At 37.1% G+C, this 144,179-nt stretch overlaps 3 protein-coding genes across 3 annotated transcripts in view; 1 reads left to right on the forward strand and 2 right to left on the reverse strand.

Annotated features, from left to right (window-relative positions):
* Positions 1 to 27,531: 27,531 nt before the first annotated feature.
* On the reverse strand, positions 27,532 to 48,266 carry KIAA0408 (KIAA0408 ortholog). The gene is made up of 6 exons (XM_054569941.1): positions 48,022 to 48,266; positions 42,700 to 42,940; positions 38,274 to 38,636; positions 38,102 to 38,181; positions 35,047 to 36,379; positions 27,532 to 32,433 (listed from the first exon to the last, which is right to left on the reverse strand). Exons 1-6 carry the CDS (start codon positions 48,168 to 48,170, stop codon positions 32,239 to 32,241), a joined length of 2,361 nt encoding a protein of 786 aa, XP_054425916.1. The 5' UTR covers positions 48,171 to 48,266; the 3' UTR covers positions 27,532 to 32,238.
* Positions 42,826 to 100,261, reverse strand: MTCL3 (MTCL family member 3). The gene is made up of 8 exons (XM_054569940.1): positions 100,130 to 100,261; positions 97,010 to 98,200; positions 96,345 to 96,569; positions 94,411 to 94,569; positions 68,055 to 68,126; positions 60,564 to 61,739; positions 58,898 to 59,205; positions 42,826 to 42,954 (listed from the first exon to the last, which is right to left on the reverse strand). The coding sequence occupies exons 2-7, from the start codon at positions 98,099 to 98,101 to the stop codon at positions 59,095 to 59,097; spliced, it is 2,835 nt and encodes a 944-aa protein (XP_054425915.1). The 5' UTR covers positions 98,102 to 98,200; positions 100,130 to 100,261; the 3' UTR covers positions 42,826 to 42,954; positions 58,898 to 59,094.
* Positions 100,262 to 139,914: 39,653 nt separating this feature from the next.
* The window catches only part of CUNH6orf58 (chromosome unknown C6orf58 homolog), a 15,181-nt gene continuing 10,916 nt past the window's right edge, over positions 139,915 to 144,179 (forward strand). Inside the window, exons 1-2 of the mRNA XM_054568925.1 lie at positions 139,915 to 140,263; positions 142,677 to 142,763. Of these exons, the coding sequence (XP_054424900.1) occupies positions 139,960 to 140,263; positions 142,677 to 142,763 (391 nt within the window). The 5' untranslated portion in view covers positions 139,915 to 139,959. The remainder of the gene's footprint in view (positions 140,264 to 142,676; positions 142,764 to 144,179) is intronic.

Consider the following 144,179-nt stretch of genomic DNA (forward strand, 5'->3'; position numbering starts at 1 on the left):
AACTTGTACAAAGTTGGAACATGCATATTAAAAATAAATTAGATCATGATAGAAGAAATAGAGGAAAATAAAGCCACTACACACACACACACACACACACACACACATACATATACTGATTTATGCTAATGAGTACTATGATTTTCTGCTTATTTGGTGCAAATGTCTATTGTTCTATGGATGTATCTACATAATCTATTAAAATGTATTATGAACCACTGGATTAGAACAATATATTTATTATATGTTCTTTTATTTTTCTCGACTTTTTATTTTAAAATGATTTCAAATTTATAGATAAATCATAAGAAAAATTTGAATAACTTATATTACCACAGTACAGTTATCAAATTCAGTAAATTTAGCATTGACACAATAGTTTTATCAAATCTACAATCTGTATTACAAGATTGTAAGAGACTGTTTTCTCTTAATATTTCTGTAGTATTTTTCCCTTCAGTACAAGATGAATCTAGGATTATACAGTGAAGAAAGTTTTCTCATTTCTGTATTCTATCATCTAGAGTAGTTCTCCAGCCAATGACGTTGATATTTTGAAGAATACAGGAAGTTATTATATAGAGCACTCCTGAATTTTTATTTGTCTGATGTTTTCTCAGAGTTAAGTTCAAAAACGATGTTGTGTCCTTTTTAGAATGTCTTATCTGGAGGCACATGTTGTCCACCTATCCCCCTCTATGGAAATATTAATTTTGATCACTGGTCAATGCATTGTTTGGATTCTTTGCTATAGTGTATAATTACTAATTTTCTCATTAAGAAACAATTAAGCAATCTTTGGGGGGAACACTTTGAGATTATGAAAACACTCTGTTCTTTATCAAATTTAATTCCTATCCATGCTTACCTTCGTATCCATGCTTAGAATATTCTTGCCCAAAGAAAATGGAGGCAAAATGATGATTTTACAACTCGAACATTCCTTCCATGTTATCAGTTGTCATTCCACTCTAAGGAATAACCCTTTTCTCTCCTCTATTTATCAATCTCCATTGTGGACCTATGAATTCCTATTTTGTTTGAAGAGATTTCTGTCATCATCTACTTGGGTAATCAAAATGTCTCACAGTGCTAAGATGGCGACATTTCAGGCTGGCTCCTGTGTTATTTATTTATGCCTCTCTCTCTCTCTCTTTTTTTTTGCTTGTTTCTTTTGGTGAGCACTTCCTTAGTTTCTGATACAAGAATGTGCTCCAGGCTCATCTTGCACCTTCTTTGCCCCAATCCTGAAGTCAGTCATCTCATTTTATCAGCTTTATGGAGCCATTGAAAAGATTTTACTTTTGAACCTTTATGCTCTGGTTGGGTGGCTCAGGTGATTAGAGTGTCATCTGGTGCACTGAAAGGCTGCAGGTTCACTACCCAGTAGGGGCGTGTACTGGAGGCAGCCAATCAATGTTTCTCTTTTTTTCCTCTCTGTCTCTCCCTTCCTCTCTCTCTAAAGTGGATAAACATGTCTTTGGGGGAGGAATATATATTTTTCCTTTTCAACATTTAAAACATAGCCCAAAGACTTATTCTGGCATTCTGGATATATTCATTGTTATTGCTTGCTGTGTTCATGGGGAAAAATATTAAAATGTTTTTTAAACAAATAAGCAGCTCACTTTAAAAAATTTAATCACACTTCTGTGTACTAAAAAATTCAACACTATGAGGTCTCAAATAGAGCTTGTAAATCAGAGAATACTGAGCTGGAGAAATATATTTTCCTTGGCCTCTAGGGCATGTTAACAAGCTCTGAGGTGCTAATCACACAATTAAGTATTGCTGAAGTGATGAGAGCAACTGTAAGATCTATATTTGGCTGCCTGATGTCTGCTGTGCATCAGCTCAGAACATCTCATCAGTTCCGGTGACACAGCCCTTTACATTGTCACAATTGGCAAGAGTATAAATTTGCTTTCACCACTAAAAATCTGAAAGCATGTTATTTTTCTTAATATGATATTTAATTACATAATCCAATAATGGCATTCTGCTTTTCAAAATGAAATATTATATATTCATTGATCAAAAAATCTCACTTAAATTACATCAGAATACAAAAATGGGGTAAGTTTGGAAATAGATTAATAGACCCTGATTCTAAGACAAGGTATTACACAATGAAATAAAATTGCAATCTGACCGATTCTATTTCTTTGCTGTACTATTCAAGAATAGAAATCATGCTATAGTACTTTAAGTAATGCAAATTATGTAGCTTAAGAGGCACTTCTGAAGAAAACCTTACAACATACAAAGGAACAATTTTGGAATGAGTGTTGCTGGTTTTTTCTCTGAGCACTATTTTTCTTCTAGAAGCCTTTTTGTAGTTTTGGAGCTATTTGAGAAAAAGCAAAGACAAAGAATTATCTTTTTTCCTTCTTAGTATTTTGGCCAATATTTCTAAAGAAACAAATATGGTATTATATGGTAGGTATGGTATAAGAAATATTGCACATTTAAAAGCTTTTTCCAAGTTTTTGATGTGGCATCAGCAACTTAGGGGTTAGTTTAGAAGACTCAGAGTCTGTGCCTCACCCGTTGAGTGATAAGTAGCATGAGGATCAACTGATTGTATGTAAAGTGGTTTTTGGGGTTGCCTCCCGGATCACTCCACCATGTGGGCCACTTGTTCTGTGATAGCAGAGAGCCTGTCAGCATGCTATAGTCAGAGAGCACACACTGGGAGCCAACTGGGTCTCTATTTGAGTTGTAACCACTTTAAAGCTGTATAAACTTATGCAAGACACTTAAACTCACAAATTTCACTCTCTTAGCATATTAAAGGAAGGATGATAATAATAGTTCATAGGATTATTTTGAAATTTTATTGAGTTAGCCTAATGAAAGTACTTTTAATATTTTAAGTGTTTATATGTGGCTTATTATTATTAATGTTAACATTATAGGTTTGCCTTCCTCTTATCTGAACTGTCAGTTAACAACTTCGGAATCAATGTGCTTAGACAGATACTAAATAAGTTAAAACTGTTATAAAACACTTCTACCAAAAATTTTATTACATCAAGTACTATCAAAATCTTTTTATAAATACTCATTTATTTTGAACAACCCTATAAATTATTACTTATTCCTATTTTGCAAATGAGGGAAAAAAAAGTAATGGAAATGTTAAATAATGTGCCCAAGGTTTTTAAGTGATGAAGTTTTTATTTGAACCTAGATATGTCTTCATTATGACACCGTCTTCAATGTCAACTTTGTTATATGTCTTACTAACTTTTATTCCCAATCAGGAGGAAGCTGAGGAAAGAATTTTCTATGAGCTACAATAAACTGCGTGGGAATGGTAATGCTCATTGGTGAACTTTATTGTGAACAACTGAGAATATTATCAGATAATCATTATGAAAGCTTAAAGGTAAAGGAGAGTTTAAAAGAGAAACTTTGCTGTTTTTTTTCAGATGATGGGACTGTTCCCCATAAGAACTGTGGGACAAATCTCTGTAAAGTGTTGTTTTTAAAAGATCAGTAAGGAAGTACAGTTCCTCTTTTTTTCAGTTTTGAAAATTAAAACAAAACAAATACACCAACCAACAATAAAACCTAGAACCAAACAAGTACCAGTTACACTGAAAAGAAAAACTTCAATTACCCGAAACCTAAGATATATGGTTCATATTAAGAGAGTGAATAACAAAAGTAGATTAATAGGTTAATTTAGACCATGCTGAATTTAGGTTATCTCATACCATGCTGAGTTAAAGCTCACGAGAAGAGACAACATATAAGAGGTCTGTCCAGAAAAAGTTCAACCATTCTTAGTATAATGAGAAAAGTTTGCACAACATTGATGTAACCTGATAGCCAAGGAGTTTAGCCTAGAATGACAACCTCACTGTACTAGTCTGTGAGGGCGGTAGACACTGTTGAGTGAGCATGTGTACGTGTGACCTCTGCATTCAAAATGATTGAGTGAGCAGAGCAATGAATCTGCACCAGATTTTGCATTAAGCTTGGACATTCCTCCATGGAAACTACTCAGGTCACTCAGAAGGTTTTTGGGGATGATGCAATGAATGAAAGTGTGGCACAAATGCTTCAAAGATGTTCAAGAATCTGTTGAAAGTGATCCATGTTCTGGAAGGCCTGCAACAAGCAGAACACCTGAGAATGCTGAATGTGCATGGGCTGCAACCAACAGAGCTTGGAAACTGACAGTGTGAGAACAAGAAGCTCATCTGGGGATTCCAAAAACCACTGTGTCCAAGATTTTGATGCAAGATCTTGGCATGAAATGCTTCGTGGCAAAATTCCTTCCATGGCTTCTGCTATTGGAGCAGAAAAAACATTGTGCTACAGTTGCTAATGACTTGATCCAAACTGCTACCAATGAACCAGATTTCCTCAAGAAGGTCATAACTGGAGATGAATAGTTGGTCTATGGCTATGAACTAGAAATGAAGGCCCAGGCATCCCAATGGATCTCTAGGCCTGAAAACAGTGTGGTAAAGACACAGTGAGATCAAGAAAATGTTAACTGTGTTTTTTGATTGGGAAGGTGTTGTCCTTCACAAGTACACCTCTCCAAGCCAAACAATTAATAAGGAGTGCTACCTCAATGTTCTTCATTGGTTGAAAGGTGCAATAGGATGAAAACAGCTGTAGCTATAGGCAACTGGTAATTGGCAGCTTCATCACGACAACGTGCTCATTCATGCATCACATCTCATGCAGAGTTTTTTGTTGAAACACCAAATTACCCAGGTGACTCAGCCCTGCTACAGCCCAGATTTGGTGCCCTGTGACTTCTGGCTTTTCCTAAAACTGAAATCATCTTTGAAAGGGAAGATATTTCAGACTGTTAATGAGATTCAAGAAAATACAATGGGGCAGATGATTGTGATTCTAACAAAGGATTTCCAGAGTGTTTTGTACAGTGGAAAAGATGCTGGAGGAACTGTGTGAGATCCCAAGATGCCTACTTTGAAGGGGACTAAGGTATCATTGTCCTATGTACAATTTTTCTTGTATCTTCTATCTTCTTCAATAAATGTCCCTATTTTTTAATATTGCATAGCTAGATACTTTATGGACTGACCTCATATATGGTTGTGGATGGATTTGCTCTACTTGCTTTTGTTTACTTTTAATTCTTAGGCTTAAAACTTTAATTTATTGGTTATATTTCTTGGATTTTGCTTCATAGAAAACCATACCGCAAGTTAGCACTGTATAGCCACGAACATTGGTTTGGGCTCCTGGCATTTTGTTTTGGGTGTCTGCAGTCAATCCAGGTTGGCTGGGGGGCTGGTGTGGGAGGCTTCAGCTGTCTCTCTCCTTGTGACCTATCATCCTTGTCTCTTCTCTATGTGACCCATTATACTTGACCTGACAAGCCATGTGGGCTTGTTCTCATTGGCCAATCCAAGGTGCATGAGCTTGCTAAATTTCTGCTGCTTTTGTCTCCTTTGCTAGTACCCAAATCAAAGGTAGAAAAGCAGAACCCTCTTTTTGATGGGAAGATCTGTAAAGTTAAGTTACAATGACACGGGTTCAGGCAAAGAAAAGATTTGCCACCAATTTTAGAATCCATCACATCAACCTACATTTCAATATAAACAATATAAAGTTAAAAATAAATTATTAATTATAAATACTTATTCTTTTACATAAATACAGATTATAGTTTCCTGATGTTCTAAGTTTTCTTGAATTGAAGCCTATTTGTACCTCTATCTTGTTGTCTATTATAGCACTTAAATAAAAGAAGAGACTCTATGTCACGGTAAAGTGAATATGTTAGACACCTATTATTTTTTGCAATGTTTCCTTGTCAGTTTTTCTGGTATGTTAATGGCAGCCTGCTCTTCTTTTAGGAAATGGTCCCTCCCTCATCCCAAATTCAAAAGGGTGGAGGGCAAGCAATACATGTATTCTAAACTATGTGAATCACCATCTCTTAATAATTTAAATCTGAAGTTGTCATGCGTGCACATGGGATAAGGCCCTAAGACAACCATCTGAAAGCGACTATGTCTGAAATTCCCAGAGATGCCCTGATTCCTGTAACTTAGAATCTTATTATTTAGCATTTCCTTCAGTTCTGTGAGTTTGTACCTTCAAAATGTTTTGCTTTGAATGAATATAAATAAATTTAACATATATGTAGTATTTACTCTATATATAAATTATATGTAAAGCAGAAATTTATGATGATATAAATATATCTTAAATATGCATATGTTTAAGTTTAACAAAAGCTTTGTTGGTTTTTCTTTCAGCCAATAAAAAGTTAATTATGTTAATTTTTTAAAAAATGGATATTATAGGTCCTGAATCCCAAAACCTCACTCAGACAGTCCATTCTTTCATTCAACAAATATTTACTGAGCACCAGCTATGTCTAGGTCCTGTTGTATGTGATCGGAATATATCAGGGAACACAGCAGACAGAATTTCCTGCATCCTAGAGCTAATGTTCTGGTAAAAGTCTACATGGCTGCAGTGGCTTAAGAATTCACAGAAGTGTTGATCACTGTGCTCTGAATGCTCAGAGCAGGCTTCATGGAGGAAGTAATGGTGAGCTGGGCATTTAACTGAGTGGATTTAGATAGAAAAAAGAAACGACACAATAGTAAATGTATTTCTGCAATTTGATATACACTTTTGGAGTTAAAATATTAGTGTTTTAGTTGATATGGTAACAAAACATCTGAAATGTGCATTTAAAAATGCAAATAAGGCCAATCTTGATGTAAATCCTTCAAAGACTTTCCATTGCTCGCGAGATAAGATCCAATATCCTTAGCAGGCTTTTCCAAGATTTGGTGCCAGCATATTTATAAAGCTCTTTCTTTAGCCTTTCTCCTTTTTGGTCAATGAACTCTAGCTACAGTGGCCTACTTTCAATTCTATACAGCTTATCAAGTTCCTTAATAACCTTGTAATCACTTTACTTAAAGGGCCTTTTCCCCATTAATTTGCTTAACTAACTCCTACTCCTCCTCTACCTTTCAATTAGCTGACATTTTCTCAGGGAAGCCTTTCCTGATGCCTTAGATTAGGCAAAGACCTCTGTTATGTGCTCTCCACATCCTGTATTTTTCCTTCTGAACAGTTAATAGAATATAACTAAATAATAATGTGTGTAATTACTGGTTTAATATGTGTCTTCCCACTTGATTGTAAATATCTTTGAGGCCATTTAGTATTTGTTAAATAAAGTAATGAATAACATGATGATGTTTTACCTATTGAGACCCTTTCTTGCTTCAGTGAATCTTTACTGTAGAGACTGCTTATGTCTGGGAACAAATGACACTAAATACCCTCTCAGTGGGATTTGCCAACAGGGGACTTTCCAGCAGAGTGTAAGCTCTTCAGTCTCCCTTGTCTAGAACAAGTTAGAGAGTGTAAGAAAGACTGCCAGTGTGACACAAGTGATACTCTAAACTTACAACTGTCTGCTCTGCAGTCTTTCCTATAAGTTGACCTCCAGCCTTTGTCATGGACCAGAGGCCCAGGCCACCTATACGGCCAACAACAGGCAACACCAGCACCAAGGAAGAAAAGTGAGTCAACACAGGTGACTATGTTATTAACTCAGCTTTTATTAATACAGGTTCAATCCAAATTAAAATGACCCAATAACAATAATAATCACTCAGAAACAATTAGCAATAACATCACACAAGAGAACTGGAGGATAATGAACCCAAGTCCCAAGAGTCCAGATCAGATCCAGGACTAGGAGGCAGACAGTCAGAGTCTTGCAAAGCTGAGTCTATGGCAGTTTCAGAGTCAGCGAGAGCAGTGTCAGTCAGAGCGGCGGAGCATCTCTTGGCCACCTCAGCTCCTTTTGTCTGTCTCAGCTGTCTGTTGAAGGCCTTTACTTTCATACTGTTGTATGATGCAATCTTGTATCAGCCTCTGATTAACACATGTTATGTGCAACCTCGACAGGCACATGTAGTTTATGACCCTTTACTGAGAGTGCTCTGGGAGGGTGGTGTTACCCTTTAGTTCAGCACATGTTGACCGTGTTGCACTGTGCATGCTTGAGGGATTGCATCATCCCTCTGAGTCATTGCTCTACTGCGTATGCTCTAAACATGGCTTCCCTCGATGCCAACATAGTTGACATGATCAATGCTGTCTTAGTTTAGTCTTGCTCTTCACAGAGTAAAACTTGTCCTTTCTTCTGTCCCTTCTCAAAGGAATGCAAGCAGGTACCTCCTTCATTCACTCACCCAGTTGGATGCTTGCTAAGTTGCAAGATCTGCTGTTCCACCCTGTGGTCCTGGTATACACAGAAATCTCTTTAGGGTAAGGTGACATAGTGCATATATAGGGAGTAATAAAAGATAAAAAACTGGAATAAAGACCTTAATCAAATCCATAGTGGTGAATGAGATTTCCTGGAAAGAATGCAAAAAGTACATAAGGAAGAGAACTGGAAACTGTGGGCCTTCGACACTTAAGGGAAGATCAGAGAAAGAGACAATGCAATTGAACGGCAGAAGCCTAAGGTCAGGAAAGAAAGCAGAGAAACTGCATGTCATGGAGGCCAGAGAAAATCTTTCAAGGAGAGACAAAGTCAGGCTTTAATGACTTACGCCGCAAAGAAGGGAGTATTACTTCATAACTTTCCATATTATTTCCAACAAGGAAATTACTGATGGCCTTGAGAAAGAAAAATTTCATAGGGTTAGTATAGATGCATGCCAGAATATGGCACATCAAAGAATGTCTGTGAGATGAACAAAGCTACAGAAATCATAATCATGGAAAGAGAAAAGAGAGACGACTTGGGGCCTGGGAAATGTTGAGTTGGTGACATGCTTTAAAGAGAGCTTTAAAGAGAGCATATTTAAAGACTCACAGAAAAGAAGCTGTAGTGAGGGAAAAATTTAAAACGCAGAAACAAGGGAGGGGACTTTGGATGAAGGGAAGTTCCTTCATGGGGTAGGAAGCACAGGAGGTAGTCAGCCTTTGAGAGGAGGAGAGAGTCAAGGCTCGGTGTCTTGATGTGAGTGTGGAGAGAAAGTTGATCCTGTTCTGGCAAAATAGCCTCTATTTTTTTCTTTCAATTAAAAATGAGGTGGAGTACACTGTTGAGAACAGGAAGGGCTGTGAATTAGAGGGTTTGAGAGAAGTGGAGGGCTGGATATCCATAGGGCAGTGGAAGAGGGATGACTTGGGAACACCAAACGAGTGCCAGCCTTGAGGCCCGGGTAAGCTTGATAGTTGTCCTTTGTGGTGGCACATCAAACTCCAGAGGTGTAGCGTTTCTTCTGGGTTTCTCAGGAGTGCCAGTAGACAACAGAAAAGAAACTATTGCATTGATATAAATCCCAGATTTTTCTAGGTGCATGGCATGGCTAAGTGCAAATACTTCTCCCTTCTCCTAACACTTACTATTTAATTCATAGAAGAAATTCTAAAATTTAGAAAACAGGGGAAAGAGGAAAGGACACACTTCATCACATAAACAAACACATCAGTAGCACTTCAGTATAATTACTTATGCTTTTTTAATACATACATGTTTTTACTGTTTTTATAATGAAAATCTATGAGTCAATGAGGTATATTTTCTTCAAATTTAAAATAATTTTTTAAAAATGATAAAATCATGTCTCAGGGATGTGGAAAATTCAGATTTTAAATACTTTACTGAAAATGATTGGCAGTTGTCCTGAACCATGACCCCCTTTTGATAATGTGCAGAATGACTTATCTTCTCAGTCTCAAATCTTTCCTGTAGCTGGTTTAATAATTATCAAGTATCTTTTTCCCCAATATAATTTAGTAAATGCTTTTAACACAGTTTCACAAATTGCTCTGTTTGGATTGGAATTTAAAAAAACAAGTATTCTCCATAGTCAAAGACTACTAAGTGCTTGTGCAAATATCAACTCTTTAAAAAATGTTTTAGAAGAAATATTTTTAATTATATAGTAAAAAGAGATGAGTCAAAAGATTTAAAAGGTTTTTTGGGTTTGCTTTTCACTGTGATCTAAGTAGAAGAAAAATGCCAATAAAACTTTTGTTGAATAAATAATGAAAAAAGGCAAATACCAACGTGTATGTGCATATCTGTTCTACAGAATAAAGAATAATAAACAGGCTAACTCCGTTTAAATTTAAAGACATAAAATTTAAAGGCACAGATTTAAAGATATTAGAAGATTCAGGGAGAAGGTTTGCCTGTCTTTATCTAAGTTGACATCCATTTGAACCCTGATACCAAAAGTAATGTTTTTGTTACATTTAACCACAATTTGGATGCAGTTCCTGACTTAATAATTTCCCTCTTTAATCTTTTCTCTAATTGTTAGGGCTACACATCAAACTCTACATGCTCTGGCAGAGGAGTCCTGTATCTTACCGAGTAGAAGACCAGTTGTGTTCTTCTTTTGTTTTCCACTTGGACAAACAACATTCTCTTATAACAGTTGGTCAGCTACTCAATGTCAACAGCTTTTTATTATCTCTCTCTCTCTGTCTCGTCTTTGGCTGCTTGGCCTCTTGGCCTCTGATGTGGCCTGTTCAAAGTTCCTGATTGTCACCACTGGGTTGAGCCTGATGCCTCTGTTTTCAGTGGCCCTCGTCACCTCCATGAGGGTGTTTGGATACTCTACCATGAACTTTTTTTTGAAGTACCTCATTGCCTCTTTCTTAAGGACAAAGCTAGGGCGGCAGGGTGGTGTCCACTTGCCTGTGTGCCTTCAGATGAAAACAAAATTGTGTCCTGGATACAACCCTGGTATTTTAACGCTCAGGAAATAACTCTCTCATGAGGGTTGTGTGGATGTGTTTTTTATAGAGTGACATGGAGGAGGAGGAGACAGAAAGCAAGCAGATTTCCTGCCTTCTTTTCTCTTCTTCCCACTTTACCTTCCTCCCACTCAGGGCTAATTTTGCTCTGCTCTGAGGCCTATGCTGAAAAGGTAAACTGACCCCTACCTTCCCTGCTTTCTGTGCGGTTCCATGAGAAATGCAGACCCCACAGAGATACCTCCACATCTTTCTCCCAAGCACTCCACTTCTTGTGGGAAGGAAATTCGCCTTCCCACCCCTGCGATCAAATCCCAGGCTCTATCCTTTGCTCATACATCCTGATGTTTTAACTCCTTGGGTTACTTCCACACATTAAATAATCCAAATTAAAAAGAGAGAGGTTTAAGTCAAACTAGACTTACCTGAATCTGCTAGCTTTCCTTAAATTAGCCAGATAGTAATTCATAACATCGCTATGTTTACTGATGTAGAACCAAGCCCTGGCTGGTGGCTCAGTTGGCTGAGTGTCATCTCATAAGACTGAAGCTTCTCTGGTTGGATTCCTGGTCAGGGTACATGCCTGGGTTTTGGGTTCAGTCCCTAGTTGGGGCATGTGTTATCCTCCCCTTCTCCCTTCTTTCCCCAGCCTTTAAAAAAAAAAAAAAAGAAAGGAAAGAAAAAAAAAAGATGTAGAACCTATCTGACAGGCTGTAAGTCACTTTCAATTACATTTTAAATTCAGGCTTTCAGGGAACTCTGAAGTCTTTGATTTCATAAGCTACGCATTTACTTTAATTTAGAAGGAAATTCTTTCCAGTAAGGATTTCAGGTCTCTGTGAGGACGAAGGGTTTTCTGGGTCTGGTTTTCTGGGCACTCTGAGGTCATGCCATGCTTCAGGGGATGCAGGCTTTTCCATTCACAGAGCCAGTATTGATTCAGAGTCCTTCCTACCTCCATCCACACAGTCCCATAATCTGGCTATGGTGACTATAGGTAGGGGTAAATCAGGGCTCAGCATAGCCAAAGGGACACTTCGACTGAATCAAGGCCTCAGATCCTGAGCTAAGCACTTGACCTCCCACCTTGGCTCCTGATATGTTCTTCTTCTGTCTGTTCAGGGAAAGAATTGAAGAACCAGTGATCACTCTACCCTCTCCCCTGCCTCAGAAATAAAATGAAAAGAGGTTATCCCAAATTAGCTTTAGAATGTTCAGTGTCTAGTTTTATCATAAACGTGAAATAAATGTGTGCTATATATGTTTTTAAAATTTCAATCTCTTATTTAATTGAATATATTCAAAATATTTTGTTAATATGTAATCATTACAAAATTATTAATGAGATATATATTCATTTTCTTGGCAGCAAGTCTTCAAACTGTATATTTTATACTTACAGTACATCATCAATGATTTTGTGAAAACGAGGACATGAAAAATAAATTTAATGGAACGTACGTTTATTTATTATTTTTGTCTTTATTTATGACTCAACGTATCACCAGTCTATAAACAGAATATCAAATGTGTTATAGTGATTAAATTCAGCCAACTTTGGTATTTTTCAGACTCTCAAGTGATATTAAAAAAATAGTTTTGCAATTTTGTTGTTATGAAAGTATGCGACATATAGAAGAATATGGGCCTCCATTTGTGTTTTGTTCCATGCCCCACCAATGTTCGGAGTAGAGCTGATTACTTCCCCCCATATGAGCAGGCACAGTGGAGAGGAGAGTCCACAGGTAGCCAGCCATAGACCTATTCCATGACAGTACCGACCACTGAGTTTTCTTATTCCTAAATATCTTCCCACATTCTCTCTGTTCTCCTCAGCCTTTCCCTTTCAATGAAATAAATATTTGATGACTAAATATATTAATGTGGTTTTTTATTTCTGCAGTCTAAAGGGACTTTCACATGTATCATCTAGCTGGTGTGTAACACATCTGTGAGGTAGGTGGTAGCAGATAAGGAAACACGCTGAGAAAGTTTGAAGTGGTGTGACCGAAATTAAAGTTAGTCACCCAGGGCTTCTCATTTTGTCTGCTCTCTCACTTTCATCTGATTGCTTAATTTAGAGTATGATTTGGAGCATGAAAAATGGGAGTCAGGAAAGCATTTTCAGTGTAGCAAATAGCACGAACAAAGAAACAGAACATAGCCATTTGGTTTGACTAAAGCTCCATTGAGAAAAAAATGGAAAACATGAGAAGGAACAGGGCGGTGTTGATGAAGCCTTGGGTGTCAGGGTGGGGTTTTGCATTTTACTCTGATAATTTTGTTCTATATTTTTTAGAGAAAGAAATTGAAGTAAAGGAATCTTATTTTTAATTAATAAAAACAGTTTCCTTGCTCTTGAGAGTAAGCTGATTAGTGGGGGTAGTACACCTTTCACCTGCTAATAATAAGCTCCTGAGTCCTACACGTTCCTCTCACTCTCCAGTGTGGGAAGGAAGCAACTAATCCTGACCAGCCGGTTCCTCAGTGTGTACAACTGGTCACCAGGGCGGCCAGGTTAGGGAGGGTAGATGGAGTCCGTTTCCACTCTACCACCATTTTTCAGCCAAATGCTCAAATGAGAAGTAATTTGCCACATTTTTTTGGTTCAAAGGACAAGGAATTTCTCTTCTCAGTTGTTACACAGAGGAAGGCAAAAGTAGATTTATTGTTTGAGTATGTGAAACAGTTTATTCTTGTAATTATTAATTATTGTATTATTTTCCATATAGACAACTGTAAACCTACTTTTGCCCACCCCTGTATATTACTGTTGTGAACTCCATGATTTCAAGGCAAAGAAGAATTTTGTGTTAACATTTAGGAAAATTCTCAACATAGCAGTTAGAACAATACCTTTAAAACATGTATAAGATCATGCCGTTCCTTGATTTTGATTTGAAGCTCTGCTATGGCTTTCTGTTTTACTTGGAGTAGAAACATAAAGTCTTAAAACACCTCTGAGGGCCTTACACAAAGTAGCTCCTCATTACACCTTTAGTTTCTTTTCTATTTCTTTCTCTCTTACTCACTCACCCTTATCTAGCCACATTGCTTTCTTTGCTGTGCCCCCAATACCTAGACACACTGCTGCCTCAGGACATTTGCACTTGCTATTCCCTCTACCTGGAACACTCCTTCCCCTAGTTATCTATGGAGTTCCTCCCCTCATTTTTTATGATCATTGATCAAATATTATCTTATCATGATATCTTCTCAACAAGACCTGCCCACTTGTGCTATTTAAATGGAATCCCTACTTGAGTACATGCAATGCTCTTTCTATTTCATTTTTCAATATACTACTAATCATCACGTGGCATCCTATATCTTTTATTTATGTATTTACTGAGAGAAGGGATTTGATCAGTTTTGCTCCTGGCCGTACTTGTCAAGACCTACAACAGTACCCAGGCCATGAAGGCCCTCAATAGATATTTGTTGAATGAAATAAATGAGGCCTTTATTCTCTGATAATTGTGCAAAGCATTTTGGGGGAGCTTTGGGCTTGTTAAAGAAACTGGTAATCTTATGGGTTTCTATTCGTCTACAGAAATGTCTTCATCTTTCTGAAAATTTTAAGGATTGTGTTCATTAGAGACTTTCTTTTTTTAAAACTGGCATGGTCAGCAGGGTGTCAGTCAGATGGAACAAAGATGACGTGTTTCGTGTAGGTCGCAGAACGGTACTTGCCACTGCCCGGGGCCTCAAAACACTTTCCATACGCGTGCTGGGATGTGGGCACCATCCGTGATCAGAAATGTTATTGCTCAAACTGTCTAGCCTGCCATTTCCACTCTAACTTTATTTGATATGTTTGTATTTAATCTGTGCTATTACAATAGTGTTTTATGCTCACAGACTGATAACTCTGGAAATGCTCCAAAGATATGTATATTTTTCTCTATGTGTATAATCAAGTTCAAATACATGAGATTGAAAGACTGAGTTTCTATGTTGTCTAAATTAGCAGTGCACAGAGACTCAGTAAATACAGTTTGACTTTGTTTAATGATGACTGCCTTGTAATTATGAGAGTCAAATAATGCCAGAGTAATTACAGTCTTTACCATGGTATCAACTGTACCAAATTATTGAAAATACATATGAGAACAGATAACTCTTGCATGCTCTTAAAATATCAAGAAATTTGGAATCAGAGAATGAAAGGAAAAGAATAAGTGAAAGGATATTTTTCTATATATTGCTTCAACATTTACTCCCAATATTTAAATATTGAGGACATTTTCACAATATTAATTAATCTTATCCTGGTGTGTCCTGCTTTTATATGTTGTTGTAAAAGTATTCGGTGTAGTATTCATAAGCACAATTCTAGCGAATTCTTAAAACCCATTGATTCTCTGGATTCTTCATCGACAGAGAATTTTAAAAGAGGGGCAAAGTTCTAGTGGAGAAGACACGGTAGAACTCAGTGTTCTAGCAGTGTAGGCCTTTAGCAGTTTAGCAGTGTAGGCCTTTATTCTATTACCTCAGCAAGATGGAAGTTGACTATTTGAGCTATGACCTAGAAAAGAAAGACAAAGAAGCAATGTTCCCTAACCCTAGATTTGAATCCATTGGTATGGTATGTCTTATAGCCTCACCCTATCCACTCGAAACCAGTTGTTTCTGCTATTTACTTCTTTTTGGCCATGCCTCTTCCCAGTTTCATGGGAATCTCAAGGCTTTAGAGAAACAGCACTGTATCTTAGGAAATTTTTAAAGTCCATGAAAACAAAAACTATTTATTAGAGATCATAATTACCCAAAATTTCTTATTCAAAAAAATGATTCCTAGAACTTTTGGGCATTGCTACAAAGAACCATTTGATGTAAGTGGGCATCCTTTAGCTACTGTGAAACAGAATGAGAGCCTCTGTGAAGGGGTTGTGATAATTCAGTGACATCTACGACATTTTTGCCAAAGTTAATGGTCTGAATATTTATTCTGTCGTAATATGACAGTCCCGAGTTCCTAGAAACAACGTATAAAAAAATAAACAACACTTCTGACTAAGGTGCCTTATTGAATGAAGCCTGCTATCGTTTTCTTCAAAGACATAATGTCAGTGCCTTGTTCCAAAATTTTCATTAGTTAACCATTGGTTTACTGAATAAAGTAAAAACACTTAGCTTTATCATCTCGTCCTCACCTGAAGCCACCGTTTAAGGCAAACTGGTCTACTCCCTGTCTTCCAAATCCCAATAGAGGCCTCAAGAAGTCCCACGGCCATGCCTTTGCCATTAAAGTTGTCTGGCACTAAACATGACCTATGTGCCTAGGTCCATTCAAATCCAACATTTGTCATGAATGCTCCTTGATCTGGCCAGGCTCCCATTCTAATCTTTTAGATATTTAATTGCCGAGAACAGTCAAAATCATGAATATGGTGTCAGACCTTACCTTTTACTGTATGTCAAACCTTGGACAAGTACCTGTCTACCTAAATTCCAATTTTTTTAATCTTTTGAGTGGTGGTAATAATATCAAATTCACAGAGTTGTTGTGAAGATTAAACATTGTAAACTCTGAAAAATTATAGAAATTTAAGATATGTCATAATAATTTCTGTTCAATTACATGTAGTGTTTATGTTAGTTATTGTTTTCTGTACAAATATCTTATTTTTTCCATCCTGAAATCCTTGAGAGTGTTGTGAAGTTCTTATACAGGGTGGAACAAAAGTAGTTGTGAGTACATGAAACACAAGGTTTATTCTTACAATGTTATTTATTAATTATTGTGTTATTTTTCACATGCACAACTGTAAACCTACTTTTGTCTGACCCCATTTTGTCTCCTCATTATACCTGGCTAAGTATCCTTTTTATTCCATGTGAACAGAAACATTTGTCAACTAATGGACTACATTTGATACAGTGATGAAATGTTTCTAGAGCATCTCGCATTGGATATTTTATTCATTGGTCAGTAATATGTGATGGTAGTACTTAATCAATTTTAATGTTAATTGCAGGGGATTTAAGGTAATTTAAGAAATCATTGTGGCAAAGATGATTGTGTTTTATGTATTAAACTATATATAAAACTATACATATAAAAACTATATGCCTCTACTTTTTGTCTCTGTCAGAAAACCAACACTAAGTTTGATCAAACATTGACAGTTATTCACCATTTTAGCTTGAGAAGTTAGGACCCAGCCTCGGGTCTCTGACTGCAAGGTAAGTTGTAATTCAACCTGTTGGGGGCTGGCTGTGTGTCAGAACACAGTGGCTTTAATTAGAGCTTTCAAAGGCCAACGTAGGTGAAAAAGCTCCGGGGTGTGGGGGGGGTGTGGGAGAGAAAAGATGCTTTGTTTTAGGGACCTACTTTTTTTATCCCTTGATCTCAGACATCAGTGGCTGCTTCAGAAACACAGGTCAGTGGAATCTCCAGGGTTTACTTTAGTAGGTCTCCAGGGTAAACCTGACAGTTTGGAACAGAGCAAGATGACTATGTAATACAACAAAGAGAGTATTTAAAAATCTACCTTTCGGTTAGTAATATGAGGTTATACAATCCGTTTCTCTGTATGAGTACAAAATTATCACAAGTGTTCATTGAGACTTCAAAGTGTAGTTGAAGGCGACGTGAGATTCACCCAACACTTCTCTCATCTTTGATGGCTGTTTGTGGGGTTGTTAGCGATGGCTCCCTGTGCTTCCAATGAGGGCAAAGAGGGAAGGGCTCTCCCTGAGAAGAGAGAAGGATAAATAACAGGGATAGTCTTTGCCATGACTCCCAGTGGTTTTGAGTGCTTTCAGAGTTTTTGATTGCAATAAAAAGAGGAAGGAAATCATTCAAGTGAATTTAAAAATCAGAGGCACTGTATAACTGCCTGAAGAACAAGGCAGAGCGAAACTCTTTGATAAAACATTGTGTCATTTAGAAAAATAATTCCTGGCAATTCAGCAACATCTTTTAAAAGCTTTAAAATGTTTATTTTATTTACTCAGAAACCCTATTCTTAATAATCTTTCAAAAGAAAATAATAGCAAATCAGAAGGAAAAAAAGTTTTATTCACCAAGATATTACCAATTATATAAAATGAGCCACAATGCAAACATTAAAACACTAACATTAAATATATTTATAACATGGAATATTGGGAAAAAGAAGTCAGACATAAAATGTTTATATTATATGATGAAAACTATAAAAACAAAAGTGATATTTAACATATTAGAAAGTATGTCAAAATGCTACTGGAATTATATTCAGGTGCAGGTGTCGAATCTCCTTAACTTTTCTATAAGGGCAAATGCAATTTACAAATAATATAAGTGATTTCTTTATTACATTCTTGGTTAGAAAAACATTGCAGTATTAATTAAATTTCTCCAACAATTTTTAAATTTAATAAAATGAGCTTTGTTAAAATTACAAAGGAAAATATTTTATCTTATAATTAGCTTCTATTTTCCTAATTGATAATTTCTTTATCTTTTTGTTAGCAGTTTATAACCACTTTGTTAGTTTAATTCTACTCTAAGCTATAAATGCCTTTCTGCTCTAAATTCTTTTGACTTGGAAAAGTCACAAGAATTCTTGTGACTTGGAAAACTCACAAGAATTCTGACTGTTCCATTTTCTTCTGAGCTGCATGTCATAAGATTTCAAGCTTGAAAAATACATGTCAGTACCACCTAACTCCAACTAAGAGCTCCATTAGTATCCTATGAAGACCAACTTAAAAACTTCTCTGCTTTTCAAAGCAACCAATTTATTATTAGTTCCAGTTAGCCCTTCCTTTTGTCACCAGAAAGAAACTGAGACAGACTCTGCCCTGGCACAGTCTGGGATGCATGGGTTCTTGCCTTTATACAGGGAAGATTTCATAATATGGGTCCAGGTGATTTTGAGGGTGCATTTATTAAAGCTGGGGACAGTCAAATAAAGGCTTAAGATAGAAGAGACAAGATCATTGCAGCAGGGGTGAGCAGAGCCACCGCTGCCCTCTGGAAAGATCAGAAAGAGTTAAGCCTAGGTAAGGCCGCCTTGGTCCTTTAAAAAAAGTCACAGAGGCAGAAGTGAGCCAGCTGGGCTGCAGGGACTCAGGAAACAAGTGACAGAGACAAAAGGAGGATCTTTGGAGACAGGTTCAGGGGGTTAGCCTAGGACCAGCTGCTGCCGCCTACCAATATGCTGGTTGTAAGCCTGATAGGAATCTTTAGACATAGGGGTGTCCAACCCATGGCCCACAGGCCACATGCGGCCCAGGGGTCTATGAACGCAGCCCAACACAAAATTGTAAATTTACTTAAAAACTTTTTTTTTGCTCATCAGTTTTTGTTAGTGTTTGTGTGTTTAATGTATGGCCCGAGACAACTCTTTTTCCAGTGTGGCCCAGAGACACCAAAATGTCGGACACCACTGCTTGGAGCTTAGGAAAAGCAAAGGTAAAGCCTGAGGAAAGAGGAGGGGTAAAGGGGTAGGCATGCCCCAGAGAGAGAGTGCATGCACTGGGTCTTTTGTCTTAAGGGTTTCTCTCTGTTTTCTAAAGGCAGGTATTTTAGGGGAGGTCTCAGGAGAGGGTCTCAACAGGATATTCATCATTTAATATGCTGATATATCAAAATGAGTATATAAAGGGGTCGGGGTCATTCTCTGGTCAGATGCACCTTCAAAGAATGTCACTGGAGAAGGACCAAGACCAAGGCTGGTCTGTCCAGGTATCTGGAATGTGTAGACCCTCTGCTCCTAAATGGGCTTGGTTAGGGAAGATTAGATCTTGTGATTTATTAGCTGGCCGTAAGTTGTTTGGCATTCTATCTGTCTCAGTTCCCCATTCCACTTGCCAAGGGTTTTCCTAACTTTTTAGTACCGTACGTCACTTGAGTCTCTGCTTTCTGGTTTTAAAATATTTTTTTTCTTTCTTTCTTCTTTCCTGTGATGCTCCTTTGAGTAGCAACAAACAACAAAACAGACTTTAGTGTAATTATGTCCCAAATATTGCATTTATCTATCTGTCATCTATTAATCTCTGAAACAATTGACTCAGAGTAGAATAAACCAACAAGGTGGTTATGAACTGATTGTTTCTTAACTGAAGTTCAAATTTAACTGGACACTCTGTGTTCATAATTGTTAAGACTAGCAACTCCCCGATATATGGTTATCAGAAATATGCTTATTGAAACAATTTTCCTCAAGGATGGTGATTTAATCAGGGTCAGGTGAGTAACTCAGAATTTCAGTAACTCAGAGTTACATAAAATAAGTCGATACAGTAAACATGACTCATAATGCTTATACAATTTAAATGAATAGAAAGATACTTATTTAGAAGATTAAAAGATATTTCTCTATCCTTTAGGAAAAATTTAATTTTTCTGTTAGGACACCAAAATATAAACATTATTTGAAAGGCCAAATATAATCATATTTTGTTCATACCTTTACATTTTTTCTTTTTATACATATTTGTTTCTATAACATTGTTCATAAGTGATTTTACCACTTTTCATTTTTTGCCATTATAAAATATAGCAACATTTTTTCCCCCTATAGTCAAAAGGGCAGGTGCTTATTTGCTACTAAGCCCACTGAATTTCTCCTGTAAATTTTTCTTCCTCTTGCTGCTGTAGTTCACTAATATAAGGAGAGATAACTTGAGATGATTGGTGTTGCTAGCTCATTTCCTCTTCTTCTTGGTAGCCAGTCAGATGCTGATAAAAGAACAAGCTGATGGGTGTGCCTGAGCTCTGGGATTCCTCCTTTCCAACAAGACTATGTTTTTAATGTCCCCTGACACTGTTAAAAGCTCTCCTTGTTAACGTGTCAAAATCAGGTAGCCATTTCCTACCCCTCTTTCTCTATCAATATGTAAAAGAATAGTACCCAGCGGGGTCCTTTTTCTGGAGTCCTTTCCATGACATGTCCTCTGTTCCCATCTCAGCATGCCTCTTGTGCAATATGTGGGCCAGAGAGTGAATGGTGTGTGCCTTGCTGTTTCCCCAGGACACCCATTTATTGTATGCTTCCCATCGCTGATGTGTGTACCTGTGCCCCCTTACATGACATGTACTGTCTGAATTTTAAGACAGTAACAGTGATGTGACTTAGAACCACATCTGCCTTTTCCTTGTACCTTATAAAGATCTAAAAGGGCTCGTACCCCAGTCTCAGACTGAAGCCAGAAAAATCCAATCACCTCATGACAATCTTCTGAAAACCATCCTTCTTTTTCATTCTGGAAATTTCTGTTAGCTCTTTATAAATAAATTTCAGAAAGTAGAACTGTTAAGGAAGGTATCTTTAAAAGTTAAGATTTGAATTCGACTTTGTTCCTAATATGTTATTTTCCTCTCTTGAAATGGGTTTGAAATTTAAATAATTATGGAAGCTTTGTTTATTGTCATGAACATTTTGGAATGTGAAGAGTTAGAAAAGAAGTATTAGATGAGTGAATATATTTTTTAGCTTTGTAAACTTAGGATAACCAGGGTTAGAAGTGCTTGATTAGGGCATAGATATGAAAGTAGTTTAAAAAATAGTCCACAATGATTTATTAATCTTCTATTTTCTTTTTTAAAAATATTTTATTTATTTTAGAGAAAAGGGAAGCAAGGGAGAAAGAGAGGGAGAGAAACATCAATGTGTGGTTGTCTCTTGCATGCCCCCAACCAGGGACCTGGCTTGCCACCCAGGCATGTGCTCTTGACTGGGAGTCTAACCAATGACTGGTTTGCAGCTGGTGCTCAATCCACTAAGCCACACCAGCCACGGCTGTTTTTTCTTTCTTTCTTTTTCTTTCTTTCTCTTTCTTTCTTTCTTTCTTTTCTTTCTTTCTTTCTTTCTTTCTTTCTTTCTTTCTTTCTTTCTTTCTTTCTTTCTTTCTTTCTTTCTTTCTTTCCTTTTCTTTCTTTCCTTTCTTTCTTTCTTTCTTTCTTTCTTTCTTTCTTTCTTTCTTTCTTTCTTTCTTTCTTTCTTTCTTTCTTTCTTTCTTTCTTTCTTTCTTTCTTTCTTTCTTTCTTTCTTTCTGAGAGGGGGGTAATGGTGGATCAATAGATTACTTTTGTGGTGATAGAGTTATTTCTTGCTTTTCTCTGTATCACAAACAAGTTAATATTCTGAGTATAATTTGGGTGGACGGGGAGACAAACCTCTTTATTCCCTTCTCCTGCAGCTCAAAATTTCTGCCACTTTAAGATTATTAATCCTTTTTGTTAATTAACTGAGAGCTCTAAGTAAATGATCTTCCTACATGTTAAGATATTTTATTTTCCTCTAAAATATTGGAATAAACAGAAACAATGTTCTATTATTTTCCCTGGCATTTAAGGCATTTTAAATCAAATGTTGGACTTTAGAATTTTTTCTACAGAAGCGTTTTGATTTTTCCCACTTGCCTTTATATCCTCTGCTGTGTGTGGCCAGGGCTGGGAGACTACAGATTGTATTTCTTGGGCTCCTTTGATACTGGTAGATCTGAATGATACTGGAAGAGAAAAACGTTTAGCTTCTAGCACCTACCCTATGAAAACTGTTGGTAGTTTTGCAATGGTAATGAGGTGAGGTCATTCTTGACTCTACAGTACAAATGCAAGCAGCATTTTGCTTTATGGGATAGTTCTTAGTTAGCATTCCAGTTCAGTCACAACAGAGCTTCCAATAGTGTGGCACTAAATGTGAGCTAACCAGCCAGGAACATTAGCAACAGCTAATCCCTAGGTATATTCTAGTTCACCTTCTTGCTTCTCTAGCCCCCATCACCAATTTGTTCTTCCAGATATTCCAGCACCTTTGTTATCAATTTCTTATGTGTTTAAATTCCTACCCTTGTTTCTCTTATTCTGATTAAACTCTGACTGATAAAGTACTGATAAGAAGCCACTGGACATCTTCTACTATGAAGAGAGTATCTGTCTTTGACATCAGACTGAAAAGGCACCTCAACAATTATGCTCCTTTTTGAAGGTAGTTTGACAAAAGTGAAGAATATTCATGTTTCTGAAATGGAAATGCAGTAGTGTGCCATAAAAACACAGATTTTTGGAATATAAATTTCATTTAAGATTGTATTTGTAAAGGCCATATTTTTTTCACTCTTAAATGTTTTGGGGCAGATAACATTACTAGTAAATTCTACCAAACACCTAAAAAAAAATTAACACCAATCCTTAATAAACTCTTAAAAAACAAAAAGGGGAGAACACCTCACATTTCATTCTGTGAGGCCAATATTACCTTCATATGACAGAAAAAAAAATCTTGGTGATGCTCCCTGCTGAAGTTATGGTCAAATACATTTGGGATTTAAAAAGAAACTGGCTAGGTGAGAAAGGTACTTAGTGAATGATGCTCCACAGTTTGAACATGCCAGTAGGATATCCTGGAGTAAGTCGTTGAGAGATGAACGCTAAATTTGCTCTTTATTTTAAAATTAAACACTAATAATTTAACAATTTCATCTTGGTTCATTAATTTTATTAGGATAAGTTATAGTAATATAACCAGGAAATGGTTTTTAAAACATGAGATGTATTTTTAATAAATGGAAAAACACGCACTGATGGGCACACGTAGGGAAACAGATCTACAGTGACGGTGCGGGGGGCAGGTTTCTTTTTGTAACCTGCATGGACCCGCAGCCTGGGGCAGCCCAGCAGTAACACCTCCTCCCAGTTTGTCTTCCTTTTCTTTGTGTATGAATGGGATGGAAAGAAATGCTGAGTTTTGTTGAAAATTAGAAGAAATAAGTATTTAGATGCTTATCTTTATAGATATATTAAAAAAATTGGGAAATTAGTTTGAAAACTTGCTCTTTGACTTAAATGTGTGCTGGCTGAGGCAGAGGAAAATGAAGAATAGATTTTCAACTTAGTGGGATCACTTTTTAAAATAGAGTTGAAAAAATAGAAACATTTCAAATAAACAACCTAACCCTACAGTTTCAAGAACTGGAGAAACAATAAACAAAACCGTGCAAGTAGAAGGAAGGAAATAATCAAGATCAGAGCAGAACTGAATGACATAGTGACTAAAAGAACAATTCAAAGGCTCAATAAATCCAGGAGCTTGTTCTTTGAAAAGGTAAGCAAAATCAACAAGCCCTTATGCAGACGCATCAAGAAAAGAAAGGAGAGGACCCAAGTAAATAATATCAGAAATGAAAGAGGAGAAATTACAACTGATACTACAGCAATACAAAGGATTGTAAGAAATTACTCTGAACAGTTATATGCCAAACAACTTGAAAACCTGGATGAAATGGACAAATTTTTAGAAAAATATAACATTCAACACTGAATGAAGAAGAAGCAGAAAGTCTGAACAGACCAGTAACTGTTGGTGAAATTGAAGCAGTAATAAAAAAATCTCCCAGCACACAAAAGCCCTGGACTGGATGGTTTCACAGGAGAACTTTAAAAAATATTTAAGAAAGAGCTAACCCCTGTCCTTCTCAGACTATTCCAAAAAATCCAAGAAGAGGGAAGACTCCTAAACTCTTTTTATGAGGCTAGTATCATCCTAACCCCAAAACCAGATAAAGACACAACAAAAAAAGAAAACCACAGGCCAATATCTCTGCTGAATATAGATGCTAAAATCCTTAACAAAATATTGGCATACTGCATCCAGCAATATATTAAAAAGATCATCCACCATGATCAACTGGGATTCATCCCAGGGTTGCAAGGATGGTTCAATATTCACAAATCAATAAACATAATACATCACATAAACAAAAGGAAAGATAAAAATCACATGATCATATCAATAGATGTAGAAAAAGCATTTGAAAAGGTATAACATCCATTTATGATAAAAACACCCAGCAAACTGGGAATAAAGGGGGCATACCTCAATATAATAAAGTCCATATATGAAAAATCTACAGCCAACATCATACTCAATGGGCAAAAACTAAAAGCTTTCCCACTAAGATCAGGAACAACACAATGATGTCCGTTTTCACCACTTCTGTTCAACATAGTATTGTAAGTCCTACTCACACAGTGATCAGTCAAGGAAAAGGAATAAAAGGCATCCAAATTGGAAAGGAGGAAGTAGAAGTCATTTTTTACAGATGACATGATAGTGTACATAGAAAACCCTATAAACTTCACCAAAAAACGACCCGACCTAAAAACTGAATTTGGCAAAACAGTGGGCTACAAAGTCAATATTCAGAAACTGAAGGCATTTTTGTACACAAACAATGAAATTCAGAATCAGAAATCAGGAAAAAAAAACCTACTTGTTATAGCAACAAGAAAAGTAAGGTTCCTAGGAATAAATTTAACCAAGGAGGTAAAAGACCTGTACTCAGAAAACTACACAACCCTGAAGAAAGAAATTAAGGAAGACACGAATAGTTGGAAGCATATACCATGTTCATGGATTGGAAGAATTAACATCATCAAAATGTCTATACTACCCAAAACAATTTATAGATTCAACGGAATCCCTATTAATATACCAATGACATAGGACATTTCAAAATTTTATATGGAACGACCCTGAACAGCTGCAGCAATTTTGAGAAAGAAGAACAAAGTAGGAGGGATCACAATACCTGACATCAAACTATATTACAAAGCCACTGTAATCAAAACATTCTGGTACTGGCATAAGAACAAACATATAGATCAATGCAACAGAATAGAGAGCTAAGAAATAAACCCATGTATCTACGGTCAATTAATATTTGACAGAAGTGGCAGAAGCATAAAATGGAGTGAAAATAGACTCTTCAACAAATGGTTTTGGGAGAGCTGGACAGCTACATGCAAAAAAATGTAATTTGACCATCAAAGTACACCATACACAAAAAATAAACTCAAGATGGATAAAAGACTTAAATATAAGCCATGACACCATAAAAGTTCAAGAGGAGAACATAGACAGGAAACTCTTAGATATTCCACGCAGCAATATTTTCACCAGTATGTCCCCTAGAGCAAGGAACATAAAGGAAAGAATAAACAAAAGGGACTTCATCAAAATAAGTAGTTCCTGCACAGCTAAAAACATCAGCAAAATGAAAAGGGAACCAAACATATGGGAAAATATATTTGCCAATGACACCTCAGACAAGGGTTTGATCTCCAAAATATATAAAGAATTCACATGACTCCACTCCAGCAAGACAAACAATCCAATTAAAAAATAAGTAAAGGACCTGAACAGACACTTCTCCAAGGAGGACATACACAGGGCCCAGAGACATATGAAAAGATGCTCAGCATCACTAGCCATCAGAGAAATGGCAAATTAAAACCATAATGAAATATCACTTCACACCAGTCAGAATGGCCATAATAAAACCAACCAACAAATGACAAATGCTGGTGAGGTTGTGGAGAAAAGGGAACCCCAGTACACTGGTGCTGGGAATGCAGTCTGGTGCAGACACTGTGGAAAAGTTTGGAATTTCCTCAAAAAGGTAAAAATGGAACTTCTTTTTGACCCAGCAATTCCATTGCTGAGATTGTACCCTAGGAATCCTGAAACACCAATTCAAAATAACCTAGACACCCCAATGTTCATAGCAGCACAATTTAGAAGAGCCAAGTATTGGAAACAGCCTAAGTGCCCATCAATAAGCGAGTGGATCAAAAAACTATGGTACATTTACACAATGGAATACTACGCAACAGAAAGAACGAAGGAACTCCTACCCTTTGCAACAGAATGGATGGAACTGGAGAGCATTATGCTAAGTGAAATAAGTCAGGTCATGAAAGACAAATACCATATGATCTCAGCTATACTTGAAGCCTAATCAACAAAACAAACAAGAAAACTATAACCAACAACATTGAAAAAACAAGCCAACAGTAACCAGAGTGGAGGGGGGAGGAAGTTAACGGGGAAAAGTAAGGGAAGGATCAAGTAAAGGAACATGTATAAAGGACCCATGGACAAAGCCAAAGTGGGGATTTAGGGTGGGGCAGGGGAAAGTGGTGGTGGGAAAATGGAGACCAATGTATTTAAACAATAAAAAAATAAAAAACAATTAAAGTTGAAAATATTCTAACAATAGCTAAAACATGGGTTAAAATGATGAATCACTGCTTTTCCTAAGGATAAATACTAATTCTCAAAGGTGGCTTATTTAAAACATTTTATGGGTGAATTCTTTATGAAAGTAGAATCATAAAGGCTTTCACTGTGTGTTATAAGATTGCAGTATAATTAAAGTGTGAGAATTGTGAAGAGTTGACTTTATTGACAGTGAAATTCTGGAAACTTTTAATTCAATTATGTGTGATAAAAATTAGTCCACATATTTGTTTTTCTTCAAAGGGCTCTTCGACCATTTTTCTCTTAAGACAATAAAAGACGTTTCATGGCATGAATCACTTGATTTTTCAACTAAAAGGTGCTTAACAAAATTTCTTCCAGTGTTCTAGTCATTTGCCTTATGGATAGGATTATGCTTATAATTTGCAAAACAGTAAAAAATATACTATTCCAATTTGCATGCACATTTTTAAGCAGATTCACATTCTCAAAATATGGTGACACTATGACAAGAGAAATTACAATGTAAATTGAGGTTGGCTCAATTTTATAAAATAAGTACATCAGTACAGTTGTGACTATATAAGGAGAACTTTTGTTTTTCCCAATAGCATGATTAAAACATTTAAAATTTTGTTCATTTATTCAACAAATATTTATTGAGCCTGCTATGTGCTGGCACTTTTTAAAGTACTTGGCATAATCAGTGAACAAAAATTCCTATTTAAGAGCTATAAAAATTTCACATTAACCACCCCCCCCCCCCACCAAATTTAAAGAACTTTAGACACCACCAGAGACCTTTGGACAGTTATTTTCTCTGCTATTAGAAAATGTTCTGGAAACATTCAAGAAACACTGATCTAGATGTTTTCTTACTTTCTGTAAATACCTAGGTCGTTACTTTGAGAACCCGAATGCTGTTTGAGTGTGGAAAAAGTGAGCTGATGGAACTGGGTGACCTGGAGAGCTCTGTGTGATACAAAGCAGTCGGGGCACCTTTGGTTCCCATGACAGAAGGAAATAGTCCTGTGTCCAGAAATTTCATGTTCTCAGACCCTGTGCTTTTCCACTAGATAGCAGAGGATCAACACTGGATATTCCTGTTCTTGGGGTATCTTTTTCCCCACTCCATGCAGCCCATTTCTTTTTCATTCAGATAGAGCTCAGAGTAGTTGAATAAGTCCCACCTCCTTAAGTTATAATCATGTGACATTTCTTTTTCTTTGACACTATATTTTATTCTCAGATGCAATTTGAGTTTCCTCTATGCTGACCCACTTTATATATAAAATTTTGTGTGATATCCTAGAATCTTCTAAAAATGGACTTATTTTACTTTGTGTTTGTTTTTAAGTTTTTATTGGAGAAAAATACCACTTTCAATGTCTGGGGTGTCTAATTTTGCTCTTATGTTCTATTACATGAAGGTAGAGATGGCTTATTTTATTTATTCGGTTATTTAGACAAAATTTTAGATTCTGGTGATAGTCACAAGAAAATGACAATAACCGAAGTTGAAGAGTATCAGTCTGCACCTCATCATCTTTGCCTGTCTTTTTAAATTCCCCAAAGTGAGGTCCTCTGATGGCCCCCTATCAATGCTAGTTCCTAAAGATATTCCAGACAAGAGCTCAGGCTGCACTGACCCTCCACTTATTTCAGCCAAAAAATGGGTCCTTCACTTGCTGACCAACTCTTCTTGGCTCCTAACTGCAGTAATGATCTGGTGTGCCAGGGAAGACGTCTCCATTTTTACTTCGGGTAAAAATTTCTCACCCTACTTCTAGCTGCATCTCCTAACTTTCTTTCATGCTGGTTCCCAGGACTGGGCTTCTAAAGCTAGTCTCTTGTTTTGGCCACTTTCTTTCCCTGAACACTTCATTTCTACCCTTGCCCTGGATCTAGTGTCTGGTCTCGGCTACTTTATAAAGTTTCTCTTTGAGAATGACCACCTGCCTAAATTCTGAGCATGGGAAACCCTGGAATCCTTGATGTGGTGCTTTTCCAAGGCCCTTGATTTTCCTGGGAGAGTCTAGTATTTGTTTTTGCTGAGTTAAATTCACTTAGCTTTCGTTCTCTGGGCTGCACAGCCACCAGCTTCCTTTGTAACAGGTGACATGCTTGGTCTCAGCTTCTCTCTCCTGGAATTTCCTAAGAAGAACCTATATTCCCAGTGGTCTACCTTTTGAGTATTAACATTTTGAGGCCATTGTCTCCTTTCACTCCTACATGTAACTTCCTTTAAAAAATAATGTAAGTAGTCCTCTGGCTTTCATCGAAGATTAACTATTTCACTCCAGATATTATTAACTAAAAGAATCATTTACTGAGTTAATTATAACACAAAGTATCTTGCAAAGATTGAAATAAAAGTATATTTTAGGAGAAGTTAGCTTGAAATGTGCACATTGAGTTTAGACTTCATAAAAACTTTCAGCTTTCCTGAAGACCAGTATAGAAAAGGAAGAAAATCAAAATATTCTGTTTACAGATGCCACAGCAAGTGTTTCCATGCCTATTTTATTTGGTACCTTCCAATGACTGAAGAAGATATCAGTATCAAGTAGTGGTTTGTCACAAATTTGCCTAAAAATAATTTAAAAAATCTTTGTAGGGAATCAGATTGTCCTTTTTTTAGGTCCAGATATTTTCTCAGGATGACATGGGGTCTGACTAAATCCCCTATGTAGAAGAAAATCATGTTTTGTGTATGATAATCTTGTCATCTTCATTGTCTATGTAAAAACAAATAAAAGTTATAATTTTTGTTTGAGTGAATTACGCAAACATAATTTATATTTTTATATTTGGCTTTGACATAAGGCCATACAGAGAACCTGTGCAAATGCTGTGCAGCGCACACCCCTGCACGCACACATACACAGGACCTCAAGCTGTCTTCTCTGCTGCACTCTTACTCCTTTCTGAGATAACTTGTACTATTAGCAATCCTCATTTGAAATAACGTATGGTTTTCCCTGCAAAAGTCTGCTAGGGAAAACTTCGATTAACAAAAGTGATTGCAGTCAAACATTTCTAAAATGTTTACAAATTCCTTAAATCCAGCAATGATGCATTTAAGGGTATGGTGTCGGGAAGAAATTGCCCATCCAAAGTAGAAAAGTACTGGTTAAAAATCCCAACACATCAAAAAATGTTTTTCAAGGATCATTTTCATTCACATGAGTTTTTTCCATAAAAATTTATAAAATACTCTAAAAGAGAACATTCACATAATCTTTGTCTCAGTTTCTTCATCTTTACAATCAAGGAGTTTGACTAGATGCTTTTTTATAGCTCTGAAGTCCTATGATTTTAGTCGATATGAGATGTTAAAATGTGTCCCACTGTTTAAATCAATTGGTAGTAGAAAACGTGGCTTAACATTATGAAGACTGATCTATAACTTTTAATTTACAGATCACAAAGTCAAGTTCCAGGGAAGTAATATGACAACCCAATGACACCCATCCACTTGGGTATCAATGCTATTTCTTCCGCATCTTCCTACTCATCTAATATTTTGCTTTTTGTCTTGTTTTGTTTATTAAAAGCTTCATATTCCAACTCCACACCCCCGGAAAATCTTCTTTAGCAATCATGGGGTGAGGTCAGTAATCTAATTTTGTAGAAGGGATCCTCAATATTCTGACTTGTGGTTAAAGGTCAGAACCACAGATCCCCATCAGACTACCCAGCATACAGCGATGTAGAGGAATAGGTAGGTCACAAAGTTCTTGGGCAGGCTCTCCAACATTGCCCAACAGCATCTTCCTAACACATCCAAGATATTATGCCAAAGGCTACCACCTCCCTAGGGTATTCTCCCTTAGAGGTGAGATGTATATAATATGAATGACATCACTTGGTGCCTAGATTACTTTGCTCTGATAGGCTTCCTATGGAAAAGGATATTCTTGAAAGAAACAAGAATGAAAAGAGTGGATCGATAGCCCTTACTTTCCATCTGCTCCAACCTCACACTCTAGAAGTTACTTCAGCTCAACTCCTGGAAACTCCCTTACTGAAAAGCGTAAAATTGTCCACCTCCATACAACAGTCTTGAGCCTGTTAAGGCAGTCTGGGATTTGGAAATTATTTACTTGGTGTATTATGAAGTGAATTTCTGTAAATTGTTAGAATGTATCATACAGAGAAGGCTCTTTGGATACCTTTGTCATAAGAATTTCTTAACCTTTTTGGTAGTAAAGGCAAAGCTTGAATAGGCTTGGTATCTAATACCATAGTTGGTTTTATACAGAGACAACGGAGAGCAAAATTGTTTCTAGGAGATGCCATGTAGATTCTAAGCACCTCGACATTCATTTTTTTGTGTCAGTTCTCAATATAGACTTTATGTGTTTGCTGTTTGCACATTTGTGGCCAAAATACATGTTTCTGCCCTTATACTATTCGTGGGTACCAAAGTTCAGTTTAAGGCATTTTTTTTATGTAGCACACTGTAAGAAATACATAAGAAACACCATTCCTCATCTTCCTTGTTCACAAAAGTAAATTATTCTTTTATCTAGTAATTTTAGAAAAAGAAAAAAGTAAATGACTTACCTCTAAATACATATGACTCCAAATAAAGCAGCTGAACTCAAGCTTACAAGTATAACAAAAATAGAATTTGACATAATTTTCTTCTTATATCCCATTTAAAGAATGTAATTGAATTTGACAAAATAAATTCATTTTTAAGTCATGCTGTTTATAAGGCAGTCTCATGATACTGTCTCTGAGGATCAAATATACATTTAAAGCCATAATAGACTACCAAATGATATATAAAAGCTTTTGTGAACATTTTATGTCTGCTTTAGGAGGCCGATCTATCAAACCTGTGACAATTTTATTTATTTAAGAGTGAAACAGGAGATCGATGGTTCTATCCTAAAATGAGTGAAGAAATTATTTATGAGTTGTATATAGGAATCTACCAATGTTAGATATGTGTATAATTCTTATTTTTGAAAATGGTTGGGGTCAAGAAAGTGGTTAGTTAATATATGTACCTCAAATGCTTTAAGTGGATACCTATGAAAAGGTATACAAAATATAAATAGTACCATATATTTTCAAAAATTTAAAATAAACACAAAGAATGTGTAGGTATACATGTTATAATTTCAAAGTCAACACTAGCACAAAAGTTTTCTTATCTAAATACATACTAGGATACTTCCTATTTCAACACATGCACCTGCAAACAAATGGCCATGCACATAACCTTGCTTTCTGCCACTTGCAAGAAAGTTAGAATTTACAATATAGTACATTGTTTCAACTTAAATTGTATTGGCAAATTAATGAGGATGGCATTAAAAAGTCTTATCTAAGAAATCAACAGACAGGAATTATTCCATAGATTAAAAACACTGAAGACTGATGGAAGTTAAGATTTAAATTGCTTGTCTCATTGATCTTGACAGATACAGAAGAGACAGGATGGCCTGTAAACTCTCAGAATGCTCTGTGTGACAGTTGGGATTTTGGAAATCTAGCAATCCAGGCCAGAGACACAGACCACTGATGCTTCAGATCGCAGAGAAATAGTAGAGCAGGGGGCAGCTCTCCGCAAGGCAGGGGGCGCCGATGGAGATCTCGATGCCCATCTGGATGGGAGACGGCGATTTGCTGGTCTAGCCGGTCGGGAAAATCCTTTTCCATGTGAAGATTTCACTGCCATGGATTCCTAAGACAAAAGAAGACATTCCTCTCACTATGTCAGCGCCAACAATGGGCTTAATATTTTATGAATCCCAACAATGGCTTCAATGTATTAGCATATGTATGAGCAAGAAGGAGCATCGCAAACTAAAAATATCTGTCTAATATTTGTGGTCTTGAATGTTTTAATCAAGGAAATTTTAATATGGGATACGGTATTTAATTATCTTTTCACATTGACATTTTAACACAACTAGTCTCTTTTTAGAACTAATTATAAGTTCAGTATTCAGTAGTTCATGTTAGATAACTTTCATATAATGGAACTGCAGGTGTTTCTTGGTGATATTTTATAATATTTTAAGTGTTATTTAAAAACAGATAATTTATAGAAGAAACAATTTGACATTTTTAAAGAACATAAGCAAAAGCACACAAACCATCAAATAATTTCTCTGATGCTCTTTTCCCCCACTAAGAACTAGTGTTACTACCTCTCAAAAATTTTGAAATTGCTAATAGTTACTATCAATATTGGGCATCACTTGATGATTCCATTTTTTTCTTTCCCTTTCTTTCCCTTTCATTTCTCCCTTCTTTTCCTTCTTTTCATTTTAAAGAAGAAAAGCATTTTAAGACCCTTGCAATTAAAAAGTGCATGTGACCCATTTTATACCTTTGGTTGTTACCGACCTTTTTAAGAAAACCTTTGCTCTTTTATCTGGGATAGGCAGTGAAGATGACCTCATTTTCTGTGACAGTATCCTTCCTTTTCTTTTTCTTTCTTTGGAATCTTATATTTTAGAGGGAAGGGGGATGAAGAAGTACTTTTAAGGACCTCTCCCAAATCTCCAATCAGTGCAAAAATAAGGAATATTTATTAGTAATAGTTCTTGCTAGTTAATGAGAATTTGGCTGGATATTGTATACATGTTTCTATTTCCCACCTGAAGCTAAAGGACCTTACAGGTATTTATGGGCTCAGCTGAAAACAAATGATACATGTGCACCCCTATGGTCATTGCAGCATTTTACAATAGCCAAGCTGTGGAAGCAGCCCAAGTGCCTCTCAACAGATGAGTGGATAAAAAAATCTGTGGTACATGTAATGTATATACAATAGAATATTCCTCAACCATAAAAAAATATGAAATTTTACCCTTTGCAACAGCATGGATGGACCTAGAGTACCCTAAGTGAAATAAGTCAGTCAGAGAAAGACATATACCTTATGATTTCACTCATATGTGGAATCTAAAGAAAATATAAATGAACAAACAAAACAGGAACAGACTCACAGATGCAGAGAATGGGCTGATGGTTGCCAGAGCAGGAGGGGTTTGGGAGACTGGGTGGAAAAGGTAAAGAGATTGGGAAGTACAGATTGGTGGTTAGAAAATGGTCATGAGGATGTAAAGTACAGCAGAGGAAATAAAGTCATTAACATTGTAATAACAATGTATGGTGCCAGGTGGGTACCAGGAATGTCAGGAGGAACATTTTACAAAGTACATGATTGTCTAACCACTATGCTGTATGTTGGAAATTAATAAAAAAAATATTGGTTGTAAGCTGTAATTGCAACAAATTAAGAAATAAATGAAAAAAAAAAGAAAGCTACAAAAGCAGGATAATTATGTGTACTTTGTGCAAACTTGCACAAGGTTTCTGACAAAATGCATGAAAACTGATATTTATTTAGGGTTTGAAAGGCACATAAAATTTTTTTTTTTACATCAGAAAGAAGCAACCTGGATAGCTTAAAACTATGCTGCATACATACTGATTTACGTAAGACAAGGATTTTTGAAGCATTAGCTAATTATAACAATGTAACCTTGTAAGCTTCTGTGAATTATACATAATAGGGTATGGATAGCTTTTCATTGTAAATACCAACCTCTTCTACCTCTTTTCTGTCTATAACTAAAAAGATCACACTCTTGAAAACTGCCTGAAAAGAAAGGACAACCTTTTATACAAATACTAATTTTTTGGCATTTTCATGCTAAGAATTTATACAAATAAGAATGACCTTAAAATTGTTTAAGCTGTAATATCACTTTTTACTTCAATGTATATTGCCTGTTAGCTACATAAATAAGGGAACTTTATAAGGCACTATTTTAAATGATGTGTTTTACCTATATTTGTTATTTATGTGACTAAACCCATGAGAAAAAACATGAATCAAATACAGAGAATGAACCATTAAAAGTTAATAACTGAGAAGTGGAAGCTATTTTTTAAATATTTCCCACATGCTTTTAAGAACATAAATACTTCAAAAGAATAGAATTCTTAAGTCAACAAATGCATATTCAGGGTACTTTTTCAAGAAACTTACAACATTTGACCTTCTTGCAGTTCTTCAGCTTGCTTAATATATTTATGGTACCTTATTTTGGAATTTTGAAAGAAAAGTTATAATGTGCTAACCCCAGTCTTAAAACTCCACTTTAACAAGTTCACGCTGAGTTACATTCCTAAGGATTATAGTTGTTCAAAAATGAAGGATCAAAAAGTTAAGATGTCAAAACATAAGCCTGCATTTTATTTATATGAATTCAAGGGACTGAACTGAGCCATGGCTAAACATGAATGAACTTCTCTGAAAATATGTTAACTGCTTTCTCACCTCTGTTATCTTTTTCCAATCTATTCCTTGCTTCCCTTGCTGTGCCCGACACATAGCTGTTTTTCCTTGAAGCTCTTGTTCTGTTTGGATTATTTTTAAATGCTGACCTAATGTATCCCCAACACTGACATCAGAATTACATTTCGGCCAATTATCCTTGAAGCATTTAGAATTTTGCAGTACGGACCCTGTAGATGTCTCATAGGTTTTCAGCAGCTTTTCCACAACACCATAATTTGACCTAGGATCTGCTGATCTTGGTCGGCCAGACAAATTACTGGGTCTCCAGTCATGCTCGTGAAGCATATTCCAATAACTGCTAGGACTTAGGTGTTCCTGCATTTGTCTGTCTAGGCCTGTTGTGGATTTATTGGTGGGATTATCAGGCATATTTTCTCTAGGCACAGGCATGTGGGCACCGGTTTTCAGAGTATCAGACACACTGTCATTTTCTGGTATGTTGTCCATGTGAGTAATCAAGGTATCACAAGGCTTAAGATCTTGAGATGATTCTGAGTAGCTTTGATTTTGCTGCATTATGCGACAATTTCTGTCTGTTCTAAATACAGTTCTATTAAATTCATCAGTCTTTGCTGCCAGCTTTTCATTCCTCGTAGTCCTTTCAAAGCCACAGCTGAAACTTCTAAGTGGGAAACTGCTCGTTGTCACCAAGGAGCTACAGTCATTGCTTACACAAAGGCCAGAATGAGATTTAGCAGGGTGATCTGGGATCATCTCTCCATATACTGACTTATCAGGAGTAGGACAGGTTTTCTGAAGCCACAAGGTAGAGGGGTTATTTTTCATGCCTATCACAGTGTCGCATGACCACATGCCTAATCCAACATTTTCTTTGCATGGAGGTTTGTTATCTATTTTGGCTTCTGGTGCCAAAGAAGAAAACATGGTAACATTTTTCAAAATTTTCCCATCATTTAGACACAATGTAGGCATCTCATCATGCCTCAGAAGGACGTGAGGACTGCAGTTCCTTTCACCTTGACCCTCTTGGACCCCCTGGCTGTTGTGATTTAAACTTTCCTTCCGACTTTCACGGGCTTGTTCAGGATATGAGCTGGGAAGATTGCGAGATGTGCTTCTTGGAGGGGGCACTGGTGGGGTTTCATTGCTTTGCAGATCAATTGTATGAATTCCACATTTTTTCATAGAAGTGCTTTGAAGCATATTAGTATAGCTCAGATTCTTTCTGTTTTTCTGCTTTTCTTTTTCAAAATTTATTGGAAGAATGCACTGGCCATTGTTGATCATGTGGTCTCCATGAGGCACGTTATTTACATTGGGCCCTTCCTGGAGAAAAGAATCTGACTTCATCCTAAACAATGATAAAACATATGATATATTAGTGATAGCTTTATTTAGGATAAGCTATTCAAAAAAAGATGACTTAAGCAATGGATTTCTGCTACTGGAAAAGGAATCACAACTGCCTGCAGCATTGTTATTATATAAATTCCTTAGTCAAAACCTCCAAGTCTTTTTCACTGTTGAACAAAGCCTACCTCTTAGTGCTGCATTCAGGGATCTGCATACTTGGACTCAAACCATCTTTCCAACCTCGACTTTCATTTTTCTCTATCACCTAAAACTTCACCTATATTCAGACTAGATCATGTATAGTATCTGATGTGTCTGCTATTAACATTCCCATTTCTACATATTTTTTCTAATCATTTCCTTACCTTCACTCTGCCTACTGAATTCCTATTCATTATGTCATGCGAGATTAAGTTTCTCCCCTTGAATTTGAAGTAACATTCTAACTGATATAACCAAAACCTGAATAAAAGTGCGAAAAGACATGAGTAATACCAAACAGAAGGTATCATTTGAAAGAAAAGTATGAGTTTTTTTGATGAGTAAAGGGCAGGTAGGCAAAGTCAGCTGCAGTAAAAGCAGTGTTGCTATTCAAGGAACAGCAAGCACTATGGTATGGATGGGTTATAAAGCAGAGTGGAGAGGATAATGGAAAACAAGTGAGAAACATGAGATAATTGCAATGTCTTTGAATTACATATTAAGAATTTTGAACTTCTTCCTAAAGGCCATGAAGTAACAAAAACTTTATACTTCTCTGAGTTCAATAAATACAAAAACCAAAATATAACAACAATGGGGATTCTCAAATTAAACTAATTATATTGATAAATATAAGTCCTATTTATATCTTTTCAACTTATGAAATAGTATGTGCTAGCTCACAATAAAGTACAGGTAAATGGTCATTAACAGAGAATAGTAGACAAAAGTTAAATGGACAAGTAGAGGACAAGATTATGGAAAAAACATGATTGTATAAGAAAATATATTTTAAGTACAAAAGTTCTCTGTGAGCTTCCTAAGAGCTTAAAAAAAAGGGCACACATTGGTGTAGCTTTATAAGAGAAGAATCCTGCCTCACCAGGAGACAAATGTTCATCCAAGGGCAATCCATTTTTACTTGTAGAAAAATTCAATTTATTTCTTAATTTGGCTCAAACTTACTTTTTTTTTTTTTTTGAATTGAAACACTATTTTCATAGTGTTGTATATATGTGTGTACACATTTCCAATATGTTGTTCTGAAAATGATGTATGTTTCCATTATACACATAATAAATGTATAGAAATAAATGACCCTTATGTATCAAACATTTCAGTGGAATATCATTATATAAGTAAAACATTACAGTGTTAAATCTGACATAGTTTAAAGATGCATTTAACTACATTAACCCAGTTGTATACTCTTCTACTGACTAAATACTCAAAATTAAAAAAAAACTTCATTAGAATATATTTAACTTACTATGAATGGTATACATTAAATGACCACCAAAAGAATAAAGTATTCCTAATAGTCAAATTACAAAGAGAAGTAGATTTGTTTTAATTAGAGAACAGAGAAATATTCACTGAAAGATTATATCTCTTATCTAAAAACAGATTTTAATAATTCATTGTTAATTATAACTAACAAAGTATAAGGAACTCACTAACTAAATACAGTATTTTTTTATTTTTTCAACATAAAATAATCATAGATGTACCAGCCTACCTTCTGTGGTTAGACCGCTTTCGAATTTCCTCTTGAAAGCTGCATAATTCTTCACTGACCTTGGCAAGTTCTTCAAGAGCCTTTATATATATATATAAGTAATAATGTGTTAGGACTTGAAAATGTAAACAATTCTTTGGAAACAGTTTTAGGCCAGCCACGTCTTACTTACTGTGTTGAGGGCACCGGAGCAGCCCTTGCTCGCTTCCTCAGGGGTCCTCGGGTCGGGCCAGGCCCCACATTCCTTTTGGTTGTCTGTGGCCAAGGGGTCCATAAACCCTACCTTTGATGTTTTGGTTGCTTTTTGTTCCTTCAACATTTGATTTCCTTCACTTAGTAAGCTCTGCTCTGTTTTATTTTCTTCTTCCAGATCATCCCTGCCATTCATCCTTGTAAATTCACATTGTCCTGAATTGGGGTAATTTGGAGAAGATTCCAGCACTTTATCTTGAATGGCCTTCTCATGATCAAGATCAATGACCTTTGCACGTTCACTCCTGTTGATTTTCCTCCGAAGTTTTACTTCATGGCAAAGCTGTAAGGAAAACAAAGATAAGACATTTTCCTCCCTCAGTTCACTTTGTCAGTATTTTTGAAGCTAAGTGCACTGTTTTCAGTTCTTTTTGCCATGATTATATATATAACACTGGGATAATATTCATGCTTATGCCTCTAAATAGTATTTCTAAAGTCTGGATTAGCCAGAACAACTTTGATAAACCATAATGACTACTTTTTATAGGTCAAAGCGTGGATGATAATTTCAGTCTTTCTGAGTAGAAATCAGCTCAGTTTAAAGTAAAATAAACCTGCATCTACATATAGATATTACTAAGACACGGAAGCACTGTCACTATATTGGAATGACCTGAATCAATTACTGACCATGCTCTCTCATTGTCTTTAGAGAGAAGCAATAGTTTAACATTAAATCCATATTTTTAAATACATGATCCTACTTGTATACCAACATTTACTGCCTAAATAGTTGACAATCTCATATAGTCCGTTTATTCTGTCCCCTAAATAGACATTTTGAAATCAAAGGATGTTTCTATTGAAGTTATGGAGTTACGCTGACAAGGTGTAGTTAATATTGAGATTTTTTTAATGCCAGGCTATATAAACATTAAAAAAACGTTTTTCATCCTGATTAAGACAAATGTGACCTTGTCCTATGTGATACAGAAGAACCCTAAGGCTTTGACCATCTATTAGTCTACATTAAAATGGACCCCAAATTATTTCTTGATGAGAATTTAGCCTACAGGCACTTACTCAGCTCACCTCTAAATAGAGGGAGTAAGTGGCTTTCTCTTCTGGCTTGAGTTCTGGGAAAGCTTGTCAAATTTCAAAGGAGACTATCAAATAACTATTAAAGCAAACAACTACATTTTATAGCCAATTGTCTGTATTTGTACTACATCTATTATTTAAGGAATAACAGATTTATTGCTGCTCAATATTTACCTAAATCTCAGATGAGAGAAGCACTATACATAGTTGATGCCTGAAAGCTATACAGTGTACTTACTTCCCTAGATAGTTATGAATCTATCATTGGATGAAGTCAGGATAGCATCAAATTGCAGCCGTGGCCCCAGAAAAATTATTTCTACTGAACTGCTGTGGGCATTATGATTTTGGCTGACCTTGAGGATATTATAAGAAGCAACCCTCAAAAGTACCATGTTAAATCTAAGGATGCTGTTGGCCATGTCTTCTTTTAGAGGAATCATGGGCAAAAAAAAAAATTGCTTTAGTTTGAAAAGTAGGCTATTTCCAGTGCTATTTCTAGAAAACAAGTTTGCTTTTGTTTTCTGACTATTGAGAAATACGTGCTTGATAATTTTTATGTTAGTTACTAAAAAGATAGACTTGCTGCATACATTTTACATGAGACCCTTCCCTTTGTGTTTATCTCACCTTTCTTTTTGTTTTGGCACACTTTATCTTATGTACAATCTTGTATGCTATCAAAAATTCTCTTGGGAGTTTAAGTGAGGTATGAATAAGCAAATATCATAGTGCTATTGATGGAAAACAGTTTATTTTGTATAAGGGAGTCTGGTACCCAGTCCTTGTCCATGGTTATTTAATCATTTGAAGAAAGAAGATAAACAGAAAAGACTGTAATGTGATTAAAAAAGTTCCCAGGCATCTATTACTCCATACAGGGTTTCAGTCTGGATTTTACCCAATTTTAAATGATACAAGTGTATAAATCTTGGTTTTACAATAGCAAATGCAAGGTCTTGGATAGTGGCTTAACAGAGAATCATCAGCATCTTAATATTCAATGCTGGAGCTTCTCACTAGGTAATATTATTACTTGGACTCACTAAAGTTATATGTGTGCTCCTAAAAATAAACATTTCTTTAATACGTGGCTTAAGAATTTGCATATGATTTAATATACAGAATTTAGTGATACATGTTAAACAAACAGTTTATTACACTTGTGGTATGCTTTAATTTTTCCAAGTGTTGATTGATTTTTAACTTTAGTTTAAAACAAATTACCTTGATTCTCTGTGACATGTGAGGATACCTTCTTTCTCTTTTCCTCAATCTATTCTACTCACAGCTGTGTAGCCTATAAGAAGTGATGTGTAAAATATACATTCTTACAGGTTACAAAGCTGGAACTCTAAAAGAAATACATATTTGTATGATGAGGGAAGCACAGCCTTAGTATTCAGAGATTGAAGAGCATCATCTATGAATAATCTGGGTAAGCCCATTTTCTAAACACATTCCCCGGTGCTGGAGCTATACCCTGCAAGCAGCAAGGTGAAGAGAAAACATCACAGCCCTTCTTCTCTCCTTGAAGCAGGAAAGGACAGTATTTTTAGGGACAATCAGCCTAAATTTAAAGTATATTTTATGCCCAAACTAAGCAAACAAGCAGAACAGAAACATAATCACAGATATGGAGAACACTGGGAGGGTCACCAGTTGGGGTGGGGGGTTCCAGGGGGAGGGGTAAAAGGTGAAGCAATTAAGAAGTACAAACTGGTAGTTACAGAATAGGCAGGGGGATGTTAAGAGCACGTGCAGGAAATGGAGTTGCCAAAGAACTTGTATTCATGATCCGTGGACATGAACAAAGGAGGGGAATGGCTGGAGGGACTTGTGGGGGTGCTGTGTAGAGGGGGTCAAAGAAGGAAAAACTGGTACAACTGCAATAGCTTAATCAATAAAAAAATAAAGTATGTTTAATGCTTGCTAAAAGACTAATATTCACTACAGATGAAATCTACAGAACAGTCAGAATTACATATTTTATAGTAAAAAAATTTAACCAGACAGCAGATTGTTTTTTGCGACGTGGCTTAAACCATTGGCTAGACTAATCATGACTCACTTAATTATTTTGCTTGGATGCTAGAGTTATCTGAGACCGTTCCTAACTGGACCTTCCAAGCCTTTGGGAGCCACTGACTCACGACTTCAGGTTTCTGACTGGAGCTGTGTATTCTGATTTGACCTAGATTGTCTCTGGCTGATCCAATCTGTATCTCTGGGTGGAGGAATTCAGAGAGTGAGCAAAACACCTGTTCCAAACTACACAGGGGTGAGCAGTGGATCCTCCTTTCAATCTCTAATCATACACTACATGCCTGCCTTCTCACCTCGACTTTAGAAGAAGAGTTTAATAGCTACTCTTTTGAATTTTTTTTTGTTGCATGCCAATTTGTATTTTATCCACTACCTATTACATGGCTGTTAATAAGAAAAAAATATTTGCACTATAAACACACAAAGCACCAGCTTTGATTGCCTCCGAATAAAGGCCAAGGAGTCTGCTAAAACAATCATTTTGGCAATGTGCACAAAACCATGTAAGTCAATACCATGGATATTACTAGAACAAAGCAAGATAAGTATAAGTAGTTTTCAGCTGGAACAAGCTTGAATATACATCAATGTAAATGCTTAAAGGAATATTATAGGCTCAGCAGGTGGAGGGAAGGTTAATGGGGACTAAATGGCTATTTGTATCAGAGTCATGACGCGTCATTTTCCGTTACCCTTTTCTAATATATGTGCCTGTATGTGTGGCACACCCTACCAGAAAAAGTACCACGTCCACTACCATCTTCTATTTGAGATACGACACTCCTTTTGATTTTACTGAATTATCTAATATGTAATTTCCTTTAGTAGACATTATTCATAAATCACCTCAGGAAAGATCTGCATTTTAATGCTCAGTTGTAATTTTACTAATTTGTTCCACCAATTATGTCTTTCGTACATTTTCCTCCTGGACCTAGTATTTGAAAACTCATGAAAAATTAATGCCTCATTTTTTATTCCAAGGCATTCTAGTAAGAAAATAATAAACTGATACACTTTAGAGTGACATTTGAAGTACTTAATTTTCATGCAAAGCTATAAAATAAACCTAGTCTACATGATAACATCGTCTAAGTTTACACTGTTTTTAGTATAGTAAATGTCATTAAGACATAAATCTCTCAAGTGGAACAGAGAAAATAAAAATAGTCAATAATGCAAAACAAACTTCAACAGCATCTTCATTTTCATTATGAGCTTTAAGATTCCAACGTATTCAAAAAAATCAACTTTACCTCCTCTATCTTCTTTTGCATGATCTTCCACTGGGTCTCCCATTCCTTCCTTTCATTGTCAAACTGGTCCAGCAACTCCATCTTTTCCTTGTGCCAGTCAGTCTCTGGGTTTTCCCACTGCTTATGCAGGTCCATGGCAACCACGTGAGTGTTAGTGAAGGGGTGTTTCTGCTCGTCTCTGCCTTCTAGTTTTTGTTTCCTGGAAGCTTGGAGTTGTTTTATTTGAAGCGGTCTCACTTGCCTTTAAAATAAAGCCTAATATAAACATAACAAGAGAGAGCTCCAAATCCATATGCTTTCTGGAAACATTTTATCATTTTGTCAAGAGCTATCAATATAAACAAACTATAGGAAAACTGGACTCAGAAGAGAAGAGATGACAATTTACTTTAGCAGCAAACACTGTTGTCTAAAGTTTTTCTCCTCCTTTTTAAGGCCAGACAGCAAAATTATAGTGGACAAGATGGTTAAATGTACATGTGAGATATCAGTATTCCTTTAACCAACCACCTAATCCAAATGTAGGATTTTTCATGACTATCTAAGAATAGAAATCTGAAGTTCAAATGGCATAGTCACATCTACACAGCCGTGGCGTGTTCTGCTGCAACACAATCACTCCTGTTCCGATTACGCAACCAGGTTGTTCATCTCTGTGACTTAAAGTCCTGAGACAGCACGGGACTACAGTCTCAATTTTATATTCAGACTTCCAGTCCATGCCACATGCGATTTTTGTATTAGTAAGATCTCAAAGTTGGCAGTCAATCTGAGACTGGTATATTAGCAAGAAACCAAACTAAATCATAAAACAATATTTTCATTATATTACTTCATCAAGTAAAATGTAAAAGCAGCAAAATTATCCTGGGAACCAAATGTTAAAATTTATCCATGTTCTCTTTTCCTTCTAATAGATTATGTACCAGAACCAAGTTAGGATACTGAACACAAAAAAATTAAAGGAAACATTTTGCTTAGTTTGCAGGGAAATCCTTGATCACATTAAGCCGTACCTAAAGTAATTAGATTTTTAGCATTTAGGGTATGTGTATTTAGGGTTTAAAGATGCAACTTAAAATACTGGGTTGGTAACTCTAAGTCATCTAAAGTTTCTGAGATTTAGTTTATTTACATTAAAATAAGGCTATTCACAGAACTGTCCTAAAGATTAAATGACATATGAAATGCAAATATAGTTTGAGGAATTTAAAAAATTAAAAACCTTTCTTTAGAAAATCTTGCTCTAACTTTCACTGGAAATAATTTTTACTAATAAATCATATACCCTTTTAATGGGTAGAGAATATGTTTAAAATGTTTAGATCTCTGTCTAGGATAATGATGCCTACAAGAAATCTTTCCTCTTGGGGTTTCTAGGCCACGACCAAAATGTCTTAACTGAGCAGGTGGCAGTTTATGCTAATTATGAGTAAAGTTCCCAAGAGTTATTAGCTGTCTGGGTGCTGGAATTGTGGAATGAAGCCAACACAACCAGGCAGCATGCCCCATTTGGTGTTATGGAAGACAGCTGCATATCATGGCCCAAATAAAATATAAACACTGAAGGTTAATTTAAATTTTTGTCAAATTGTTCTGAACATGCATATGTGACTGGCAAACTGTTCCAAACACGTATTTTCTGAGCTACACTCTAGCAATGAATTATTACAGACAAATAAGGATAAAAATGTCAGTCCTACAGGCAGAGCTCCACCCGAAAAAATACCCTAGTGATACTGGGATCTGTACTGTTCTCTTTTCTCAAACAAGTTGCTACAGATACTTGGATCATTTTTACCTATTTCTTTGGCACTTACAATACGACGACTAACTCAGTCAAGAAAAAGAAGAAATCTCAAATTCAACCATTAAAGTTGCTGTCATGTCTCATTTTATCCACTTAGCCTTGCTCTTTTTTCTCATCTCATTTTCCACCCTCTACCATCCTTTCGTTATTGTTTGACCCTGTACACCTATGAGAAAATGGCCATAAGTACCTACCATAGCAAATCCAAGTTGGCCCCAAATAAATGCATCAATGAAGACCCAACAAAATGAAGATAGTAAAAAATATACAGAATTTTGTTTTTTTGTTTGGTCAATCTGTCACTGATCTTGAGTATGCAGTAATCTTTTAGGTTTATTTAATAACTATTCACAGGATATGCAGACAGTGCTTATTTTCAGAGACTAGCAGACTGCTTTAAAGCTGTATGTAATTAACTGTGAGCTGAAACTATTTTGCTTACTAGCAAGTATTTAACACTGCAACTTCTTGATAACAGTAGAGTGGTTTAAAACATCATGAGATAGGTGCATATTTCACCAAAGAAGTTACTAAGGGAATAGAAAAGGAATAGACTAATTTCAAACTACCTGGAAGAGAGGTGTTATGATATTCTGTATTTCATTGTAATGGTCTTTAAACACTGGCAATGTTCAGAAATCATCATAAAGTTTCTCTTACAATTATGTAGCAAGTGGCTCCAATTTTTCTTTATATTCCTGACTATTCTTGAATCACTTCTGCACCAGGGTTAAAAGGTGACACCCCCTTTTCTTTTTCAGCTAACTGAAGCTCATGCAGGCAAACTCTAAATCAGGTTTGCTCCTGGTAACAGGAATATACATGAACCCAGATACATGTTCCCAAAGCAGACAGATTCTTGCACTTAACTGCAAAGAGCCAAACTTATCACTTAATATGGAGAAGGGCCAACCTACAGAGCTTCCCCTTTCCAGGGCTAAAGCAATTCCTAGTGCCAGGAAATGTAATAGTTATGGATCAAAAACAAGCCTTTGAAAAAAAAATGCCTACAAAGCAAAATCTGTGCCAATTTTTGGGGGAGGATTTATTTCACTCTCTTAGCATCTCTGTCTTGTCATAAATGTCAAGTGCAATATAGCTGAATATATTGTTTTCTCCTCCAAAAAATGAAGTTGGGGCCACAGAGTTGTTGTGAGGATTAAGTGAGTAAAAGAGAGAATGCTTAATAAAATAAAAGTGCCTAGAAGCATTCTGGATCATAGCAGGTGTTTAATAAATGCCCGTTTCTTAGTTTCTTCCTTCTGTCCCTTTCTCTGTCTTTTCTCTTGTCTTCCTTTCCTCATTCTTTCCTTCCCTTCATCTAGCCTTCTTTGTTTCTAAAATAAAATTAATGATTTTGATCTTTAATTAGAAAATTGATAGAAACAAGCCTAATGTGTAAACTCTCAGATTTTCAATGATTTTCCTTTGTACTCAGTAGTTTTCAAGTATTTCAAGGATGCGCTGAAAGTTGATACTTAGGAAAAATTTTTATTAGTACATTTTTGAATAAACAAATCATATAAGACTGCTTTTGTTATAATTCTCTTTAAATACATTTTTAAAAACTCCAACTAATGAGGCAACTTTGTAGAGACATAATGTTCTATAATGAGAAGTATGGGGTAAAGTGGTTCACCAGATTAAAAAATTCAATTTCAGCGTTCTCTACTGAGGCCAATATAAAAGTTCTCTTTGTTCTTAGTTGTCAATCTTTTCACCCACAGATATCGGCATCTGTGTGGGAGAGAGGAAAAGATTTCTGCTATGTGCACCCCTCCCATGTCTCTTTGATTCTCCATTTAATTTCATTCCTTTCAGAATTTCATTCAGAATAAAAATTTATTAGAGCAAATGTAAAAGAGTAGAGTGTGCTGTACTCCTTAGTCATGCACAAGTTCTTCCTCCAACTGCTCTAAGGTAGCATTACATACATAATCCATTTAAGCTACGCCCCCCTTCCCAGGGCTGGAGGCCAGAACCGTAGAGTTCTGGGTGGGTTGCCTAAGGATGGTGGTGGGATGGAAATAGGCCTGTTGGCCTTCCAGCCCAGCTCGTCAGGAATTTTAAGCGTGACACAGGAGTCTCACAATAAATCATTTTCAGTTTCCTAATGAGTCTCAAGGGGTCATGGTAACACTCCTTCATCTGAGGGGTGCTCCATTCTTACTGCTCCTGGTCATTACCATTTCAGTCTGCCCAACGAAAACTGGACTTTAGCCAAACAGATGCAACAGTGTCAGGGAAGTTGACTCCCTTGCTCCTTCTCTGTTCTGAGATTTTTGTTCAGAGTAGTTGTTTCTTGCTCTCTTTTTCTCTTCCTAAACATATCACTTTTCGCATAGTTGAAGATTTTTCATTTAAGGAGTTTACGTATTCCATCAGGAATGCCACACCCAGTAGGTGCTGTCACTCTCGCAGTTCCTAAAGAGTCGTTTGCCCTGGAGATGATTTGCTTCCCCTTCACTTGGAGGGCTTAGGGATTCCCATGTCAATACCCGTCACAGTAGTGCCCCATTTGCCTCTAAGACTCTCTAACCCTTTCTCCAGGCTATTATAAATCACTCACATCATTTCAACCAATTAACAGCCCTCATTCCTCACTTACTGTTCACTGGCAAATGCATCTTTCCAAAGACAGCCATGATCCCATTTCCTTACAGGATAAAAACAAATGACTTTTATGGCTATTTCTCCCTATTTCAGCATGTTCCTCATGTTCCAATAAGGTCAAAGAGATACTACCACATGCAATTCTGAAGAAATCAGTTTTGCCTTCTCATTTTATTATCTTTACTCCTTCTTTGTTTTCTCTCCAGTTATATATTCAATCTACAAAACATCCAAGATGAAAGTGTGCTGATTTTACATCTCTTATAAAATGAAGCTTTAAAAGAAACTTTTGGCTTGGGTAAACAAATATCTAAAATTAACCAGCTTTAACAGAAGACATGGCGGTAAATTCCTAGCCTAACTGCAGATTAACCCATTATGAATGGGGCACTCTTTAATTCAAATTACAGAAACACTTACCATGCAGTGAGCAAACCATCATCTTGGATAAAACTATTTTCATTTATTATTTTTCATTTCAATTTTCAAGCAACCTTAAGGGATGTGGGCTTTACTTTGCAAATGCTAAACATTCTTCATCCTAATCAAAATAGCATTCTAATAAATATAATTAGTGAAATTCCAAGGTAGGCAAAGTGCTGTCTGAACTACCGGGAGGCAGTGTTTGAAAAACAGAGCCAGGGAGCGGATGGCACTGTCAGCGCAGAGTTGGGAAATCCACGCACAGCAGCTGAACCCTCTGTTCCCTGGGAGTCAGTAAAATCCGTTACGAACCCCGCCCCACTGTTGCTAAGCCCAGACATAGACACTGAAAACAGGCAGATGTTGAAATCAGCCCCCTCTTAACAGTATCTATAGTTTCAAACATCTCAGCAGCAGCCCCTTTGCATTTTGCCAGAATTAGTCACTTGCTTTCCAACTGCCAGAAAGACACATACCTTCTCGCTCTGGGGAGAAATCCTATGGATGTTCGACCACTGGCCAGTCCAGCAATGGCAGGACTGCCAGTCGTTTTAAAGAGAAAAGTCTCAGCTTGGTGAAGCTTGCTTCTTTGCAAGAAACAGAAACACGAAATAAGTCCAACCATTCAACAGAGCGGTACTGACAAGTCCCTCTGAAACCTTTACCACATTCACAAATCAAAAAGCTGCTCAGCTCAGTGTCACACAGCAGCAGCCCAGACTACTGTGACGTCAGTTACTCGGAGGCGGCCTTCAAGCCACCTCTTCCAACCAGAGCTTTGTAACTCTAGAGCAGCTCCTTCTCTGGGTAAACAACTCCAGGTCCAGGACATTTTTAGCTTTTAGAATGGAGCTCAGTATTTTCAAACTTGCCAAAAGAGCTGGTGGTAATATCACACAATGACAATGGCCAATTTTAGATTTCTTTTATTTGAAAACTTAACTCCCTTTTTTTATAGGCAAGTATTATCTCCTTGCGCACCTCTTTCTTTCCCCTTTTTGGCTAGCATCAAAATGTACTTTTCAGTGCTTTCAGGTTGGTGTCGGGATGTGGCAGAACATGAGTAACAATGCTACATATACGAGTGCAACAGATTTGTGAGTTGTACCCAATTTCTATCTTTAAGTAGAAATAGGACATATTTAAAGACCAATCTCATAGCTCCTTGTGATTCTAGCATCACTTCATGGCTGTCTCTAGAGCTATAGTGATGTCTGTGCTAGAGAAAATTAGAGCCCAAGGGGAAGGATGATACTTATTACCACAGAAAAAAGGCAACGAGATACCCACGTGCTTGTGCTCAATGGCGGTGTGCAGCAGCCCAAGTATAAGGAGAGGCTCCCTACAGCTCGACCACAGGGGTCTATCCCCAAAATGCTAGGACACCTTGCCCCCCCAACAACATTTCCAGGTTGTGTGAGAACATACATGCAGCTAATCATTTTGGTTTAATAGGCTAAAAGAAAGTGTCTATAACAATCTGGTGTCTCATTCACCAGCTAGTTAGATAACAGTTTAAATAAGAAGGTCTTATCCTCAAGTCTGTGTGGTTGTTCACTTTCACATTATTTTTGCCTGCTTCCAGATAAATATTTCATGAGGAACTAAAAAGCTTAATAATAGTAACCTGTTCACAGTAGGGCTTCCGCACATATAGGACAACTGAATGAAGTCAAGCCTTGTGTTTCGAAAACCTGGTATCGTAATTTCAAAAGCAGTAACAACAGTCCTAACAGTGATGACTCATGGAGACACAGCTCTCTGCATGGCTCTGTACTAAGTACTTTGAATACATCTTTCTTTTAGGTCACCCTCCCGGCAATGGTGTCTGTAGATACTACTATGCCAACCTTACCGGTAAGACCATGGCTCAGAGAGGTAAGGTACCTTGCCTAAATTCACAGAAATATGCTTGTGCAGAAGAGTGAGGGTTTGGAACCAGTTTCTCTGAGGATGGTGATATTTCATCACAGAGATCTTTGTTTCAATTCCACTGTCCCTACACCTGTGTGAACCTTGAGTTTCAGCCGCTCCCATAAAGGGTTAATTATATTTATTTTATGAGGTGGTTGTAAAAATATGAGAGCTACTTAAGTGCCAGACGTACAAGAAATGTTAGCTCCTTTCTACCTTCATCCTCATGAGGACAGGAGGAAGAGCTTGGTGTGTGGGGGTCGGGGGGTTCCCCAAAGCATCTGTTATCTAGTAACACTGCTGCCCCTCATCCACTCTTCCATACCAGGCCTCTTAATTTCCATTTGTCCTTTGTAAATCAGGTTAAGGCTGTTTTCTGAATCCTACTGGAACTTCAGAGAATACGTGGTTAAGTTACAGGAGAAAGTGTGCTGGGCTGCATACTGTGCACTACCACTCAACAGTACCGATGTCAGTGCCTCCTTCCCTGGATGTGCCAGTAATTCTTCACTGCATGCCCTTCATTTGTTTCTCGCCATGGTAAAGCTGACCTTAAATGATATACAAAATAAAAAACCACGGGAAGACTTTTGAGAAGAACTTCACACCTAGTCCACCACTCCTCATAGTATTTCCTGACCCCATCTAACTTTTCTTATGTGTTAGCTAAAATTTCCATGCCCTGTTTCACACTCAGAAGAAATGAAGTACCACAATTCAGTAATAGCATACAAAGGGGACAAACATTCAACACAGGTATTTTTAACCTTTCCACTAAAAACTTTGTTTTAAGAAAACTTTAAGGAGAAGTTCCTGTTGCTACGTACATACAATTAATGGACTCAAAAGGTTAATGCGGGTATACTCATTACCCCATTACTGAATACCCCACAGTGATATTCAGCCATCTTGAAGGGCCTGACATTTTCAGGCCAGTGTCTGAATGAATGGCTGAAAACCTTTTGGGAAAACTGCAGTATGTTTTACAATCTCAGCTACTTTTAAAACATTTAAATATTTAAGCCTTCAAATATAAAATTGATCCAAATTTTTGCTCTATGTATTGCAGAAAATTTGGAAAAGTTATTCATATTTGATGACACACTAATCCTATTTTGGCATATTACAAATATATAAAGAAGTGTATCTAATATTTGATGTAAAGCAAATGTAGAAACAACAGCTGCTGTCAAGAAACAAAAAAGAAAATCCCGGAGAGGATCTGAAAAGGTTTATATGAATAGTGATATTAAGCTACAAATTAAAATATTTTGAAAAGGGTGAAAGAAGAATACTGAGTGCATAAATATCACTAGCAGGTGTTTCCAAACTTACAGAACTTTCCAGCCAGAAAGACCTCTGAAATCATCTAGCCAACCTTCTCATTTTACAGCTGAGGAAAGAAGCCCTGAGGTTGAGTCATTTGCTCAAGGTCACAATGCCATGTACTAGCAATGCCAGGAATAGAATCCAGGTCTTCTCGTTCCTGGTGGAGTGTCTTGAAGTTTAAAATTCCAAGGCATTCAGAAAAAGAGAACAGAACCCCAGGATAAGAGTTTTGGGCGTGAGAGGCTGATTTCTGGCTTTGTCAAATTTTAGATTCAGTTTTCTTCTAAGTCCAAATGAGAAAGATGCTACTCCATCTTCCAAGGGTAACACAGGAGTCCTATAGCAGAGTATTTAACTTGATGACTATTTATTGAAAGAGGCTTTGTCTTTAAATAATATAAATCCTATGTTAAAATACAAAAACAAAAGGATTTTAACTTAGTGGTGAGAAAAAAATCTGGGAATAAACACACTAACTTTGCTTTTAGCATGCCAGTATACACTTAATTTATAGGTTTTTGTCTGAAGGATGATCCTGAAGCATCACAAAACAGTTACTGAATCACCTTAGGCTATGTCAACCCTGGCTGGGTATGAGACTGGGTGGCTTCTGAATTCTTGTTTGTGTAGTTTTTCAGTCCTTCCTTCCTTTACTCTTTCAACATATTTAGCAGTAGAAGGAGTATCATATTTCTATTTCCACTAACAAGGAGAAAGAAAAAATCAGAAAAGTGATGATTCTGAAAAAAGTGGACTCATTTTATGCGTATTAAAATTTAGAGGCTACTCTAGGTGACATAGTTAAAATAACCTTTCCTTCTAGAATCATGTACCTTAGGATACATGATCTCAATCGTGTAGTAAAACTCTCTTGCATCTTAAATTATCCTCCTTTTCGAGGGAAAAAATTTGGGCACTCCAATTAACATTTAACAAATTATCTGTAAGCACCAACTCTGTGCCAGGTGTCGAAGATTGGAAAGAGACAAGTCCTTGTCCTCAGCAAGCTCTGTCAACTCTGAAGACCCCTCAAGTATGACCTGTGGCATGACTGCCCATGTCCTGAGTACCCCGCTATCTTGGAATCAACTTATAAACAATGTGAAACCTCTCCTGGAAGTCCCCATAGCATTCTAGCAGGGGGACCACAGAGGAGGGTTACTCTCAGCCTTTGTTGTATACCACAATCACTCAGAGAATTATTTAACTGTTACTAAAGTTGTAACTTCCCCCACATGTCCTGAGACCATCCAGTGGTAATGGCTGGGTTTCTCAGTTTTTATAAAGTTCCACACCTGACTCTGCCAAATTCGGTCCTGTGTTATTTGAGTCCTAGAATGGCAGGGGTTGGACTCTGTGTTATAAAAAGTGGTGTAATTTTGATATAAGAATCTGGTTTGGGTTATAAAATTACGAGTCACACAGAGAGTGCTCATTATCCATGGAAGTTACATATTTAGAATGTTGGTTTTCAGTTCATGTGCTAGTTTCCCAATGCTGGATGTTTTCCCCCTAGAATCATAGGATGCTGGCTCTCTTTCCTGTGCTGGGGGCTGGTGACATGTCCACGGATTTTTTTGCCAAGAAGATCTGTCATGGGGCTGTGTACAGGAATTTCCAGATGACAGAAATATTCAAAAGAGTTTCAAAACTATGTTCTTTTAAAGAACTGATGCGTATTCTGAAGAAATAAAACATGTTAGAAATGTAGGCTATTTAAAATAAGTTTTTATTAGGGGTTTTCAAATTTGTTTTTAGAATCTCATTATATTGCTTCCAGTTGTGGGACTTGGGAGATGTTGATAATGTTGACAACAAAATGTAAATAATAAAGAGACGGTTCTTCAACTTGTATTCCAGAAATGAGCCTTGGGAATGACTGCTCACCACTAGAGGGCCACCCTGAGTCACTACTTTTAACTCGTTCAAGCAGTAAAGCAGGGATAGGAGGCCATTTAGTGAGCATAAATTGGAAGTCGCAGGAATTAATCCCCATTCCCCTCACTTCCCACCTCTGGGGAGTTTCTAGATCACCTATATATTCTACCAGAAATGATGGATTTATCACCATTGGTTTTGGCCCTCACACTATATTCTGTTATTTTTGTTGTTGCTATCAAAAATATTTTTAAAAGATTCCTTTAACTACATTCTTTGTTACCTATTTTGAACCCATCTGCTACTTGAATTAATCTCTCTACAAATACCAATACTTCTGTTTTGTATGAATAAACTGCATTCCTTCCAAAGTGAGGAGTTGCCAGAGACATGAGTTTCCCCTCCTGGAAGCTTTCTCACCTCAAGATGTGTGGGGCCCAAACTGGAGATGCTTGCCCCCCACCCCCATTATCTCCTTTGGCTGCTTCACCGTGGTTTTTTCCACATATGGAGTCTAAGCAGTTAGGGTGGAGTTATCTCCCTCCATACAGTGGCCCTGGTACACATTTCCTTTCAGACAAAGGAGCTCAGGTTGTTAGGAGTCACCTAAAATCCAGAATAAATTGACTTTTCTGACTTAAACTCTCCATCTGAAGCTCTAAATGATTGATGATCTAGGCTGATACATAGGATGTTCTATTTGAAAAGTCTAACTCTGTTTCCTCAGTCCAGGATTTAATGATACAGAGAAAATCACATGGATTGTACATGTTTATAAAGGAAAAGGGAATTCTAAACTATACATTAAATTGAGCTATCTGACTTTAAGAAATAAAAGGCTCTACAATCACTTGAGGCAATGGGCAAATCGGTGAGTTTCTTCCTGACCCTTACACCCTCTGAATGGCCTAGGTTAAGGCAGGCACTTTCGACATGCATTGGAAGAACTGACTTGCTGACTTTAAAGCTACAATTATGTTGGACAAACTCAGAAAGGGGCAAATGCTGTCAGCCTTTGAGAATCACTTACACATTTTATTTGTTAACATAGATTATATACGCAGTTTAACTCATAACAGTCAGAAGAGACTAGAAAAAATGTGTAAAGCAACATTTTCAGAATCAGGAATCTCCAGAGCTTCGTCACTGGCGTGTGCAGTATAACACAGCTCCTGAAAGAATTGCGCCATTCCCGAAGCCTTCAGGGCCGTTTTGCATTCTCTGAGATGACTCAGCATTCTCAGCTTTTCTGAAAGGTTATCGTTTTTCAATTGTGCAGTCCTCCAACTCACTGTTTACTTAATAAATTTGTTGGTATAAGATAACTTCTAATTATTTATTTAATATATCTAAAATGTGCTGATAATTTAAAAGAAAAATCAAAAAAAGGCAAAATAATATAAACGGGGCTTCAAATATCCTAAATAAGAATTTTGGTTTAGACAACATTCAAACAAACATTCTAATATACAAGTCAATGAAGTTACATGAGTATTTTTGAAAAGGCTGAATAATTACCAGAAACCACTGATTATATATTTTATACCATTAACTTTATAAATTTATAAAATCATGCAATTTTTTTTTCAAATGTTGGATTTTGATGATACCCTATCTTGAAAAATAGCTATAGGAAAACTCATATAACTATGAATAAAAAACCTTTTATAGTTGTGACAATAAAAGTGAATAACCAAGAAATGTCAATACACTTAAGTTTATTAAACATAAATATCTGAAATGTAAGATGAAGATCTTTAGGACAACACAGCTTAGCTTAGAGTGGATAGTGAAAGGTGAATATTTCTAAAGTTTCTCCTTATTTTTAAGAGGTGAGTGTTACACTGGCTGTTCCTATTTATCCTCTGATCGAGTGATGTTGTAAGTACTCTACTTGGAAGTTGTTTCTGGAAGTGTTTTTAACAATTACCCACAACTTCAGGAGGATAGCAACAGAGTTCATTTAAAACTGCAATTGCATATTTTAGAATGAGCGAGTCTTTAAGCAGAGACTGTATGGACTACAGTGTATTTATTATGTTACATTGAAAGGACCTTTAGAGGTTCTATGATTTTGTACACACTTTCAGAATGGCTAGCATTTAAAATAGCTACCACCTCGTCCTCCTCTCCTAACTGATAACCACAAAAGCACTGTTTAGATGCATTTAGTAAGTTACCACATTTAATATAGTCACTACAAGGATTTTCCTGACATGGCCAGGCCATAAAGCTTTCTTATTCTGTGTGTTTCCCCCCACAAGTAGGGCTGTTGAGAATACCAGGACCTACTCAGGAAATGTTAGTTTTGTCAAAATGTGTATACAATCACTTTACCTCCTAAAAGCTAAGTCAAAATTACACAGAATCAAAACTATCTTTCCTTAGACCTAACTGGTTTATAACTAAGGTTTAAGAAGTCGTGGTTCCACAAACACCGTTTCTGAGCTGTAACAAATCCCAGTATTTACAGTCAACTTTTCTCACTTTCTGATACTATCCTCTGCGACTTTTCTCTTTAATCCTTACATTCAGTTAGGGTATCTGACCCAACGCATGACTCTACCAGACGGAAGTGGGCTGCAGTTCTGTAAGAACAAAGCTACGAGCACGGTGTGAAGTTAAGGCTGAGCTGCCAAACTGACATTCAAAACTTCACTGGCAGCTGATTCAACAACTGTATACTGCTTTACCTCTCAAACTGTAATGAAGGTTGGGAAATGCAGGCCAACGCGTTCCAGGATCAGCACTGAATTTCCCTTTGTTTTCTGAGTTTGTGTTAGTTAGGCTTAAAAATAGTCAACTCGATTTTTTTTTTAATTAGGCCAAAGCTACCAAAGACACTCCATCCTACACCCAAGAATATGCATGCAAGGGAATTTTCTTCAATAAGGTTGGTTTGCTTGAATTTATTTTCAGCATGATGTTTAATTAGCACAGCTTCAAAGGTACACATAGAAGAGTCTTTGTCTCAGTGATTGGGGGATTTTTCTCTTGATGAACAAAGCAGCCTGGGTGTTCCTGTTTTACAACTAACTTTATACAATAAAGGTAATGCAAGTAACAGAATTAAAAGGGAGAGGAAGAAGATATCGGAAACTCTGTCTGAGGTCCTGGGCCCCGTCTTTGTTAAATTCTCTTCCCAAGCCTGTATCCTGTGGTGCAGGGAGGAGATATACCCTAGATCCTGGGTGTCTACAGAACAGTCTGAAGTTCCAAGGAGAATAAGGCAAGGGACAAAGTCACTTCATGACTGCCCGCCAATTGCTGACACCATATCCAAGCTCCAGACCTCAGCAGCAGTCTCCTAAAATAGAGGTAGGTCTGAGTTCCCTGAAGCTGTTGCATCACTCAGTGTACAGCACAGCATGGTAGAGGTGTGTGCATACACGCAGGCACAAACTGGGAAGCTAACTGTGCAGTGGGTAGGGCAGAGTAAGAAAGGGCTTCCCTGGACTTTGATTACCCAATAAAATTGACTAACTTCAGAGGAGTTGTCAGGGTGACCCTCAACCCCCAGACCCTGTGAGCAGTGGCTAAATGAGTCCTGTTTTCCCTTCCCAGTATCTGACTAGAGTTCTGTATACCGAGGGCCTGGATGGAGTCTAAGATTCTCATGAAATTCTTCTAGAAAATCAAAGCCTTAGTTCATAGGTAAGATGAATACCCTGTTGCCAGGATGACCTGCATTTCTCATAACAGATCTGAAGATGAGGCTGGTGTTTCAGTTAGCCCAGACCTCCTTGGTTAGCCATTCTTTTCTAACTCAGGCCACAAGATACCATTAAGGTATATGCACTGCCTCAGCTTATATTTATGGTATCATTCAATCCCAGAATGCCTAAGCGTTTTTTAAGGAAAACCTAACATACTACCAGGAGCCCAGTAAACAATAAATTATAACCGCAAGCCCCCTATTTTTACTTTGCAATTCAATTAGAATGAGCTGTTTACATCTCTTTCCTGTTCTATCAACCAACTGAAGGCTCTAAAAGAGTAAAAACTGAATCTCACTTTCCTCTATAATGAACACAGATACTTCAAAATGTTAAACAGACAAAGGATCCATGCTCCATTTTTTGCTCCATTCTCTCCTCTCTTGTGTATGCTCTTTAGCTTGTTTGGAAGGGTAGAGTCAGTTGGCATCCATCATTCCAGGTGGATTTGAGGGATACCATATCCTGTTTTCTGATATACAAAGAAGCTTTGTGGCAGTGGCGACTATATAATGACAAAGAAGTGAACTGTTAAGGTATTGGGGGGGGGGTATCATTTTGAGGCTTTAAATCAGAGTGCATGTGTGCCTGTATCTCAGTGTGTGTGTGAGCCTGTACACATACTATATTCATTGGGGTTCTCCTTTCTGTCACATACTGTTCCTATTTGTCTTCTCTGATTTAGTTGCTTTCAAGAACCTATATTAAAAAAAAGAGGATTTTCTAACACTACCACCAGTGTGGAAATAGAACTGCTTTGTCATAACCAAGACTATATGACGAATATGGAAATGCTCTAGCTTAAAGCCACACAGGGTAGTGAATATCCATGGTACTTCTAAAGTGAACAAGTGCATTGCATACATTTCCCCACAGGAACAATATGAGCAATTAGGCAGGAAAATTATTTGAAAATCTGACCTCTTTCCTTTAAATGCCAACAGAGCTTCTCAGTCATGTGATAACCTACAATACCCAATATCTCTATATACTATCAAATGCCTACAGGAAGCTGAGAGTCACTGCTTAGCTGGGTGGATCTGGCTCCAAAGGCAACAAATATTTCAGATAAATTTCAGTCTTCAAACATTTGCTTTCAGGTGTTTTTTTGTTGTTGTTTGTTTTGTTTTGTTTTGTTTTGCCAAAATAGTTCTTCTGGTCTGAAGACTTACCAGAGATCTAACAGACAGATTTTGGTTTTTAAAATGGTTGCTTTCCTGAGATGAAATTTTTTAAAAAATAAATGCTTGGACAATTGAGTAAATACAGCACTTATGTTTTTTTCATTCCTTTTCGTCAAGAAATTCTACCTCACCTTTTGAATCTCCAAGTGTGTAGTGACAGATTCCACCTACTGGTTAACCACTTCTCACTCCAGGTCTCTCCTCCCCTCCAAAACACAATGAAATAGAAACCAAAGTGGGGCGGAAACATGGAGATTAAGAGCAGTTATTTAAAATCGAGATCTCAACTACTGTTAAGTTTCTTTTTTAAAAACTTAATGCTTAAATGGAGACACTAGGACATGAGGTCACAAAAGTCTGTTACCAGTACCAACTTCTGTAGTAAAGCAAAGATTTTCCGCATATTATTCCTTATTCCGAGATGCAAGACAGTTTACTATGAATATCATATCCACCAACCAATCTGAGTATTTACAAGTATGTGTCCTAAATGAGTGCTGTGATTTCTGGATCTTCAGTGGCACTGCTGCCTTCCACCTTTCCACTGAGTAAACGGCCAATGAGATGGACTAGTGGCGCCTTCTGGTACCCACGGACTACCCAGGCCACTTCAGATAGAAGAGGACTTCAGTTCAACAAAGTAAGTTTATGTCCCAAGAGTAACCCCTATTGGAACTATACTACTGGCTGGCTGTGGATTACAATTTAATAAAATTCTAGAGAATAACTACATATTTCCTTATTCAAAATATTTCACATAGTATAGTTCTAGCCTATTTCCTGCCCCAGAAACAGCTCAGTGTGACAATGTCTTACAGGGGACTGCAGGCAACAAAGTTGATCAGCAACACATGGTTCCAAGTATAACAGGTAAATGCAGAAATGCTGGGTTGGTTGCAAGCTGGTCAGTAGGACAAGGATAATTATTTTCTCAATGAACTAAAGCGTAATCCACTCTCATGCTTCAAAGCCCATCTCTTTAGACAGAACACCATCAGCATTACAACAAATTACTTAGTTTCCATTAGAGTCACATTTCATTCATTTGCCAAATTTTCATAGATATTTATTAGATATCAAAATGATCCTGTTAGTCTGATGTTACTTAGCAAAGTAGTTTATAAACCTACGTATTTTTTTGAAATACACCCAACTTGTGAATGTCCAGCCTTTGAATTATTAGAATAGTCAACGTCAGAGAAACAATTGATTGAGCCAATTTTTACAGTCATTCTGCCAATTATTTTTTGAGAAAAGTACAAATTAAGATGTAAAAGACAGAAGCAAAGATTAAAATGATTTATAAAAAGAAGTCACACTTACTTCCTTACCTGAAATATTTTAGTGCTTGGGCTTCTTATTGAGTTTGGTAGTTGTAAGATGGGTCTTTTTAAATAAATTAAGCAGTCTTCAGTGTTTTTATAGCATTGGTTACTACAGAAATTATACTTCTTTTACTTCTTGTCTTGAAGGGTGAACAAAATAAACAAACTGAAAATACTACAATGAATGGTGAATGATGAAAGACTTACAGTACAAAAAACAGTGTAAAAAGGAAGACAAGTTTAAATATTGTTGTGTAAGAAAGTGATGAAAATAATACAAGAATGAGAATAAGTAAAATGATAGGCTGGAACATCTGGGAAGGTAAATGCAAAGACAAAAAGAAGAGTTAATTAATAATAATTTTAGAAAATTTAATTTACATCACCTAATCTAAGCACTCATCCAACTTCAGATAAAGCAGAACCTTCCCTTATGCCTCTATTTAGCAAATCTGAAAGCCTATTATTACATACTTTCTCTCACTCTTTTTTCCCCAAGGGTAAAATTGAAAAACCACATGCTTGAAGTACCCCAAAAAACTGCAACAAGGAAACTAAAAACCAATTATTATTTGATACAGTACATGGAAGGAAATAAGCCTCAACACTGAAAAAATTCAAGTTTTACCATAAGACTATTTTTGCTTTCCATAGCAAAGCAGAGCAACATGCAAGGTCAGTAAGCGACAGGGTTGCGATTTTTCTAGTTGTGACTAACAGGCAGTTAAATTAACGTTGGTCATGCTTCCGAGTATAACCTGATTTTTCAATTGAAACCTGTTGCGTGTCTTAAAAGCCATGCACGCTGTTGTACTTCCGCGGGTTCTCCAATGGACACAGGATACCAGGCTTGCCAGAGGGGGGTGGCACTGCCCGTTTTATGAATTGTTTCTTAGGTGGTTAACTCTGACAAAATGCATTGGTCTTTGGCCACCATACCTGGCTAGAGCAGCTCAGTCCAATTCATCGGGTGTGCCTCTACAATTAGGATGAAGGAAAAATGCTGGTTTTCCCTGTTCGGGAATAGTTATTACTGTTGCCTTAAACAATCCTTCCCCAGTCCTGAGATTTTCCACTACAGAGATGACAGTGATATTTTTTGGAAGTAATGATTATGTCACTTTGACTGTGGTAAAGGAGCAACTACCAAACTCATTCCTTTTGGTCCAGCTCTAGACACAGCATCATCTCTTTTCTCTGATGGTTTCTATGTTTACTGGTAGTTACGCACCAACTTAGAAAGTGTTTAAAAATTATTTTAAACTCAACTTGAATCTTGGCTCGAAAACTGCAAACAATTGAAGATTCCCACTAGGGACCTTCTTGCAGCTAGAGCTATTAGAATCCGTGGAATAATGAAAAATGTTGAGATTTAGTAATAATAAATAGTAATAGTAGTAGTTATAAATCTTAAACATCTTTTCATCTTTACACAGAAACTGTGAAGGGGGAGGGACAGTAAAGTTTCTCTTTAAAAATAACAGGGGAAACAGTTACTAAGTAATCGGGTGAGGAAAACCTCAGGCCTGAAGGAGGACAGTGTGAAAGCTTCTGAGCTGGGACTTCCCTAAAGCGGGGCGTGGGAGTCGGTGTACGGAGGCGCCCCACTCGGGACCGCAGCTCCGCCGACCAGCCTCGCCATCGCCGTGGCTCGCAATAGGCAGAACTGTACCTGACTCACGGATATGGGCTCCTCGGCGCCACGGTCGTCTGTGGACTTGGGCACCTCCAGGCGGTCGATGAAGGTCTGCAGCTCCTTGCGGAAGGCCTTCATCTGCGCGTTGATGCGGTAGAGCAGCTCGTGCTCCCGGATGCGGCTGCCGTCGTCCTCCTCGTCCAGCAGTCCGAACAGGTCCCCGTTGGCCACGTAGATGCGCGCCTCGGTGATGATGGTGCTCGTGTCCGCGATGAGCCGGTCGATGGTCTTGCCCAGGCGCTCGGCCTCCGAGCGGATGTCCTTCATCTGCTGGCGGTCGGAGAAGCTCTTGGACCAGGGCCCGGGTGCCGGGTAGAAGGAGCGCGTGGGTGTTAGGCAGCGGATATTGCGCACCTCCTCGGAGTCGCTCTCGCCACCAATGGGCCCTTCGCGCTTGCGGTGTGGCGGCCGTGAGTCGTCATCGCTCTCTTTCTTGCCCGCGTCGCTCTCAGCATCGCTGTCGCGGGGGCTGCCGCGGATGCCCAGGTGCGAGGCCAGGTCGTAGCGCTGCATGTTGGACATGAGCACGCGGTTCTCATACTGCAGCTGCATGACCTTGCCGCTCAGCTCGTTGATCTGCAGGCGCGCCGCCTTCAGCTCCTCCTGCAGGGCCTCTGTCTTGGCGCTGTCGTGGTGCCGTGCGCTCTCATGGGCACCCGACTTGTACTTGTACTTGTTGAGCTCCGCCGTGATGCGCTTGTTCTGCTCCTCCAGGTCGGCCACGTTCCTCCGCAGCAACTCCGTCTCGTCTTCCACCAGCTGCAGGTGCTGCCGCAGCTCCGACAGGGATTCACTCTGCTCCCTCATGAGCGGGTTGGCCGAGCCGTTGAAGTCGTCGCCCCTCAGGTCATCCAGTTCTGCCTTTAGGCCTCTGTTCTCTACCTCCAGTTCCACGATTTTCCTGCCCAGGATGTTGGCTTCTTCCTCTACCAGCCTCAGCCGCAGCTTGAGCTCAGCCTCCCGCGTGCTGGGAGGCCCCCCGGCTTCTCCTTTGGGCAGAGGACTGTCCAGATCTCCATAAAAGGATCTGTACTTCTGAAGCTCATGCTCAAATCTGTCCTTTTCTTTATCAATCTTGGCCATTTTCTTTCTCATCAAAGCAGCTTCTTCTTTCACAAACTGCAGCTGGCATTTCAGATCTTCATTGTCCTCCTCATTTGGGAAAAAGGGAAAAACAGAATAGGAGACCATTTTTTTAATGTAAATCAAGAAAACCACCAGAAGAGGACACCTGCACAAATTATCCTTTTTTCTTGTAGTCAAGATTTAAAATGAGAAAGAGAGAGAGAGAGAGAGAGAGATATGGATGGATATAGGTGCTTTGTGCTTTCTCCAATCACTTAAATTCTTTGGCAAATAAAAGATTAAGACATATTGCATTCTGGCAATAAAATAAGAAAGGAATGTAAAAAGAGAAAAATCATGGTCATCATTATTCAGAGATTATTATATGTTGCAACCATGGTCTTCATTATTCAGTTGCATACAACTGTTTGGCTGTTATTTCAACAATGTTCATTTTGTTTCTTTGGCTTTTTATGGGGTTTCAATTCCCCTAACTATAATAAATATGAAACCGATTCGCTAGAAGGAACACGGAGTTAACAGGCACTCACTACCATTTACTGTTCATGGACTCAATCAGATTTTGTAAAGCTCTTTACACATATCACCTAATTTAATATTCAGAGTAAACTTATGAGGAGATATTAAAATGGTTTTAAAATGTTTAGTAGCTTGTTCAAGATCACACAGCTAATAAACAGCAAAGGACAAAAGTGAAATTTGAATCAGTTCTGCCTGACACCAAGGCTCAAGGCTCATGATCACTCAGCCATACAGAAAGAAATTGACCTCAATCTTTATTTCAGGGAGGAGTGTTTTTAAAGGCCTTTAAAGTAAGGAGAGTTTAACACTGGACTGGCCCATCCAAGAAGAAACTGGTAAGTGGTTCATCGAGATCACTTTTAAAATAGGATGTAGTCCCACGAGTCTGAAATGGACATAGTTGGTTCTGCCTGGTTAAAGAATGACGGAGGTGACCCTACAGAAGTTCTCACACTTGCTCAGACAACATTCAAACCCTAATCATTAACTAAACTAAAAAGTACAGAAAAGTAGAAATCAGTTCTTTCTCTGAGAACAAACATCAAAGCAGATGATTATGCCTAAGATGTAGTTCCCAAAATTCTCTAAGTATGTGCTTTGGACAATCATGTAACTTCTGTCACCTCGTTTTCAAAATGAGAATGAAAATACTTTCTTTTCAAGCACTGAGTCAGCTATATTTGAGGGGCCTTCTGGTTAGGAAATAGCAACCACTGGTGGTGAAGGTGAGAAGAACAATGAGCTTCTGCCAGAGATGCTCAGTTAATATGGCCCAGAGCCTCTGAGATGGAAGAGAGGGAGAGCATGACCCAGGTCTCCTGTCCTATGAAAATGAGTGTGGAAGGCTTTGGGAGTTGCTGGGGGTGCCTGAACATTACATTCTCTATATCATTACGTCTTCACATCAGCCCCATGAACAAAGTGATACTATGCCTACTTTGCCCATAAGGCAGCTGAGCTCCAGAGAGTTTTATTCACATGTTAGACAAGAAGTTAATAAATGACAGAGCACATCTATATGTGGGCTGGTTCTGTATCTCATATTCTTCCCGCTGCATGTGTTGCTTCCAGAAAAGCAGCACAGGAGAAGAAAAGTAGGATGATGGGTGAAATAAAAGAAATCAGATGTGTCCGCTTGTGTGCATTCCTCTAGAAGGAGTCTAGAAGGAAGGAAAAAAGCACAAAGAGAACATAGAACCTCAGGAGCACAGTGAGAGAAAAGGATACGAATGGATGTTGCAGATTTGATGAGACTCCATTTCACAAGGGAAAAGAAAAGCTGCCCTGCGAGAGACTGTGTTCAGGCCCTCAAATGAATGATAATGAAAACAAGGGCATGTTCAATGTTTAATATCCCATCAGCAGAAGGATCAAAGATAACCCTGACATTTTGAATTTAGAGGGGTTCTTTTGCATTTGGTTTGTTTCTTTTTAAAAATGTTTATATTTCTTTCAAATACATTTTACATTCAATATTATTCTGTATTAGTGTTAGGTGTATATATAGCATAGTGACTAGACAATCTCATACTTTACAAAGTATTTCCCCCCCCCGATATTTCCATTACCCACCTGGCGCCATACATAGTTATTACATTATTGACTATATTTCCTATGCTGTGCTTTACTTCCCCATGACTATTTTGTAACCACAAATTTGTACTTCTCAATCCCTTTTACTTTTCACTTAAGTCTCCCTCAGCTCTGGCAACCATCACTCTGTCCTCTGTATCTGTACATCTGTTTTTGTTTGGTTTGGTTCATTTATAAGCTTTTTAGGTTCCACAGAAAATATGTACCCTTATGTTCATTTTAGAATTATTTACCATAGCCAAGCTATGGAAGCCACCTGAGTGCCCATCAACAGATGAGTGAATAAAAAAAGCTCTGGTATATATATGCAACAGGATATTACTCAGTCATAAAAAAAAAAAAAAGAATGAAATCTTACCATTTGCGACAGCATGGATGGACCTACAGGGTATTATGTTAAGTGAAATAAATCAGTCAGAGAAAGACAAGTACCATATGATTTCACTTACATGTTGAATTTATGTGTCTTGATGGGTTGTACCACCAATACCAGGGATTGAGAATGAACAAGGAAGAGTAGGTTTTACATGAAAAATATGGGTTTAGGTATATTAAAATCCTATCTTCGAGGTGTATTGGTTGAGGGATACGTATATTGCAAGGGTTACACTTGTGGACCTGTAGAGAGCTCAGGTCCAGAGGGGGAATGTTAGCATGAGGTGCCCAGAGATGGTGGTTGAAGCTATTTCAATGATTTCAGAAGCAAAAAGGGAGGAGAATAAAAGCAAGGGAGACAGATAAAAAATGTTAAAGGTTTGTGAGAGGAGAGGACTGAGAGTCAAAGGTCATGTAGGCTAAGAACTAAAAACAATATTTGAATAGAAAAGTGGCCAACACTATACATATCAAAAATGTTTTTACATGGGCTAGGTTTTGTTGGGAAGTAAGAGCAGGTGAGCTGGGAAGCTAGGTTGGGCTACACGCACGGTTAAAATCCTTGGTTGGAACATAAGGCCTTGAACTGGTTAGTAAAAAAACAAAATGTTGGCATAATGCTGCAGTTTCAATCTAAGTTGATGTAAGTCACAGATTGAAGTAGAAAAACACTCAAATGGGCTATTTTAAGCAAATATAAGAGAGAAGGATATCTGATTTGTGTTTCTATAAGCTCCTTTGCCCAAAGGAATGAAAACAAAAATTTTAAGACTTGCACCTATACTGCGTGTAATAAAGTCATCAGAGGAAAGGAGAATGATGGGTATGATAATCATTTTATTTTTTGTAGAGAGAATCTTTTCATGATACAAAGTATGACAGTTTTTGCAATGGCAAGAATTTAAGAATGCTGTATGCTGCAATGCATTGCACCCTCATCTTGCAACCTAACTATTGCAGGCTGCATTTGAAACTGTGCATAGAAATACCATGTATCACCCTGGCTGGTGTGGCTCAGTGGATTAAGCGCCAGCCTACGAACCAAGGGGTCGCCAGTACAATTCCTAGTCAGGCCACATGCCTGGGTTGTGGGCCAGGTCCCTGGATGGGGGCATGTGAAAGGCAACTGGTCAATGTATCTCTCACACATCAATGTTTCTCTCCCTTTCTTTCTCCCTCCTTTCCCAGCTTTCTAAAAATAAATAAAATCTTTAAAAATAATAATAAAAAATCATGCATAGATGTTGAAAACATTAAATCAGAGACTGTATGGAAAGTGCCTAGTTAACAGTCACTGAGCAATTTATGTTTGTTCCTATTTTCACAGGGAATACTAGGCAAGAAACATTAATGCTTTGAGATGTGAAGCAAGTTGCCTGTTATTTTTGTTTTGTTTGTTTTGTTTTGTTTGGTATGTTAAAGGCTCACTCTCAAGAAGATTAAATATGAGCATATTTAATCTTCTTGAGATATATGCTGCCTGCAATAGTTAGGTTGCAAGATGAGGATGCAATGCATTGAGGCATATGAGGAACGGGAACATAAAGATGATGAAGGGCAAAAAGAAGTGAGTGGAGCCTGGTTCTGACTTAGATACCACTAGAAGCTGAAGTGTACAATAATAAAATATTAACTCATTTATTCTGTACAACAACTCTCTATGACAATCCTTATTATAGATGAGGAAAAAGAAGCATAGAAAGAATAAGTAACTGATGTAAAGCCATAGAACTTAGATGGAAGAGATTTTCTTCTAGGTAAACCAGCCCTAAAGTTACTATTCTTAATTGTTCTGCAATCCCATTTCTCAGTACTTAAAGTCAGCATGCTGCTGAAGGAACATTCAGGGGACACATCAAAGCAGCTGAGGCAGATGAACAAAATGAAATACGAAGCTACACTAATAATAGAAAGTTGAACCAAATCAAGCTGTCATTGGTGTAGGTCAAAGTCAACATCATGTTGGCAATTTCATATGGCTACATAAAAAATGGAGCATGGGAATATTCAAAAGTACATACTAAGCATGTTGCAAAGTGCCAGACATTAGACGCTGATGAGTCAAAGCTGAATAAGGAGGCCTCTGCCTATACTATGTCCTGGCTAACTATAGGAAATGAAGATGCAAACAAGAATTACAATAGAATGGGATATTTGCGGTTAATGTAAGCATGTGAATCAATATTCCTCAGCCTTGCCTGAGCAATAAAATGATCTATGGACTTCTTTATAGTTGAGATCTTTCCTCTAAGATAGTCCTGTTCAATCTGCTGGGGTGGGCTTTTGAAAATAAAAAAGACAGGCAATAACCTCTGAAAATAACTGAATTACAAATTATAGCAGGGACTTCAAATGCTACAACAGCATACTTAGACATTTCCCAGGATGTTTGTAACCATGAAATAAAAACTAGTGGATTTCAATGTATCTTGCAGGAGAAGTTCTCAAAGGCACATGGACTTAGGGGTCCACAGAGCCAGTGAAGAATTCCTGGATTAGACAATATTGTCAAAAAGAATACATAAACTTTAGGAAAATATAGGAATAGAACAAAAGTGCATTAAAAAAACCTGCTGACTTGAGATTTTAGAACAAGGAGCATATAACATCTTCTCACTAAATAAGGTGGAGAAGAGGATCCGTGACAACACAGGAAATGAGTCACAACAGAATACGTAGTGTGAGGGGGCTAAAGTTATGGCAAAGACAGTGAGAAAGCTGCAGCAACACAGCATGTTTGACTTAACAAGGAAACTGAGAAAAATGTACAAAAAGGAGTAATGATCTTGGTATAAGACTCTGGACTATAAATATTCTTGTGCAAGTACCAGAAGAAAAATTAACCATGAACAGAGCAGGCAGAGAAAGGAAAAGAGAAAATAAACATTTAATATGTTATGCTTTTAAAAATATGATCAAAATAAAGGGAAGGAAAGGGGAAAGTCAAGGAACATATAGCAAGGACTCCTGGACAAAACCAAAGGGGAAGAGCTGAGGGAGGGAGGGAAGGAGGGAGGGGGCAAGGGAAAGGGGGGGGAGACAGAGACAAATGTATTTAAAAAGTAAATTAAAAAAAATAAATAAAGATCCTTAATCACAAAAAAAAAATAAAGTTTTTCAAATTTTGTATATTTAAATCTTCCTTTAGTTAAAGTTACTATCTAATGAGAAAACCCTGTGAAAGAATAAAAAAATTTTATAGTACTTTAGATTCCAACATTTAAAGGTCAATATGTAGGCAAATGTTTTTGGAGAGCCACAATGTCACTTCTGCTTCCAAATATTTCCTCTGCTGTTTTAAAATTTCCTTCATTACGTCCATCAGTACCTTCTGCTCATCCTGAAAGCAGAACTAGCCTTTACTGTGGCCATGTTTCTAAGGTACCTAACCAGCCCATGTTGAATCCATCTTTTAAGTTTTATTTTTATTCTTTTGTTGCCTTTCTTTTGCTTCTCCATTCACTGGCACAGAGAACTACTTCAGTCTAGGGCTCAATGCCCTCATGAGCCTCCCTCTCCCTTTGCCATCCCTTCCTACTACACTCCATTCTTTACTCTCCCCTGATACCATAGGAACAGCCATTCTACTGACCTTAATGATGAGCAAACAAGATTAGCACCGTGGATACAGTTCGCACACATAGTAACACATAAAGAACTAATGATGTTTTGGTGGGTGTAAATGCAGTAATAATATGGATATTAGTGCTAGTTTTGTAAGTAAAGATACTGAATGTTTTATACTGCCTGCATCTATAGCTGCATAATCAATAGGCATAACTTTGTTTTACAGGAGCATTGTGTCTGAGTATTATGTCTACTTATAGAAGTCATTTATTATATACATTTAGAGGTGCTGGATGTACTAGTTGAAATTTTATTTCCACATACCTCTGTGGGAGTTTGTTGAGTCTTTTTTTCAGATTTGGGCAAATCTTTGCTTCCTCTTCTTTTTAAGGATAGCTGTAACAAAGCATGAATATATTTAGTTTGATAAACAATGATTTTAATTCAATTTTATGTATTTAAATGTCCTAATAGTATATGATAAAACCAAGCCAAATGAAGAGTGTTAGTTCAAAAATCACAGAGGAGAAAAATAACCCAAGACAGATACATTTACATGTATTTTCACTTTGGACTGAGATACACATCACAGTAGAAAAGGAGCTGGCAATTATCTAATTAATTAAGAAATAAAGGCAACCTACTGTGAAAATGCAGAAAAGTAACTTCAGCAAAATTTAGACTGATGACTCAATATACTAGATATTTCAGAATTTCAGGTGAAAGAAAATTCTTGTTAGCATCTTACATGGCTAAAGAAAAAAATGTTAGGTTGTTAAAGAGAAGCTTTCATTGGGTGTATGTAAAATTTGAATAATCTCTTTCCTCACCACACTTCCATGCAAACACACAAACACAATACACACATACATACCTGTGTAAACAATAGGGAATGGTAGGGGTTGTAGCATATACAGAAGCAGGCAGAGTGAGAGTTAGCTTCAGCTGATTGGTGTCATACAGGAGTGTGGGCTTTTTCAGGAGAAGCTAGAAATCTGGAATGTTATATAAAATCTCCCACATTTTATTGGTTGACCTTCATTGAAATTCAAACAAACAACACTTTGTAGGTCAAATAACACACATCTAATGCCAAATCATTTAATGGACTAGCAGCACATGATCTCTCATGCTCATTCCATTTCTTAGCACCAATATACCAAAGAAGTCTTCTCTGTATAAATAATAACCCACATGCATGAATGGCTATCACATACCAGACAATGAGCTGCAACTACCATTAGGAAGCCCACAATTCAGCATGGGAGACAGGGAAGCAAACAATTACAGTGCTTCCATTCCGTATGAAACTGAAACTACAGAGCCAACTGAATAGTCCATGTGGTTATTTTCAGTTCCAACAGAAAAACATTCCCTATGTTGCTTGAAACAAAAGCTGTGAGGACTGACTCACCAAAACCAAAAGCAAAGTAGGAAACAATCAGCAAAAACTGTCCCAGGAAAACCAAGAACATAGTGAGCTGAACTTAGGGAATCCTGAAACATTCTGTGTAGCAGCTACCTACAAAGAAGCCCCTGAATTCATTTTCTTACTTACTGAATGCTTTTACTTTGTCTTTACTCTATTATATGTTTGTTTAGTGTTAACTAATCTACTTCAAGTGGCACCTGTGATACAAGAATAAAAAACCAATATAGTCTCTGCTTTCTATGGGTGTTCCTACTTTGTTTGGCAGTGCAACCTACAATAGAGTGATGAAAGCAATGATAATGTACAAACAATATTAACTGCCACTGATGGAGTACTAATTCATGTCACACACTCTCAATTAATTCTTAAAATACCCCTGTTAACCTCACTTTTCAGATAGTAAACTAAAGCTTAGAGTGGTTGGATACATGATCTAAAGCAGGGTTCTCAAAGTGCGATCCCCAAAACATCATCAGTGGCACTTTGTAACTCATTATAAATGCAAATTTTCACCAATTCCAGAACTACTGAATCAGAAACTTTGGAGATGGAGCCTAGGGGGCTATGAATTAACAAACTCTCCAGTTGATAATGATTCATGATAAAGTTTGAGAAGCAGTGGTCTAAAGTCACAATTTGGTAAGAAGGAGATCATATTCTTGACCCAAGTCTTTCTAACCTTTCTGACCTATTAGATCACAAAGGAGAAAGGCTTACTCCTATCTAAGATTGGAGATGGTATAGTGAATTAGGGATGATTTCCAGAAAAAAAACAATCTTGAATCTGGTAGATGAGGAAGTTAGCCAGTAGAAGCTGGGGAGGGAAGGAATGGAACAACAATGTATTCCATGTAGAGAGACCATTTCTGGGACACAAAGAAATTCAGTATCGCTGCAACAAACAGTAAGGAAATGAGTGATCTGGGATTAGGCGTAAATCAATCTTAAAGGACACTGAATAAAGTCTGGACTTCCTCTCACCAAGGTCAAATTATTGTTCTAAGTTGAATTAGGAGTATTAAAGGGTTTTAAATAAAAAGTGTCCATAATCAGACTGTCCTAGAAGAAATACAAAGACACAAAGGTGGCAGTTCAAATGGCCAGGAGGTAAAGGGATCGCATGCAAAGGAAATGAAGAAAAGTATGCTCTAGTTCTGAGAACATTTTTTTTTCTTTCTAGTCATTGTGTTTCATTAACTCCACAGATATCTGTTGAGTTCTGTGTATATATGCTACTCTATGACATACAAATATGTTTGAGAAATATTTTATTCTCCCCCCCATAGAGCTAATTGTTTATGATAGTAAAAAGATGTAGATAATTAGCTAAAAGAGAAGACAGAATTAACTAAGGGCATGAAAATGAAGAACAAGGAATTGAGAGTGCAAAGCATCATCTATGATTCCAGATGTGGGGGAAAATTATCACATAAAATCAACCAGGAGAGAGTATATTTGAAATGTGCACAAAATTTCAATGGAAATAAAAACAAGTAAACAGCAGAAGAAAAAACTTGGAGAATGGATGTCCTACAGATTCACTGACTTCTGAAAAGAAATAATGGAAGTAGAGGCACTTTAGAGATGAAGCAGAACACACCGCCGAAAGGAATGAGGTCAGCTTGTGGAGCTGAGAAATTTAGACTTTATCCTGTGGGCAATGTTAAAACAAGGCCTCTAAATTAATATAGGAGAAATGCTGAAACTAGGCCATGCTTTCCTAAGAGGCATTTTATATTTCATTTTTATTTAAATATCACTCCGGTGGGTGTCAAACTCAGATAAAGCTCTGAAACAAGGTTTTTCCTTGAATAGTGGTATATTGCCTTTAAGGTGCCTCAAGGACTGTAAGTACCTCTAAGTAGCACATTTAAATTGTTAATAAATATTAAATCATTTGTTCATATTCCAGTAAGTTTTTACTGAATTTCTGATGCTAATGGAACAAAGATGAAGGATTCACTTGGGTGGAGAATGCTGAAGAGATAATATAAGTCCACAAATTCCTTTTCCTGTGGGGATAGAAGGTCCTCACCTCCCTCTCTGTCATCCTGCTCCACCTTCATCCACAATCCAGAAACCTCTAGAGTGGCATTTGGGAGGCGAGGAATAACCCTCACATTTTCATCTTTGTTCGCAAATTAGGCACTTCAGATGGCTCTCTAAAGAAAAATGCCGAAAACATGTCCACGTCTTAATTCTTTGCATTCCCAACTTGAACTTGTGCAAAACAGGCTGCCATTCTTTTTACCCACACGAAGGCCAGGAATTAGAGAACTTTTCCAAAACTTATTTTTGCACATCAATCACATAAAATGGATTGTGTTCTAAAAATGCTTTCAGTCTGCCTTTCTTCCTCAATTGAAATTTGAACCATTTCTTAATATACAGCATATTTATGTTTTCAACAATTAAACAACAGAGAACTTGTCAAAAAAGCTACTGGAAGGCATATTAAGTGTATAAAATTCTTATATTTTTGATAAAATTAGAGAGAGATCCACTCAGATGACTGAGTCAAGAACGAAACTGTAACTATTCTATCCAGGATTTTTTGAGCACTGAGCACTTGCCGTATACTTTCCTGAGACCATAACATGTATCCACTCGTGTAATCCTGCCATAGTCTGCTGAGGTTGACACCATTATCTGAGGCACCCAAAAGATAAGATCACTCAGCTACTGCTAGAAATAGGATATTAGTTTTACAGCTTCAGAGGTCTTATTCTGAACTAGATGACACTCCAAAGAAAGATAAGCACAAGGCTATGTTATTTCCAAATATATCCTTCTCTGTGCTCTCACACCTGGCTGCATGGGTTTGGGGGCACTATTTTACACGTGAGCAATGTGTGTTTGTACTTTTAACACAGGGGCCAGCAGAAGTCACAGACACACTCACTGGTTCTCAAGAGACACACTGAAAATTACTTGTGGCTTCAGGGCAATGTTGGGGAGTTCCGACTGAAGGCTGGAGGGGAAGGGAAAGAGGCAGGACCTTTGGCTCTGCTATGATCCAAATGCTGTGTCTCCCCAAAATTCATGTTGAAATTCTAATGCTCAATGTGATAGTATTAGGAGGTGGGGGGCCTTTGGGAGGTGCTTAGGTCATGAGGGTGGAGCCCTCTTAAATGAGATTAGTACCCTTATAAAAGAGACCCCACAAAGCTTCTGAGCATCTTTCGCCATGTGAGGATATAACAAGTCTACTACCTGGAAGAGGGCCCTTCTCTGGCCATTCTGGCACCTTGATGTTGGACTTTCAGCCTCCAGAACTGTGAGAAATAAATTTTTGTGGTTTCTAAGCCATCCAGTCTGTGGCATTTTGTTACAGATTAAGGCAGGCTCCACCTCATTTTGGAAAGGAATATAAGGGGCTCGTGTCCCTAGATGTCCTCTTCCTTTCCTTCTATTACATCTCTGACACCTACCAGAGAGTCTGGCAGACGCAGGAGAGGGTACCCAGAAATCCATTTTCCATTTTCTCCCCTAACTGGGCGAGGCAAGAACCAAGCTCTACACTGAGTCACGATCTTGAAGGCCAAGGGAACTGTAGGTAAAAGAGGCACGCCGGGATGATCAGGTTCTGTCGTCGTTTTGTGCAAAATCTCCCAGCCATTTTCTATCTCACTCAAAGTCAGAGTTGTGCTTCCCTAAGGTACAGGAGACCTCAACTACACAATGGATCTCCCCGGGTAATGTGTTAAAAGAACGGCCAGGCTTCAAACCAGACCTACTAAAGTAGATTCTGGGATTGGACCCAGGCATTTTGTCTCCAGCTCCCCAGGTGAGTATACTTTGCAGCCGGCTCTGAGAGCCAGCGCCCTGGCCCTGCTCTGCATGCTCAGCCGCACCCCCATCCCACACAAGCTCTCCGACCTCGTCTCCCACCCCCCCTCCCCTGCTTCCCTTGCTCTCGTGTCACGAATATCCTGTGGTTCCTCAAACATGCTAAGCATGCTCCAGATTTGGGGCCTTTCCTCTGCCTGCAGCACGCTTCCTATATACTCTCCTGCCCCACTTCCACAGCCTTTTCAGCGTCCCTCATCCGAGAGAACTTCCCAGACCACTTTACATAAAAGCTTCCACTCTCTTGCTCCTGTATTCCTTGTCTTCCTAACCCTGCTTTATTTTTCTCCATAGTGCCTCTCACCATTTAACTCGTGTATTTGTTTCATGCCTGTCTTGTCATCCTGGAATGTGAGTGGCACCTACACAGACTCTCTGTATTGTTCTGTTAGAGCTCCACCTATTTATTAGATGTACACCTGGCACAAAGCAGTTGCTTGGACAACGGCAGGCGAATGAGGAAATTGCTATGTCAACCTTATTTGTTACATAGATTTGTTTTTGAAGCATCTTAACCCAAGAAGTTGGTAGAAAGTTAAGACAAATTAAAATTAAAGTCCATGTTCAAAGCCCCAGTGAAACCTTAGAAAGATAAAAATTGATTCGACCTTTTCAACAGAAAGATAAAGGGAAAAAAATGTATGAGCTGAAAAGTATTTAAAATACAATATGTGATATACCTTTATTCTGTTCTATGACTTTTCTTGATTTCTACCAACATTTTTCCCACTGTCATACATTAAGTTCTGGGTCTCAAAATCATTTTGTGAAGGATATCTGGTACCAACATTCTTCGGTGGCCTATATGCCTGCTTCTGTTCATCAGCTCCTCTCCCACAATTTCTCTCTGTCCCTAACCCTCCAAGTCTGCAGAGCCTCTGCTTCTATCTTCCTGCCATCAAGCCCAGGTCACACTTCTCCACGTAGCTTTCTAAGCGCTCTAATCTTTGTCCTCCGCCATGGGAGGAAAAAAATCAAACCTCTCCCGGCTCTTTCATCTTCCTTAGCTTTGGGCCAATGTCAATGTTGTAATTCTAATGTCAACTCCGTTACTTTCCATGCAATATAATTCAATAAGAGTTTACATAAAAATACTGGAAATTATAAGCATGAAGGCACTTTTCCTTTGGATTCCAATCAGTGTCTATTATACATCAGACTGAAGACTTTTGTTAGTGATGAAAGCTTCCTATAGTAAAACGGTTTACACATCTGGCTGCATTTCCCCCCTGCCAGTGGCTAGCCAATTCACGAAGTGCCGCATTAAGAGGCAGAGTCTATTCCTATACATCTTCAAACTAGGCGGGCCTTGTGACTTGCTTTGACCAACAAAATGTGGTGGCAGTAAAATGTGGGAGGAGAGATGGCATGTTAGTTCTGACTCTATTGCTCAAGAGATGTGCACACTTCTCACTCTCTTGTGGAAACATGCTGCCTCCTGGAACAGGCCTGGGACGGCCTGCTGGATGAAAAGAGTCACATGGCCCAGTTGTTCCCGCTGACCCAGCCGACAGCTGTCCAACTTCCAGAAACAGAGCTTTCTAACTGACTGTCACCTGAATATATATGGGGACCAACCGAGACTAGAAACCCATAAAGAAGACCACAGAATCATGTAAATAAATGACTGTTTCAAGTCACAGTTTTGCGGTATTTTGTTACCCAGCAAAAGCTCATACATTTACAAAATACCATGGAGACTGAAAAAGACATTAAACTAATGAACTCAGTTGTTATTTGTGGAAAAAATCTCTTATTCAAATTTCAGAAAAACAAAAACATACGTAGAACATCAGGAACAAAACTGGAAGGGGATGTCAAACATAGAAAAAAATAAAAATCAATTTACTTTATATATGTTTTTCTTTCCCCTACTTTTGTCAATATTTTAATTCCATAAAAATTTTTTAAGATAAAACAGCTTTAAACAAATTATTATAAAAGCTCACCTTTCAGTTCTAAAGTGCAAAAACTTCTTTTAATAAAAGCAGGTGTTCAATTAGCACCAAAGGAGTGATATGAGTTACAAGCTAAAAAGTTCATTTTAATAGTCAAGCTTTTACAGAGTTTGGATGAGCACATTTTTGAAGTTGTTCTATCTGAATTTAGCTTTTATTCTTTCTTTTCAGAAAAAATGCAGTGTACATATACATCTTTACAGTAGATCTAGGTTTCTAATTTATATCTGTCAATTCCACCCTTAGTCTTAGCAAATTGTGTTGGTCCTTCCATTTCTAAGTGTTCCTATGCTAGGGAAGAAAACGAACTTTAATCTTACAGGATTCTCTACTTAAGTCATGTTAGAGAGTTAAAACATAAAGACAAATTCAAAGACAGCTGTACCCAGGAAATTCTCAATTGTCATTTAAGGATTAGATTTTCCAAATTTCTACTGACTGATAGTTAAGAAGGTCAGAATTTATTAAGGAACAGAACTGAGGAGAAAGAAAAAGAAAGTCGTCATTTATTAATTTACTCCAAGAAACAACCTTGAAAGATACGAGAAAGGAAACTGTTCAACAGTTTAAATCAGGACTTATTTCCAGAAGATACTAATAACTTAAAAAACAAACTGTGAACTTTTCGTTCTTGGGGAAGATGGTGATCCGCTGGACATTATCATAGAGGTACATGTCACCTAGGTAGCGAGGTGTATCTAGCACACAGAAGTGTATGTTCCAGAGGCGTCACCCCACATCAGCAATAAATAACTCAACCCTTTTCTGACAGAAAATTACGTCCTCCTTTGTCTCTAAGTCCAGGCCCCATTCCTGTTTTCTGAGTTACGACACTTTCAAACTTATTTTTTAATCTCTACTGAATGCTGGAAAAACTATTTTTCTGCTGTAAAAACCTCGAACCAGGGACAAATTAAAATGGTAGGGATCCTGTTCTATGTTTGTTTAAGTAAAAGGATCCAGGGAATTTTCCCTTGTTTGGCTTCTCCCTCGTTCTCCCTGTGTGCTGATGCTGACACCCACAGCAGAGCTCAGACTGACTCTAGAGTTACATGAATTCTTTCTGGCTGAGGAATATTAATGAGTGATCTCCGCAGAGCATGCTACCGAACCAAACCATGAGGGAGGGAGGAAACCTTTGAATCTTCGTCTGTACAGGAATCAGGGTTATCTCCTCAGGGCCACAAAGCTTTGAAAGGCTCTGGAGTTGCATAGCGACTTTCCCCTTTAAAAGTTATTCCTTGATGCCAATAACTACAGCACTTCCCGTCTTTTCCTAGCATACTATTAATGCTTAAATGTTTTTAGGTTAGAACACAGTTTCCATGACTAGTAGAGTGAAATTTATGTAAACCAACAACCTGAAAAACAAAATATTGAACTTAACTCCAGAAAAATCTATCTTTCATGGTCTTAAGGACTATGGATTATCAAAGAAATGGAGGCTTCTCCCGTTAATGGGTTGTGTTGCTGTAGCATCAGAAGAAGGAGAATTAGAGGAAACCTGGAGATGATATTGTAATAGTTGAGGCTTTTAAAATCTTTTTATAAAAACATTCCTTTTAAAAGTCAGGTTCAAACACAATTGTCTACTGTGCATTATATGGTTAATACCATATAATCAAAACACCTCTGGATCCTTAGGGAGAATTAGTCTTTGTATTCTTTAAGTTACTCTAGGGTTCCCAAGGGGCTCAAGGCTACTGATGACACAGTTTCTGATATAAGAAACTCTCATATCGTTATAGCCCTCTTTTAGAGCAGAGTATAGGTTGTTAGAGAGTTCTCCAAATTATAAGTAATTCACTGACCCCAAAGCATGACTATCTTGCTTTAAAAAGCAAAGGCAACATAATAACAAGGGGCTCCTTAATTATACTATTATATATTACACTTGGGTAGATACAATACAAAGGCCTCAAAAAGCTCCACAAAAACAAAGGGATTTAGGACTTGAAGCTTTCCCAGCCTTTTTTTTTTTTTTTTTTTAAAATCAGAAAATCTGCTTAATGACTTTTGAAAGAATCATCATTAAAAAATTATTTTATGCTCTTAGGTACTTGACCCACAGTAAATGTATGCTTTTTAAGCTATGAATGTCATCAGCAAATGCAGGCATTTACATTCCTTTCTAATTTGCTCTAGTTAATGAATTGGGTTCTAAGCACCACTGCATTTAGCAATTAAAGCACATTTAGAAAATTATGGCTAAGCACTGATAGCCATCATTTATGAGTGGAAGTGATGATTTCTAGTGTTTAATGTATTGAGTCTGAACCAACTTCTACCTTATTAATGCAGTTATATTAACATTGTTATTTCAAGTTCAGAATCTTGTAAGAAATATGTTAAAAGTGTCACAACAAAATGGCAGGATGCCAAGGGGTGGGCATTATGAAGGTGTTTTAAAATGATTCTTTATACAATTACACATTAATATATTAGTAATAAAATTTTAAAGACCAGAATATTCAATAATTCCCAAAATGCACTGGAAGGAAGTAGAAGCAAGTTTTGGAGGCAATTCCTAGATGAGGTTAAAAAGTGATAGCCCACAACTATGCTTTAAAAATTTTGGAATTAGCTACCAAATTTAAGCAAATTACATTTCAAAAATCAAGATTTCTCTTAAGCAATTAGAAGACGCGATAAAGTTGGATCCTGTTTACGGCATGGACACCTTGGGTTGGAAACTGAATATTGAGATATACCATATCCAGTTTACCCGTCATTCTTAACACAGACAGCTTCAACCATTCCTACAGCCTGCTATAGCCGAGTAAAGTAGAGTGTGTTCAAACTCTGCCTTGGACAGCTAGGATTACATATGTGGAAGGAGCTCAAGAAACCCAAACTTCCAGTTAAGTGTCATACAGGAATCATTTCTGTACCACCAAGACCCTGCCTGCGTTCTTCCGGGAGCTTGCTTCTATGTTTGGTAGGCAGCACAATCCCCTTTATGGGTAACTTTAATAGATAAAATGTCTTCATTTTTATTTCAAATTTTTTAAAGTTAAAAACTACTTCAAAAGTGATTGAAAGAATAAATCTATTTTATCTTCTATATTAAATGCTTCCAAACAATGGAAAAGAATGACCGCATACCAAGTATTTATTTTTTTCCAGGCCATATATACTCTCCAGTTCTTTCAAGTGTCATTCATCACATGATGAGGTTTCACATCTAGCTTCTGGTCAATTAAATTCCCTAAGCAGTGTGTGTGCATGTGCATGTGTGTGTGTATGTGCGTGAGCATGTGTGTGTGTGTGTGTGTGTGTAAGTAGCGGTCAAATTGTCAGGCATCACATTTATTCATATTAAATTTCATCATGTTAATTCAGATTTATCACTCTAGTATGTTGACAACATTCTGAGTTTTTTGTTCGGTCCTTGTCTGTATCTTTTTTGACTGCCACTAGAAAGGATTTTCCCTAGATATTCTTTTATTAGCCAATGACAGATATTTTCTAGTGATATAGTTGAAATAACTTGGAAATAAAAGGCTGAAAAGAAGAAAGACTGAGTTAGCTTCTTATTGCAGATTTATAAAAACATACAAACATTTATGAGTAAAGCATGACAATCACAATCTCTGTAACCTCTATCCATGTACAAGTAAACAAAAGTCATAAATTCAGTATAGTTATAGAATGTTTATCTGCAAATCTTAAATGCACTGGAAAAAAATCTTGTTTCCATGGTTTTATTTAAACAACTGTTCCTAGGAAATTGGCCCTTTCCCATTTTGAAACATAAGTGAAAGTTGAGGCAGAAATAATTGGCTTAATAAAAAAATTCAGAGGATATTTGAAAAGGCAAAGGACTGAACCCAAGTTTTTAAAATCAAACAACACATCCATAGAGTGTGTTGTTTGTACATGAATGTGTACATTCATAGAGCAAATGAATATAACATGCCTATAGGCATATGTGCATACGTGAATAAGTGTGTATATATGTTTAAGCATGCTTGTGTGTGCACATGTGCACATATATATGGTTTTTTAGGTCCTGGAAAGGATTTCAGTGCACCTTAAAAATTGCTTAGTGAATTCTAATATACAAGGACAACCAAAGTTTCTGTAACCTCTATGCATATACCAAGAAGATAATTTAAAATGTTTTACAAATATAAGAACATATGCTCACTGAAATGTCATAATTTGATTTTACTTCACATTAAGGGGTATTTTGATATTCTCTGAAAGTGTATTGTATTTGATCAAATCAGAACATTTTCAATGTTATTTTGGAATAGATGGACAATCACTAAATTTCTACAACTTTAATTTAGACAAAAACAAGTGCCATATTCTACGCTAATCATGTATATGTAGTCCCTTGATACAATGCTGAAGAATATATACATGTGTGCACACATCTTTTTGAGACATAAAAGAAACTTAACACCTAATAAATAAGTACCTAGGGAATATATGTAAGAATATAAAAGAATGAGACACCACTGGAATAGGAATAAGATTAAATATTGTACATATTGAGGAAGTTATGGTAAGTAATCCAAAATTAATGAGATTAATTTCTTAAAGTAATATTTTTAAAATTTTACCCTGCTCACATTGTTAATCAAATTCAAAGAATTTTGAGGTAATATGGCATGAAGCTATCACTTTCTCTTATTAAAATATACTTGAAGATAAAAATATAAGTACAGTAACATCAGAAAATAAGGCTGAGTCAAACATTTGCCAGAATCTGAAAAAATTTTCCTTTAACAATGGCATCACTAGAATTCAACCAAGAAACGTAATTAGTTTTATATATAGCCTTTACTGTCTAAAGCTGAACGACTAGAGATGTAGGCCAATCAAAACTCAGTATCTCTATATCTTAAAATGTTAAACATAAACTTGTTTTATGATCCAGCAATTCCACTCTTAAGTATGTACCCAAATAAAATGAAATAAAACTTATATTCACACAAGGACTTATAAAGATTCTTAGCAACATTATTCATAGTAGTCCCAATCTAGAAACAACCAAAATGTCTACCGGGTGAATGGATAGCTAAAATATAGTATCCATTAAATGGAATATTATTCAACAATAAAAAAACAACAACTATGGCATGAGATGACATGGAAGAAGTCTCAAAAACATGCTAAGTGAAAGAAGCCAGGCATTAGACCACTTATTATATGATTCCATTCATGTGAAATGTCTAGGAAAGGCAAATTAATAAAGATACAGGAAGTAGATTAGTGGTTGCTTGGAGCCCGAAGGAGGGAAGGAATAGGGCTGAACAGTAAACAGGCATGAGGGGTTATACTTAGGCGACGAAGTGCTCTACAACTGATTTCTCATCATAGTTGCACACTGCTGAAAATGTATTAAAATAAGAAAATCACTAAAATTGTCCAGTTGGAATGGGTTAATTATATATGTAAAACATGCCTCAATAAAGTTATTAAAAATACTAGGCACCCAACATTTCTACATTCTAACACTATTTTCTCCAATGCCTGCATCAGTATTACACAGACCACTGCTTTATCACGTATCTGGAGAAGAGGCTTAGCCCACTTTCAGCTGCAGCTCTCCAGTAGTTAAAACTCCAATACAAGTAGGAAGCAAGCAGGAGCTAGATGGAGCTCTATGCGGATAATAGTGCAATGAGTCATGAGAGACAGTCTTCCTTTACCCAGAGCTTCCTGGGTAGGTGCATACACAGAAAAGCCTTGGGAGCACCCGTGTTGGGGTTTATTGTTTTTCATATGTCAAAGGTAGGGAAAGAACAATATCGTAAGATTAAAATTTTCCTCATATCTGGTATGCCTGAGCGCTGCAGCAGTAGACTCCCTACCAGCTGTCAGGCACTGGGTTAAGTATGTCAAGTCTTACCACAGCTTTGGATCTGAAAGTGGGCAGTAAGAGGGACTACAAAAAAAAAAAAAATTACAGTAAGTATCCTGAGTCAACACTGAATTTAAAAGAAAGTTTGAAAATCAATAATAATATATTCTAAAAAGAAATAAAAAGTAGAAAAGGAGACAAAAATACATTAGGACTAAGTCATTTCAACGGAGAAAGAATAGTTTTTCAACAAATGGTGCTGGGACAATTGAAGCTCCAGATGCAAAAAAGATGAATTGAAACACCTAACTCACACCATATACAAAAATTAACTCAAAATGGATCGCAGACTAGAAGATTAAGATCTAACACTAGAAAACTCATAGAAAAACACAGTAGAGTGAATTTTCCTGTAGGTTAAGCAAAGATTTCTTAGATATGACACTAGAAGCACATAAAGAACAAATATTTATAAAATGGACTTTATCAAAATTAAAAATTTTGCACTTCTAAAGACATGTAAGTATGTAAAAAGATAAGCCATAGAAGAAAACATTGCAAATTGCACATCTCATAAGATTTGTATCCAGACTATATAAAGAGCTCAAATTGGAATTCAAGAATAAGTGGAAAATACTCCAATTAAAAATGGACAAAAAAAAAAGATATTGCATGAAAAAGATCTATAAATGGAGAATAAGCATATAAAAATTTTCAACATTAGAGAAAAACAAATTTAAACCACAAAGATATACCACTTAATACTCAACAGAATAGCTATGATAAAAAAGACAAGTGTCGGCAGGGACGTTGGTAAACTGGAACCCTTATCCACTGCCGGTGAGAATGTAAAATAGGGCAACCACTTTGGAAAACAGTTTGGCAGTTTCTTTAAAAAGTTAAACACAAATTCACTATGTGACCCATAAATTCAACTCTTAGATGTCCACCAAAGAGAAATTAAAATGTCACAAAAACTTGTATGTCAATGTTCATAGTAGCATTATTCACAAAAATAAAAAATCCAATGTACATCAACTGATAAATGAATAATTAAATGTGATATATGCATATAATCAAATATTACTTGAAATAAAAAGGAATAAAGTACTAATATGTGCTACAATTGGGATGATCCTCAAAAACAAGGGCGAACTGAAAGAAGCCAAAGGCAAAAGGAAACATAGTATATGATTATAATTGTGTGACATAACCAGAAAATACAAAGCAATAGATTCAGAAAATAGGTGCTTGATTAGGGATAGGGATGAGAACAGAAGGTGACTACAAATGGGCACCAAGTATCTTTTTTGTGATGACAGAAATGTTTTAAAATTTTACTATGGAGATGGTTACACAACGATGTATTTACTAAAAACTTTTAGGCTGTACATTTAAAACAGCTGAATTCATGCTATGTATATTATACTTCAGTAAAGCTGCTAAAATGTTTTGGGTCAATAAAAGGAAGTATTCAGCTAAAGAGAAAGGAAAAAATAAAAAATACATGTCCAAAAATTAATTACTATGGAAAACAAAAGGCAGTTTTAAAAAATATTGTACTCTTAAAAGGTAATAAGTGTGGTCACTATTAACCAAAAATAGAAGGTAATAAAGGAAACTAAGCTCTGAGGAACAGAGAGCTGTTGGAAATAAGAAAACTCACAAAGGACACTACGATTCCATGCAAGAATTAAATTTTGCACTGGAGTCTTTAAAGAGCATGGCTGACATAGCAGAAAATTAATTCAGTGGTTTTGAGAACAAACTTGAGAAACTGTCCAAGGACACAGGTGAAAAGGATAAAAGGAAGGCTAAAGGATAAAAAGATAGTAGTAAAGAGTACAGAGTGAAGAAAAATAGAGAAGGTCATTATCAAGCCTATACTACAAGAAAGCTCCTCTGAGGTAATTAATAAATAAATGTGAACTTTTGGATAAAGGATCCAGGTGTTCTGGACATATACAAACAAAGACCATCACCTAGATATGTCCTGGCAATACTTTTAAACTGGTTAGTCTCATTTAGCTACCCAAATGCGTTCTTGCCCTCCTCTGTTCTGCCCTCCAGGAGGCTGATCCCTGTGTGCTGTTTTACCCAGGCTCCTTCCCCTACTAGCTGCCTTCTAGTTGGGTTTGGCTAATAGGAGGCAATGGTGGAAATACTAAAGGATGAAGGGTAGGTGAAAAGATAGTTCAGGGTATTTCTCCTCCTCGCTGCCTCACTTTTTCAACACCGTATCTTAGCAGTAGCTAACACCCCTCCAGATGAAAACTCCTGCTGGGCTGGACCTTCCTCCAGAGTTTCAGCTTTCACTGGCCTCTGCAGCACTATTTCCTTAGCAGTGTCTTCCTCTCTAGAGGTGGTGACAGTTTCCAAGTGGAGCTAATCTCTGAAGGCCTCACCAGCCCAAATTAAGAGTATGTTCCTTAATCCTGCCCACACCACTGTGAGTAATCCTATCCATTTAATCCATGTAGGGTGGATTTTATTTCCTACTGGAGGACCCTGAATGATACAAAAGGTGAAGAAAGCATCCATAAACATATAGAGAGAAAATAATTTGACATACAGAGGCATCCAAGTCAGACTGCTCTCACACTTCTTTCCTCCAAAACAAATACCAGAAGCTAATGGAACAAAATACGTCATGTGAGAAGAAAAATTTTGATTCAATAATTCTATTCTGTCATTCCTATGTAAAGTCAATCAAGTGCTATTTTTAAAAGTGCAAAGGCTCAAAAAAGAAAACATATACAAACTTTTCCTAAAAAAAAAAGTCAAAAGCATTACTTAATCAATTCAAAGTTATTTAAAACTGAGCTCTCAAAAATGTAAAAGTTGTGGTTGAAAATCATTGATAATAAATATTGAAAATATTTGAATATATAGGATTGTTTATAGGACTATATAATTACATATGAGGCAAAACATAGTAAGTTGAAAGTATAATCTGTTTCAATTTAACAATGAATCATTTAATACTAACAATCTTAGTTTATAATTTCATATTAAGTTAACAAAGACCAGGAAGTAATTAAAAGGGCTGGACTAACAAAAAGAACTCGTAATTTCTTGTTTTATTCTTGATTTTGGTAATTGGGGAAATTGAGAATTATACAAGAAAAAAACTTAACGTCAACACTAGTGGAATTAAAAATAAGATAACTATCTTCCAAATCACTGCAGAACATATTCTAATTTCAGTATAGCCACACCTTTAAATAAATGAATCCAACAGATATAGTTTATCCTTGAAAGACAATACTTTGATATAACAAATCTTCCTAAATTCACACAGATAGCTACCATTCGATAAAGGTCTATGAAAATTTCTTCCTCTGTGACAACCACATATCAACATATTAGTAGCTCACTGTGCACTGAAGTACAATAATCAACTGTGCTTTCTAATTATTTCTACTATTATTCAAGGTTCTTGGCCAATGTAATGAATGATAAGAATACTACCTTTGTGAAGGCACGAAAAAATAATGTAGCTCAATTTATTAGCTACTTACCGCTCTGATTTATTGGTTAGAAAGACTAGAAATAATTGAGCTAGCCAGCAGATGAATGTAAAACAGTTTGAATTTTTTATCTGAAGTGTTTCTGAGTTGAATCATGCTGAATATAAATTGTCCCATTAGGTGTAATGTGTAAGTATAAAATGGGAAATGTCAGGAGAGAAACTAAATGACATCTTTAAATGTCATCTTCGAATGCCATTTACCATCTGGATAAAGATCAATTTAACTGACCCTGAAATGTAAAAATGGAATTTGAACAGATATATCAAATAAGTAACTGTATTTCTATTACAAAGAAATCAAATCTAAAATCTTCAAGATAAAAATGAATTTCCAATTTGGAAAATACTTCCTACTATACAGTGAAATTGCACGTTATATTTACTCAAATGTAACACAATATTAGAAAACAAAGGAACTGAACACATTCTTTTTTAAGGAACTAAAGATGAGCTCTTCTGACAGCAATCTTATCTTCTTAACAACTCTTCTATTGCCCAAGCAGTTATTGATAGTTTTTGTATGCATAACTGCCTCTGCATGTGAATTAAATCGAAATATGGTTCTTAAACTCAGGAAGCATCAAATTTAGGTGTGGAGCCAATAAAAGCTACAAAACAATCTCAAGTATATTGTGCTTGAATATAACAGACCTCCTCCCTCTGCTAAAATGTTTAAGAATATTTGTAGAGCAGCAAAGATAGGAAAGACACATTTATCCAGACAAATTACAATTGTCAGCCCGGTTGATGAATGCAAGGGCAAAGGGTGCAGCCGCATTGTCTGCACATCCCTACCCACGTGAGCTGATGCTGATGATGGGGAAACATTAAGAACTAAGAACATGCCTCAGGGAAGAGGTACTAGGGCAGGTGGAACAGTTACAATGACTTTACAGTGAAAAATCTAAAAGGGAGCCTCAGATAGTAGTAGACACTCATGGGAAAAGAGAGCAACAGTGTTTCAAAGGCCTGCATAAAAGAACTGGAGTCCTACAGAGATGACATTTCAATCTCACAGACTTAAAATTTCTTTCTAGGAGTGAAGTCTTACTCAGCTCATCCAGAGCTATGCAGTAACAACAACAGCATTTGATGTCTACATTGTACTTTACAGTTTATAGAGCACTTTCACATATATTATCTTAGCAAATAGACTGGATAAGGAAAATATTTTCCTCTTGGAGGCGATTAACTAGAAAGTCAGCTAATAAGCAACCTATCTGAAATAACACAAGTTATTAAGTCTTTAAAGAATAGGGGACAGGATCAACAGACTTGAAAATATTTTTCTAGCCTTACGTTTCTAGGTGTTTTATTGTTATTTCCAAAAAGCCTCTTTCAGTGAGATACAACAGTTTTTCCCTATAGGCACCTTGACAGTCTCCTCGCATTGCTTGCTCAGAGCATTCCCTGCATGTGTGCTAGAGGCACAGAACTGGGAGAGTCTCAGAACACTGAGTCACTAATGAGGGCAGGTCATTTGTGGGTCAGGAAGAAGGAAGTGGCCACGGAAGAGGCAGCCTCAGTCCCTATAATGAGGTTGTGATACACTGGCCAGTGGAGACCGTGGGTTTGGAGGTGAACAGATGGTTGTAGACCCAGCCTGTTACTCCTGATATTAACCTTTCCAAGCCTCCAGTGTTCATTTCTAAAATGAACCTATTAACAAAATAATTATACATAAAGAAGCTGGCACAGTGACTGGCTTCTAATTAGCACTTACTTAACACATGGTTACCAAGCAACTGCAGCCTCGGAGCGATTTTCCGTGTCTCTTCAGCCACATTAACTGCTGCACTGGCTCTCCCAAATACTGAAGATTTAAAGCAGATTTAGCTGAAGAGTCCTTAGGAGTGACAGCATCTGCAGGCTTCTCTGGTTGTCTACATCTGCAGTTCACATTTTCTCAGCAAAGCACAGAGAAATTAAGCTGCCGAGTGGGTGCTGGGGTGGCAGAACTGTCCTCCTGTTCTTGAATTCCCATCCTCATTTCCCTTCCCAAGAAGCCTACAAGAGCTCATTGCAGGGAAGACTTTGTTGCTTCTGGTGAGTAAGCAGGGTTTGAGAGGAGCAAGGTGGAGGATCTAGGAGGGAGCAGAGTCTCAGGAGACCTCTAATTCTGGAAATGGGGCAAATTCTTCATCAACTTCCCTCTCATTTTGTTTATACTGCACTATGCACCCTGGAAAGAGGCCCGGTGCTGAGTCATCTTTCTTGTTCTCTGCAAAAGAGGGCCTGAAATACCTATCTTAATATCCATTCATTCTTTCATTCAACGTTATTTACTGTTTATCAATTTTGTGTCAACAACTTGTGGTTGTTGTGGACACACTGATGAGTAAGACAGACTCGGTTCTTACTCTCAGGGGCTTCAGTCAGTGGGGCTGGGGAATGTATGCAAATGAAATATGAAATAACAGTTGTTACAATATTACAGAAGAATGTAGTCTAATTACTATATGCCAGACACAGAACTGGATGTTGAGGATGCCACAGTGATTAAAACAGGTATGGCCCTGTCCTCATATAGTTTATTCACCTGAGATAATATGTATCAAAGTACTCAGTACAGTGATGCATATGTATAACTATTGTCAGAATATAACTTGTACAAGGCTGTATTTTCTATCAAAAAATAATGAACTTGAGGTCAGGGACTTTTCTCATCGCAATATTTACTGTTATCCTTTATATACATTACACACACACACGTGCGTGCGCGCGCACTCAATAAATATTTGCTTTAAAAGTTTGCTAAAATAAAGTCAGATTAAAGTTTCCAGTTTTTGGCCTCAAGGAAAGAGCTGAGACAGAGCCAAAGCTATTTTCTGCCACTGCTAAGGGTGAGGACCTTTTCAGGCAGCCAAGGGGGGCCAGTGCAGAGGGGGGTAGTAGAGAATAGTTGTTAATTACTACCCCCAAAGCCTAGAGGCACCATCCCAGTCCCATCCTCAGAGTCCCTTAAGGAAGGAACTATCAGTAGGTTGTTAAAAGGGGGTCGGTTCTACTGCAGGTTGTTTGTCACACACAGAAAGGTCAAGTAACCCTACGAGATTCTTGTGCTCTTGCAAAGCCTTTCCTCTTCAGAAAGCATCAGGGAAGTCATAGAGGAATGAAAATAAATTAAACTTCACTAATAACAAAACACACGTTTAGATGTTTAACTTATAACCAGCAATCATGAACTCAGGCGCCACACCTCCCATGGCAAGAGTCTGGCAGGCAGTCCTCCAGGGGCTGTTTTCTCCCTAGAGAACTACATGGATAACCTGAGACTTTCTGCACCAATCAGAATGTCTAGGTGCCATCGTTCAATACCCTGGGAAAAGGTGATGAATTCTTTGGTTACCATGACTTTCTGGGGTGGAGCACTGAGACTTTCTGGGGTGGAGCACTGAGACTTTCTGGGGTGGAGCACTGAGGCTACATCAAAAGTGTGGCTCAGATTATTCAGAATGCTCTGCTTGTCCTCAGCCCCACACACTGAGTCTTCAGATCTGATTTTTCACTAAACCAGGCCCTGAAGGCTGAGCCGTGGCAACAACCAGAAGCTCTGCAGGTCTTAGCCTCTGTAGTTCAAAACCATTCAGCAGTGTCCCCCCCAATGAGTGCAAAGTCAGTTTAATGCAGCAATCTGATATCTCTATCTCTGCATCCTTTGTATCTATGGTCACACTGCAACAGGTGACAAATTACTGTTCACTAAGTATCTGTTGATTGAATAAATGAAAAAATACTTACAGTGACAAAATAGTAACAACAAAATGGAATGACATACCTGACTGTGATTAAAATCTTTAGGGAGCACAGCAACAGATAACTGAACAAAGTAAAAAATGACATTTTTACAGGGGCCTTTGAGAGCTAATAGTTTAACTTCCAGATTTATGAATAAAGAAACCAAGGACTATAAATTCAAAGTTTCTTGCTCAGTGTCACAAGGAATGTGAGTTGAGTCTTCAAAGCTAGTTTCCAGACTCCAAGCTACATGCCCTTTCCAAGAAACCACACGCAAATTCACACTACTGATAAAATGCCTTAGTTTTTAATGTTCTGCAAAAATTTTAATTCCTAATGAACTGATTACATAGATGAGAACTGACAATTGTTTAGAAGGCTCATCCATCCATCCCTTGGCTACTATGTAAATAGAGTCGGTTTATAACTGTCAACATTTTGCTGTACTATAACTGATTTATTTCATGGTTGCTGAGAAGGCCTCATAGGAAGCTCAGAGTTGCCTCCATATATCTGGTCACAGCTAGGAAAGAATTTCTTTTTTTCAATATTTCTCCCTATCTTGATTGCTACTAAACTCAGAGCCATTCATAGTAATGTACATCCTTTGGATTAAGTTAGCCTTTATCTTCCCAGCGTTCTTACTTGACTTAATTTTTAAACCCCATATTTCAATGTTTGTGATTTCTTGTGAACATTTTAAATTCCTTTTAAGATAGTTGGATAGAGAAGTAAAAGACATCAATAACTCTTTAAGTAACATACTTCTGTGCAGATATTTAAACACAGGTCAGCTGCTCATGTATTCAGTCTTGAGCTCCAGAGCCTCCATTAAACTGGGAGAGTCCAGGGTTGGAGGCTTAACCCCCATGAATATTGTTTATCAGCAAATTCAACAAACATTTCAACATACATTGGCTAAACAATTTTTATAAAGCCCATGATGATGTAAACATCAAAATCAATGGGTATTTCAACTAGGAACTGCAACTCAATAGGAGATGCTTAACCAGGTAAAATCTTTGTTTTTACAATGTCTTACTTACTGTTTCAAAAAGTTCAAAACTTCAGCTAAAAGGGGAACTGAGATCTGATCAATTAAGTAGGATGAGTAATGACATTTTTATGTAAAAAAATCAGAAATTTGAACTTTAGAATAAAACTTTAACATGCTTCCAAAAATAATCCACCAACAGAGTTCTGATCTGTGTACTATTGTACTTTGCTTTTGCTGGGGTCTTGGCATCTCAGTAAAAGCCACTCACCCAAGACTGAGACTTGGGAATCACTTCACAATGCATGTAACTACATAACTACATGCATTCACACCATTTATAATTCCTAAATAAATGAATTTTTTAAAACACATGGTGACCTCCAGGAAGACATGCCCGTGTTTACCTAGCAAACTCTTCCTTGTTTACAATTTAATCTCTATTTTTCTTGCCTATGTTATTTGAGAAACTATTGTCTCTGAGAACAGTGGTCCCCAACATTTTTGGCACCAGGAACCGGTTTCGTGGAAGACAATTTTTCTACAGATTGGGGTGGGGGGATGTTTTCCGGATGATTCAAGCGCATTACATTCAAGTTCACCTCCTGCGGTGCGGCCCAGGCCCAAACAGGCCAGACCAGTACTGGGCTGCAGCCCAGAGTTTGGGGCCCTTGTCTGAGAAGATATGACTGAAGTAATAGCGTTTGATGCTTTTAAAAGTATTTGTGGCAATTTCATTTAAAAATGTCAATGATGACTGTTTTGGTTTTTTTTTCAAATTATAAGGAAACTACTAGACTAAGGGGAAATACTTAAAAACGCCAAAAAAGTTGCCCATTAAAACTGTCTCTTGGGCTGGTCCTTTGCTAATTTATCACTCAGCATTTCTTCTTTGCACTTTGTAACTTAGACAAACATGTCCTAGCAAAAGCAAGTATAGTTACAATCAGTTCTTTATTTTATGTAGGAAAATAAATAGATAATTATAATCATGCAGAACAAGCATTTGTTTATGTGTTCTGCCTGCAAAGAGAGTCTGAGTATACAGATGTACTCTCTATGATAGAGACCCAGAGACAGATATTTATAGCACTGATTTTTGTTGTTGTTGTTCTAGAATGAAAGTTCATTGTAACAGACAGGCTATATAACCAAATACACAGAAAATAAAAGTCCCAAGATATATGGTGCTATTTTAGTAGGCCAGTTAAGAGCCCTCTAGAGCAAAGCTCAGGAAAAGTTAAGAGAATCATTTTCTTTTAAGACTCCTGTGTACAAGAAAGGGATGAGACAACACAAAGAGTACAGATTCTGAAACATAAAAGATCTAATAAACAATTATCATCATCTCAGTCACTTTATTCTCTTTCCATTTTCAAAGGTCCTCTGTTGGTTATTTGCTTAAATGTCTTTCATCAACACTTCTCCCAGCACCAGACCTTAAAGGTGATATGAGAAGACCCTCCCTCCTGAACAACACAAGAGTTCTAAAGCTTTGAAAATAAAGGTTTTTTCTACAGCAGCAGGACTTCTTGAAGGACAGCAAACCTCAGTTAAATGAAGCAAAGACTCACACTTCACAGACCCTCACTTCACACTATTTGTGCATTAACCTGCCCTGGCATTCAAAGAGCTGGTTGTAGTTTCCATAAAGTCATTTCTGTATAATTTTTTATGATGTTGAACGATAGACCATCATTTTCCCCAGGTTACATAAAGGTAAAGGCATTTTTTCATACTGCAAGAAAGCATACTGCTAGCAGCAATCAGTGTTTTATAACTGGACTGAGAATGCCATTAAGATTCCAAAGCAGCATCCTAAGAGCTCCCTCTTGTTTGCAATTGGCAGAATATCAGCTATTTCAATACAAGCAACAAACTGTAGTAAATTTAACTAATTGCCTCCATCCTGTCTCTACTCAACTTTTCTTACCCCCGGGTGCCTACTCCATCCTCCCAAGGGGAAGAAGATAAGCAGATGGATGTGAGCAGGTGCACAGAACTTTGTGCAGCCACCAGCCCTGAGAGCAATTGGTCAACACCCCTGAAGCCAGTTAAACCTTTGGCAAATGGTTTTCAAACTCCAACAGATGGGCTATTGGTCTCAGTTGTGCTGTTCATCATCTACATGACTGGATAAGAAAAATAAAATTTGGGAGTTGGAGGATTACTTCTCTCTAGTATTTTCTATTTAATAGTTTATGATTTTACTCCATAACTAGTGTCTTCTCTTCATAATGGAAAACTTGGCCTGGTTCTATTTTCTCCACTGGTAGAATTGCCACTAAGGGGTGACAGTCGTGTAGTCAGCAGTCACCGAGGACTTGAATGTTTTTATTTTACAACCAACGAAGCAGATGGTTAACTGAAGCTGCTGCAATCATACAGGGACAAGTCAGCCTTCAAACTCACAGCTCCCACCTTACAAAGTGAGCCAGTTATTACTACAGCTCAGCTTTAGTATTCATGTTCTTGGAGGGCAACAGAATTACCATTACAAAAATGTCATTTAAATGAAACATTTCTGGTTTCTAAACATACTTTTAAACTAATTTTTCTATTTCTGACACTTTTCTGAATACTGTAAATATAGGTCAAGCTCATATGAATGATTATGGAACTTTCTTAACAGAGTATTTTTCATTTCCCCTATATTATGTTTAGAATTCCTCAAATCTTTATCTTTCACTCTCTTGCCCTTCCTCTCTATTTCTATTTCTGCACCTCCATCTTCTCAAACTGTGAATGCTATTTCAGAGCCCACTCTTTAAATAAAACGTTACTTTAGGAGCTGATGTGCTGCGTGCCTGTTCCTAAACTCCTTACACTTTTACTGTTGTAGTCTCATGGATTTGATTTTGGATTTTATAACTCCAAGAGGAATGCAAGTTGCTTCTTTGGCATGAACATATACACCTATACTACTTGGTGCTGCAAGAAAGAGTGTTTCCCCCATTCAGAGTTAGAACCCTGAAGGAGAAAATAGTCATAGGGAAGAACAGAATCAAAGTAATGCATCTTTACAATGATTCTCCTAAGGACATTCCCGGGTTCCAGCCCTTCCTCCCAGTAGCCAGACTATTTTGACTTGTATTTTAAGATGGGAGCAGTCCCATCTGTCTGGCTAATGGGCAGCCAGGCTACAGGCACTTTCCTCTTTCCTGGACATACGATGAAAATCAGAAAGTCCTACGCTACTCTTAAGTCCAACGTCATAGATAGTCACCTGAAATACATTCACATGATCCTAAATCACAAGGTATTTCTCTTTTATCCTTGGTAATCAAGTAAAGTTTGTTTTGACTTGAATATTTTTAATTGTATAAACAAAGGATATGAGGGAAGGCAAGTTTGGAATGAAGCTGAATGGAATTAACAGTAAAGTTTCTCTTTGCTTACCCATAAGCACGTATTTGATTACTACTGTTCTGGGTTGAACTCTGTCCCCGCAATTCATATTTGGAAGTCCTAACCCCAAGTGCCTCAGAACGTGACCTTATTGGAAGATAGGGTCTTTATAGAGGAATCATGCTACCATGAGGTCATTAGGGTGGACCCTAATCTGACTGGTGTCTTTATCAAAAGGGGAAATTTGGACACAGACAGCTACAGGGAGAATGCCATGCGAATGTCAAGACAGTGACTGATCTCACAAGTCAAAGCGGAATACAAAGACTTGGATTTAAGACTTGATCCTTCCTTCACAGCCCTCAGAAGGAGTCAACCTGTCACTAACCTTGACTTTGGACTTCCGGCCTCCAGAACTGTGAGAAAATAGATTTCTATTGTTTAAGCGCCCAGTTTGTGATACTTCGCGGCAGCAGCCCTTGCTCCCTACTTTATTATTTTCCTGGAAATTAAACTTTCAATTTTTGACAAATTTCAACAGTACACTGCTGTTGAAAAAACACATCCTTATATCTATTCAATTTCGTATTTGATCTCTTAACTTTAAAAAAATATCTCTGCTTCTTTCTAATAGTAATGTCCTGGATTTCACAATAAAATCCACAATAGCCACAGGAGATGTTGGATATCCTCTAAAACAACATTTTACAACTGAATAAACAGAAGCAAGTAGAAGTTAGAGGACTTTTGAGTCACCCAGTTAGTTACTGGTAGAAATGGTCACATGGTTCCCAGTCTCTGTGATTTTTTACTGTATCATACAGCCAGCCACCCTTGGGTATTAGCCATTAATTACATATTATTAAAATGTCATATTAAATCTTTGAAAGTTAGGTTATCACAAGAATAAGCAGAAACTTAGATCACAGAAGAGTTTACCCCTCTTAAGCAGTTTTCTACAATTCCTGACACATATTCTTAATCAGACTATTGAAAATTTCACTGTTTCATGGTAGATACAACTTTATACCATTTTGAGATAAGCACAACAAATGGAAAACTGCAATATATAACTTAGTCCATGGAAAGACTAAGATTTCCATTTCAAATCTACATATTTAAGCAGAGAAAAATGTTCAGAGGACCACTTATGTAATTTGGTTAATTCTCAATGGTTTTCACAAGTTGCACCTAAATATTTTCAAGCCGTTTTAAAAAAAATATATTATTTTATTATTTAATTCAAGTTCTTACTTATCACAAAGCTAATTATTTCTTGATAAATATTTTGTTTCTTTTCACTTCCAATTGTTTTCTTTGATATTTTCTTTGTTGAGAAGATTTGGGGAAACATGGTAGGAATCTTGAAGTAGCTGATATGGAAAAGAATTTTGACTCCTCTACCCTAAAGGGTAGAACTAAGATGACTAAGTCAAAATTGCAATGAAATAGATTTCAACTCAAAACAGAGAAAACCTTTTAAAAGAGGTATGCTGTGACAGAATTAGGTACTGCAGAATATCTTTTAAGGGTTAGTCACTGGTGATGTCTAAGCATTAGACCATTTGGAGGCTTTGTTATAAGGATTTGGAGCAATGATTAGATTAGATTATATTAAATGGACTTTATGGCCTTTTTCATCCTAAAAGGCCGTGGTTCTATGCACTTAGGAGTAATAGCACAGAACTGGTCCTTCACCTCTGCTAACACAAGGCTTATTCCTTCATACTCTTAACATTCGTTGTGTTTGGGATATCTATGTAATTTACTTTTATACATTTAGACTACAAAGGATGGAACATTAGTCACAGTTTATATATGTCAAGTTAGAGGTAGGGCTGAAGTTAAATTTTCATTTTTTTGTACAAACTCATCTATCTGTTACTATATTGAGAACAACAAACTTTTATAATCAATAAAAAATAATATTACTTTAACAGTCTTATTAGTCTTTGGAATTCTTTTTGTAAGAGTTAAAAATAATTAGCATACCATGAGATAATCAAATACTAACCTCCTTCATTTTTTCCAATTCATTCTGTAAAGCTTGCTTTGCAATCTCAACTTCTATAAGCTGTTGCCTCAGTTTCTCATTTTCATCTTCTGTTGTTGTTCTCTTTTCTTCCACATTTTCTAATTCATGGTGAAGTCTCACAGATACATCCTTTGCAACCTAAATTACAGTGTTTGTAACAATAAAATATAATGAAAGACAACAAAATATGTGGATTAGTTATATTCATATTAAAGTATTAAAAGTCAATACTTACATAGTGTTTCCCATCTGCTGGCACTATTCCATATGCTTTATATATAAGCCACTCACATATATACACCATTTAACCCTCAGAACAGTCCCATGAAATAGGTATGATTACTATTCTTACTTTATAGATGGAAAAACTGAGTGTCAGAGATGTGAAGTAATATGCTCAAGGTCACAGAGCCAACAAGTGGCCAGGGAGTCTGGCCCTCAACTCTGTTCCCTTAATCTCTACACTATGCTATGGTTAATAAACGTTCAATTGTGCTTTATCACGTGAGGGAAATTTCACATTATCTTCTCTAATTCTAGGAGGTAGACATTTCTATTATTACCCACTTTAAAGACGAGAAAACAAACTTTTCACAAGTGGGGTGTGGAACATGAATTTTGATCCTGGACTTCCAGGTACTTCATTTTAGGAATGACTTTAGTCCTCGGATTAAATTAAAAAAATAAAAATAAAAATAAATGTGCGTTTTTGTTGCCTGTTCTGAGATTATGGTGGAAACTCTAGGGTTTGGAAAAGTGCAGTGGTCTTGTGTAGTGGCTGGAGACACAGGCTGTTTTTAGACTGTGTGGGGAGCCAACCTGGCTACCTACCAGCTGAGTTTCAGGGCTGGATGGAGGCTAGGCACTTAACCCCAGTAAAACCTTCAGTTTACGCAATGGTTAAAGGATGCTACTAGGAATCCCTATCTTATAGAGGTTTCTCCCTTAAGAAATATATGAGAAAATAATATATGTAACAATGCTTGCCACAGTGCCCAGTGCTTAGTGAGTACTAAACAAAGGTTAAAAAAAGAAAAAAGAAAGAATACATCAACTTTCATAAAATGTTTTCTAGTTGCTTTAAAACAAATATAGGATAATTACATTAGCTTTTTCGATCTTGAAGTTAAATGTAATTAAAATTATATTTTTTGGTTGTCCAAGGCCATGAAGTTTAACACCTGACTTACAGTCGAACTGAATTAAACAGACCACACCTGCTGACAAACACATTTCAAAGTTGAAATTTCTCCACTGGAGGAAGATTCTGAAGAACGAACTTCGCAGTGGGGAAAAAAAAACACACAAAAACCGTGAAGCGTTTCTTTTATGTACTTCACTCTCCCTTTACTTTCCAAAAGGGGTCTTAAGTTGGATAGTTTTCCTTTCGGGGAGTTGTGGAAGTGGTAAGCACAGCCAGGAAGAACTCCTGTAAAATAGGGGGTGGGGATTTGCAGGGAGAAATCTCAACTTCTACCTTCCCAGTGCTGTTCCTATTCAGGGCTTCAACGACTCTGGAGAAGTCTTCCTCGCACTGCTCTGGCGTGCCTGATTCCACCTGGCCGTCACTGGGAAGACAGGTTCTGGAGGCCAGAGCCTGCGCTCTGCCACACCCTTGCTTCCGCCAGGGAGGGAGGAGGGAGGCGCCCGCTTCCCACTACCTCCATTAGAGCCACCGTTGCTCCCAGGAGAGCCCACAGAGCTGGCTCTCTCTAAGGCCTGACACACTGGACTCTTCAGATCCACCTGTCTGTACTTCCCCTTCTTCTTCCAGGACGGATACTGGCGGTCAGAGCTGCGAAACTCCGTGTCCCTAAATCCCTTGGCCGGTCACCCCTGCTCAAGAGCAAAGAGCCTTGACCCGAGCCCCACCGGCCCCCCCTGCCGCGTGCCCCGGCCCCCGCGCCGCAGACCTTGAGGTCCTGCTCCAGGCTGCGCAGAAGCTCTCCGTCGATTTCGCCGGTCTGCGCGTAGCGGAGCCTTTTGCGCTCGGCTTTGCGGAGGCGGTACTGCAGGATCCGGCAGTTTTTGTTGGCTCTCTCCAACTCGTGGCGCATTTCCTGCAGCTGACAGGCATCTTCCTCGAAGAAAGTGTCCCTCATCTCGTCCATCTCGGTCCTTAGCTCGTCGATCTCGTTCTGGGGTGACAGGCCACGGGGCAAAATCAGCCTCGCCCCCCAACCCTCTGACATACACTGTGCACACCCCATCCCCACTCCAAATCCCCAGCTTTACTGCCCCGCTCCAGGGGACAGGCGCGACCAGGAGAAACTAGAAAAAAACGGGCGCTCTTCAGGCCTTCTCTCGCTTTCCTCCTCTATCTAGCTCTCCATGAAAACGTGGAGACAACCACGATAGAGAGGAAGGTCCAGATTTGGATTTACATTAAAACCTAACGCTACCAACCTCGGGCTGTTTTAAAGCCGGAAAAGGCCGAGGAGCCCCCTCCCCTCATTTCCTGTTCTCCTCCCCCTCTAAGCTCCCTAACAGGTTAGCAGCCTCTCACCGCCGGGACACGCCCTAGTCCTCCGAGGCCCAGCCCGCCCCTCCCCCTCCCAGGTCCCCCCACCCTCTTCACCTTGAGAGTCTCATTTTCCTCTCGAAGCTTCTCCATCTCCTCTTGCATTTCTTCCTGCTCCTGGAGCTGTTGCGGGTGCGACTGCGACGAAGGAGGCCCCGCCGCCTGCATGCCTCCGCCGCCCGCGCCGCCCTCTGCGCTCTGCGGGGGGCCCTCGGCTGCCGCCGCCATCGGGGAGGAGGAAGGGACTGCAAGAGATTCACCAATGGCGGGGGCGCCAGAGACCGGGGAGCTGCGGCTGCCGCCGCCGCCGCCGTTCTTAGTGTGTGTGTGAGCCGCGGCCGCCGCGGCCGCCGCCCGCTCTTTCTTGAGATGGAACTGGATGAGCTCAGACTGCAGACATCCTTCCTTCCAGTAGCTCCCTCCCCCACTGCTGCTGCCCCCCACAACGCCACTTCCGGAGTTCCTGCTGCCTGGGCCTGGGGTTCTGACCGCGGAGGGGGATGGAGAAGGGGAGGCCCCCTCCCCGCCGCTGCCGCCCCTGTGAGGAGCGCGTCCGCCTTTCCCTCGCCAGCCCCTGGGCGGCGGCGGAACGCTCCCCTCCCTTTCCCCGGAGCCGCCGCCGGCTCCTCCCCCGTCTCCACCCCCTCCTTCCCCAAGTGGAGGGGGTTCCCCGAGTTTAGAGGACGCTGGCTCTGGTTCCCGGGGCGGCTCCTCCGTCAGGCCAGGCCTCTTGCACCCCACTGGGGCCAGGGTCGCCGCAGGGGCCGCTTCAGCACCAGCCGCGGGCTGGACAGCTCCCGGCACAGCCCCTTTGGGAACCAGGGGCGCCGCCTTCTCTGCCCCGCCTCCGCTTCCTCGGGTGCCGGCCGGTGGCACCCCGCGGGCCCCTGTCTTGTTGCCTTGCTGCTGTTGCTGCTGCTGCTGCAACTGCTGCTGCCGGACAGAATTGAGTTTAGTGCCTGCCCCCACCGGGGACCGGGTGGCCGCGGCTGTCTGTCGGACCGAATTGTCCCTCAGTCTGGCGGGCGACTGAGCACGCTGCTGCTTTCTGCTGCTGCCCTCCGGGTGCAGGCGAGCCTCCGTGGCAGCGGTGGCGGCAGGGGCTGCGGCTGAGGCAGGGGCAGCGCCCCCGGTCGGCGGCTGACTCATGGCTGCCTGGGAAGGACCTGATCTACCGGATGCGATTTAGAGTGGTCCATCACCAGATCATCCTCTTCCCTCTCACTGCCACCAAACTTCCTTTCTAGTCTGGAACAGAAAAACGAACAAAAAAACCGAAACAACAAAAAGGAAACATAGAGCACGTCTGCATTGTTACAGAGCAAAGGGCGATTTTGCTTGCAAGAAAAGTCCTAGAAAATGAGATTTGGAAGGCAATTTAATAGGAGCCTTGACCGGAGGAAGATGCGGAATTGTCAGTTCTCCTTTTGCCCGGGGAGGCGCTCTCTCTAACCTGCTCCACCTCAGTAAAAAGATGTGAAAGTAACCAAACCTAACTAACATTCTGAAGGATGAGGAGTCAGAAAAGAACCGAGTGGAAGGAAGATTAAAAAAAGAAGAAGAAGAAGAAGATGATGATGATGAGGTCAAGAAAAAGTGTCAGAGGAAGAGGAGATAATCACATGCTAGAGCTGTCAATACCTTGATTTTTCAACTATGGTTTTTCTCACCTCAAATCTGGACTTTAAAGCATAGTTTAGTAGAGAGAGTTTTATTTAACTAATATTCTCAGTGTCAGTTACAGGAAAAGGGTTATGATGGAGGTTCCTGAAGAAAATTTGCTCTGGATAAATGACACATTTCTCAAACAGCTTTAACGCTTATTCTTAGTTGGAGAAATGCACCCAATTTCCTTTAGACTGGGAGATTTTATACACACACACACACACTTTAAATCAACTTCAGTTTCAAGAAAATAAAAGCATTAGGAATACTCTATATAGTTTAGTCATTAGCACTTTAAAGGGATTTTTCTTTTTTAAGCTTTAGGAAATAATTTTTAAAAAATACTTTTAGAGAAGTTTATTAATGGTTCTGCACAATTTCTTAAATTACAAGTGATGTCTTTTTCTACACTTATCCAGATTTCATACTTGCTATTCATTTTAGTTCTAAGTGTAATTGCTAAAATATTTTTTATTTTTAAGCATCTCAGATGATATGTTATAAGCAAAGTTATATTTTTAAAGTGCCCAGTCCTTTCTACGGAGCCAATTTGTGAGACAGAATGACCCTGCACCCAGAAAGCTGCTGCATCCTGACTCTACACCCAGAAAGCTTGTGCATCTCAACTCATGGTGATAAGACCAATTTCTGTTGTATATTTTTTCACATATAAAGCTATCATTGGCATTTAAAATCTGGAAAATAGCAAGCCATTGCCTCCTGGGTTCTCCACAGTGATCTCGCTAGCTAGTAATCTAGTCAATTGGGTGCCTTTTCCTTAGAACTGTAATTTCTCTCTAAATCACTAAAAGGGGCATGACTAGGCAGAAAGTTCTTCTTTTTAAAAAAAATCCTATTAGGAGAGGAGGTGCTTGCCAGTTACTTTACTAACATTATTTCTGTTAATTGTCTAATTTAAGTATGACAACTAAGTCAACGTGCAGTAATGCCTCGTTTTATTAAAAAAAAATCACTGGAGAGGTCCATCTCTGCCCTCTTTCTCTTAGCGGGATCTCCTTCCAACTAAGTCTGAAAAATAATAGTAAACAAAGAAGATATTAGTGGAGAAAAACAAAGTTGTTTTTCAATTTATTTCTTACGGGTTCTCTTGGAGCCACGTGCTCCTAGAATGTCTGGCCTTGTTTATCGGTGGGGGTCACACTAACGTGATCACCCAAACAAGTTATTTTGCCAGTGCAACCTTATTTTTGTTTTGAATTTGGCAGAATCACCCCAGAGCTGAGAGCCGCCACAGAGAACGCTTAAATGTGGTTCCCAGACAGCTCTAACCCAGGCGAAAGCTCGGCTTCCACAATCAAAGGTAACTGACTGCTGTCACGTGGTTCTCCCAAAGTGACAAGATGCTGTGTCTCTTCAAGGTTTCCCCTGTGGAAATAGTCAACCAAGCACCCCTGAACAGCCCAAACCAACATTTTAAATCTCCAATTTCATCTGCCGATTAACCTACCCCAGCTCTCAACCCCATCCCTTTAGAAATCCAGAACTGCTCACTTCTCAGCAGAGGCGACGTTTCGAAGTTGAAGCAAATCAGCAGCGCTTTCCTTCCGATCTTCCGGTGACCTCAGGGTTTATTGTGTCTTTCAGAGACGAGGAAAGTTTAACTTCACAGCATTATATTCGACTTTCTGGCTGAGCACGACTTCGGGCCCACGCGCCCCAGTTGCACACCCACTGGCTTTCTCCGAACAATGGCGTTAACGTGCAGACTCGGCGGTCCCCGGAACGGGTTGCTTCCCGGCGGTCCGCGGCTGGGCTCGAGCTGCCGCTCGGAGCGGGCGACCTCGGGAGGTACCAAGCCGTGCCAGACGCTCCCCAGGAAGTGCACGGATATTCATGAGCTGACCTCACCGCACTGGGCAGGGAAGGGGGCGGGATTGCAAGGGAGCAGAGGGTAGCAGTAGCCAAAGAGAGGCTACTTTCTAGAGGAAAAAGAAGGCGGGGACAGGGGAAGGGGTGAAGGGTGGCAAGAAGACAAAAAGGCCAAAGCCACGCCCGAAATGGAAGATCGGTAGCCACGCTCAAAGTCCTCGCTGCATTCCTGTATCCCGTACTTTGCAGATGATTCCAAACCCGTTCGAAATCGGATGCACTGCTTTTCTGCAAAGCTTTGTCCTGGGCTCGATCAATCTCCATCAATTTTTCACTGGAGCTCTTTTCACAGGCAGACGGACGCGAGCAGCCTTCCGGGTGTGACTGAGGTCTCCTGATGCAGCTGCGAGGCGCTGGCGGGCGTCTGCTGGGAGTTCTCTTTGTTCGCTCACTTTAATTCTCAGTCGAGCTCTCCACGCGGCGCATGGTCCCCACCCCCATCCCGGGCGGAGTCACCAGGCTTCGTTTCCATGAGTAGATATGATTGCCAGACCCACCGTCCCACAGACAAAGGGTTCTTGAGATGCCACGACTAATTTAGTGCAAACCAACTAAATATCGGTTTATAGACTTACAGCAGACAGGTTTTTGAGCTCGGTACATTTTCTTCTCTATCAAGTTCTAATTTCCACTGTGAATACAGGACCAGTTGCTAGGAACCATACTCTTTATAGTGCATGTGCTTAACAGAAACCATCAAGCGTGTATATATATGAATTTAAGGAATTGAGGAGGGGGTTCAGAATAGATGCCTTTAAGATATATACTAATCCATTCTGTTCCACAGTGATAACAATTGAAAAATCTGGCTGGAAAATGATCTTTTCCCTCCCAGTTTTTTGGTTTTTTTTTTTTTTGGTGGGAGGAGGGTGGGGAAACGTGAAGGTCTCCTCCTGCCACTAAGAATTCCTTAATGAACCTAAAGATGAGAATAAAATAAACATTGCATTAGGAAGGGTTCTTAATTAAGTTTTTCTTACATTTAATATCGTGGTTTTGTATCTAAAAGGCGGTCAATGTCTTGAAATAATAGTTGTATATGCTACCTTGAATTTTAGTATAATGTTTTATTTACCAAGTGTAACATGTTGAATTAAAATGAAACCGAAACGACTTGAGTAGTTTGCATACAAGCAATATTATTACAGCAAAATCAAAAAGATGTTCAAGCCCTGGTGAATCAAAAAGATGTTCAAGCCCTGGTGAATCTCATCTCCAGAAATATATCAGACAAGTACAGTATCACAGCAAAATCATTCATGTATTCATCTATTCCAAAAGAGACAAGTTCCTAGTTTATGCCTGGCACTGTCCAAGGTGCTGGTTATGCAAAGATTAAATTAAGAAATGGTCTCTGTTCTGGGGATGCTCAAACCTACTGATAATTAGAATAATGTCTATATCATCCTTTGGATACTTTTGGATGGTGGAATTGTGATATCCATGACATCAATAATTAATAGCTCAGATCTTGACCAGCATAAGAAAAATAGAGAATAAAAAGAAAATAAAATGTAATTACAATTTACTTAGAATTTATATTGTGTAATTTGTCATTATATAGCCAAATTTGCTCTGTGATTTCATTAAAAAATGCCAAGATCCACAGGCATCATTCAACCAAAATAGATTAAGTGGATAAAAATATTTTTCACATTGATTTTGAAAAATAAAATATGAAAATAGTCTAAGAACACAAAACATACTTAGCTGTGCTTCTCTAAGAACCTGTACAATGTTCAGCCATCTATGTTTCAAATTTTTCTTAAGATAACATTCATTTTAATGTAATTAGTAACTTAAAAATAAAATCAAGAATTGATTATTATGCGGTCAATGTACTTAAACGTGTATATTAATAATTTAGTACACATTTTCAAGGTTGAAAACAAAAATAACCCAGAATAAGTGTGACATTTAAGATGCTTCTTTATTCTAGTAAATATGCTACAAGAACTTTTAAAATAGAAATTTATCTTGCTTATTCCTTTATTTGCTAAAGTTGTGTATCTCCAATTAAGCAAATCTCAGAGATGATAATTCAGTGATTTGTCAGAATTCAGAAAGGCAGTAATTTTACTGTGTTTTAGAAGTAGATAGGCCAACAATTTTTAATGTCTGTAATAATGGATTTTTTACTTTATAACACAGTAAAGTGTGGATCTTCCAAGAAGAAGGCTAAAGTTTCAAACTAAAAGCCCTTAAGAAAAGCATAGCTTAAAAATCTACCTTTTTATCCTCCTGACTTTAACCATGTAGTTAACTGTATCTTAATCTATATTGCTTTACAGTTTGCAAAGCCCTTCTACTTTGTATGCTCAAAACACTTAAAACATGGAGTAGTTATGCTAATTAGAACTTGAACTGTGTCCTTTCTTCCATTAAATCTGCTTTTAATATTCTTCCCATGTACTCGTTTTTCATGCCATGACCTAAAAATCTGTATCTGTAATCCTGATTTTGTATCTGTATACTACTTTGTTCATCTCACTTGTGCATAGACTGTATTTGGAGGTAAAACTATCACTTCAAACTCCATATGAAATTTCTCTCTGTCTTCCAACTGATAAATGTTTTTTTAATGAAGATAAACAATATATTCTACATTTATTTTTCTTTTAGTGATATCATCATTTGATATACTTTCCCACTGAACATTGGCTTCTTCATTCCTTAATCTTTTCCCTTCTCTTCTATAGTTATTAAAAGTATATATTTCCTAGACTTAGCTTTTCTATTTCTTGTGCAATCACTATAAAAATCCATACCCTCATAATTCTATGTTTGGACTACTGCAGATTCGTCTACATTAGATAAATTATTTCTGCCAAATCCACATTATCAAATGCTGCCAGTTTATACCTCTACTAAGCCAAAATTTCTCCATGTCACTCTGCATACAGTCACAGCATTATTTTCCAACTCTTCCTCCTAGACTTCAAGAAACTGAACTGCCCCCATCCTAGGCCAAACTGTGTTCCTTAATACTTCACCACACATACTTCCTGTCCTAGTTAGACTTATTGTCTCTATCCTTGTAAGCACATGGGTCTCGTTCTGCTTGTATGCGTTTCCTCTTGCCATTTTTAATAATATTTAGTTTGTCCTTCCTTTCCTGTCTAAAAGTTACCCTTATTCTAAGGCTCAGCTTAAGTTTCAAATCCTTCTGCCATATAAACTTAAGCAAATTAAACTTTTCGAGCCTCAGTTTGTTTGCAGTTCACTCATTTATTCATTTATCTACACATTTAATATATATAGTTGAATTCATGTTATTAATAGTATCTAATTTCTGTGATTACTATTATAAAATAGTGATGGTAATTCTTGTTACAGTAGATGAGACATGCAGCAATCATAACAAATAAGTGATAATTACTATGCTCTTGGCATTATAAACTGTCAATTAAAGTTAGCTATGATTGTCATTATTCATATTTTAGGACCTTTATTACATTACTTTGCACTGAATTCTACCATTCCTGAATTTCTACAGAACTAATAAATAACATCACACTGTTAAAAACACTTGGTTAGTCTTGGATTATTTTATAATTGGTCATTCAGATGGTAAATATCTTCAAGTAATACTCCTGTTTCTCTCATTGTTTCCAACAGGGAGTTAGATAAACAGAGGCTGGTCAGTATAGGAGCTGGATTGTTCAGTAGACTCTTGGTGACAGAGAAAAACTGATGTTTTTAAATTTATGCTCTGCTTTTTGAGAGCAATTTAGCTTGGATATGTGTCATTGTCTTGACTTTCATTGAAATATATATGCAGTTACAAGCCACATTTGTTCTCTGGATTGTATTTTAGATAATAATTTATAAATCATAGACTCCCTGGGTTGTAAACACCATTATTCATCTCTTTTTTCTCAAACCAGTCTATCCAAACCATATTGTATTTTGGAATTAGCCCAATTTCAGGTGTCTCAATAAAGTTCACAATAAAATAAAGTTATATTGTTATATACTGAATATTTATTAAGTAAACTGCAAAGTTTATATTTTATATTTAATTGATCCAGTTATAGGAAAAAAGCAAAATGGCACCTATATTTTCTATTATAATATTTTGTTTCCCTTGTTCTTAAATATCAGTGAAGTTTTAATTTAATGTCTAGTCACTAAAGTTTTGATGTCACTAAATTCTAGTCACTAAAGTTTTAATTAAAACTTAGTCCAATTAAATCCAGAGAGCTATGAAGATATTTGATGTGCTCCACTGAGACAAGCTTCTTTGTTGGAAACCAGATCTGAAAGAATCAAAAGTAAGGTATTCAGCACAGCAAGCTACAATATTATCAATAACTCAAAGAATATAAAAACTATGTTCCACATTAACTCATATCTTTCATGTATGGTGGTGACCTTAAAATTTCTACTTTCAGAAAAAGCATATATTTTTATTTGTTTTTCTGATAGTAGTAATGAATTTTCTCTGTGGGTATTTTCAAAAGAAAAAAAATTGTATGACTATTGCATATTAATCAATTGAAGTGACTATCATATTTATGACATTAATTTTACATCTACATTAACATTATATATATTTTTAATTTTATTATTTTCATCACCCTTTATGCCCCTTATACTCTCTTCCACCTCCACCCACCTCCCTACCACAAAATATTGTATATTTTTAATTAGACTATCTTTTTATGTTTTCCCAGATGGTTTATACATTCTTCGTGAGATTCATTCATAGGTATTTGATATTTTTATGCTATTGTTAAAGCACATGTTCTAATTGTTTGTTGTTAGTGTATAGAATGGCAATGGAATTCTGTATAATGATCTTATTTGCATACACCTTGCTATACTCTTCTATCACCTTTCTAATATTCTTCTGCAGAAAAATGTTTAAGTAGAAAATTGCATCCTGTGAAAATAACATTCATTTCCTCTTTTCCAGTCCTTTGCTTTAAGTTTGTTTTTCTTATGATACTGGTTAGGACTTCTGGTAAAATATTGAATAGAAATAGTGGTAATGGATATTACTAAATGAAAACTTTCTTATTTTAATATAGTATATCCACAAAACTTAGCCACAGCAAACAGTATAATTAATGATGATTCATTAAAAACATTATACTTAAAATTATGATAGAATCAAGACATGGAAGACCACTTTCACTACTTTTATTCAATATTATACTAGAGGTTCAAGAGTGAAATAATAAAAGAAAAAAATAAGATTAAACTTGCAATGCAAGCAAAATGATCATTATTTTAGGTGACATGATTATTAACATTATGACCCCCTAAAATTCTAAAGAATGCGGATAATCAACTCTAGAGTTATGAAATTTTACTCTGTAACAGAAGTATTAACTTACAGTGCATGATATTATATCTGTAACAAACAAAAATATCATTTAAAAAGATAAGTATTATTATACTTACAAAATGTCTACCAATAAATCTAATAAAAATGTATAATATCTTTTTTAAGAAAATGAAAAACTTATTAAGAAAAATTAAATAAGGCATCAGTCAATTAAGAGACAGATGTTAATAAATGTCAATAGAAAGACTTATCCTAAATATGTAAATTTTCCTAATTAATTAATATGAAATTAGTAGTTAATTGATAGTTCAAAGAATACCAGTAAAAGTTCCACAGGTTTACTTTTTGAACTTTAGCAATTTGATTCTTTGTTTTATATGTGTCAGGGCGAGGAATGACTATGGCAAAAACTGGTTTAATAATTCCCTATGACATACTGTATTTAAACTTTAATATTTAATGGTAGCATTAAAATCACCATGGAAATGATGCATTATTCAATAAATGATATGAAGACAAATGGTTAAGTCTCTAGAAACAAAAGAAATTGTATGACTGTATTGGATCATAAACAAAAGTCACTTGACAATGGATTTATGACTAAATGTGAAAGGTAAAACCTTAACACTTTATTATTTAACAATTTTATTTATTTATTTTCATAGAGAGGAGAAAGGAGGATTTTCAGAGAGAGGAGAAGGGAGGGAGAAAAAGAGAGAGAGAAACATCTGTCAGTTGCCTCTCACATGTCCCCAACTGGGGACCTGGCCCAAAACCCAGGCATGTATCCTGACTGGAATCAAACTGGCAATCTTTTGGTTTGCAGGTCAGCACTCAATCCACTGAGCTACACGAGCCAGGGTAAAACCTTAACATTTTAAAACTAAATATTAGGAGACTGCACTTTTTTTAAGTTTGGGATAAGGAAGGTTTTTTTTTTAAAGATTCAAAAGTATATAGCTCAAGTGGGAAGACTGGTACATTAGACTTTAATAAACATAAACATTTCTTTTCATCAAAAGATAATTTAAAAGGATAATAAAAGATATTCACAAACTGAGAGGAGCAGTTTCAAATTCATAACAACAAAATATTATTATACAGAATATTTCAAAATGTTCTTACAGATCAATGATAAAAGGATTAACAGCTTAATGGGGAAACAATGGTCGAAAGACACAAATAAACTATCATAGAAAGACAAACATAAATGGCCCCATAAATGTAGAAAATGTACTCAACTATGTTAGTAAAACAAAGGAAATATAAAAACAGATCATATCATACCCACCTTATTTTTAAAATATTAAAAGCTTGGTAAAACTAAATATTGAATTGGATATGGAGCAACAGAAGTCTCACGTATGGCTGGTAAGATTATAAATTGGTACAATCATTTTGAGAAACACTGTAATCTTATGCAAACATGTTGACAGAAAGCAGTTTCAATAACATGGGGAAGAGGTTGAAGTTCCTTGGGTAGTGGAGAATCTTAGGTGGAGGAATAGAAAACCAATGTGCTCTGCGGGGCAGCAAAAATATCATATGATCAGCTCTAAAGGAACCCTCTAGGATAGAAAGACCTATTATGAATTATTTACTTATCTTATTTACATAAGTGATGCCCAAGTATATTATTATAAAACATTTTTAAAATATAGGAATATATCAATCAGAAAGTGAAGATCACCTTCAGATCTCTTGGTTCCATTTTCTAACACAAAGGTGACCATTGCTGACAGTTTAGTGTGCATATACTTGTGGCCTTTCTTGTGTATTTGCATTACAAATACAGGGATTTAAAAAATGTAGTCTATTTCTGAATATTGACTTTGTATCCTGCTGTTTTGCTGAATTCACTTATTAGGTCGAGTAGTTTGTGATGGAGTCTATGGGGTTTTCTGTGTACACTATCATGTCATCTGCAAACAATGATAGTTTTACTTCCTCCATTCCAATTTGAATGCCTTTTATTTACTTTTCTTGTCTGACCACTGCGGCTAGGACTTCCAATACTATGTTGAATAGAAGTAGTGAAAGTGGACATCACTGTATTGTTCCCGATCTTAGTGGGAAAGCTTTTAGCTTTTGCCTGTTGAGTATAATGTTAGTTTTTCATGTAGGTTTTTCATATATGACCTTTATTATGTTGAGTTATACCCCTTTTATTCTCACTTTGCTGAATGTTTTTATCATAAATGGGTGCTGTACCTTTTCAAAAGATTTTTCTGCATCTATTGATATGATCATGTAGTTTTTGTCTTTCCTTTTGTTTATGTGATGTATTACCTTTATTGATTTGTGAATATAGAACCATCATTGCATCCCTGGGACAAATCCCAGTTGATTATAGTGGATGATCTTTTTCATGTATTGCTGGATGCAGTATGCCAACATTTTGTTGAGAATTTAAGTGTCTATGTTCATCGGCAATATTGGCCTGTAGTTTTCTTTCCTTGTTGTGTCTTTATCTGGTTTTGGGATTAGGATGATGCTGCCCTCATGAAAAGAGTTTGGGAGTCTTCCCTCTTCTCGGATTTTTTGGAATAGTCTGAGAAGGACAGGGGTTAGCTCTTCCTTAAATGTTTTATAAAATTCTCCTGTGAAATCGTCTGGTCCAGAGCTTTTGTGTGCCAGGAGTTTTTAATTACTGCTTCAATTTCACCAGCTGTTATTGGTCTGTTCAGGATTTCTTCTTCTTCTTAATTCAGTGTTTGAAGGATATCCTTCATTTTAGTACACCAACAATGAAATATCAGAATCAGGAATCAGGGAAAAAAAATCCCATTTGCTATAGCAACAAGAAAAATAAAATACCTAGGAATAAAAGGAGGTAAAAGACCTGTAAGCAGAAAACTACACAATACTGAAGAAAGAAACTAAGGAAGACACAAATAAATGGAAGCATATACCATGTTCATGGATTGGAAGAATTAACATCATTAAAATGTCCCAAAGCAATTTATAGATTCAATGCAATCCCTGTTAAAATACCGATGACATATTTCACAGATATAGAACAAACATTTCAAAATTTATATGGAACCATAAATGACCCTTAATAGGGACAGCAATTTTGAGAAAGAAGAACAAAGTAGGAGGGATCACAATACCTGACATCAAACTATATTACAAGGCCACCGTAATCAAAACACTCTGGACTGGCATAAGAGCAGACACATAGATCAATGCAACAGAATAGAGAGCCCAGAAATAAACCCATGTCTCTACGGTCAATTAATATACAACAAAGTGTGCAGAAACATAAAATGGAATAAAAATAACCTCTTCAACAAATGGTGCATGCAAAATATTGAAATTCAACCACCAACTTACACCATACACAAAAATAAACTCAAGATGGATAAAAGACTTAAATATAAGCCACGACACCATAAAAGTCCTAGAGCAGAACATAGGCAGGAAACTCTCAGATATCCCACACAGCAATATTTTCACCAGTATGTCCCCTAGAGCAAGGGACATGCAGGAAAAAATAAATGAATGGGACTTCATCAAAATAAGAAGCTTCTGCACAGCTAAAGAAAACATCGAAAAAATAAAAGGGGAAACAACCGTATGGGAGAATATATTTGCCAATGATACCTCTGACAGAGATTTGATCTCCAAAATATATAAAGAACTCACATGACTCAACTCTAGGAAAACAATTCAATTAAAAAATGGGCAAAAGACCTGGACAGACACTTCTCCAAGGAGGACATACACAGGGCCCAGAGACATATGAAAGGATGGTCAGCATCACTAACCATCAGAGAAGTGCAAATTAAAATCACAATAGATACCACTTCACACGGGTCAGAATGGCCATCATAAACAGATTAACAAACAACGGGTGCTGGTGAGGTTGTGGAGAAAAGGGAACCCTAGTGCATTGTTGGTGGGAATGAAGACTGGTGCAGCCACTGTGCAAAACTTTGGAATTTCCTCAAAAAGCTAAAATGGAACTGCCTTTTGACCCAGGGATTTCACTGCTAGGATTATACCCTAAGAATCCCAAAACACCAATTCAAAAGAACCTATGCACCTCGATGTTTACAGCAGCACAATTTACAATAGCCAGGTGCTAGAAGCAACCCAAGTGCCCATCAGTAAATGAGTGGATCAAAAAACTTTGGTACATTTACACAATGGAATACTACAAAGCAGAACGAAATAAGAGCTACTACCCTTCATGACAGCATGGATGGAACTGGAGAGCATTATGCTAAGTGAAATAAGCCAGGGGCGAAAGACAAATACTATGTGATCTTTCCTATAAGTGGAACCTAATCAACAAAACAAACAAGCAAGGAAAATATAACCAGCAACATTGAAAGAAAAAAGAAACCAACAGAAACAAGAGGGAAGGAAGGAAGGGGGTAATGGGGGAAAGAAGGGGAAGGGTCAAATCAAAGAACATGTATAAAGGACCCATGGATAAAACCAAAGTGGGGAAGGATTGGGGATGTGGGGGGCCAGGGGAAAGTGGTGGCAGGTAAATGGAGGCAAATGTATTCGAACAATAAAAATAAATTTAAAAAATAAAATGTAATTATACTATGCATAAAATTCTGCTAAATTCTTTATGTTAGTCAAACTATATAAGTTGGATGTGTTTCCCTCTAAGTTATATGGATGTACTTTATTCTGTAATCGGTGCTTTGTATACTGTACTCTGAATATTCCAGGATATTTAAACATTTATATTGTTTTGAACTCATTACAAACAATAATGTAAAAACCCACTTTGTACATGTGCCCCTGTGCCCCAGTGTTTTCCGTGGACTAGGTGTCTAAAAGTGAGTTACTAATTAAAATGTATGTTCCTTTATTCTTTTAAAAATTTGCCCTTTTACTCTCAGTGTCAGTGAAATTTGAATCCAGCCATTATGACTCTGGAATGCATTCTCTTATCTATTGCACTATATTTATAATATTCTAAATTTCAATGTAAATACGTATTTTTTCTGTACTACCCACGATGTTCATTGATCTATTCTTATACTAATATATGTTATTTTAATTACTATGAATATTCATAGTCTATGTTGATATCTGGTAGAGCAAATCCCTTCATTTATTTAAATGTTTTATTGTCCTTTCATTTCTATTTTTCGTCTTTCACGTGAACTTTAGAACTACCTTATTAAGTTTTATGAAAATCCTCCTGTTATTATCTGCCTTATACATTTACTTGGTAAAATTAATTTCTGTAAAATATTAGAGTATTTTTTGCATAGGAAGATGATCTATGAATTGATTTTGATTTTTTAAATAGAACTTAACCATGTTCCTTTTTAATTTGTCAAAGTCTTGTATTTTCCTTTTGGTTTTATTTTAAGGTACTCCAAAATATTTTGATTGTAAAGAGCATATTTTCAACTATATTTTCCAACTATTTATTGCTTTATGTGAAAACTATAATTAGTTGACTTTTTGTCTTTGCAATGCAGCTGCATATAGGTTCAAATTGTCTTTTTTTATTTACTATATTATATTGCTCTTTGAAATAAAAAAATATAAAAACCTTTTGGATTTCCTTTAGAAATGAAATTTCTAAAAGGCTGAAATTGTTACACAAAATATATAAAATTCTTTGAGAAAGAAGAACAAAAGAAAAAGTATACCATTCACCAAATCTACCCATACAAATAACTAGATTTTACGTATTTTAGCTAGTCAACGTGGGTGTGAACCAATTTTCTTCACCTGGATTATTTTTTCCTTGCTATATTTTTTTTTGCTTTTTTTTCTTTTCTATAAAAAGAGCTAAGGAAAAAATTGTCAATTTACATTATTATGATACTTTCAAATCTCGCCTAAGCAACTAAAGAGTGCCTGAGTCAGCATTGTGTAACAATTTTTTTCATTATGTTTAGTCAATCTCAGCACCATTGAAAGGCACAAATTTTATACTACGAATGCCATTGATGGCCTGGGACAACCTAGAGAATGTCTGTTTAAAATATACACACACACACACCCCCCCAAAATAAATGTATACTTGTGAAGTGTTAAAAACAAAATCAACAAAGCAACAAACTGTATTTATTTGTAGGTAAAATGCCAGGAGAAGACAACTAACATAACGGCAGGCTTTAGTGCTATATAAATATGGTAACTTTATCTGTGATAGTTTTTCCATATAATGTTATTTTAAAATTTTCATCAAAAAGTGATAGTGGTTTAAATTTAAAATATTTCAGAGGAAATTAAAATAACATGCAGTGCTGGATAAAAGGGGGTAAGTATTTGACTAACTCTCTCGAACATGTAATGGGTTCCTATTTTGGGCTGCAAAATATACATGTATTCCAAAAGGAGGAAGTTTTGTACTTTTGGGGAAACTCCCTGACCGTTTCACACTCCTTTTCCAAAAACATTTGAGTGTTAAGACATTTTATATTTTTCAGGTCTATTTTATAACTTTTTCACAATATTTTTTTAGTGTTTGTAAAGTAAATTAGATGAAGACTCTGCTTTCAAGTTTACATTCTAGAGTGTAACTAATGAATACTTCTGAGAAAACACCAACATCAGTGCACATCAGACCAGTACTAGTTTTATAAAGGAGCTGAAACTTACCTGAGAAGAATTTATTTCCGGAAAGCATTGTGGAATGGTCAAACCCAAGCTGGTCTTGAGAGAACTGCAGGTTTGACCCACTTATTGAATTCCCTTGGCAGACAGCGATCTCTTCTCACTTTAATTCTGATGTTTCTTTCTTTTCATGTAGTGCTTCAATCCTAACCATGAAACAGTGACTCCACACATTGAACAGGGCTATGTCTTATTTACAGTTACATCCCTTCTGTGCCTTTGTACCTATTTACTATTCATAAAAACTTGCATAGTTGAGTTACAATGTTATATTATCACAAACATATGTGTTATTTTTCTCATAGAGATTGTTAGAAATGTGTGGGGTTACAACTTTCATATTTTTATACCCTTCCCAGTTTCTGGCATGGGGCTTTGCAAATTATGAGTGCTTCATATGTTTTCTTAATTGAATGAAACTCACGATGTTGAAAGATGACTTTAAGCAAAGGAAATGAGAGATACAGATGAAGGCAAGGCAGGAGGCCAAAGTGAAAGACATAGCTTCTTTCTGAGGAGTGGTTGGGTATCTTCAGCTGTTTTCTAATATCAGTTAATAGAAAGTCCATTTTTTTCAGTTATTTAATTGATAATTCTTGAATTGTCTTTTTTTTCCCCCTCATACACCACTTTAAACAATTAGGTAGTCTAGCCAGCCCAAAATACAAAATAAATTTGGAATAGACAAACATTTCACCCTTCTCACCGTACTCCACAGGAAAATCACATGGTGATAAGAATGATAATTTTCATTGTACACCAGAACATATGTTGCCTTAAAATGGCTTGATTCCCCCTGACTGGGTAGCTCAGTTGGTGGGGGCATTGTCTTGAACACCAAAAGGTTATGTTTGATTCCCAGTCAGGGCACATATGTAAGTTGTTGGTTCAATCCCTGGTTGGGGTGCATACAGGAGGCAATCAATCAATGTCTCTCTCACATCAATGTATCTCTCTCCGCCCTCCCCCCCCCAAAGCAATAAACATATCCTCTGGTGAGGATTTTTAAAAAATGGCTTGGCTTCTCTTTTAAAGCAAAACCCAGGGACTGTATATGACCCACAAAACCCTACACAATCAGGTTCCCTCAAGGTGCGCTGTTTTCCCACTTTCCCCTTTCACATCGGCCGCCTTACTGCTCATGACTGATGAATTTTGAAGCATTTATTTCCCTTGATTTAAGAATGCTCTCCTCCAAAGTCATCCTTTGCCTCATCTCTACACTTACTCTGGTCTTTTTCCAAATGTCACCTTCTCTGACTATCCAAATATTCTGACTATATAAATTTATGCCCTTTCAACAAAGTCTGTCACTCCTGTGCTTTATGGTTTTCTTTATAGAGCTTATCTCCACATAACATATTCTCTTCATTGATTTGTTTCCTGTCTGCTTCCCCACCCTACAATGGGAACTCCAAGATCATAGAGCTTTATTCTTGTTTCTGCTTTTCTTTTTCATTGTTCTGTCCCTTGGATCCAGGACAGAGGATCTTAAAAAGCACTAAAAAAAGCTTTATTTATTTGAATAAATGAATGAATACATAAAGAATTCAGAAATCAGAAAGAATTCCTGCAGGTTGCAAATGACAAAAACAGAGTTTTGCTTTGAAATGAAAAGCAACAAAGGTACATGTGGATACTTGAGGTAGGCAAGAGGGGTTACCTGGAGCCAGGTAGAGGATATATCTAAGGAAGACAAAGAGATTAAGAAAGAAATTGCTGTAATCCAACCTGAGGTCACTGGAATCTGGTTTAAGAAAATAGTAAGGGAAATAGAGAAAAAGTAGCAAATTCAAATGGGACAAAAGTGAACTGACTGAATTAAATTTGGAGGGTGGAAGGAAGTGACATTTCATAGACACTCCAAATACTGTGATCTTAGAGAACTGGACTGTATTGGGCCATTCCTGAAAAGGAAAAGGTAAGAATTTAAGCTTGTTTAGAAGAGATAGGAGAAGGACTATGGCTTGTTGATAGTTTCTTTTAATCATTTTGCAACAATGTAGAAAGGGATAAATGAAAATGCATTGTTTGTAGTTATAAAAGTCCGTTTCAAACCACCTTTTCTATTCTGTATTTTATATTGTTCGTTCACACATCCAACAGCTGTAGTATGACCTGAGTAGTAATCAGCAGAGGAGTGCTCTTTACTGCTCTAAACTAATTAGGGTATATTCTTGCTTGGTGTAAAAAGTTTAAACCTATGGTCACAAAGGTAATAGATAAGTCCCCAGGTTCCCTCTGGCCCTAACTCTCTAACAGCATATCCATTTCAGGACTCTGCTTTCATAGATAGTACATTGATATAATGAATTTTAAGACTCTACATTTTCCTACTGAGATAGAGAGCAAGAAAGGGGAAAAGGGGAGAGGGGAGAGAGATAAAGAGATCCAAATGGACTTATGGCTATGAGCTTTTGCAATAGAACCCTAGTATCTTCTGCTATTTCTTTTATGTTGAACTTCTGAGAATATAAATACCTGAGAAATACATGGTTATCCCATTAGTTTATAAAGGAGGAATCAAGACCACTATAAGTTAATGGAATACAGTCATACCACTCATCTGCCCTCCAAAGCAACTGAGATCTCCAGTAGGAGAATGTCTGGGAGGACTGAGCCATCCAGACTTGTAGAGTGAAGCGATGGCTGTCAGAGGAAGGATCCATTTGCAAAGTGATTGGCATTTCTGCGGAGTTGTAGCCCTTCAAGATACTACTTAATCCTAATGGATCACAAGCTTTGAATCTGTTCTAATTTTTGCCTTTTGCTCTCTTTGCATTATTTTCTCTTTGGTATTTTTAAATACAATGAGAGTTAGACTTGAAGAGATTATGGGGTAAAGATTTAAACTGCGCGAATACACTTTTCATGGGTAGGATGAGTGACAGCCTGGATTAGTAAGAATCCTTTTGGTTAAAGTGATGGAGGCCCAAATCACAGTAGCTGGGACAAAAAGGAGTGTGCACTGGAGGATGCCTTGTTGCCAAATGTGATTAAAGAAGTGTGACTAACAAACCTGTGGAAGGGCAGGGCTGTCACAGGCTCCAGAACTGCTGGAACCGGGGACATGGCCATCTTCAGACTCTGTCTCAGCTTTTTATCTCTGCTCCTCTGTTTTTCAGCTTCATTTTTCCCTGCTTGAGGAAGCCAGCTTCCTGTCCTACTTACCCAGCACCTGCAGCGCACACCTGGCTGCTCCCCTACCAGAGAGGCCCTGGCTGCATTTCTTAATTGTAGCTGGAAAGAAATAAAATGGGGAAGGTGTCTGAGTCAGTCTTGTGAGGTCCTAGGCTCTCCCTTGGCGTATTCAGCTGAGACCAAGAGGCCATGCAGGGGACCTTACATGAAGGCGAAGAAGAGTCTTTTACTCATTTCATTGATGAGGAAACTGAGGAACAGGGAGGATAACTAACCTGTCCAGGGTTGCTCATCTATTACAGTACAATTTGATTAGTGTCTATAGAAGTTATTAAATAAATATTAGTTATAATTAAACTTTCAATCATTGAAAAACATCTGCGAAAATTCTGAAACAGGAAACACCAAAAACAAGAGGAAAAGACTACACTGGATAGGTTTTATGGTACCATCTAGTGGTGATTTAAAAAATTTTCATCATTAATTCATATTTCACTAATAAGTGAAGAAGTTTTATTTTGTTTAATGTAATCTTTAAAAAAGCATCATAAATAAATATATATTTGTAATACATCTGCATAGTTTATGGGCCCAATAAAATAAAGGCATACATTTAAAGCATTGTTTCAACTGATATTTAAGAAACAAGCTTTGTAGTGCTGATATTGACAATAATTTTGAAATTTAAAAAATTTGCTATAAACTTTTTTTCAGAAAATAGCCATTTATTCTGAAATACAGTACAAAATGAGCCACATTTCAAGATTTGCAACAGACAGTGCTAAGACAGATGGCTTTTTCCCTGGGGAACAAATAGTTGCTCCAACAAATGAAGTAAAAGGCAGGTGAGCTCCAGGGCCCTTTCCTGAGGACGTGCTCGCTGGTCCCTGAGGTCGGAGGCCGGCACCGCAGCTGCTCTGCACGTTGCTGCCGGGCTGCGGCTGCGGCTGCGGAGGGAGCCGCAGGGCAGGGCGCAGAGCTGACCAGTCATTCTGGTTCTGAACTCACCTGCCCACTCTGGTCCCTGCCATTTGGTTACAATGCAGTCATGCTGTCCCCTTTTATAAAGGTGTTATTTAAAATAATATGATTCTAGCATTTATTATTTCTATATTCCACAGCACGATTTTAATGTACAGGAAATCTATTCTTATATCAATATATTGACCTCTTGACTGAATATTTTTAAAAACTACATTTTATTGACTTTGCAGAAAGAGGAAGGGAAAGAGAGAAATATTGATTCGTTGTTCCACTTTGTTCTACTTTTTGATTTTTAAAATACTTTTTAATTGTATTTTTCCCATTACCATTTATTGGTTGATACTTGTACATGTCCTGACTGGCGATTGAACCCACAAGCATTGCAGGATGTTCTAACGAACTGAGCTACCTGGCCAGGATCTTGACTGAATATTTTTAAGATTATGTTTAGTACAACAACAACTTGTATATTTTAGTGTAAATTTACATTTCGATTGCAGAAATGATATTTCACAGTGCATGTGATAATAAATTTCTTCCTGGAGCACTAGATGTGTATGTAACAAGAGATTTTGCATATCTATAAAGAACTCACTACATCAAATAACTCTCCAGTTTTTGATGAGGTCATTTAAATCTTGATATGATCCACAAGGGGAAAAATTCAGGAGAAAGTGCACAACTTGAATGTGATATTTTTTTCCCTTGAGGTAACAGGATTTCATAATGTGTAAAGATATCATTCTATTCTTCCCCCAGGTTAAAAAAAAAAAAAGACCTGTTATTTCACCTTGCTAATTAGTTTACTTTTCAATTCTTGCATTAGCTGACAACATGGGAACAATTGGTAAACTAAGGGCTGATGAATGCAATGGATTGAATGGTAAGATTTCAAATGAGATATACTTTGAATGTAAATTTTATTTGTGTGGAAGCAAAAGTTTTTTAATGGAGTCTTAAAATGTAAAATGTATACCTGTAGTCATTATATATATGTAATATAATTTACTAAGACTATCTGGAATATTTATTGAAACCATCTGGCTTTCTAGTAGTTATTTTAAAATGTATCATGTTAACCACTATTTTAAAAATGTCTCACAAGGGATATAGAAAGCTGCAGCTTCTGCAATAATCCCTCCTCTACATCAGCCTTCCTTGTAGAGAAGCTCACTGATGAAACATAAAACTCTCCTGAGATTCATCAAGAATCAAACATCATTTACACTCTGGGCTCAAAATCTTGGGGAACCTGAAAGATGGAATTTGGTCATATTCTTCTGATTGGGGAAGGTGTACTTATGAGCCCCTCTGTAACCAAGCATATTACAAGAGTCCTGGTCATCTTTTAAGCATGCTTTATTGAGCAAGGCACAATAAAAGGGAATGGACACTATTATTCACCAGTTTTTCATGGTCAAGATATAACAGCCTGCTCTTGACAGTGACAAGGAACTGTTTGGCAAATTATTTAGTTATATTAGGAGACAGCCAGCTCAGGTATAGCTGTAAAGAATCCAAACAAGTGTGTTCAAGGTTTGTGTTAAAGGAGTATCTGCGTATCTTCACCACAACGGCAGGGTCCTCCTCCAAGCTCTCGTGGAGTGGAATTATTGGTGCCTGGCTGTGCCTCTTACCTGCCCTAAAGGCTTAAAAGCACTACTGCCTCCATGATGGTACCTGAAAAAACTGTGGTACATTTCTACAAGGGAATGCTATGCATCAGAAAGAAAGAAGGAACTCCTACACTTCGTGACAGCATGGATGGAGCTGGAGAGCATTATGATAAATGAAATAAGCCAGGTGGTGAAAGAAAAATACCATGTGATCTCACCTAATAAGTGGAACCAGAGACATGGAAATAAAATGCAAACTGACAGTGACTAGAGGGGAGCGGGGAAGGGGTAATGGGGAAAAGAAGGGGAAGTGTCAAGTCAAGAAATATGTATAAAGGACCCATGGACAAAGACAACGGTGAGGGGGGTGGGGAGGAGGAGATTGAATATGGGAGGTGGGGGTTGGGTACAGCAGGGGAGAGTAATGGGGGAAGAGTGGGGACAACTCTTATTGAACAACAATAAAAAAATTAGTACAAAAAAAAAGGAGAGGATGATTATGCCCATAACTAATGCTGACAGGATCCCAGCCTTTGCTGAGTTAGTGTATGAGGGAAACCAGATGAAACTAAAACAGTAGCCTTCTTTCCCCAGAACCTCTGTAGGATAATTCAAGGATGGGGGACAGAGCCATGAGGATGGTGTGCTTCAATCCATTTAAGCCAAGTTTCTGGTCTCATGTGGTCTTTTTATTCCCTCTGTGTAAGACCAACCCAAGTGAGTGGACTTCCAAATAGGTCCCTTATAATTGGGATCCTAATATTCATGAAATCCTTCCTTTTTCTCCCATGAGAAGACCTAGCATGAGAATTAACTACAAATCACTCTGTTCTCTACATGCATTTCCCACAGTCCTCAGTTTCCTGCTGAAAACCCATGGGTCCAAACCTCCAGGAAAACTGCAACTATTCTCTGGATACATGTGACTATTATTCTGCAGCCCCGCAACTTTCTACTCATCCTTGCACCCCCCTTTCCATCTCCCCTCATTTAGGTACCTGGACTAGTTCTATGTCATTTACCAAAGTGTGGAAGACTTCTTCTCCTGGAAGTGCACAATGGAGAGACCAACCTTTATACTAAACCTTGGATCTCATTCCCTGAGACTGAGATCAGGGCTTTTGCAACCACTGGTGACCATGTTTCCTGTATCTACCTTTCTTTATGGGATCAGGTATAAGGCACATCTTGGATACAAAGTCAGCTCTTGAAAATGTAATGTAAAGCAGGTGAAGCGGCAGAGACAAATTTAGCATAATAATCCCAAAGAGATAGGTGAGGGAGGGACCATTTTTGGTTTCCTCCTGCTTCACACTGCTCCCTCCATAACTCCAAGTCCCTAGAAATGAATAGAATGGAACACCAGACAATCTATAGCAAGGTACACTGAGGAGAAGAGGCATGGCTTTAGGAGCTAGCAGAGGAATCAAAGAACACATGGAGCAAAGGAGAGAAGAGACAGTGGGATCAGTGAGAAAATATTCTTATTCACTCTGATAATATGGGTAGTGGCCATATTATACAGTCCTAAAACCTAAGATGAAAGACCTCCAGACCTTCAATGACTTGGGCATGATTTGTATATGGCAGAAAAACCTACTTCTGATATTCCACCATTTGTGAAATGTGTATTGGAAAGCTGGAAGATATGATACAAACCTGAATTAAAAAATTGTTTTATAAATTCTTTTGGACTGTTAGTGAGTGTGATGAGGAAACATTATTTAATATGGAACTCCATCACCCTTTCTTCCACAGTCAGTACATTATACTGGGTTATATGAATATATTTGTACAACAATATATCAATCATGTATCACCCATCTACTCTTGGACTCTTCCTGTGAAGAAGAAAATTTAGAACTATGTTTCTATTAGGTTTTCTTCAGTCATAATTCTTTGCCATGAAAAACTACATCTAACTTGTACCAATTTTCTTCTACACAAGCTCTTGATTGCTTTGATTTTCACAAAACCAGATCTCTGGGAAACATATATTATTGATACCTAAGAGATAAATGAATAAAAACATACCTTTAGAAATTTCTGACCAACACAAGTTCCTGGTGATACTGTTATGCTCTGTTTTTTTTTTTCTGACAGTTGACATATCAGATTCTGTGTGACTGTCTGAAACATCAGAATCATGATTTTTCTAAATCATATATTCTTCTAGACAGCCAGGCATGGCCCCCGTACCTGGCGTTTGGGGCTGATAACAGCAGGACCACATGTGTTCCAAAGCTGAGAAACGTGCGCCTGAGATCTGTAGGGAAACTTCCTGGAACTGCTCTATTGCTCAGTCACCAGCGGAAAACCAAAACCTTTGCTCACTAGGAATGGAAAGGGTCTCAACATGAAGGATGTTGAATTAATTCTGGATTCCAGAGAGTTTCTGTATCTCAGTTTTCTGAATTTACTTCTAAGTATAACAATTTATTTTTAATAAAAATACTTTTATTTAATAATAAAAAATAAAATTTTTTATTTTTAATAAAAAATATTCACTTCTTCACAAGTTTATTATTGGTTTCTGTCTTTTGAGTCATACTTTGGATTTTCTCCACCTGAGATTACTCACTAGTACTTTATTACAGTATTTCTATACCTATACATTTTCATTAGATTTATTTTCTTATGATGTAGAATTATTTTTCTAAGGTAGTAGTCTACCTTGCCTTTCAGTCACTTACACCAGTAGATTATTTAAAAATCAATCTGGTTTGAGATCCCCCTTTTATGTGATATCAAATTGTTTCAAATGCTTGAGCTGATTTCTAGCCTTTTTTTTTTCTGATCCATTTATCTTTGTTCTTTAGCCATTCCCAAACGTTTTGTTTACTTTTCTATTTTCTTTCTTAGGTTTTATCTATTATTCCTTTTATTTTTCTTAAATATAAGAAAACCTTAAATATTCTATTTTTACTTCAGGAACACATTGGTTTTCTAAACTCTCTTATCTACACTAACAGTTCTTTATTTAATTATCCTGGATTTTCTAGGTAAATAATCTTATTGCTTATAAATAATAATAAATTAGACTCTTCTTTTTCCATATGTATATCCTATTGATTTCATTCTCCTTTCATCCCTCTCCATCTTCCCTCTTTGCTTCCTTCCTTCCTCCTTCCCTTTCTTTTCCTCATGGGAGAAAAATATCTTCCTTCACATATCTTCTGGCTCTTTAAGCTGGTTGAATAATTAAAATTACATAAGCCATTAACAGGAGTAATCAATTTTAATTTTGTGCACACAGAAACCCTGCGTACATAAGAGAGTCAGAGACCCCAAAAGAGATGAGAGTTTTAGAGACATAAGGGTAGAATGAAGTACACAGGACATCCTGAACCAAGGAAGGGGACAAGGGGCCCAGGGCTTTGAAGGGGCAGAGGGCAGTTCAAAGGACAAGGGGACTTATATTTAAGTCTTTTATCCATCTTGAGTTTATTTTTGTGTATGGTGTCCTAGAGGAGAACATTGGCAGGAAACTCTCAGATATCCCACGCAGCAATTTTTTCACTGATATGTCTCCTAAAGCAAGGGACATAAAAGAAAGAATAAACAAGTGGGACCTCATCAAAATAAGAAGCTTCTGCACGGCTAAAGAAAACATCAGCAAAATGAAAAGGGAGCCAACCATTTGGGAAAATATATTTGCTAATGATACATCAGATAGAGGTTTGATCTCCAAGATATACAAAGAACTCACTCGACTTGACTCCAAGAAGGCAAACGATCCAATCAAAAAATGGGCAAAGGACCTGGGCAGATGCTTTTCTAAGGAGGAGATACAGAGGGCCCAGAGGCATTTGAAAGGATGCTCTGCATCACTAGCCATTAGAGAAATGCAGATCAAAACCACCATGAGGTACCACCTCACACCGGTCAGAATGGCCATCATAAACAGATCCACAAACAACAGGTGCTGGCGAGGCTGTGGAGAAAAGGGAACTCTAGTCCACTGTTGGTGGGAATGCAGACTGGTGCAGCCACTATGGAAAGCAGTGTGGAATTTCCTCAGAAAGCTGAAAATGGAACTGCCTTTTGATCCAGCGATTCCCCTGCTGGGACTATACCCTGAGAACACCAAAACGCCAATACAAAAGAACCTATGCACCCCAATGTTCATAGCAGCACAATTTACAATAGCCAAGTGTTGGAAGCAACCTCAATGCCCATCAGTAGATGATTGGATCAAAAAATTATGGTACATATACACAATGGAATACTACGCAGCAGAAAGAAAAAAAGAAGTACTAAACTTGGCGACAGCATGGATGGAACTGGAGAGCATCATGCTAAGCGAAATAAGCCAGGGGGCGAAAGACAAATACCATATGATCTCACCTATAAGCGGAACCTAACCAACAATGCAAAGAAGCAAGGCAAATATGACCAGCAACACTGAAAGGAAAAGAAATCAACAGAGACAAGAGGGAAGGGGGGGGCAGGGAAAGGGAAGGGAAGGGGAAAGTCAAGGAACATATAGCAAGGACTCATGGGCAAAACCAAAGGGGAAGAGCTGAGGGAGGGAAGGTGGGAGGGGGCAAGGGAAAGAGGGGGGGGGAAGGCAGAGACAAATGTATTTAAAAAGTAAATAAATTAATTAAAAAAAAAAAGGACAAGGGGAATAAGAGCAGATATTCAATAATTGGATATTTGCTTGCCATATAAATAATAAAAAGTTATTTTGGGTAATAACTCTCTGGAAAAAAGCCCCCAGTTTAGAGTATCCTAAGTGGTTAATGGAAAGGTCTCTCTTAAGTCCACAGGATCTTTCCTGCCTTCCACTCAAAATAATCTACATACAACTGTAGCACATCTTGGGGCCATGAGTTCTGAACCCTTACACTTTCTTAGTTAAAACCCTAAACAATGCTGAATAACTGTAGGCAATAGTACAGTCTCATTTCATTTATGTTATATTCCTGGTGACTTTAATGTGAACAGCTAGGTTTGTTTTTCCTTTGCTTTTCAATCAAATATGAGGTTTGCTCTTGGTTCATTTCCATTCTGCTCTAAGTTCAAGACAGGAGCAGATGTCTTGAACTTGCTTCCATGCACTTCCATCAGATGTGTGCAGGGTAGGTTGAAACTCCTGTCCCCTTCCTCACTCATCAGCAGCCCTGATTAGGCTAGACTTGTGACATTCCCTGCCATTTAGAATCTGACTGTGTTTTCAGATCTCTCTGAAAACTGCCCATTAACTTTTTCAGGGGGACTAGTGAGTTGTCAGGTGGTTTGCCATTTTCCAAGACAATTTCACCAGGATCATGACTCCCAGAAATTCCTTGAAGTCACTCTTCTGATTTCTCTTAATTTTTGGTATTCTCTAAAATGTCAATGAGAATTAACTAAACATATCAGCACAGTCAACAAACTTGAAATGGTTATGTTTCTTTCAAAAATAATACCTACAACTTTTAATTCTCAAGTGTCAAAACATAAGTGAATCTTTCCTTAAGTAATAAAGACAGATGGAAATAATACATTAAAACTGAGCTGCTACCACACATCAGTGATGGTAGCTCCCTTAAAATTGTTATCATGCTTAATTTAATTAACACTGAATTAAGAAAAGTGGTTCCAAAGCAAAAATATAAATACAAGTTGTCTGTTTTCCAGGAGAAGTGAAAACTAAGCACATGTGTTGATAGAGTGTTTTTTTATTCAAATTATTCCGTTAATTATCTTCCTTTTATTTAGTGTTGGCAAAGAGCCTTCCAAAGAAGCAATGTTGAATTTTATATTAACACTGCATACTAATTATGAAGAAAACCCTCTCTTATTATTCTCTCTGAATAGCAAGTATTTTTTGAGTAGGGCCATTGTATGTTTGTGCATATCAATGCCTGATTTTTTGAAAGATTTACTGCTCTGATCCATGTTTCACAGTGCTAAGTCTCATTGTGTCTTTCACAGTGAAATGTCATTATTTGAATCACATTTTTGGCAGGATGGTCTTCTGTTTCATTCCATGGAAATCATAGGAGGTGGAAAAGGAGGAAAGCAAATCTTATGAATGAAGTTTATGCTTGAATTTTGTTTTGCCATGTAGGAACTTGCCCCTGGGTATGTCAGGGATATAAAAAATTCTGTACTTTCAAATAATTGGTTTCTTGCTGCAAAAGGATACCACATAACACTGAGAAGCTCTTTTCTCAGCTGTTTATATGCTTTAAAATTTAATTCACAATTCAAAATGAGCGTGACTGCTGCCACCAGTTCCCTCCACTGCACCCGCGTCCATCCTCATACCAGGTACCTTTGGACTCGTCGCAGCATCATTTTATCCCTTCAATGGGAGAGGGCACTTTGGTTGTAACCCAACCTATTCTTTCAGTCACCACACCATGTTCAGATTCTTTCTTATTTTTAGTCTTTATTTCACTCTATTAGTTCCCTGCTTTCTGTGATCCAGTTCCATAATTTCTAAGGTGAAATCTGGCTGATCTGTCAGACTAAGTGTGAATCTAGCCATAGTCTCCTTTTATTCTCTATGCTATAATCTCACGTCGACTCATCACTGTGATTCTATGTTGAAGATGTGATAATATGAAGAGGCTGTGCTATTTTTGCAGGGACTGAATATTTGGTTTGACAGGCTTCTGCCCTAAACAGCCAGCACATGTACACTGACTTCTGTGCTTTCAGTTGCACTGAAGCTGATCTATAAAATATTAAATAAAAAGAGTGTGCAAATGTTAGCTCTTTCTTGTATAGCTTCAGAGTGAAGTAACTCAAAATCTTAAAATTCTAGAAACCTCGAAACAAGAAGTCTTCAATGACACAGACCATGTTGGTGCAATTTACCAACTTCGTAACTTCTGACGCTGATGGATTTTTTCTTTTCCCAAAAGGCAGTTGTGCGTCCCCTGCGAGTAGGTTGCCTCTCCGATGTGGTCATTTGACTGGTGGAAAGGCCCATCTGTTCCCTAGAACTGTTTCTGCTTCCCTATTGCCAGAACCATCTCTAACTTGCTCCTGTGATTGACCCATTGCCGTGGCCTTTTAAATGTAGGGCACATTTCTGAAAACAAATGAGCTAAATGAAAATACTGTAATATGTGGGTTCTAGACCTCCTCCTATTCCTGACTCAATGTGTGCTTTTGGGCAAATCAGTGTCCCTGGACTAGACCTCAGCTTCTAGCTTCTTAAGACATAAAACGAGCATTTTGGATTATATGATATTTAATGTCACTTCTTGTTCTAAAATTGAAACTCTCAAGGTTTCTTCTCTGTTTATAGCTTATTGTTATGGTCCACTGGCCACTGGGCGGGGATTGCGGGGGGAATGAGGCAGGCAGGCAGAGAATGAGGTAACTGCCAGCTCCAAATTGCAAGGAAATTAAGTGCTGGCCCACATATGTGTTTTATTTTCCTTTCCCTAGACCATTTAATTTATGCCTACCTGGTGGTTAAAAGTTAAAATATAACCTGTACTACCTTTGAGAAGATTTAATATATCAAACCCAAATGATAAATTTTCTTAGGGAAATGATACTCAGCCTAGGCCATATTTCCAAACATCAAATTGAGACAGCGGCTGGCCTGTTTAGACCATAGAATGACCGTTCTCTTATTCATCTTGCTTGGGAGCAACAGGTTTGAGTTTTACTAGAAAGTCAGATAAGCCAGGGGCTAGAAAGGAATTGAAAGAGGCCATGTTTCTAGAAACTGGTGTGAAAATCTTTATACCTTAGATGACTAGGAATTTCTGGTGTGCCTCAGTTTTTAGCTTCTCTCTGTAAGGAAATTTGAAGATATCTAATTCCTGAATATTCAGAGATTATTCTATGAATAGTATAACAGTATGAGATTTTTTTTAGAAAGTGTTATTTGATTAAAGTTAAAATACAGGCAAGGCAAAATTTATTTATTTTTTAAGTTTGGAATGTATGTGCAAGGAGCTGAAATTCCTGATTGTCCAAAATTTACCTGACTTGATCAGTAGTTCCTAGTTTTTTTTGTTTTTGTTTTTTCCTTTTTCTTATTTGTGCAGGCTGCCCCTGTAAGCCAATTAACAATGAGACTAGTGACAGAATAACTGGGAAGTTCAGGAACTTAGGTGTATGAAAGGGAGGCAGTAGCACAATACGAGGTCATAGGAAGCTTAGGCTTCTTGGGGGATACAGAAGTGGAGTAGGAATCTTTGCCATTATTCGAGGAGTCCTCTTATTTGAATTTATCTGGCCACTTTAAATAAAATCAATTTATTCAGAAAACAAAGGCCAAAATTTAGGCCAGCATTTTGAGAATTACTTAAATTCCATACAATTCATCTCAATCAAAAATTCAAAACAGAGTTACAACTTCTTTTTATTAAATAGAGTATGGACTTCAGTTAATAATGATGTATCAGTATTGGTTCATTAATTTTATATATCAATACTAACATGAGATACTAACAGGAGGGAGAATTGGAGGTAAGGTATTTAGGAGTTCTACTTGCTGCTATCTTTTCTACTTTTTTGTAAATATAAAACTATTCTTATCCCTAGATGCTGCATTTAACCACAATGGGTTCTAGTATATTGAGGCTAATGAACAAATATGTAGTTTATTGATGCATCAACCAAAGATGATCAACAACTATAAACTCAAGCATATGGAGTTCAGTGATATATTAGATCATTACTGGACTTTCTGGGAGATCTCCTTTATGACCGATGACCAGTAGGATATACGTCATCAAATTAAGTACAGGTTTATATAATAATCCTACCCTTTGCAGGATCCAAGAGTCAATCCTTTAATTAGTTTAAACCACAATAAACCTTCCTTTTCTATCATAGAAAGGTTTCTTTACTTTAGAGGGCTCCGCAGGAAAGTTTCTTCAATGGGCTATTTTCATGCCTGAACAAGCAAAGAAACTCAGTGTCCATTTTATTAATGGAGGGTCTTTGCCATTAGTTTAATGAGATTCTATTGAGTAAACCTGTTAGCTTTTCTTTGTTTAAATATTCCTCAACCTTGACACAATTGACATTTCAGGTCATATAATTTTTTATTGCGGGGGGTACTGTCATGAGCACTGTAGGATACTTAGTAGCATCCTTGGCCTCTGCCCATTAGATGTTAGTAGCACCCTCTCTCCTGGGTATGACAGCCAAAAATGATTCCATACATTGCCAACTGCACGCTGGTCAGCAAAATTGCTCCCATTTAAGAATCACTGGTTTAGATCAACACAGGGTCTGATGGGTTCACCATAGGGCCTGTTGAGTCTATTTTTTTAGGGTCTGCTGTTTGTAGTGGTAAGCAACTTAATGACAACAGAGCATTTATTGCTCTCATGGATCTCTGGGTTGTATCTTATCCAGCAAACAAACCTCTGTGAGTGGCCAATAAAGAAACTACACTTGACTTTAGAGACTGTTGATGAAGCTCCCATCCTTGGTTTTGTCCATTAAATTTCTACAGGGAGAAATGTTTGTCACCAGAATTTAGAATACATCATGCAGTTTGGACTCTTCATTCAACTTATGCCTTGTCTAGTTGCCCTCTATTTTCTTTCTATCTTGTTCACCATATGGAACGTCACTGGCCAAAACATTGACCAAAACTCTGTTGTTCTGTGTCATTTCTTCTATATTACCTTTGTTATATTTTGCTAGCTTTCCTCTTGACTGTGTGTTAAACAAGGGGTCCCTGATTTTGAAAGAGTCAATAACCCCTTGAAGGGAATTACAATTTTTAATTGATACTCTCATTGTAATTTTAATTTTTTAGCTGATTGGTTTATAATGACTATTATATAATTGATATCATTTTGAAAGAAGAGCAACTGACAGATTTCTAGAGAAAATATTACTCTTAAATTTTAAAATACGTTGATTCCTTTAGAGAAAGAATTCCTACTAAAATTTATCTTACAGATAAAAGGACTTCAACTCTGAGTCAAGTTAATGACCATGTTCACAATGTCACTATGTAAGAGTGTATATCACACTAGAGAATAAGACTTGCTAACAGAATGGGAGACTTTTAAACAATTTAAAAGTTTTAGTAAATTGGATATAAGTGTAAAAAATGTTCAGGTCATATCCTAAAATGTAGTCAATACTTAGACAGTAAACTGAGTTGATACTATCCTTTCAATTTTATCATAGTTTAGAAAAAAATGTGAACATACAGTTTAAGCAAGATGTAAAGTAATTTTTTGTAGACACTGGGACAGAACAGGGTAACATCCCATTGGCAAATTTTAAGTTATTAATATATAAATATATGTGTTTGAGAAAATTGAATTATAATAGCTAATATCTTTAACAAAGAGATTGATTCCTATAATTAGTTCAGTATTTTAAAAATATAAATTGTTTTTATGACCATCTGAATATTCTAGAAGAAACTTTATACACTCAACTCATATATTAGCTTAAATGAAGACAATTATATCAGAAAACTTTAATAATCTTTATATTTGTTTAAGTCAAAATAATCAAACTTGAAATGTCTTCCCCTGTATTACAAAGAAAACTTTAATATGCACACCATGTTATATAAGTAGATTTTATAAACTATTAAGAATTAAATAATTAATAAAACAGGTAAAAAGAGTGATAGACAATTAGACCAAGAGGACAGAACTGGCTAAAAATCATTTGCAAAAGTTGATGATTTTACTAATATATACATATATTACAACTAAATATATATAAAACAATTAAAATTTTATTTTATCAGTTAGATTGGCCAAGACTAAAAAAAATTATAATACTATAGCTTAGAGTTTTGGGGGTGTACAAATTTACTTAATGACTTATGTATAGTTTAAATTAATATAACTTTCTTCAATTTTCATATGATAATGTCTCTCAAAATTTAAGATTATACAGATTTTGACCTAAATGAAAAGTTTCTTATTGTATATACAAATTTTTTATTTGGCAAACATTCATTGTCAACTATTTTGTGTCAAATACTATGTAAAATATTGGGAATAAAATGGTAAATAATATAAAAGCTCATAACTAATTAAAATGTCTATGCTATGAGGCATGCAGTATGTACTTACAATGTAGCATTATATCAACCTTAGAAAGGACAAAGTAAGTCTATAAGTACAGACATTTCTTAAAACTTATAAATATTTCTGGTAAAATAAAATATTGTTACATTTAAAAATATAAGTTGAAAAACTACATGATATATTTATATTTTAGTCAAAAGAATTTAAGTATGCATCAGAAAGAATACAAAGAATTTTCACCCAACTTTTGCCACTATATTGTTAATTTGGTGGTTTTATTTTTATGATCATTAGGACCACTGGTCTAAATGAATGAATAAATGGTTAAGAAAATAAGTTAATCAGGGTTTGATTGTCAAACATTGAACTACTACTTTTTAAATAATATAATTATTCTTTAAATTTCCCCCAAATAATATGATTAGAAAACTATCAGTGGAAATAACTTCATGTGTTAAAGTCATTGTTATTGGTTTTAATAATCCTGAAAAATGAGCAAACCTAAAATAATAGTAGTTATTTATGATTAGGTGTTTTAGTTAGGGAGGATGGGAAACTTCCGAAAAACCCTACAGTTTATTGGTCTCTTCCCATTTGTCCTCTCTCTTTTAGTGTGGACCCCTGCCTGTTCTCTTTTGCCACGTGGTGGCAGCATCTGAACACTGCCACCCATTTCCTCTGAGGCAAGTACACATTTTAGGTACGGCCTTGGCCGTTGGTGCAGTGTGATTAAAGGGCCTTGGTTAAGCAAGTGCCTTGCCATGAATGATATGCTGGGTAATATCTTCCTATGAAAATACTCTCTGTCACAGAAGAAAGTAACATATAATCTTCTGTTGCCATTCTAGGGAGGAGGAAACTTTACCCTCAAGGTTCTCATGGCTAGTGTAATAATTAAATCTAAGTGGGAATGATTAAGAAGAGATAATAACTAAATTTAACATCTGTGAAAGCATGAATACCCCCGTTTAAATAAGAGATTCAAGGGCAGAAAGTTAAAGAGGGGTATATATGATATTTGGAGGCCAGGAAGAGGTAAGGTGCCTTGGGTCTTCAAAGGGTCAGCTGCAGAACGAAAAACAAAACCAATGAAACCAATAACTTTCAAACAAATCAATACAATTTATAAATATGCAGTTTGACTGATGAAGGACAAAAAGACAAAATGACCAGTATTAAGAATATGACAGGGTATATCACTACAGATCCCACAAACATTTAAGAATAACATGAAAACCAACTTTGAAAACAGAAAAAACTGATAAATCTCTTGAAAGATTGAAACACAAACTGATACAAAAATAAATAGAAAATCTGAGTATACTAAATAAAAGGATTGAAGAAGTAATTTTTGTTGTTGTTGTTCAAGTACAGTTGTCTCCATTTTCCCACCACTATTCCCCCTGCCCCGTCCACCCCCACCTCCCAGCCTCAATTTTTCTTCCCTTTGGCTTTGTCCACAGGTCCTTTATACATGTTCCTTGATGACCTTTCCCTTGTTATCCCCCTTCCTCCTCCCCTCTGGTTACTGTCAGTTTGTTCTTTATTTCAGTGTCTCTGGTTACATTTTGCTTGCTTGTTTTGTTGATTAGGTTCCACTTATAGTATCACCACCCGGCTTATTTCACTTAGCATGATGCTCTCCAGTCCTGTACCCAATAAATATTTCCCAGACTCAAGGAAAAATAATATAATTTTACACAGACTCTGAAAATAGGAGAGAGTAATTCTCAAATCATTTATCAGGCCGATAATATCCTGTTACCATCACCAAAAACAAGAACAGAAAATTACACACTAATATGCCTTCTGAACAGATACAGAAAAACTAATTGTAATATTAGCAAATTGAATCCAGCAAAATATAAAAATGGTCCTACATCATGAACAAATGTGGTTCAGCCCAGCATAGAAGTTTAATTTTTGAAAATTAATAAAAATAATTCACAGTATTTGGGAGAAAAAAGTAAGAAATTATTGAATGACAAAATTCAGCACACTTTTGTGATAAAAATAAAGAGACTGGGAATAAAAGAGTACTTTCACAAGGCAAAAAGTGTATCTGAAAAATCTACAGCTAACATTATACAGGATGAGGCAAAAGTAGGTCTGCAGTTTTTTGTATGGAAAATAATGCATTAATGAATAAATAATAATACAAGATTAAACTCTGTGTTTCATGTATTCACAACTGTAAACTTACTTTTGCTCCACCATGTAGGGGTTGTGTTTCACTTAAGAACAGAATCAAAGCAAAATGTCCACTCTTACAACTTCTATATTTTATTAGAAGTTTTAAGATTACAATAAAATAAAAATAAAATTGTACAGATTAGAAGTAGAAAATAAATTGTCTTTGTTCTCAGGCAACATGACTTTATACACAAAGAATAAAGAATCTTAAAAAGAAGCTATTATTTAAATTTAGCAAAAGTAAAGGATATAAGAACAATACACAACATTTAATTACATTTCTGTATACTAGCAATGAACAACTGTAAATTACATTAATTTAAAGAATCTATTTACATTAGTAAACTGGACATGAAATTTTTAGGGATATGTTTACCAGAATAGATGCAAACCATAAATACTGACAATTACAAATATTACTGAGAAAATTACAGAAGATATAAGTAAATAAAAAGATACCATGATTATCAACTGGAATGAAACTTCAGTAGGATTAAAATTTCAATTCTCTTCAAATTGAATGCAACTTTAATTAAAATTCCAGCAGATTTTTCCTAGAAACTACCAAAGAGTCAATTTATTCAAAATAATTATAAATTAATTTAAAAATATAAATATGTTCATATTTATAAACAGCACCAAGACACATGAAACCAAATGTAACAATTAAAGGGGAAAATGAACAATTTAACAATATTATTTAGAACTTTAATATCACATTTCAATAATAGATAGACTAACTAGAAAGGAAATTAAGAACAATCCAGAAGGATCGATTGACACTGTCAACCGGTTGAACATAACACACATCTACAGAACACACACAATAACAAGTGAATATACATTTCATATATGGAATAGTAATTATTAGATATAATTAAATCTAATTAAGGTCTAACAAGTAATAAGATGAACCAACTATAATAGGTTTGCAACGCAACCAGTCTCTGTACACCAACACTTTACGATATACTTTAGGTTGCACATAAACATAGATTGATTTATTTATGAAGGTTCAACATCATGAAAGCCAGATGGTATATAAATATAAATGACAATATAAAAATGAATATTCAAAGTGCCCCAGTGGTGGTAAAATTACTTGAGCTTAAAGGAAAAAAATTGTGTATGTAGATGTGGAAAGCTTCAGAGAGGAAAATGGATTGATTACATTGTGCATTGAAAGCAGGTGAACATTTTAAAAATGATTTAGCAGAAAGGAAGCTAAATCGCACACAGAGGAAAGTACCTTAATAAAGAAGAAAGAATTCCTTTAGCATCTGAAGGAAACATGATGCCGAATTTGGCAGAGAGAGGTAAGTTTCAAAAAGCTTTGAAGCCCATTAAAGCCATTTTTTAATGTCAATTTAAAACACTGCAGGTAAAGACGTTTGATTAAAGGTCTTGAAGTTATCCTATCATTTCATTTAATGTTCTAGAATCAAAAAATAAAACATAATACTATTAATATTCTTTATTTAACCCCTTAAGTGTGAATGTTTGTACATTTCACTGCATAAACTTCAATGTGTTTGATTACAGGATGTTGTCTTAGACTCCACTTGAGGTTGTATAATGCATATATTGCTTTTCTAAAATCTGAAAAAGTCTACATTTTGAATTGCTAGAGTGTTTGTATCAGTTGTGTGTTGGTATGCTACAGATCACCCCCAAATTTAGCAGCTTATAACAGTCATTCATTGAGCTCGCAATTTGGGTCAGCAATTTGGGTTAGGTTCAGCTGGTCAGATTTTCTGGTTATCTTGCATTGGCTCACTAATGTGACTTTAGTAATTTGTGGCTGGATTGGAGCTGAATGGTGTGGAATGACCTTGATTTTGGTGGTTGGCTGGGTGTCCTCTGATTCTCCACCATGTGCCTCTTCAGCAAGCTGGATACAGCTTGTTTACATGGTGTCTGCTTTGTAAAAGGGTGAGAGCAGAAGCTGTAAGGCATCAGAAGGCCTAAGCTTGGAAATTGCTCAACGTTACTTTTACTACATTCTATTGGTGAAAACAAATCTCAAACCAGCCCTGTAGAAGAAGTAGAGAGGTCGGCTACCCCTTCTGGGTGGAGCAGCACAGGTTTTGTGGCATGTTTACATTTACCACAGCCCTGTTGTTCATGCAGGGCCGTGAACCCTACATTATCATGGGCGGGAGAGGTAAATGTTCCTGTTTCTACTAGAGTGTCAAATTGTAAGAATGAGTTTTGATTTTCTTAACATAAAGAATGATAGAAGATGATGAGGATACACACGATAGGTGAGGTATCAAACTGATTATTTAAATAAAGAAGAATATTGCTAAAAATCTATAACAATCACCAAAACAATGAAGAAATGGTGGTGAAAGTGGAGATTATTGTGTCATAAGACTGTGTGGATAGGGTGTTCAAAAAGAGTAGCTTCCATCTTGATGAATTTACCTTACCATTTATGAGCTGTAAGTGAAGAAAGATGAACAAGAGCTATTTGCCAGGGAAAATGGTGTGTCAAAAAAGCAAAAAGCAAACAGACAACAAAAGAAAAAAAACAAAATGAAAAGCAGAAGTGTCAGTAAAGACAAAGAAATAGAAATGGAGGGAATGTCTATGAAGAGGATGAGGATTCTATTTGTCAATTATTTAAAGTGGAGCATGAGATTCAATGGAAAAAACTCAAAGAGGAGATAGCGTAGCAATAGAAAGGTTACACCAGGTATATTGAAAGAAGCCATAAGGGCTTGAGAATGTTCTATATAATCATTGAAAAAAAAATAATTCATTTTTGCTGACAAGGACATTTGATTACAGTCCAGGAAAAGGATGTGAAGAGCCTGGGAAAAATAACTTGTTTGGGGAATAAAGAATAATCAATCTGAGTGAATCAATTCAATGCAGTGGTAATCCAGAACTGGCAACTTGTTGAAAAGGAATGATCAATATTTACCTTTGCACAAAGATATAATAGGTTTCATTGAATTCTAACTATTGGAGTTAAGATCACCTCAGCTCAAGGAAACAATAAAGCCATTAAAAGACATACATTCAGGAAGAACTCATGGGTGACTGCCATTTAAGGGTGAGCCTGGAAAGAGTGAGATGTTTACACTACCACCTGGATATACACTAGTCTTGCGACTTGTCCCCATCTGGTGTGAAACCCTGCCAACCTACTCAAGCAGGCGTTACTTCTGCCAGACCTTGTATATACTTTCTTTTTTTGTAAAAAATATATAGTTTCTTACAGAGAGGATGAGAAAGATTCCCTGTGATGAAAGCAGGGAGTGGGGGGATAGAAGTTACTAGAGGAGGGACACAAAACTCTCTCTGGACCCTTTTCTCTTACTTTTTTATGGAACAAAAGCCTTAATCTGTGCAAGAGGAAATAATAGGGCAACAAATTGTTACCCTTAGGACACAGATGAAAATCCATTGCAGCTGGGAGAGGATAACATAAAAACATAAAATTCCTCTATACATGGGGAAGGGCTAAGCATACGTGCTGGGAGGCCCAGAACTAGAGCAGAAGGAGGGTAGATAGCACTTGTGCTGGCCCCATCCCTGACCAGTGCCTACCAAACATGCAGGTTTCATCCTAACATCAGGGAGTGACTCCTGTGTCCCTACCGTCACAAGGCCAACAGGTGTGAAACAAAGGCAAAGGTGAAAGACTGCTGGTAGAGCTAACGAGACTGATACTCCTTGAAGCACAACACAGCAGAAAGGGAAAATCTGAGATGAAAGTAGAGCAGGTATTTTTACAAATCTTCCGGCAAACCAATCTTCAATATGAAACACAAAAGATAATTATAAAACTTTGAAGACTCTGGTTCACTGAGTGTTAAGTATGACAGCAAAACAAATATTACATCTTGCTCAACTAGATTAACACAACCCCCACCCCCATATCCATACAAAGGTCTAACAGAAGGACAAGTGTGTTCATAGCCATACAAAAATCTACTTGTCTTTTTCTAGCTTCAGTGTTTTCTTGGCCTGAAATTACCTAAATTCTTAGCTCAGAATTCAGTATAATCTGTCTTTGTACAATGGTGGATTAATATTTATCATTTTTTTAATAAGTTGCATGTTCAAAAAATTTGAGGGGCATAAAAAAGTCAAGTTAAAATGTACTTCCAAGCTGCAAAGAAATTAGTACCAGATTCAGATTATTTTCCAGGCATTGAAACCATCTCAAATGGAATTTAAACATCTTGATTAACATGTTAAAGACTCTAATGGAAACAGTGGTAAGCACACAAGATCACATGTAATTTCAGCAATGAGGTAGAAACTATAAGAAATAAACAAACGTAAATGTTAAAAATCAACACTGTGACAGAGATGAAGAGCGCCTGTGACAGGCTCATCAATATAACATCAGTATACTTTCCTGAGGCAAGAACAAAATAAATGGTGACCTTGAAAATAGGTGAATATATATTACCAAAACTTAAATGAACAAAAATTAAGAAGTGGGGAGAAATAACAGAGAAAAGATAATGGAGCAGAAGAAATATTTGAAGTACTGACTGCCTAGAATTTTCTAAAATTAATGACACACATGAAAGTGCAAACCGAAGAAGCACAAGAAACACCAAGCAGGATGCATAAATTAAAAAAAAATTGACATATATTCAAACTGCTGAAAACAAAGGGCAAAGAAAACTCCTACAAGTATCCAGAAGGAAAAAGATACATTATTTAAGTTACTCTCTAATTTGGTGAAGAAAATAGACATAAAAGTGCAGGAACACAGGCAGTCCCAAACAAGTTGGCCCCAAAAAGGACCACAGCAAGACATATCATAATTAAAATACCAAAGGTTAATGATGAAGAGAGAATCTTAAAAGCAGCAAGAGAAAAGCAGAGAGTTACCTACAAAGGAGCTCCCATAAGACTGTCAGGGGATTTCTCACAAGAAACTTTGCAGGCTAGAAGGTACTGGCAAGAAGTATTCAATGAGATGAAAAGCAAGGACCTACAACTTAGATTACCCCATCCAACAAAGCGATCAGCAAAGTTGCCATTTAGAATGGAAGGGCAGATAAAGTGCTTCCCAGACAAGGTAAAGTTAAAGGAGTCCATCATCACCAAGCCATTATTAAATGAAATGTTAAAGGGAATTATTTAAGAAAAAGGAGAAGATCATAACTACGAATGTTAAAAAGGCAACAAATTCACAGCTATGAACAACTGAATCTCAAAAACAAACTAAGCAAACAATCCAAATAGGAAGAGAATCATAGATATGGAGATCAGTGGAAGATCATCAGCTGGGAGGGCTAAGAGGAGGAATGAGGGAAAAGGTGCAGGGATTAAGAAGCTTAACTGGTAGGTACAAAATGGCCAAGGGCTTGTTAAGAATAGTATGGCAAATGGAGAAGCCAAAGAACTTACATGCACAACCCATGGACATGCACTAAGTGGGGAGGGAGGGAATTGCTGGAGGGATTAGGGGTACTGGTCAGAGGGGAGCAAAGCAGGAAAAATGGGGACAACTGTAAGAGCATAATCGATAAAATATATTTTTAAAACCAGAGTAAATGAACTCTATTGTATCCCCACCTCCACTGACCTATTCAGAGTGTATTCAGAATACATCTTATTTGCTAAAGACAAATGAAATCAAGTACATTGAAAGGGTATCTACTGCATGCAAAGCATGGAAGATATGCGAAGAATGGACTTGAATAGGTATGAAAAGTACAATAGGATGAAGTGGAGATGAGCAAGAGAAAGATGCAACCTAACGGAGTGAAAAGAGCAAATGGATTATTCAAAGGGACATTGAGTGAGTTATTTCTCTGGGACAGAAGATAGTTGGACAAGTTTAAAAAGTTGACCGAGCGTTGCAGTCTGGACTCGGTTAAGTAGACAACAAAGTTTAATAGTAATTGTAAAATGATAATATTCTTCACTGATAACTTTATACATCTAATTTCTTCATCTGTATTAACTCCATTATATGGTATCTTCAAAGAAAAGTCAAATGATTATAATTATAGTGGTTGTGTTTATCTTATATCTGACATTGAAGGGAATACTCTTAAGGTTGCCCCATTAAATATGATGCTGGTTTTGGTTTTAGAAAAGACTGTCTTGTAATATATATTCATATATGTACTTTTATAAAGATGGAATATTTCTTCAGACCAGAATGCTTGTGTTCTTGATCAAGAATATAACAATTTCCAGTACTTCTCTTTTATATTAATATGTTTGGAAAGTTGAATAATAAGTGATTAAAAGAATATTAGGTAAATAACATGACAGAGTAAAGCAGCTGAATCCTGCTGAGGAATATTTAATCTGGACCATGCCAAGAATAAACTATGCACTTGCCCTGCCATGAAGCAGATGTTCCTAATGATGCTAATAACTGGCGTTTCCAGATGTACTCCTTATTAATAGTGAGGAAATCACCTTTTACAGTGTATAAGCAAAACTCAAATAACAGTGGTTTAAATAAGATAGAAACTTGTATCTCTCACAGGTAAAATCCAGATGTAGAGACTCAGGGATGTCTCATGGCTCCAAGTTATTTAGGAGGCAGACAGTTTCAAGATTTGCACTCTACCACCCTCGAGACTGTTTCCTCATCCTTAAGCATCAAAATGGAATTTTAACTAAAAAATCTAAGCCACATCATAGAAGAAGGGATAAGAAATTGGCGTGTCCTTGTTTTTTTTAAGGGTCATATGGACATCATTTCCACTTATGTTCCAGTGGCCAACACTTAGTAACATGGCTACTTGTTAATTCTGGATGTTCTTCTTCCTAGCTAATAGTCTAAAGGAGAAGAAAAATTAGGAGTTAGCCAGAAGTTTTTGCCAACAGATTGGCATGGTTTATTGGGTACATAGGCAAACTTCAAGCTTCTTCCTTGCAACGGAAATTGCTATTAAACCAATCATTTATATGTTTTAAAGTACATCTTTATGCATTAGTCTAACTCTTAGTATATCATTTTTCATACTTTCTGTGCAATACATTAAAGCTTTTTATTCAATGAGGAGGAAGTACCCTGATGTCTTTGGTGACATATTTTGTAATTAGTGCAGGTTAGGGAACTCCCGGAACGTTTCAGCTGACAAGTGATTTGATCTATAACATTACAGGACATCCTAACCTATTTTTTTAAGTTCTGACATAGATATAAAAAACTTAACTATTTTATGTGTTAGCTAACTTTTCAATGTCCTCTACATTAACCTCCAAACACTAGTTGAAAGCCTTTGCTTTTAAGGGAGAACATCCTATTAAAATGAAATTTTAATCAATAGGAACTTCTTTTTTATATTAGTTAGAACTTATACACCTGAAATGAGAGCATATTAGGCTTTGTCTTTTCCTCTAGAATCTAGAGATATGTGATTCACTATAACAGCTAGTCATTTTCACATTCAATAAACATATTAAATAAATGTTTTAAAAGTATTTTCTGACTCTTTGATGAGAGACAAACTAATGTGTCTCTGTTTTCTATCAGGGACCTATGTTCAAGTGTTATCCAGGACTCCCCAGGCTCAGCATATAGATATACTTATGGCTAAGATTCTTTTTTTTTTTAAATTGTTAAAATACATTTGTCTCCACCTTCCTGCCACTACTTCCCCCTGCCCCCCTCCCTTACCTCTCTCCCCCAATCCTTTCCTGCTTTAGCTTTGTCCATGGGTCCTTTATACATGTTCCTTGACTTGACCCTTTCTTTCCCTTTCCCTGCGCTCCCCTTCCCTCTTGATTCTTTTGGTTTCTTTTTTCTTTCAATGTTGCTGGTTATATTTTCCTTGCTTGTTTGTTTTGTTGGTTAGATTCTTTATGGTGATGTAGAACAGATATGTAACTAAACCATAAGGAAAAAGACAGGTAGAATCTAGAGTAATGCATGTGTAGGTTTCCATTTGCTTTCTTCTCATGAGAGGTCATGTAGAGGACACTGTTTCCCCTGCAATAACAGTGTAGCAACATGTGTGTGATATTTATTCCCAGAGATTCCCATTAGAGACACAGTGCCCAAGCTGCTTACTGAGGACTGATCACATAGGCATCTTCAGATTTACTGGGGTGTTGGTCATGTACAAAATTTCAGACTTCACAAGGAAAGCAAGTGTTTAGCAAAAACCATCTTGGTTGCCCAGCCTAAGAACAGTGAATCACCCTTGCCACTTAAGTGTTCGTTAGGAACTCTGAGAGCCAAGTAGACAAATGCTAGTGAAGGACCAAACTTGTAAGTAGTTTGTTTGTTTGTTTTAAAATAGCAGCCACAGGCTTGCTATGTAAATTCTTTATTTTTTTCTGTAAAGTCAATGTCCATATGTTTAAATTTCCAGATGAATAACGTGGAGATATATGAATTTAATAGATATAAAATACAATGTAGATATAACTTCTCTAAAAGTGTTTAAAATATTTATTCAATCAACAATACATCTTCAATAGCTTCTTAAAAAATGTCATGTAAACCACAAACCATGTCATTTACTGTGTTTAACAAGCAAAGCATCCTATTTACATTGGAACATCACTCTTATCTGCAATCTATTGTTCCCAGTGAAAAGAACACAATGTTGGTTTATTGACATTATAAGCAAATTAATACCGTGACTTCTTCCTCCATTTCCCAATAAAAGACCTGCCACAGTCTCAATCCCCAGCTTTGGCATGATGGCTCTGCTGTCTCCTTGGGCCTGCATACTAATTAGCTGCTTCTCTGCTTCTTTAGCGGAAGAATCCAATCTCTCAGATCTGTATCCCCCACTATGGGAGGAGAGTCCTGGTCAGTTCAGTGAGTACACAGTGGAGAATGGAAAGTACATTATTAATCCCTGGATATATCCTCAGAGAATGGGGATGTATAAAATTTTACTGAAACAGACAGCCAGGTATTTTGAAAAATTTGGACCAGAAAATGAAAACAATATATTGTGGGGTTTGCCTCTGCAGCATGGCTGGCAATATAACTCAGGTAAGGGTGACTCTTGTTTTCAGTCTAATCATCTACGAATCTAACCATGCAGTCACTAGGAAATGGGGCTCTATATATGTCATTTTATGTTTTTGAAATTGATTATTTTCTTTTCCCTCTTTCCCTCACATAACCATTATTTTTCTCCTTCTCCTCCATGAATCATTCTTTTATGTGTTGCCTGTTTTGACTAGAAAATGCAATGGGCTTAGGGTATAGCTGCCAAACACAAAAAGATTTCATATCTAATCTATTGAGCATTTGAAAAACATTTATTGAACTTCTACTAGGTCCTGACCCATTCTAAGCCCTGAGATGAACAGAATAGTCAAGGGGAGACACATTAAAAACAGAAGGTGACATCAAATTAATTCAAAACCCTTAGAGTTCTAATTATGATTAAATTTTGGGTAATAGCAAGTAGCCTTGTTCTTAAGGATGTTTCTCTGCAAACGAAGTACATTTTAGTGATCATTTAGAAGATATGATTGTGCCAAATATTCAGTAGTTCAAAATATTTTTGTTTTGGCGTACAGAAAAGCTAATGAAAAAGTGGTGCCTCTTTGCCTAGTCCATCCTTATAGCCCCACCCATAAGGAAATTAGTTCAGTTCTTATGGAAAAGAAATATAGGGAGATAAGGGTTAATCTGAGGTCTGAGCAAGGTTGGTGAGCTATCTGTCTTGGTAAGGGGATATCTCGAGACTCAAAGCTATTCTTACTCCTGTGGCTTTCCTTGGAGTCAGAAAGGCCACGGTCCAGGAGAAATCATGAACATATTGTTTGCTGTGGGAAGCATGTCGGCCTCAGGAGCTTGAAGGCTTGTGGTAGACAGAAGGTGAATGGGCCAGTAGATTAATGCCTTTCTTACTTTTATTACATTTTCACATGAGGATCAAGCTTGACCAAACTCACCTAGTGATGGGCTTACATGTGCCCATCATTTTCTAAGAGTGGTCAGAGTAGGAGGGGGGTGAAAATAAGTATTTCTGACAATCTCCCTGCCATCAAAGATTTTACAACATCATTGGAACAAGAAAGAGAGCAAAAATTAAACAGGATAATTTTCTAATTTTGCAGTCTGAAGATTAGTCAGTTAGGAAAATTCATTCTTCTAATATCCATGTAGGCTAATAGCATTGGCAATTCTTCATCGTTCATTGCTTTGGGAATGGTTAGGTTAAGGATCATAGCTGAGTGATAAGCAATTATAAAATAAAGAAAAGAAGTAAAGATATACAGGGAAAAGAGATGAGTAGAACCCACACACAGAGAAAGAATAAAGATGGTAAAATTGTACAGAAATGGAAGGAAAAGAGAGTGGGCATGCAAGAGAAGAGCTAGAAACAAAAAAATGCAACAGAATGGTCAGAAGAGTCATGAAAGCAGTTGGGGACGTAAATGAGAATGAGCCCTTCCTTTGCTCAGGTAGAAGCCAGAGAGAAGAGGGAGTTAGCAAGAGTGGGGAGAATAAGCTGTAGTCAGTAAGGTAATAAACTAAAACAGTAAAACAAAACAAAACAAAAAACTATACTAGGAGCAACAGTGAAAGGGAGAAAGTATGACAGAATCCAAAGGATGCAGGATAAGTACAGAAAAATGATACAAAATAAATCTGAAAAGTCACAGGGGTTGAGAAAATATCAATGGTCATTTGATGAGAAAAAGAATGACTTGAAAAAAATACTTTTCATGGTTTTTCTCACTTGACACACGACCTTATGATGAAGTTAATATCGTTAGCCTCATTCTATAACTAAGGCATTTGTGGGAAGTTCTTCATCAAAGGTGAACTGAGTACATGGTAGAGCAGGATTTGATTTGCCTGCAGGCCTTTTTTAATCTGTGTGCCTATACCTCCCTAATTTTGAGGGGAAGAAATGAATGAAATAGAAAAGAGAATAATTACAAAATTAAATAATATTCAAGATAGATAATTTAAAAGTAGAAATTCGTGGTAGTATTAGAGACAGGTTCAGGGAAGAGAAATGAAGGATAATGAGTGATAGGAAGATAAATGTTTGAGGAGTCCGATAGCTGCCAGATAGGGGGAGGTTTGGGAGCTGGACGTAGAGGGTGAAGGGATTAAGAAGTACAAATTGGAAGTTAAAAATAGTTCTGGGGGTGTAAAGCACAACATAGGGGATGTGGTCAGTAATGCTGTAGTAACTATGCACGATGTCAGCTGGGTACTAGACTTATTGGGAGGATAATTTCTTAAATTATATAAATGTCTAACCACTATGTTATATACCTGAAATGAATACAGTACTGAGTATCAACTGTAATTGAAACATAAAAATAATTTGAAAAATGTTTGCGCATCCTTACAAAAGAATGCATCTAATTAAGTGATAATTATTACCAGTTTCAAAATGTGCACAATAAATAATTTGTACATCCCTCTCTTCTAGGTAGATTAGCTGACCCGAGCAAGAGGACAGACTGTGGCTATGACTCTGGAGATCGTTTGTGCATTTCTACGGACAGTTGGTGGGCTGGTAGGTTCATTTAAATAGCAAAATAAGTAACAGTCTTTCTCTCCAAAATGTGTTCAACATAAAATTCTAGGGACAGAGATAAAATTAAAACAGATCATTCTTTTGTTAAAAGGAATCTAATTCGTTATGCACCCTGTGGCCTTTAAATCACATGCCAGGATTTAGCAGCCACAATGGCAGTGACGATTCCTTAGGACAATTCTGCTTGCCACAGAAGGACTGAAACAAGGAACTGTGAAGGACGAAGGCCTTGACAGACCAACACTGGCAGTTAGGTGGGAGATCCCACTAGTGACACAGAGTCTGTGAATGAGTAAAAATGAGAAAGGAGAGAAGAGGAAAATAATACTTTTGTTCATTTTGCTCAGAGCAAGTGTGTTTAACTTTTAAACCAGTAAACGCAGATTGGTTTATCACAAGTTCTTTTTATCAAGCAATAATTGAAGGCTTCAGTCAGATATTAAATACTAAAGTAATCAGAAGGCATTTTCTAATTCTTTGATTTTATTTTATGATTTACTAATGAAATTAATTTACACACAATTTTTTAAGATATTTCTCAATAGTTAGGAACAAGATCCCTTTAAAATTCACCTTCTTGGAGTGACACATATCATATACACCTTTGCATATTTTTCTAATATGACATTGATTGGTTCTTCTCAAACATCAACATACAGTCATGGCCACAGCTCTAAAGTAAAATTTCTTTCTCTCCCCTTAAATCAGTACATGGTTTTTATTTCATCTTTAAAAGATCACATTTAAGTCTCAGGTTTCATCTGGCATTTTGCTGTTGTTGTAGCTGGACAACCAGGATCTTTTTCATCAGCCTGCTAAACTCTTCTTTTTTCAGAAACATAGATATTGTCTAATATTTTTCTGATATCTTTGTTTTTAACTGCTGCAGCTTGCTGAATCAAAGCAACTGTATTTGATACAAGTTCAATGTTGTTTCCTTCAAGAATTAACTCATCATCTTTCTGGGCTTAATATACTGAACAAGAAACACCTAATTTATCCAAACCCTGTGGATGTATCTTCATCCAAGAAATTTCTGATTCCAACAGGAGAACCATTCTCCTGGGTAATGGCACTGATGGGGAAGTGAGCATACACAGGCCTCAACTTGTAACAGAAGCCCAGAGTAACAGCCTTGATCACACTCTGTGCATGACTGCAGATAGTGCAAATGACTTTGTATTTTCCACCATTTGCCAACTGGGAGCTTCTTCTTTTTCTTCCAAGGAGACTTCCAAGAGTTTTAAGTGATATGATTGAAGTCCCTCGGTAGGGTACCTCTGGGGCCATTCACAATAACTGTGAGTCCCTTCAGAGTGATGTTGACCTTTTTAGGAATGTTGACAGACTGATTGCCAAGAATTGTCTTCATCCTCACAGTAGGTGTGGCAAAAG

This window comes from Pteronotus mesoamericanus, unplaced genomic scaffold (assembly GCF_021234165.1).
Source record: "Pteronotus mesoamericanus isolate MK-2021 breed Mesoamerican mustached bat unplaced genomic scaffold, CSHL_Meso_final contig_20, whole genome shotgun sequence".
NCBI classification, from domain to species: Eukaryota; Metazoa; Chordata; class Mammalia; order Chiroptera; family Mormoopidae; genus Pteronotus; species Pteronotus mesoamericanus.

Bases quoted from the DNA above. Each gene is read 5' to 3' on its own strand.
- KIAA0408 (XM_054569941.1), bottom strand. From the start codon at position 48,170: ATGGTTGGACTTATTTCGTGTTTCTGTTTCTTGCAAAGAAGCAAGCTT. The intron at 38,182-38,273 runs GTAAGTAAGACG...ATATATATAAAG, and splicing joins GCTCCGGTGCCCTCAACACA to GCTCTTGAAGAACTTGCCAA. The intron at 32,434-35,046 runs GTGAGAAAGCAG...CTTTTGTCTTAG, and splicing joins ATTGGAAAAAGATAACAGAG to GAATCCATGGCAGTGAAATC.
- MTCL3 (XM_054569940.1), bottom strand. From the start codon at position 98,101: ATGAGTCAGCCGCCGACCGGGGGCGCTGCCCCTGCCTCAGCCGCAGCC. The intron at 96,570-97,009 runs GTGAAGAGGGTG...CTGTCACCCCAG, and splicing joins AGGAAAATGAGACTCTCAAG to AACGAGATCGACGAGCTAAG. The intron at 61,740-68,054 runs GTATGTGGAAAT...TTCCCAAATGAG, and splicing joins CTCAACAAACTCCCACAGAG to GAGGACAATGAAGATCTGAA.